Genomic DNA, 144,179 nt, shown 5'->3' on the forward strand with positions numbered 1-144,179 from the left:
TTAGAGAGTGGCAGTAGATTGAAAGTATTCAGCCTGGAGCTTGGTGACCAGTGGTGTTCCTTAGGGATCTGTTCTGGGATCTCTGCTGATTGTGATTTTTATAAATGACTTGGATGAGGAAGTGGAAGAGTGGGTTAGTAAGTTTGCCAATGACATGGAGGTTGCTGGAATGACAGATAGTGTGGAGGGCTGATGTAGTTTACACCAGGACATTGACAGGATGGAGAACTGGACTGGGAATTGACAGATGGAGTTCAAACTGGAAAAGTGGGAAGTGACTCATTTTGGATGATCAAATTTGAATGCAGATTACAAGGTTAAAGGCAAGATTCTTGACAGTATGGAGGAACAGAGACATCTTGGGGTCTACATCCATAGATCCCTCGAAGTTGCCATCCAAGTTGATAGGGTTATTAAGAAGGCATATGGTGTGTTGGCTTTCATTAGCAGAGGGATTGAGTTTAAGAGCTGCGAGGTTATGCTGCAGCTCTATAAAGCCTAGTTAGACCACAATTGAAGTATTGTGTTAGTTCTGGTTGCCTCATTATAGAAAGGATGTAGAAGTTTTAGAGAGGAGATTTACCAAAATGCTGCCTGGACTAGAAGACATGTCTTATGAAGTAATGTTTAGGGAGCTAGGGCTTTTCTCATTGGAGCGAAGAAGGATGAGAGGTGTCTAGATAGAGGTGTACAAGTTGATGCGAGGCATAGATAGAATGGATAACCAGAGACTTTTTCCCAGTGATATCAGGAGGGCCATAATTTTAAGGAGATTGGAGGAGGGTTTGGGGAGATGTCAGAAGTAAGTTTTTTACACAGAGAGTGGTGGGCGCGTGGAATGCACTGCTAACGCTGGTAGTAGAGGCAGATACATTCGGAACATTTAAACGACTCTTGAATAGGCACACAAATGATAGTAAAATGAAGGGTATGTTGGTTAATTTGATCTTAGAGTAGTATAAAAGGTTGACACAACGTCGAGGGTTGATGGGCCTGTCCTGTGCTGTACACGTCTATGTTCTATGATACAACCAACCGCTGTGTCAAAGTGGAGAGTATCTCCAAGAAGATTGCACATATTGACATCAAGTTTTTACAGAAATGCAAGAAAGCAGAAAAGGTCCCAAAAGGGCTACAGATCATGAACCCACTCAAGTCGATGTACAATACACAGAGTACACTGAGAGACTTTGCCATCACACTTCTCATAAACTCTTCAATCATCTCATACACCAACTCTACAGCAGGCACAGTACCCTAGAAATCGACATCGAGTCCATATTCTCAGCTCACCCTCAAGATACAACAGTATAGTTACGAGACGCTGCCAAGCAGATCAGGCAATGGAACTACATCACCTATATGCACACTTAAGAACAAGAATTTGGAGAAACTTAACATCACATTCTGCAGTAGTCAAGCCTCCCCTAGCACCACAGTACCGCAACAGTGAAATCGATCACCAACTCATCAGATCACACCCTTCAACTGGCCAGATCAAAGTTCTCAGTTGAGGGTTCAATTTCTGCTTCACCACCAAAATGGACCACTTTGGTCTGGTGGGCGACACAGAGGAATTCATCAGATGAATGAGGTGCCAGGAATTTTCCAAGATGTTAACAGCAACAATGAGACAACCAATGAACCGGAACAGTCAATGGGGTGGAGCGGCTGAAGAAGGAGTTGAATTGGACCCATCCGGAGGGTCGTTACCCTGGGATTGACATGTATGTGTAAACTGTCCAGAAATGCATGAACACCAGGTCCATCAGCCGCACTCACAAGGTAGCGCAGAATATCACCTGAGCACAACGCAACATCATTTGTGCTCTCAAGCCTCATCGCAACATTGTCATCAAACCAAGGAAGAGACATTGTCATACAGAATAGAAGACTCTTACAAGGAAGTGTACTGACATATGGACAAACAGGAACAAGACAGGCAACCACCTGCTGATCTGAATATACCCATGAATTCAATAAACTGATGAATAGTCCTTCAGAGTACCCTAAGCACTCTCATCCCATTACCTCATGCGTAGGGCACTTCTACTGCCTTCCAAAGATACACAAAGCCAACAAATCCAGATGTCCCATTGTATCAGGCAATGGGACCCTGTGTAAGAACCTCTCTAACTAAGTTGAGGGTATCCTGAAAACCATTATACAGGTTCTGTCATGACTTTACAGATTTCTTACAGAAAATCAGCACCTACAGAGCAGTCAAATCAGGAACATTCCTCACCACAATGGACGTATCGGCACTCTACATCATCATCTCCCATGATGACAGCATCGCGGCAACAGCCTCAGTACTCAACACTAACAACTGCCAATCTCTGGGCACCATCCCACAACTCATCTGCTTCATCCTCCACCATAATGCCTTCACCTTTCACAACCAATTCTTCACCCAAACACAGAAACAGCCATGCTGATGGAATTTGCACCCCAATATGCCAACATTTTCATGCACAAGTTCAAACAAGACTTCTTTGTTGCACAGGACCTCTGACCAATGCTGTACACCAGGTACATAGGCAACATTTTCTTCCTTTGGACTCATGACAAGGAATCACTGAAACAACTATACAGTGATATCAACAAGTTTCATCCCACCATCAGAATAACCATGGACTATTCTTTCGAATCAGTCTCATTGTTCGACACATACATCTCTATTCATGATGGACACCTCTAATCCTCATTCTACTGCAAGCCTACAGATACCTCATAATGCTACAGTTCTCTAGCTTCCACCCGAAACATATTAAAACAGCGATCCCCTATGGACAACACTTACACACATACAGGATCTGTTCAGATGACAAGGAACGCGACAGATACTTGAAGTTGTTGAAAGATGACCTCATAAGCACAGGGTACGATGCTCAACTCAACGTTCGCCAGTTCCGATGTGCCACAGCGAGAAACTGTAATGACCTCCTCAGGAGACAGACATGGGATACAACTGACAGGGTATCCGTCACAGTCCAGTAATTCCCGGGAGTAATTCACAACCTGCAACGTATTATCAATGAACACCTCACCGAACTCTTCCCTATGCCTCCAATTCTTGTCTTTAAACAACCGCCAAACCTTAAACAGACCATTGTTCGCAGCAAACTGCCCAGCCTTCAGGACAACACCGACCATAACACCATACAACCCTGTCAGGACAGCCGCTGCAAGATGTGTCAGAGTCTCAACATGGATACTACTATTACACGAGGGGACCCACTATGACGACGTCAAGTACTCATGTGTCTCGGCCAATGTTATCTATGTCGTTCACTGCAGGCAACGATGCCCAAGGCACGGTATATTGTCGAGACCAAGTAGACGCTACAACAGCTGAATGAACACCGCACAACAATCGCCAGAAGGGGTGTTCCCTCCCAGTGGGGAATACTTCAGCGGTCAGGAACATTCGGCTTTGGATCTTCGGGTGACTGTCCTCCAAGTCGGCACTTCGGGAAATGCAACAACGCACAGTCGCCAAGCAGAAGCCGATAGCCAAGTTCAGTATCAATGAAAATGGCCTCAACCAGGATCTTGGGTTCATGTCACACTGTAGGTGACTCCACCACATTATACACACTCTCTCTCTCTCTCTCTCTCACACACACACACACACACATAAATCTGTGAGGTGAATTTGCATTTGCAGATTTGTGTTTACAGATACATTCTATTTTGTTCAAAATGCATGCAATTTGTAAATAGTCAGTCAATGTGGCATTTTATAAACTCCTACTTTGGAAATAAAAGACACAAGACAGACTTCAAACAACACCTCATGTCTAAAATACACCTTATATTGATAACACCTTAAGTTGTCTCAGGGCAGTGACTTGAAAAAAAATATGGAATTTTCATATTAATAGATCAAAATCTGCGCCTCCATTCCAACTGATTAAAGATTTAAAAACTACCTTATCTGTATTCAATTTGTTCGTATGAATTGTATGACGCTTTTCCTTATAAATTCTGTGACTAAGTTCTTCCTCTCTCACTAACATCTGATGAAGGTTAAAAATCACACAACACCAGGTTGTAGTCCAACAAGTTTATTTGTAAGTACAAGCTTTCAGAGCATTTTTTCTTCATCAGGTAGCTCGTGAAGTTGAATCATAGGGCACAGAATTTATAAATTCTCAATTTATATACCCAGGTAGAAAAATGGCAAATCTGAACAGGAACATTTTATCAGCCAGATGCAAAACTAGCTAAGACATTCATTTTGTAATATAAATATAAATACTTACCTTTCTAAATAATCAAAAATGCACGTATAAACACATGTACACACGTAAAGGGACATAAAATGTTTATGGACCTGCAGAGAAAAACAAATAATTTTGACCAATAATTCTTAGTTCATCAAGGTAAGAAAGAGAAGCTATGAATTGCTCAGTTGGTCTGCACATTTTAAAACACAAAGATAGGTGTTGCTGAACATATGCAGTATCCCTGGGGACTTCTTCAGATGCAGCCATTCGGAACATATTGATGAAATTGTTCAGAAGCTTCTCATCTGAGAGCAATTGGACTGGATTTTAGGTTCCCAAGCTGGACCCACAGCAAGCATTCTTCTCCAGCAACCAGACAGCTAGGCTGGGAAGTTTATTCCTTTCAGCAATCTTCCACTGTCATCAGTATCCAAAGCAGAAACTGATAACTGGCAATCATAAACCCAAGCAGCTGGATTCCAGCTAACAAGCAGATATCACAAGATACGTGACTACCAACAATGTCTTATTAAAAAATTCCAATGTCCTTTCATTAAAAAAAATTCAAGTATCCAAAATTATTAAAAAGGAAGCCCTCGCAACAACTAGACAAAGCGCACTCAAACAAGAATGCAAACATTGTTGACAAAAAAGATTGCGTAAAGGAGTCATATTCTAACATCCTGAACTTAAATACTGGCAACAAACAAACTATCGCAAAACACCGCATGGAGTACATCCAAAAGCAAATGCAATCAAGAAAGTTCCAGAGGATTTCTCAACACTGCTCCAGCACGAGGCACCAATGAAAATGTGGATCACCAAAATTTCATAAAAGATTCGAATTGTTCACTTTTCATGATCTGGCCTTGAAAATTCCGCTAAAGTTGTTTTGTCACAGACTGTCTCCATGCCCGCTCGCCATCAGGTGGTTCAATTTTCATTCCTGGAACTATTATCCTCTGGATGCTGGAAATTGCAATATATCTTGTTAACTATAACAGACTCTTCTAGTTCAACCAAGAAATGGTATTCCTCTACGAGGCTAGACCAGATGAGAGTCATGCTGATGAAGGGCTTTTGACCGAACCATCCTCGAAAGCTGCCTGACCTGCTGTGCTTTTCCAGCACTACTCTAATCTTGACTCTAATCTCCAGCATCTGCAGTACCCACTTTCGCCAAGACCTGGCAGATGTTATAGTTTCCTATATTTAGAAGACAGTGGCAGCAACCTGCAACATGAGCATCAGTTCAAATATCATGGTGAGCTGGCATATGCAGAACACATAAATGCAAGTTATTTTTATTTTCAGTGTCCCCAGTGTCTAGTCAGAAGAAACTCATGTGATTCAGCACGGACGATAAACAAGCAGTCTTACAATTTGAAGACTGTGGATGGGTTGGAAGACCTGGTGGTAGAAGTGGATATCATCGGCAAATTAATTGAGCTCGATGCAATGCTTTCAGATGATGTCACAAAGCAGGAGCTCAAGAGTAGATTCTTGTAGGACACCAAAGACAGCAGTGCTGGAGTAGAAGCAGAAGCCATTGTAGATGGTGTTTTGGTTACCATTAAATAGATAATGGAATATTTTTATACCATAGTTGAATTATATTGTACAATCAATTCAATTACATATAGATGGAGCAAAGTGGAGAAGCATTTGGAGATGATAATTCTGTCAAAGTCATGACATTGATGCAAGAAACAAAATAAGAAATGTTCAGATCAACAATAGGATAAAACACATCCAAGCAGAAATTGGGTTGTACAATTTCTACTGATACATACTTCCCTATCTCTATCCTCTGACAGATAGCAAATACCTGCATATATTGATTAACATATACCACATGCCGCACTGAAATAAAAAAAAACAAAAATATCATCTAGAAAATGTTCTTATCTATCCGTAGTGTTGTCAATTTAAGTTGGGCTGATTTACTATAATGCATGAATAAAGATTAATTTATGGCTGTTCTTGAAAAATAATTTTGAAGATATATGGATAACATCTGGAACAAGTTTAACAGATGCAGTAGCATATTCATTTTAGTCACATTAACCCATAAGAGAGAAAGGTAGTACAGACTGGTTATCCGGTCTGTTATAGGTTTTATGTTACATTACATCCAACGCAGTAATAAATGGTTTATTTAGATTCAGCTTCAGGGTATGTGATAAATTGAACGAACTGCAAATATTATAACTTGTTTTAAGCAGTTAAAAATCATGTGCCAAATGTAATGTTTCTTATCAAAATGAGTACATGTTGAAAGAGAAGTTAACTATATCGTGGATTACTAAGTGGGGTGAACAAGACTTTTCAGGTCAGAAAGGAGTGTCTCAGCTGCTGCATCTGCTCTGTTGAATGTAAAATTCAGGTGAGAGGACATTATACTTGGGCAGAAAGTAATTAGCTCTCTTTTCACCAACCTATACTATCCTTTCTATGGTACTAGTTTGCAAATTGATACACGACAAATTGATTTGCCATTCTAAATAATTAAATATCTAGTCCCACTTGCCAGCACCTTGCCCATGTCCCTCCAAACCTTTCCTATTCATATACGCATCCAAATGCCTTTTAAATGTTGCAACTGTACCAGCCTCCACCACTTCCTCTTGCAGCTCATTCCATACACATACCACCCTCTGAGTGAAAATGTTGCCCCTTAGGTCTCTTTTATGTCTTTCCCCTCTCACCCTAAGCCTGTGCCCTCTAGTTCTGGACTCTCCCATCCCAGGGAAAATACTTTGTCTATTTATCCTATCCATGCCCCTCATGATTTTATAAACCTCTATAAGGTCACCCTTCAGGTCTGACACTCCAGGAAAAACAGCCCTAGCCTATTCAACCACTCCCAATAGCTCAAATCCTACAACCTTGGCGACACCCTTGTAAATCTTTTCCGAACCCTTTCAAGTTTCACACATCTTTCCAATAGGAAGGAGACCAAAATTGCCCGCAATATTCCAACAGTGGCCTAACCAATGTCCCGTACAGCTGCAACATGACCTCCCAACTCCTATACTCAATACTCTGACCAATAAAGGAAAGCATACCAACACCTTCTTCACTAACCTATCCACCTGCGACTCCACTTTCAAGGAGCATTGAACCTGCTCTTTGTTCAGCAACACTCCCTAGGACCTTACCAGAAAGTTTATAACTCCTGCTAAGATTTGCTTTCCCAAAATGTAGCACCTCACATTTATCTAAATCAAACTCTATCTGCCACTCTTCAACCCATTGGCCCATCTGATCAAGATTTCAACTTATATACAAGGTAAAGAGTGACAGGATTATAAATGTGTTGCACCCACACTCAAACTGTGACTTGATGTGAAATAAAACTGGGATACACTTTGCAGACATTTATGAAATATGACAGTTTTACAATCAGTAGAAAGACAGAACTGAAATTGAGCTCTTTCTCATGTTAGGGGTTCATATTTGCATTAGAGATCATGAAAAAAGTGAAATTTTGTTTCTATGCTAAGTATTGCATTACATTGTACTGCACATACATTTTCTCATCATGCAATCCTTCTTAAAATTTGCATTGGGGGTGTTAGGGAGAGTTCTGAAGCAGTTCTACAAATCACCATTTCCTCATCATTGATGCAGTGTCATTCTGCAACACCTAAAGCTGAATTGGAGGAAGGCATGGCATCATGTTAACCTGGAGTTCTTGAAGGTTGAACCTATGGTCTTTGTATCCTTCAATGGTGAGTTTATTGACAGTTCTTTGTTACATTAGTTTTCCTGCAATCTTTCTGTTTGTGAATATTTTTTATTATTACATGGTTAGATGGCCATTTATAGATATTTCAAGTTTCTCATTCCAAGATAATCAATCAAAGCACCTTTATCATACCATAGGCACCATTGTAAAGATTCTGCAAGCTGTTTTCAAGCTTAAAGAACTGAGCCAGTAATGTACCAGCAGCATGAAGTCAGTCAGAACCAGAGATGCAACATATAGACAAAGCAATAAAGTTGTAACAATAAATAGGAAATAATCTTAATCAGAATTCCTAGTTAGAGAAGACAAATCTATGTGGACTCTGTCAGTCCCCAGTAGTGAACTGGTTGGGGTTTGCAGCACAATGAGGAACAGTATTATTATGGTCGAAAAGCTTTTAAGACAAGGAAAAACAAACAACATTGAAATAATTAGGAAGTACAAATCTAAGAAATAGAACAAAGTAGCATTTAAATAGTACAGAAGTAAGAAGCTTAAAGGTAAGCAGAATAAATAATCACATACAGGAAGAATAGGAAGGAGAAATGTTACTGCCTAAGATATTTAATTTCAACGATTGGTCAAATATAACACAGGAATACACATCTTGGCAAAGCATTTTTTAAGATTCAAACTTGCTTCCAAGCTGCACATTAACTCACAAGCTGAACAAGTAAATACTGTGTTATAATTAATAGGACCTACATCTGAAAACATTATAGTGCATTGAAGCATAAAAGAAAGCATAGATACTTTTGATAAAGATCTATAAGCTGTTGAAAATTAATGTATTCTGAGAACAAATAAAATTTGAATAAGACCAAAATTTAACAGAACATTTCAGCATCCAGCGATAGTTTAATTAAATAAAAAATAAAAGAACTTCATTTGCTGTAAGAGTTCTGAGGAAGGGTCATTGGATCTGACATGTTAACTGTGATTTCTCTCCATGGAGGCTGCCAGACCTGCTGAGATTTTCCAGCAACCTCTGTTATGGTTTGATTAAAGATCTCTACAGTGTAGTGGAAACTTAAAACTATTGAGCTTTGAAATCAGAATTAATAAGAGAATTCTGGGATTTACTGATTATTTTTTGCCTGATTTATTACAGACCTTAGAGAAAGTTGTTCAGATTATACTGCATGCCCAAAACAGGAACAATCACAGATACATCCTGTGATGAGAAGAAAGGTCCTATTACAGAAGAACAACTAAATTCTTTCAATGGAAATTGCATAACAATCCTAAAGACATGTATGATAAGCCAAGACAGATGCCAGATACTAAGAGTCAGTGTCAGTTCTGTGGAAGAACAAAGCCTCACAGACACAAGCAATACCCAGATATCAGAGTGATAGAGATGTTTGCACAGAAACGGACACTTCAGTCCACAAATATGCTGAATTAATCTAGTCCCATTGGCCAGCACTTGGCCCATGTCCCTCTAAAACCTTCCTATTCATACACCCATCCAGATGCCTATTGAATGTTGTAATTGTATCAGCCTCCATCACTTCCTCTGGCAGTTCATTCAATGCACACATCACCCTCTGCGTGAAAATGTTGCCCTTAGGTCCCTTTTAAATCTTTTCCCTCTCACCCTAAACCCATGCCCTCTAGTTCTGGATTCCCCCAGCTCAGGGAAAAGACCTTGTCTTTTTACCCTATCCTTGCCACTCATGATTTTATAAGATCACCCCTCACCCTCCGACACTCCAGGGAAAACAGCTCCAGCCTATTCAGCCACTCACTGTAAGTCAAACTCTTCCTTCACTGCCAACATTCCTGTAAGTCTTTTCTGAACCCTTTCAAGTTTCACAAGATCTTTCCTAAAGCAGGGAGACCAGAATTGCACACAATATTCCAAAAGTAGCCTAACCAATATCCTGCAACATACCTCCCAACTCCAATATTCAATGCTCTGACCAATAAAGGAAAGCATACCAAACACCATCTTGACCATCCTATCTACCCGCAACTCCACTATCAAGGAACGATGAACCTGTACTCCCAGGTCTCTTTGTTCAGCAACACTCCCCAGGACCTTAACATTAAGTGTATAAGTCCTGACTTGATTTGCCTTTCCAAAATTTAGCACCTCATATTAAACACAAAAGTTAGTCTTCTAATACTAGTGGTCACTTCCTGAAGATGTGTAGAAGCAGGATCGAATTACAGACTGCAAAAAAGTCAATTAGATTAGATTACTTACAGTGTGGAAACAGGCCCTTCGGCCCAACAAGTCCACACCGCCCCGCCGAAGCGCAACCCACCCATACCCCTACATCGACATCTACCCCTTACCTAACACTACGGGCAATTTAGCATGGCCAATTCACCTAACCTGCACATCTTTGGACTGTGGGAGGAAACCGGAGCACCCGGAGGAAACCCACGCAGACACGGGGAGAATGTGCAAACTCCACACAGTCAGTTGCCTGAGGCGGGAATTGAACCCAGGTCTCTGGCGCTGTGAGGCAGCAGTGCTAACCACTGTTCAAGTAAATCATGAGGGACATGAATAGGGTGAATAGTCAAGGTTTTGTTTCCCCAGGATAGAGGAGTCCAAACATAGAAGGCACAGGTTTAAGGTGAGAGAGGAAAGATTTAAGAGGAACCTAAGGGGTAACGTTTTCATGCAGAGGATGGTGTGTGCATGGAATGAACCAACTGGTGAAGGTTGGTACAATGATAATGTTTAAAAGGCATCTGGATGAGTATATGAATAGAAAAGGTTTAGAAGGATATGGATCAAATGCTAGTAGATGGGACTCAATTAAATTAGGATATCTGGTTGGCATGGACAAGTTGGACCGAAGGGTCTGATCTCTATGTTTCTATGACTCTATGGTAAAATGAATTCCAAGGGGAAATTGGTGATCTAAGCAACACAATGAGAATCTAATGAAGGTTATAAGAAGCATACACAAGGTAGATTTTCCCCATGGCAGAAATGTCTTAGACCAGAGGGCATAAATTTAATGAATGAATCAATCAATGATTGCTGCCACAATCCGGCACTATTTGGAGTTACAAAAAGACAAAAATGAACTACTTTGTTGTACTTTGGAAACAGCAGCAACAATGCTGATGTTTCAGGAGACCCCAGCTCTGCTGCCATCGCCACCTTGCCAACATTGCCAACAATCTACGGTCTGGACCTATCGCTGCCAGGAGTCCTCATTCTGGGTACTGCTGCTGCTAAGAGTCCGGGGTCCAGGTCTTTGACCTCCAACTTTCCTCATTCCAGATTCTGGATTAGTGGTGCTGGAAGAGCACAGCAGTTCAGGCAGCATCCAAGGAGCTTTGAAATCGTCATTGTTTTTACCTCTTTCCTCATTCCAGGCCTAATGCTGCCAAGTGTCTAGGCTCCAGGGAGCACTGCCAACGGGAGACCAGGTTCTGGGCCTACTGCCATCAAGAGTCCAGGCTCCAGACACCAGCACCACTGCAAGGAGTCCCAGTCCACACTGCCAGCGCAGTTGCCACCCGTCCTGCTGACACGGCTCCAGCCTCAAAGGTGAAGAAGAAAGGAAGAAGTTTACTTTGGATAAATATGAGGTATTGCATTTTAGTAAAACAAACAAGGGCAGGACCCATTCACTTAAAAGTAGGGCCTTAAATTATGTGATAGAACAAAGAGACCTAGGGGTTCATATTTGCGTTACATGTAGACAAGATGGTTAAAAGGGCATTTAACATTGTCTTCATTGCTCAGACCTTTGAGTATAGGAGTTGGGACGCCATGTTGAAATTGTACAGGATGTTGGTGAGGTCTCTTCTGGAGTACTGCATTCACTTCTGGTCCCTGTTATAGGAAAGATATTACACCTAAGAGGATTCAGAAAAATTTCCCAGGACATTGCCGGGAATGTTATAAATGTTTTTTCATTGGAGCGTAGGAGACTGAGAGGTGACCTTATCAAGTTTTATAAAATCATGAGAGATATAGATAAGGTGAATGGCAGATGCCTTTTCTGGAGGATTGAGAATTTCAAAACGATGGGACTAAGCGTGGGTGAAAGTGGTTTGCCTATGCTGAAAGCAACTATTTTGTGTGTGTGTGTGTGTGTGTGTGTGTGTGTGTGTGTGTGTGTGTGTGTGTGTGTGTGTGTGTGTGTATGCACGTAATTATTAAACTCGATATTAAATCGTGAATGTTCTTTGAGAAGGTGACTAAGGAAGTGGACGAGGGTAAAGCAGTACATGTGATGTATATGGATTTTTGCAAGGCGTTCGATAAGGTACCCCATGGTAGGCTACTGCAAAAAAATTACGGAGGTATGGCATTGAGGGTGCATTAGAGGTTTGGATTAGGAATTGGCTGGCTGGAAGGAGACAGAAGGTAGTAGTTGATGGTAAAGGTTCATCTTGGAGTGCAGTTACTAGCGGTGTTTCACAAGGATCTGTTTTGGGACCATTGCTGTTTGTCATTTTTATAAATGACCTCATGAGGGGCTTGAAGGCTGGGTGAGCAAGTTTGCGGATGATACGAAAGTCGGGGGAGTGGTGGACAGCGAAGAAGGATGTGACAGGTTACAGAGGGATATAGATAAGTTGCAGAGCTGGGCAGTAAGGTGGCAAATGGAGTTCAATGTAGCTAAGTGTGAAGTCATTCACTTTGGTAGGAGTAACAAGAAGATGGATTACTGGGCTAATGGTAGGCTACTTAGTAGTGTGGATGAGCAGAGGGATCTTGGTGTCCATGTACACAGATCTCTGAAAGTTGCCACCCAGGTAAATAGTGCTGTGAAGAAGGCATATGGCGTACTGGGCTTTATTGGTAGAGGAATTGAGTTCCAGAATCCTGAGGTCATGTTGCAGTTGTATAAGACTCTGGTGCGGCCTTATCTGGAGTATTGTGTACAGTTTTGGTCGCCATACTATAGGAAGGATGTGGAAGCACTGGAACGGGTGCAGAGGAGGTTTACCAGGATGTTGCCTGGCATGGTAGGAAGGTCGTATGAGGAGAGGCTGAGGCACTTGGGGCTGTTCTCATTGGAGAAAAGAAGGTTTAGGGGCGATTTGATAGAGGTGTACGAGATGATTAGGGGTTTAGATAGGGTTGACAGTGAGAACTTTTTTCTGCGTATGGAGTCAGCTGTTACTAGGGGACACAGCTTTAAATTAAGGGGAAGTTGGTATAGGACAGATGTTAGGGGTAGATTCTTTACTCAGCGGGTTGTGAGTTCATGGAATGCCCTGCCAGTATCAGTGGTGGACTCTCCCACTTTATGGTCATTCAAGCGGGCATTGGATAAGCATATGGAGGTTATTGGGCTAGTGCAGGTTAGGTAGGCTTCGGTCGGCACAACATCGAGGGCCAAAGGGCCTGTATTGTGCTGTATTTTTCTATGTTCTATGTTCTATGTTGCAAGTGGCATACTTTTAATTTTAACAGGTGTTCTACCTGGACCATACATTTTCATCTTTGCATGCCGTGACTTCAGTTTCTTCAACAATGTTAAGTGATCTGCGAAGATTATCAGACACAGGAGAAGAAGTAAGTCATTGAGCTCATTGAGTTTGATTTGCCATTCACTGAGATCATGGTTAGAGATAAAAAAAACTGCAGATGCTGGACTATGACATATATTCAAGGATAGGCAGACTTTTAATCAGTAGGGTAATCAAGGGTTATAGAGAAAAGGCAGGAAACTGGGGCTGAGGATTACCATATGAGCCATGATCTCATTGAATGTAAGCAAGCAGGAAGCTGGAGAGCCCAACAAACCAGGCAGCATCAGGAGGTGGAGAAGTCGATGTTTTGGATGTAACCCTTCTTCAGGATTGGGAGTGGGTAAAAGGTGAGCGGCAGATAAAGGGGGTGGCGGGGATAGAGTGTAGTGAAGTGGGGATAGGTGGAGGCAGCTCGAGGATATGACCTGATTGGTCAATGGATTCATTGGATTTCAGCAGCTGCACTTTTTTTGTCTCTAACCAAGGAAGAACACAGCAAGCCAGACAGCATCAGAAGGTGGAGAAGTCGATGTTTCGGGAGTAACCCTTCTTCAGGTTACATCCGAAACATCAACGTCCCCACCTCCTGATGCTGCCTGGCTTGCTGTGTTCTTCCAGCCTCCTGCTTCTCTACATTCAATGAGATCATGGATGATATGATAATCCTCAGCCCCAGTTTCCTGCCTTCCCTCTATAACCCTTGATTACCCGAATGATTAAAAGTCAGCCTATCCTTGTATATGCGTCATAGCCCACTCTCAACAGCCCACTATCAACAGCCCTCTCTGGTAAAGAATTGCACGGATTCACAACTTTCTGAGGAAAGAAAATCCTCTTCATCTTCGTCTGAACTGTGCAGCTCCATATTCTGAAGGAATGCCTTCTCTTCCTAGACTCTCCCCACAAGGGAAAACAACCTTTCCACAACTGTCCTGTCAAGTCCTGTCAGAACATTGTGCAATTCAATAAGGTCAGCCCTCATTCTTCTATATTCCAATGATACAGGTCCAATCTACTCATCTCTGCTCAGAAGATGATCCATCCATACTTGATTCAGCCTATTGAACTTTATCTGGACTATCTCCAATACCTTCCTTAGGTAAGGGGCCCAAAATGTGACAATAAATTCAATTCAATTCAATTCAAACTGTTCACAGTACCTCAGTTGTGCTCTGACTAGTGCCTTGTATAGCTTTAGTGAAATTTCCCTATTTTTAAACTCAATTCCTTTCGAAATGAAGGCTAAAATTCAATTTGCCTCCAAATTATCTGCGCAACTTGGAGCTAGCTCTATTCGATTTGTGGTTGAGAACTCCACAGTCTCTCTGTCCCATAGCTTTCTGTATAATTTAATGATGACGGTGATACCCACCTTTGTAATATGATTAAAATTAAGGATATGTCCATTAACAGAAAAAGGCTCTATCAAACCTAGAGTCAGAGAGTCATACAGCATAGAAACAGACACTTTGGCCCACCATGTCTACATCAAACAATAAACATCGAACTACACTAATGCTATTTATGTGCACTTTGTGCAGAGCCCTATTATGTCCTGGCACTTTAAGTGCTCAATCACATGTTCCTTAAATATTGCAAGAGTAAGTGTTTCTACCACCCTCTCAGACAATGTGTCCCATTTGTTTCTACCACACATTGGGTGAAAAATAAATTCCACAAACCTCTTCTAAACCATTTACTCGTCACATTAAACATGGATCCAAGATGGCACCAGCACTGTAGATAGTGTTTGAGTCATGGAGTCATAGAGATGTACAGCATGGAAACAGACCCTTCAGTCAAATCCATCCATGCCGACCAGATATTCCAACCCAATCTAGTCCCACCTGCCATCAACTAGCCCATATCCCTCTAAACCCTTCCTATTCATATACCCATCCAAATGCCTCTTAAATGTTGCAATTGTACCAGCATCCACCATTTCTTCTGGCAGCTCATTCCATACACGTACCACCCTCTGTGTGAAAACGTTTGCCCCTTAGGTCTCTTTTATATCTTTCCCCTCTCACCCTAAACCTGTGCCCTCTAGTTCTGGACTCCCCCACCCCAGGGAAAAGACTTTGCCTACTTACCCTATCCATAGCCCTCATGATTTTGTAAACCTCTATAAGGTCACCCCAAAGCCTCTGATGCTCCAGGGAAAACAGCCCCGGCCTGTTCAGCCTCTCCCTCTTGCTCAAATTCTCCAACCCTGGCAACATCCTTGTAAATCTTTCCTGAACCCTTTCAAGTTTCACAACATCTTTCTGATAGGAAGGAGACTAGAATTGCATGCAATATTCCAACAGTGGCCTAACCAATGTCCTGTACAGCTGCAACATGTCCTCCCAACTCCTGTACTCAATACTCTGACCAATAAAGGATAGCATACCAAATGCTTTCTTCACTATCCTATCTACCTGTGACTCCACTTTCAAGGAGTTATGAACTTGCACTCCAAGGTCTCTTTGTTCAGCAACACTCCCTCGGACTTACCATTAATTGTATAAGTCCTGCTCAGATTTGCTTTCCCAAAATGCAGCACTTCACATTTATTTGAATTAAACTCCATCTGCCACTTCTCAGCCATTGGCCCATCTGGTCAAGATCCTGTTGTAATCTGAGGTAACCCTCTTCGCTGTCTACTACACCTCCAATTTTGGTGTCATCTGCAAACTTACTAACTGTACCTCTTATGCTCGCATCCAACTCATTTATGTAAATGACAAAAAAATAGAGGGCCCAGCACCAATCCTTGTGAAATTCCAATGGTCACATGCCTCCAGTCTGACAAACAACCCTCCACCACCACCCTTTGTCTTCTACTTTTGAGCCAGTTCTGTATCCAAATGGCTGGTTCTCCCTGTATTCTGTGAGATCTAACCTTGCTAATCAGTCTCCCATGGGGAACCTTGTCGAACACCTTACTGATGTCCATATAGATCACATCTACCACTCTGCCCTCATCAACCATCTTTGTTACTTCCTCAAAAAACTCAATCAAGTTTGTGAGACATGGTTTCCCACGCACAAAGCCATGTTGACTATCCCTAATCAGTCCTTGCCTTTCCAAATACATGCACATCCTGTCCCTCAGGATTCCCTCTAACAACTTGCCCACCACTGAGGTCAGGCTCACTGGTCTATAGTTCCCTGGCTTGTCCTTACCACCCTTCTTAAACAGTGGCACCACATTAGCTAACCTCCAGTCTTCTGGCACCTCACCTGTGACTATCGATGATACAAATATCTCAGCAAGAGACCCAGCAATCACTTCTCTAGCTTCCCAACAGAGTTCCAGGGTACACCTGATCAGGTTCTGGGGATTTATCCACCTTTACCCGTTTCAAGACGTCCAGCACTTCTTCCTATGTAAAATGGACATTTTGCAAGATGTCACCATTTATTTGTCTACAGTCTATATCTTCCATATCCTTTTCCACAGTAAATACTGATACTAAATACTCGTTTAGTTTCTGCCCCATTTTCTGCAGCTTCACACAAAAGGCCACCTTGTTGATCTTTGAGGCGCCTTATTCTCTCCCTAGTTACCCTTTTGTCCTTAATCTATTTGTATAAACCCTTTGGATTCCCCTTAATTCTATTTGCCAACGCTATCTCATGTCCTCTTTTTGCCCTTCTGATTTCCCTCATTCGTGTACTCCTACTGCCTTTATACTCTTCCAAGGATTCACTCGATCTATCCTGTCAAACCTTACATATGCTTCCTTCTTTTTCTTAACCAAACCCTTAATTTCATTAGTCACCTAACATTCCCTATACCTACCAGCCTTTCCTTTCACCCTGACAGGAATATACTTTCTCTGGATTCTCGTTATCTCATTTCTGAAGGCTTCCCATTTTCCAGCCATCCCTTTATTTGCGAAGATCTGCCCCCAGTCAGCTTTCGAAAGTTCTTGCTTAATATCGTCAATATTGGCCTTTTTTCAATTTAGAACTTCAACTTTTAGATCTGGTCTATCCTTTTCCATCACTATTTTAAATCTAATAGAATTATGGTCGCTGGCCCCTAAGTGCTCCCCACTGACACCTCAGTCACCTGCCCTGCCTTATTTCCCAAGAGTAAGTCAAGTTTTGCACCTTCTCTAGTAGGTACATCCACATACTGAATCAGAAAATTGTCTTGTGCACACTTAACAAATTCCTCTCCATCTAAGCCCTTAACACTATGGCAGTCCCAGTCTATGTTGGAAAGTTAACATCCCCTACCATAACCACCCTATTATTCTTACAGATAGCTGAGATCTCCTTACAAGTTTGTTTCTCAATTTCCCTCTGACTATTCGGGGGTTTATAATACAATCCCAATAAGGTGATCATCCCTTTCTTATTTCTCAGTTCCTCCCAAATAACTTCCCTGCCCATCCCTGAGCCATGTTTCTGTAATTGCTATGATATCCCAGTCCCATGTTCCTAACTATGCCCTGAGTTCATCTGCCTTCCCTGTTAGGCCCCTTGCATTGAAATCAATGCAGTTTAATTTATTGTCCCTGCCTTGTCCTTGCCTGCCCTGACTGTTTGACTCGCTTCTGTTCTCAACTGTACCAGTCTCAGATTGATCTCTTTCCTCACTATCTCCCTGGGTCCACCCCTCCACCTTACTAGTTTAAATCCTCATGAGCAGCTCTAGCAAATTTCCTTGCTAGTATGTTAGTCCCCTCCCAATTAGGTGCAATCTGTCCTGCTTGTACAAGTCACTTCTATCCCAAAAGGGATTCCAATGATCCAAAAATGTGAATCCTTCTCCCATTTACCAGCTTCTCAGCCATGCATTCATCTGCTCTATCCTCCTATTCCTGCCCTCACTAGCTTGTAGCACCGGGAGTAATTTAGATATTACTAAATTTCTGCCTCACACTCTGTAATCTCCCTTCAGAATCTCAACCTTTTCCCTTCCTTTGCCATTGGTTCCAATGTGGACAATTACCTCTTGCTGGCCCCTCTCTTCCGTGAGAACATTCTGCACCCTCTCTGAGACATCCTTGATCCTGGCACCAGGAAAGCAACAGACCATTCTGCTTTTTCACTACTGGCCACAGAAACATCCGTCTGTACCTCGGACTACAGAATCCCCGAACACAATTGACCTCTTGTAACCTGACATACGTCTCATTGCATTAGAGCCAGTCTCAATATCAGAAACTTGGCTGTTCGTGCTACATTCCCCTGAGATTCCATCACCCCCTACATTTTCCAAAACAGCATATCTGTTTGAAATGGGTATATCCACAAAGGACTCCTGCACTAGCTACCTACCTCTCTTACCTTTCCTGGAGTTAACCCATTATGTGACTGTATCTGAGACTTCCCCCCACCTATGACTGCCATCCAGCACATACTGTTACTGTTGTAAATTCCTCATTGCTTCTAACTGTCTCTCCAACCGATCCATTCGATCTGATAGGATTCGCAGCCAACAGCATTTATGGCAGATATAATCCGCAATAACCCTTAAACTTTCTTTAAACTCCGACATCTGACAAGAAGTACATATCCCTGCAAAGGCCATATTTGCTCCTTCACAATCTACAGACCCAGAAAATAACACCGGCTTATTCCTCTACAAATACTGCCCCAGGTTAAATTAATAGTTATGACTTATATTTTAAGTTTAATCAAAAGACATATCTCCAAAAACTTATAATCAAGAAAGAACCCACTCTACTCACTACTGCAGATTCTCTGTAGGCCATACATAAAACAATGATTAACTTATCTGATTCTGTGCTGTGAACTTCGTCCAAGTTCCTCCAAGATCAGTTGCGAATTTCACTGTTCGTTGATTTTCCCAAATGCACTTTGATGTCCATTGATACATGAATTCAAACAGCAAAGGCAGTAACTGTGCAGGTTCTCTCTCTCTCTCTCCTGCAATGACCTCACCATTTGCTTCCTTTGTCTGTTCCTCTCCCTTTTAAAACTGCTGTTGTTTTGACCTTTTTTCCCCAAGTTCCAAAACAATGCAACAGCATATGAAACAGTCATTGCTGCCTGTGGAATTTGAGGAAATCACCTCCAGCACCTAAAATACCTCAAAAAAGGAGCAGCTGTTACAGCCAGAAATTTTTCCTGTCCTCCATCTTGGATTACCTAGAATCATTTAGTTGCAGCAAATCCTCAGCCATAAACTGGTAGTGGTTGGCAACATATACATTCCATAATATATACAAAGGTTATGGCACTTATTTTGTGCTTTAAATTTGCATACAAATTAAACTGAGGCCCTAGATGGGCAACAGCAGATGTTGCCAGGGTAAGACTGTTTGAGGTATAGGGAGAGGCTAAATAGGCTGGGGCTTTCTTCCCTGGAGCATTGGAGGCTGAGGGTTTATAAACTCATGAGGGGCATGGACAGGATAAATAGACAAGATCATTCCCTGGGGTGGGGGAGTACAGAACTAGAGGTCATAGGTTTATTGTGAGAGGGAAAAGATTTAAAAGGGACCTAAGGGACAACTTTTTCATGCAGAGGTTGGTGCATGCATGATGAGCTGCCAGAGGAAGTAGTGGAGGCTGGTACAATTACAATATTTAGAGTCATAGAGATGTACAGCACGGAAACAGACCCTTCGGTCCAACCCGACCAGATATCCCAACCCAATCTAGTCCCACCTGCAACACCCGGCCCATATCCCTTCAAACCTTCCTATTCATATACCCATCCAAATGCCTTTTAAATGTTGCAATGGTACCAACCTCCACCACTTCCTTTGGTAGCTCATTCCATAAACATACCATCCTCTGTGTGAAAAAGTTGCCCCTTAGGTGTCTTTTATATCTTTCCCCGCTCACCCTATACCTATGCCCTCTAGTTCTGGACTCCCCCACCCCAGGGAAATGACTTTGTCTATTTACCTTATCCATGATCCTCATAATTTTATAAACCTCTATAAGGTCACTCCTCAGCTTCCAACGCTCTCTCTAACATCTTCTCCTGTAAGAACCGGGGTTTGAATTTACCTTTTGCACCAAGGGGTGTTTTTATGGGGATGTTTCAGGAAATTCTAACAGCATCATTAAGTTGTGATAGAACCGACTGGATTTTCAGATAGATTGTTATTCTATACTATGTTCTCTTTTGTTCGTGTTTCATTCAGTAGTCTGTAATAAATTGTTTTACTTAAAGCCAAGTGGTTTAACCAGCTGCACGACTCCTGGGATATCCACCTCACATCTGCCTGAAACAACAAAAAAAGTTAGGGTCTGGGCTAACTTCTTAAAATGTTTTGAGGGGGTCCTGACCTGGTCCAAAACATTAGGCAGTGACTACAATAAATCAAAATCAAATCAAACCAATTTCTGCACAGACTAGATACAAGTCAATCCAGTAATACACGCAGATTCAAATCCTTATTTAGATTGGATTCCCTACAGTGTGGAAACAGGCCCTTCGGCCCAACAAGTCCACACTGACCCTCCGAAGAGTAACCCATCCAGACTCATTTTCCTTACATTTACCCCTGATTAACGCACCTAACATTATTGGCAATTTATTATGGCCAATTCACCTAACCTGCACATGTTTTGGAATGTGGGAGGAAACCGGAGCACCCAGAGGAAACCCATACAGACACAGGGAAAATGTGCAAACTCCACACAGCTAGTTGCCCGAGGTGGGAATTGATTTGGACTGATAGAGATGGCAATGCAAGATTTCTCTCCAAAACAAGTTTTTATAAAGGATATTAGCAGTTTCTTTTAATATATCAAGCCAGGAAAGAAATTTCAACCTTTTTCCCAAGAAAATAGTCTTTTCCAATGCGAGTGATGCTCTTCAGCTTCCAAAAATATGACAGCCACCTTTTAAGAGATTCGTGAATGAAGTGGTAACCCATATTCCTAACTGTTGATGATGTGCTGGTCTACAATGATACATGGAAGGAGCACTTGAAACAATTGACAGAAATTATTTAAAAAAGAGAATCGACTGATCTGCTGACAAATCTTGACAAAACTGAATTTGGAAAAGTGCTGGTTATCTACAAGATATAGTAAAGCAAGGGTAATTGTTATCATCAGCAAGGGTACCTATTTTGCTCTTCAACCTAAATGAGAAATAATAAGCTGTTTTTACATGGAGGTGGTTTCTATTACAAGTTTGATCAAATTTTTTCATCATCGCAGCTTCTCTGTCAGATTTACTGCAAAACTGTCAATCAAAAGGCATCTGGATGGGTGTATGAATAGGAAGGGTTTATAGGGATATAGGCCAAGTGCTGGCAAATAGGACTGGATTAACTTAGGATATCTGGTCAGTATGAACGGGTTGGAGCAAAGGGTCTGTTTCTGAGCTGTACAACTGTATGACTCTGACTTTATGTGATAATTAATTTTTGCTGCTTTATGCTCTCAGCAACAACTGCAATAGAATTTATTTTCAAGCATCTTACTGGGGAGTATTGTAGCTTCTACTTTCAGGAGTGTCAGGTATTAGTGTAAGACTTGATCTTGTCTTCCTTCATACCTTTGAAATAACTGTTGGTATTCAGTATTGCGTTTTACAGAGTCATGCAAATTTTGAAGCTCACTGATCTCAGCCAGCACAAAAGTTTATGCACTAACTAAAAAAGAAGTTACTGAATTGTTGCACATTGACTCTTGCAGGCATGTGAATGGATTTGGGCATTAGGTAAGGGCTGGAAAGAATCTGATTGGAAGATCATCGATAATCAAAAGCTTGCATATGCTCTGTTTTGACTCACACACAGTGAACAGAGTGATTCAAAACCCATTAGAATCTTCACGTCAGCTCTGATGAAGAGTCATCTAGACTCGAAATGTTAGCTTGCTCTCTCTTCATGGATGCTGTCTGACCTGCTGTGATCTCCACCATTTTTTGTTTTCAATTCAGATTCCAGCATCTGCAGTAAATTGATTAGATTAGATTACTTACAGTGTGGAAACAGGCCCTTCGGCCCAACAAGTCCACACTGCCCCGCCGAAGCGCAACCCACCCATACCCCTACATCTACCCCTACCTAACACTATGGGTAATTTAACATGGCCAATTCACCTGACCTGCACACCTTTGGACTGTGGGAGGAAACCGGAGCACCCAGAGGAAACCCACGCAGACACGGGGAGAACGTGCAAACTCCACACAGTCAGTCGCCTGAGGCAGGAATTGAACCCGGGTCTCTAGCGCTGTGAGGCAGCAGTGCTAACCACTGTGCCACCGTGCCGCCCAATTGCTCCTATTAGAATCCTACCCCAGAAGAATCAAAATCTTAAGAAAAAGGGAGTTGTTCCTCTTTTCAATAAGGAGAATAGGGAAATCCCTAGCAATTACAGACCAGTCAGTCTTACGTCTGTTGACAGCATGATTTTGGAAAGAAATCTGATGGATAGGATTTATGACTATTTGGAAAAGCATAGTGAGATTAAAGGCAGTCAGCATGGCTTTGTGAGGGGCAGGTCATGCCTCACAAATCTTAATGAGTTCTTTGAGGAGGTGATGAGACAGGTCAATGAAGGTCGAGCAGTAGATGTGGTGTATATGGACTTAAGCAAGGCATTTGATAAGGTTCCTATGGTAGGTTCATTCATAAAGTCAGGAGGTATGGGATACAGGGAGATTTGGTTGTCAGGATTCAGAATTGGTTGGCTGACAGAAGGCAGACAGTACTTGGAAAGTATTCTGCCTGGAGGTCAGTGGTGAGTAGGTCCCACAGGGCACTGTTCTTGGGCCTCTGCTATTTGTAGTTTTTATAAATACTTGGATGAGGAGGTTAAGGGATAGGTTAGTAATTTTGCCAATGACACGAAGGTTGGAGGTGCCATTGTCAGTGTCGAGGGCTATTGCAGGCTGCAGCACGACATTGACAGGATGCAGAGCTGGGCTGAGAAATGGCCGATGAAGTTCAACCTGGATAAATGCGAAGTGATGCAATTTGAACGGTCGAACTTGAATGCTGAATATAGGATTAAAGACAGGATTCTTGGCAGTGTGAAGGAACAGAGGGATCTAGGTGTTCAAGTGCATAGATCCCTCAAAGTTGCTACCCAAGTGGATAGGATTGATAAGAAAGCATATGGTGTTTTGGCTTTCATTAACAGGAGTATCGAGTTTAAGAGCCACGAGATTTTGCTGCAGCTCTACAAGTCCCTGGTGAGACCACACTTAGAATGTTGTGTCTAGTTCTGGTCACCCTACTATAGGAAAGATGCAGAGGCTTTTGAGAGGGTGCAAAGAAGGTTTACCAGGATGCTGCCTGGACTGGAGGGCTTGCCTTATGAAGAAAGGTTGACTAAGCTTGGACTTTTCTCTCTGGAGAGAAGGAGGAAGAGGAGTGACCTGACTGAGGTACACAAGGTAATGAGAGGCATGGATAGAGTCAATAGCCAGAGACTTTTCCCCAGGGCAGGATTGACTGGCACGAGTGGTCATAGTTTTAAGATATTAGGAGGAAGGTATAGAGGAGACATCAGAGGTAGGTTCTTTATGCAGAGAGTTGTGAATGCATGGAATGTGTTGCCAGCGGTGGTGGTGGAAGGAGAGTCATTGGGGACATTTAAATAACTGCTGGACATGCACACGGACAGCAGTGAATTGAGGGGTGCATAGGTTAGGTTATTTGATTTTAAATTTGGAATAATCCTCGGCACAATATTATAGGCCGAAGGGCCTATTATGTGCTGTACTTTCCTATTCTATTCCTGAAACCTTGCTTATTGATAAAAGACTGATCTGAGAATGATTATAATTATAAAGGCACTTTCCTGTATATAGCCTAGAGTGCTACAGATTAATGCTATACATGTCCTTATACTATTTCCTCTGTCTGCTTTACACTTGGACTGCTTTACCCTTAGTAAGCCTTCATTAAAATAACAGGCAAATAATATATCAGTGTTTTAGCTGTTAATACTACTATTGGCAAATTCTAAGTTAAATATTATTTTTAGACAATGATCTTTACAAAGTGGTTTTATTCAATTTTGGGTGGGTTCTTTCTGCTTTCAATTTCTCTCAGTGCCAACACTCACAGTGAATGAGCTCAATGCTACTGATGTGTGAAATGTCCAGTGACAGATGGATTAGATAATAACACTAAAATTATCTGTACTGATCACAGTCTTCTTAGTTTACCTTCAGCCACGTCCTTAATTCAGGGCAATGTTATTGATGCAAATCAGTGACATAAGCAGTCTGCAGACCTGCAGAGTCAAAGACGGATAAATCAGCAACCCAGAGGAGATGAGGGTAAATCACTGAGAGCTGCCTGGAGTATAGAATTTGAGCTGGAGAGTTACTGAAAATGTTATTTTGCTTCAGCCAAAAGGAGGACTGTGGTCTTTAGAAAGTTTTTGCAGCATTCAGAGACACCATCTGTAGAATCCAGCACTTGTCACTTTGCAGCTCCTTTGGGTAATATGTAAGTGCCATTATTTCCCTTGACTTTAGCCATTGTTTCAAGAATATAGCACCAGCCACTGTCAACAATGACATACCTTAACTGTCTCTGTCTCACAGCATTAAATAATTTTGATGTTGAAGAGAACAGAAGTGTGAAATTTCTCACCTGATTAACATTCAAGTTATCAGACATAATCCCTTCTCAACAAGGTTTATTGATTATTGGGTCCCCAGCAGAGCTCTTGTCAATGTCTGTCTTTCCACAAAGAGTGGAAAAAAATACTAAACTGGAAATTTGCCATCTTTACTTTAAGAGTCTTCTGTCAGCAAGTTGTCTCGGCAACCAAGGTCCTTCTTGCTGTTTAGTAGAAGGCAGCTTACTTTGGTTCAGTTGCAAATGTGCAGTTGAAAGAAGGAAGACCAAGACATGAAATAGAACATACTGTTTCTTTATTTGTATGTTTTCATTGACCTATATAGAAACAGAACAATAGACCTGAGACGTTCTGTCGCTCAGTGCCAATTCAATCAAACCTTTAATGACTCTAATTCAAAAGATTAATTACATTTCATGCAAAGAGCAATTGCCACATCTGATGTCTTCATTCACTTGTGATATTTTGAGATAGTTTTGACACTTGTAGTTGCAGAATTCCTGTTGCAGCAAACATAAATCCTGACAGCTGTCAAGCTATTTGGTTAATCTCACTAGGATTTATAATCTTGATCAGTTCTCGGTTCAAACTCATGCTTAAAATATAATTGAATTATTTCTCTCAATTCTCAGCCAGTGTGTGGGGAAAGAGAGTGGTGAATATCTGGGCCTATCACTTACACAACATGTGGCAAATTTTGCTACTTTCAAATCTCCTCAAACACACAGCTAATCCTTCTTTACAAGATGCATGACCTGACAAACCCAACAATTGTTTGATCTCCTCTCTCCACCCACAGAAAGAAATACATTTCTAGATGGCGAGAGAGTGATTGAGTTCTCGACACTGAACTTCATCATATGTTATCTTCCTTCAAAGAGCAGCAGTTGTTGGAGTTTATCAGGCATGGAGGTTCACTGCTGCAGTGATGATATATCCCCACAATAATATAAAGGCTGTAAACAATTGACTAAAAGACAGTAGAATTGAGATCAAGAGTGTGTTTTCTTTGTGTATTTAAGGGATCATGTGATGATATTGTGCCGAAAAAGACTGTTCAGTCCATCGAGGCAATGCCAACCATCCAAAAAGCTATCCAATTAAGCCCATTTCTCCCGCTTATTTTGCCTTCAAGTATTTATTCAATTCCCTTCTGAAAGATACAAGTGATTTTACTTCCCACCATTCTTTCAGACAGCGCATTCCTGTTCACAGCAAGTCAAATAGTGTCACTGTTTTTTAATTTATCCACAGGATGTGGGGGTCACTGGCTGGGCCAGCATTTATTCCCATCCCTAATTGCCAAGAACATTGCTATGGGTCTGGAGTCATGTGTTGGTCAGACCAGGTAGGGATGGCAGTGAACCAGATGGATTTTTCCCAACAATTGTTAATTTCATGGTCCTCATTTGAGGTAATGAGAGGCACAGATAGAGTAGTTAGCCAGAGACTTTTCCCAAGGGCAGAAATGGCTGTCATGAGACAGGCTTTTGACACAGAGAGTGGTGGATGCGTGGAATGCAATACCAGAGTGAAAAACATGAGGTACATTTAAGCAACTGCTGGACAAGCACATGGATGGCAGTAAATTGAGGGGTGTGTAGGTTAAATTGATCTTAGATGAAGATAAATGCTCAGCAGAGCATGGTTTCATGGCCCTCATTCGACTCCTGATTGGATTATTACTGAATTCAAATTTCACTATGTACTATGGCAGGATTTGAATCCAGGTACCAAGGACATGACCTGGGTCTCTGGTATGGCAATCTAGTGATAATACCATTAAACCATTTATTCCCACAGCTCTTGTTTGGCTGTTCACTAAAAACAACAGGGTGGATTCAAAAGGGTAAACTTTCCAAACACTCATCTGTAGCTCAGAAATGGCAATTTAATTCTGTCACAGCATTTGACTTACCCAGAGAGACCATCCCTTAGGCTTGGCTCCATATGGAATGTAATTAGCACAAATATCACTGTGATTCTGAGCTTTACTGACATTTTTTTCAACTTCTTTGAGCATCTTAACAAAATCTTTTTGCATTTGCTTACTGCTAACTGTATTGTGGGTCCACCTGCAGCACATGGACAACAGCAGTTCAATATTGTGTGGTCTCACTAATATCTTGTACAGCTGCAAAAACACTTCCCTACTTTTATATTCTATTCCTTTAGCAGTAAATTTTAGCCAAAATTCCATTTGCCTTCCTTCTCACCTGCTTCCCATTTAAATAATAAGTTGACTTTCTATCCCTCTAATCAAAATGAATAGCCTTATACGTATCCATTTTAAAAGTCATTTGCCAAATTTTGGCCCATTCACATAACCTATCCATGTCCTTCGGTAAATTTCTTATTTCTTCATTGCCACTTACCTTCCCACTTATTTTAGCGTCATCTGCAAACTTGGCTATAATACTTTCTATCCCTGCATCCAAGTCATTAATATAACCATGCTAACTCTGGTTTATGTGTTTTGAGGTTATTACTTTCTGAATAATGGATTCTATCAATTTCCCAACAACATTTGTTGACTGGCCTGTAATTTCCTACTTTCTGGCCCCCACTCTTTTTGAATAAGGTTGTTATATTAGCATTTTTGCAATCCATGAGAACAATTCCCAAGTCCAGGAAAGTTTGGAATATTATAACCAATGGATCCATTATTTTGGCTGCCAATTCCTTAGTATGTAGACCGCAACAGCCTGAGGACTTATCGGTCTTCAATCCCAATAATGGCTATCTCTGGACCAGAAGGCCTGGGTTCAAGACCTACCTGGCCCAGATGTGTGTCATTACATGTCTGAAGTGTTTGTGTAGGGGGGTGCATATCAGAGAACATTCTCATTGGTTTGTTTCTGGGCCCAATTAAAGCAGCAAGTGCAGGTTCAGTATGGAAGGGGTCATTACACCTGTTTCCTTTCCATGGATACATCAACACCCAGGTGTCCATGGAGAGGGAGCATGCAGTGTCCATTGCTACATTTCAGGTCTTCCATGACGAGTGGGCACCATTGGGGCTGCAATACATTATTCACTCCACACCCCCAAAATGATGGTTTGATATTCACTTGTAAGTTTCCTTTTGATAGTTTGAGTTTTGTTACAGTATCCTTTTGGGCCTGTCCATGTTACTTTGGTTTAATCTCATTTAATTTGTTTGTTTTGTTTCAAATAGGAGGACATTGACAGGATGCAAAGCTGAACTGAGAAGTGGCAAATGGTGTTCAACCTGGATCATTGCGAAGTGATTCATTTTGGAAGGTTGAATTGGAATGCTGAATACAGGGTTAAAGACAGGATTCTTGACGGTGTGGAGAAACAGTGGGATCTTGGGGTCCAGGTATGTAGATCCCTCTAAGTTGCCACACAAGTTTATGGGATTGTTAAGAAGGTGTATGGTGTTTTGGCTTTCATTAACAAGGGGATTGAGTTTCAGGGCTGTGAGATTTTGCTGCAGCACTACAAAACCCTGGTTAGACCACACTTAGAATATTGTGTCCAATTCCGGTCGCTCATTACAGGAAGGATGTAGATGCTTTAGAGAGGGTACAGAGGTGATTTACCAGGATGCTGCCTGGATTGGAGGGCATGTCTTATGAAGAGAGGTTGAGTGAGCTAGGGCTTTACACACTGGAGCGTAGAAGGATGAGAGGTGACTTGATAGAGGTGTACAAGGTAATAAGAGGTACGGATAGACTAGTTAGCCAGAGACTTTTCCCAAGGGCAGAAATGGCTGTCACGAGGGGTCAGAATTTTAAGGTGATTGGAAGAAGGTTTAGGGGAGATGTCAGAGACAGGTTCTTTACACAGAGAGTGCTAGATGTGTGGAATACAATACCAGAGTCAAAAACATGAGGGACATTTAAGCAACTGCTGGACAAGCACATGGATGGCAGCAAATTGAGGGGTGTGTCGGTTAGGTTCATCTTAGATTAGGATAAATGCTTGGCAGAACATCATGGGCCGAAGGGCCGGTACTGTGCTGTGCTATTCGATATTCTATGGTCAATAGAAACCAGCTGTTTCCAGGACTGCAAATGCTGGAGATTAGTGTGGTGCTAGGAAAGCAAGCAGGTCAGGCAGCATCCAAAGACCATAAGACCATAAGACATAGGAGTGGAAGTAAGGCCATTCGGCCCATCGAGTCCACTCCGCCATTCAATCATGGCTGATGCGCATTTCAGCTCCACTTGCCAGCGTTCTCCCCGTAGCCCTTAATTCCTCTAGACAACAAGAACCTATCAATCTCGGCCTTGAAGACATTTAGCGTCCCGGCTTCCACTGCACTCCGTGGCAATGAATTCCACAGGCCCACCACTCTCTGGCTGAAGAAATGTCTCCGCATTTCCGTTCTGAAATGACCAGGAGAGTCGACTCATGCATAAGCCCTTAGTTGAAGAGTCAGTAACAAGGAGCATCATTTTAAAGTGAAAGGTAGGCAGTTTAGAGAGGATTTATGGAAAACCGTTTTCACCCAGATGGTGGTAGTGGTTTGGAATGCATAACTGGGGAGGGTAGTTGATGCAGGAAATCTCATAGTCTTTGAAAAACTATGTGAGCACTTAAAGTTTTATAATATTCAAGGCTTTGGGCCTCTTACAGGACATTAGGACCAGTATAGGTAGTAGTACATTTTAGTGGAACAGACCTGATGGGCCAAAGGGCCTCTTCCATACAGTGTAATTCTATTATTCTCTGCAATCATACTGAGAGGGCTGGATAGACTGGACATGGAGAAGATGTTTCCACTGGTTGGGAAGACAAAGGCAGGAGGGCACAGCCTCAGATTGAAGGAGTAACCCTTTAGAACTGAGATGAAGAGAAATGTCTTCAGCCAGAGTGTGGTGAATCTTGGACCTCCAAGCCCCAGAAGGCTGTGGAGGTCAAGTCATTAACTGTATCTAAGACAGCGGTTCTTGATTAGATTAGATTAGATTGGATTACTTACAGTGTGGAAACAGGCCCTTCGGCCCAACAAGTCCACACCGCCCCGCCGAAGCGTAACCCACCCATACCCCTACATCTACATTTACCCCATTACCTAACACTATGGGCAATTTAGCGTGGCCAATTCACCTGGCCTGCACATCTTTGGACTGTGGGAGGAAACCGGAGCACCCGGAGGAAACCCACGCAGACACGGGGAGAACGTGCAAACTCCACACAGTCAGTCGCCTGAGGCGGGAATTGAACCCGGGTCTCAGGCGCTGTGAGGCAGCAGTGCTAACCACTGTGCCACCGTGCCGCCCAGAGATGTAAGGTTACGGAAAGAAGGGAGGAGAATGGGGTGAAGAATCATGTCAGCCTTCATTGAATGGCAATTAAATTGGTGGGCCAATAGCTTAATTCTTCTCCTGTACCTTATGGTCTACATCTTGTACACCAGATTGTTGCGTTTCCAGGTGAGGAGGGCAATATGGTGACTTAATGGTTAGCACTGCTGCCTCACAGCAACCATGGACCCAGGTTTGATTTGGTCATCTGTGCAGAGTTTGCACATCCTCCCCGTGTCTGCATGGGTTTCCTCCGGGTGCTCCAGTTTCCTCCCACAGTCCAAGCATGTGCAGGTTAGATGGATTGGCCATGATAAATTGTCCACATTGTCCAGGGATATGCAGGCTAGATGGGTTAACCATGGGAAATGCACAGTTACAGGGTTAGGATGGGGGATGTGGCTCTGGGATGGAAGCTGTTTGGAGGGCCCAATGGCCTGTTTCCACACTGTAGGGATTCGTTGATATTCTGTCCCTCCTTCTTTGCTAACCTCATCCCTTGGTTGGCTGCAGTCAGGTTAATTAAAAATAATTCCCTTCCTTTTTCCTCAACCAAATTAATTAATATGTAAGAAGGAGACAATTTAACCAGACTTTTCCAAATTATCAAAGAGTGAGTTTATTGGTTACAAAATACAAAGTGAAATAATAACCCAACACCCATACACAAATGTATGAAATATTAACCCAACATCCATACACAAATGTATGAAATAATAACCCAACACCCATACACAAATGAAAAGTGATAGAGTTAAGGTTATCCACAAAAATCTTCTTTGACATTCCTTACAGAGTCCCTGTTCTGACAACCATTGGATTTACATCCACAGTTCTTTTGCTTGTATCAATCCTGTTTTAAAAGCATATGTTAGAATTTAAAACTTCAATATGTCCATCGGTGATCCAGTGTTATAATGTAAAATTGTGAAACTGGCTAAAATGGCATTTGTTCCTTATCCTTTGATGCCCTTGAGTGATGAACCACTGCTATCCATGTTGAAGGGTTTCTCACAATTTAATTTGGTAGGGAGTTTTGAAAGTTGGACTCAGTGATATTTGGAATGGAACTTCACTTCCTACCAAAGTAAAAGCTATGTTTACGATGTTCACACAGTGCATGTGTTAAATTATTGTGCAATAGGTGGGGATTAATGGGATGGTACTGAGCAGAACAAACAAAGAAGACAATGATTTCTATCCCCACTGTGATCAGTTAAATAATCTCAGCTAAAGCAGAGGTGGTGAAACTTCAATGGCCCTCAGTATTCTTGGACTGAGTCGGAGAAAAGATTAACATTGCTTTATCTTTGCTGACTAGCCATCTGGTTGTCCTCTTCAAGAAGGGTCCAATGCAATAAAACATATAAGCTGCTGTCTGCAATGGAACTAGATCCCACTATGAGATCAATAAAGAGAATAATAGGGGGAAAAAAGTTCTGATTGTTTGCTTTAAGTAAAAAAATGCTTGTATGTCAGCATCCTGCAGTGGATGCGTGTTGTTGGCTGACAGAAAATGCCACCCGTGTACAATTTTCTCTTCCTTACTAATGAAATCATCTCACAGTGTAAACAGATCTACAATGACACTTTTTCAACATCTGTAAGCTTCTGTATAAATGGGAGAGTCAGAGGGATATTATAAGTGGGCTAACCTAATAGCTCGCAAGTGACAAAGTTATGATTAGTGATTCAAGTGGGCTACGCTTCATATTTCACTGCTTTTGTCATATATTCTGTTTACTTTGCACACCAATTAAAGAATTAATTCTAAATTGATGAGAATTGAAAGCAGATGCATTGACTTTCAAAGGAAGCATGTTGTCACACAAATTCCAGTGATCTCACTGTGATCCATTTCTTCTGACAGTACTCCTTGTTCTCAGAATGAAATGTTTCATAGAAATGATAAAATAACATATGGTCTAAAATTAACCACCTCTGGGTAATATCGCAATGATAAAAGAGCAGCACTTAAATTTATAATATTCCAAAGTAATTTTGTTGCTTTCAATTCTAGAGTCACAGTCATATTTCACAGAAACAGACTCTTCGGTCCAACCAGTCCATGTCACCATAATCCCAAAACTAAACTAATCCCACTTGCCTGTGCATGACCCATGTCCTTCCAAATATTTCTTATTCATGTGCTTATCCAAATGTGTTTTAAATGTGTAACTGCACCCACATCCACCACTTCCTCTGTATGTTCATTCCACACACAAACCGTGCTCTGTGTAAAAAAAGATTGTTACTTGTGTCTTTTTAAAATTTTTCTCCTTTCACCTTAAAAATATGCACCTTAGTCTTGAAAAAGCCATTCACCTTATCTATACCTCTCATGATTTTATAAACCTCTTGAAGGTCACCCCTCAGGCTCCTACACGCCGATAAAAATAGTCCCAACCTATCCAGCCTATCTTTATAACTCAAACTTTCCATTCCCGGCAATATCCTGGTAATTTTTTTCTGAACCCTCTCTAGCTTAATAATATCCTTCCTGTAACAGAAGTGAACACAGTACTCCAGAAGAGGCCTCACCAATATCCTATACAATCTCAACATGATGTCCCAATTCCTATACACAAAGGTCAGAGTGGGCGGCACGGTGGCACAGTGGTTAGCACTGCTGCCTCACAGTGCCAGAGACCCGGGTTCATTCCCGCCTCAGGCGACTGACTGTGTGGAGTTTGCACGTTCTCCCCGTGTCTGCGTGGGTTTCCTCCGGGTGCTCCGGTTTCCTCCCACAATCCAAAGATGTGCAGGTCAGGTGAATTGGTCATGCTAAATTGCCCGTAGTGTTAGGGAAGGGGTAAATGTAGGGGCATGGGTGGGTTGCGGGTCGGTGTGGACTTGTTGGGCCGAAGGGCCTGTTTCCACGCTGTAATGTAAAATGTAATGTAATCTAATCTAAATGACTTCACAACCACCTTGTCTACATGTGACGCAAACTTCAAAGAGTCATATATGAATGAATATGAATCCCTAGGTCTCTTTGTTCTTTAGCACTACTCCACTACTTTTAATTGAATGGATCCTGCCCTTGTTTGTTTTACCAAAACACAATACCTCGCATTTACCCAAATTAAAATCTATCTGCCACTTCTCAGCCCATTGACCCATTTGATCAAGATCTCTTTGTAATCTTTGATATCTTGGATATACTGTACTCATTATAACAGTCTAATATGATGATTAAGATGTTTTTACTGCCATATGACCAGTCCCCAGTTAGGTACTAAAAGTGTGGCACTGGTAAAGCACAGCTGGTCAGGCACCATCCGAGGAACAGGAGAGTCAGCCTTTCAAGCATAAGCTCTTCTTCAGGAATGTGTGGGGGGGTGGGTGTCTAAGGTCATCAGATGGCTAGGATTTGGCAGTGGAAGAGGCCCATGACTTGCATTTCCTTGGTGGAGTGGGAGGGGGAGTTGAAGTGATCAGCCATAGGATGGTGGGGTTGTTTGATGCACGTGTCCCAGAGATAGTCTGTGAAACGTTCTACAAGTTGGCGTCCTGTATCCCCAATATAGAGAGACCACATCGAGAGCAATGTATACAGTAGATGAGGTGTTTGGATGTGCAGGAAAATCTTTGCTGGATGTGGAAGGATCTTTTGGGGCCTTGGATGGAGGTGAGGGGGAGAGGTGTGGGCGCAGGTTTTGTACTTCTTACGGTGGCAAGGGAAGGTGCCCGAAGTGGAGAGTGGGTTGGTGGGAGGTGTGCACTTAATAAGGGATGTGTGGGGGGAATAGTCTCTGTGGAATACTGAAAGCAGTGGGGAGGGAAATGTATTTCTGGTGGTGGGGTATGGCCATCATGGTGGAAATGGCAGAAGATGATGCGTTGTTTCCGGAGGGGTTGTATCCCTGGGGGGCTCTGTGCATGTTGTGTTTGGAGAGGTGGGTTTCAAGGCCGGTGGTGAGGGAAGTGGAGGAGATGCTCTGGTGGGCATTGTTGACCATGTGGGAGGAGAACTCCATGCAGTTCTTGGAGTAGGTGGCCATCTGGGATGTTCTGGAGTGGAATCAGTCCTCCTGTGAGTAGATGCAGCGGAGGCGGAGGAATTGGGAGTAAGGGATAGCATTTTTACAGGAGTGGAGGAGGTGCAGTCCAGGTAGCTGTGGAAGTCTGTGGGTTTGAAGTAGATGCCCGTGTTCAGTCGATCGCTAGAAATTGAGATGGAGAGGTCCAGGAAAGAGAGGGAGGTGTCCAAGATGGTCCAGGTGCACCTGAGGTCAGGGTGGAAGGTGTTCATGAAGTTGATGAACTGTTCAATTTCTTTGCGGGAGTATGAGGTGTTTGTGAAGTTGATGAACTGTTCAACACCCTCATGGAAGCATGAACACCTCGTGCTCCCACGAGGAGGTTGAACATCACTTCATGAACCATCTTGGACAGAGATGGCAGAGCGGTAGATGTGATCTATATGGATTTCAGTAAGGTGTTCTACAAGGTTCCCCATGGGAGACTGATTAGCAAGGTTAGATCTCATGGAATACAGGGAGAATTAGCCATTTGGATATAGAACTGGCTCAAAGGTAGAAGACAGAGGGTGGTGGTGGAGGGTTGCTTTTCAGACTGGAGGCCTGTGACCAGCAGTGTGCTACAAGGATCAGTACTGGGTCCACTGTTTTTTTGTCATTTATATCAATGATTTGGATGTGAAGAATAGGAGATACAGTTTGTATGTTTGCAGACGACACCAAAATTGGGGATATAGTGGACAGAGAAAATGGTTACCTCAGAGTATAATGGGTTCTTGATCAGATGGGCCAATTGGCCAAGGAGTGGCAGATGGAGTTTAATTTTGATAAGTGTGAGGTGCTGCATTTTGAAAAAACAAATCAGGCAGGACCTATACACTCAATGGTAAGATCCTGAAGAGTGTTACGGAACAAAGAGACCTTGGAGTGCAGGTTCATAGCTCCTTGAAAGTGGAGTCACAGGTAGATATGACAGTGTCTTTGTTGGTCAGCGTATTGAACAAAGGAGTTGGCAGGTCATGCTATGTCTGTACAGGATATTGCTTAGGCCACTTTGGAGTACTGCATCCAATTCTGGCTTCCTTCTTAGTGGAAGGACTTTGTGAAACTTAAAAGGGTTCAGAAAAGATTTACAAGGATGTTGCCAGGGTCAGAGCTTTTGAACTATAAGAAGAAGCTGAATAGGCTGGGGCTATTTTCACTGGAGCATCAGAGCTGAGGGGTGACATTGTAGATGTCTTCAAAATTATGAAGGGCATAGATAGGGTGAATAGACAAGGACTTTTCCTCAGGATGGGGGAAAGTCCAAAGTTAGAGGGCATATGTATAGAGTGAGAGCGGAAAGATTTAAAAGGAACCTAAGGGACAGCTTTGTCATGCAGAGGATGGTGCGTGTATGGAATGAGCTGCCAGAGGAAGTGATGGAACCTGGCACAATTGCAACATTTGAAAGAATAAATGAATAGGAAGGGTTCAGAGGGATATGGGCCAAGAGCTGGCAAATGGGACAAGATTAATTTAGGATATCTGGTTGACATGGACGAGTTGCACCAAAGGCTCTGTTTCCATGCTGTACATCTCTATGATTCTATAACAGTGAAGGCAAGCATGCCATCACCTTTTTTTTACTATCTCTTCTTTTCTGTTCTTAAGTACATGCAAACACCAATCTCTTTGATAAGCTTTCTTAGTCACTATTTAACGTCTTCTGATGAAACTTGGTGTCAAGTGTTCTTTAAACGTACTCCAGTAAGGCAACAAGTTATAGGCACTATACATATCCAAGTTGTTGTTTTTGAAAAAGTTATGGCTACTCAATACTCATTATCATGCAACAAGATTATTGAAAGAAAACCCCACAAATCTCTCTGCACTCAACTCAGCAATTCAGCTGTATTCCATTGATTTTCCTGTCTTGCAACCATTAAATGGCACTGTTGTTTTTCAGATTGATTCCACTGTCTCAGCCACACTAAAACCAGGCCATTTTTGGCTTTCATCTGACTGAGCAATTTCCCAGTTTGACACACTAGATTTGGAGTTTAGTCAATAAAAGCTCTGCCGTGTCCTTTTCTCTCCCAGTGTTCACAAAGGAGAACTAAATTCAATTCATCCTTTCTCTAGTCTCTGTAGACTTCAGCAATACAACCCCTACTTGGCCAAGGACATGCCAAAAACTTGGCAGGAACACTGTCAAAGGAATTTTCTATTCCCATGGTCACTGCTTTGCTTCCATGAGCGGTGCATGTGAATTTCCGACACTTTAACTATTTCTCTTTCAATTACTTTCTATGTTTGAAAGAAAGGACAATGATATTTTTGTATCTATGAAATATGCTAGTGTGTAGCCCATACAATTTTGCTTTTTCTATCTTATACTGTAACAGACTGATGTGAGCATAAAACAAAGTTTGATGAAGAATCTTAAGCATATTTAATTATGCAGATTTGTGTGAAACAAACAGCAGGGATGCATTGGGCAAGTTACAATGGTCTCATTACTTCTACAAATGAGGCGTTCAACTTCAGTGCTGCAAGAAAAGTAAACAGGCATCTGGCCAGAAAATCGCCTCATTCCCTCGGCAGTATGAAAACTGAAACCTCGGGAAACGCTGCTTTAGGCATATCATTTCATTTCAAATTGTAGAATTGTTTTAGTTAACAACACAAAACAACGTGGGGCATTTAAGATGGACTGAACTGGATCTCTAACTTGGAGGCTACATTATCGGAAAAGCTCTGAACTTATTTCTGAATATGAATTGCTTTTGAATTAAGAAGCTTAATTCATAAAGCAAGGAAAATAACTCCTGGTATTTTGTGCCAATTCAGTTAATTCTAAAGTCACTGTTCCATTAAGTTGCCAGACACATTAATGGTACAACTCAGACTTTAAACTGACTTTATGAGCTATTTCTGAGAAATGTGTTCATATGCTCAACTAAAATTTGATTAATTACTAACCTTTTAATTTTAACTCAGTTGACACCTCTGTTAAAACAGCTACCACAAGAATTTAATTCAGGCATTTAATACATTTACTAAAATTTGCACAGAAAGCAGTTTCAGCCTGAAACAATTTCCAACCTGTTTGTGCAATTCACTGCTCGAAATTTCAGTAAAGAGCTGGACATGTTCATGCTGTTTGTTCTTGGACATAATGCTAATAAGAGAAAACTTTTGCATTTCACTTTGTAGGCTGCCAGCAGAGAGCCACATGATGCATTGAACATAGATGTTAAGTCTTAGGCCCACATTCTCAATTAATGATGCTGTACACATGTAGTGTAAGCTTGTGATTTTTGCATTTGCATACTTCCTCAGTTATGATCATACCTTTAGCATGTCAGTGCCCTGTTGGTAGTACAGGCCCACATGAAGTTTGCAAGGTCAAAAGCAGGGCACCCTTATTACATGCATCATTGATTCCAACAACGCTACTTCATATTTGATTTGATTTATTATTGTCACGTGTACCAAGATATGGTGAAAAGTATTGTTTTGCGTGCTATCCAGACAAATCATACCTTGCATAAATACATCAGTGTAATAGAATAGAATGCAAAATATAGTGTGACAGCTACAGAGAAGGCACAGAGAAAGATCAACTCTAATTTTTGAGAGGTCCATTCAAATGTCTGATAATAGCAGGGAAGAAGCTGTTCTTAAATCTGTTGGTATGTGTTTTCAATCTTTTGTATCTTCAGCCCAACAGAAGAGGGTGGAAGAATGTGTAACCGGACTGGGAGCCTCTCTGATTATGTTGGTTGCCCTCCTGAGACAGCAGTGAGCATAGACAGAGTCAATGGAAGGATTGCAATTTTGGACAAAGCAGTTGCCAAATCAAGCTGGGATGCATCCTGATAGGATGCTTTCTATGTTGCATCTATAAGATCTATTGGCAAGAATCATTCTGAACATGCCAAATTTCCTTAGCCTTCTGAGGAAGTAAAGGCATTGGTGTGCTTTCTCAACTGTAGCATTGAATGGTCCAGCATAGATAATTTGTGAGCAATAATGCATCCCTCCTCAATGCTTTTTATGCTTATTTTGAACAGAAGGTTAGTGAAACATTGTCACCAGCTCCAATAGTCTCGGGTGCACTTTTACCCACAGTCAACAAAATTATGAGGGGCATGAATAGGGTAAATAGGCAAAGTCTTTTAGCTGGGGTCAGGGAGTCTAGAACTAGAGGTTTAGGGTGAGAGGGAAAGGTATAAAAGAGACCTACGGGGCAACTTTTTCACATAGAGGGTGGTACGTGTATGGAATGAGCTGCCAGAGGAAGTGGTGGAGGCTGGTACAATTGCAACATTTAAGAGGCATTTGGATAGATATATGAATAGGAAGGGTTTGGAGGGATAAGGGCCGGGTGCTGGCTGGTGGGACTAGATTGGATTGAGATATCTGGTCAGCATGGACGTGTTGGACAGAAGGGTCTGTTTCCATGCTGTACATCTCTATGCAGTCTCTGTGACTCTATGCAGTCCTAAGCAATCTACACCATATCCTTAGAATGTGACCCGTGATTCTGGACTCCCCAAGCATCTGAGCATCATTCCCGCATCAATTTATCTAATCCTGTTAGAATTTTACAAGGTTCTATGAGATCCCACCTTATTCTTCTAAACTCAAGTAAATATGGTCCTTATCAGATCCAGTCTCTCTTCATTTGTCATTCCTGTCATCCCAGAGATCAATCCGGCAAAACTTTGTTGCACTCCCTCCATAACCAGAACATCCTTGCTCAGATAAGGAGACCAAAAATGTACGAAAACTCCATGTATGATCTCACAAAAGCCCTGCACAACTGCAGCAAGACAGGCCCACTCCTGTATTCAAGGTCTGTCACTACAAAGGCCAACATGCGATTTTGCTTCTTCACCACCTGCTACACCTATATGTCATACTTCTAGTGACTGGGGTACACAGACACCAAGACATTGTTGCACTGCCCCTTTCTCAATCTATCACACTTCAAGTAATAATCACCTTCCTGTTTTTGCTACCAAAGTGGATCATCTCATACTTATCCACATGGTACCATATTTGTCATGCATTTGTCAACTCTTTCAATTTGTCCAAATCACAGTGAAGTATCTCTATATTCTCCTCACAGTTTACCCTCCCACACAACTTTGTGTCATCTGCAAACTGGAGATATTGCATTTAGTTCCTACATCTAACTCATTAATACATGCTATGAATAAATGGGAGTTGAAAATGTATTGCTGGAAAAGCTCAGCAGGTCAGGTAGCATCCAAGGAACAGGAGAATCGACGTTTCGGACATGAGCCCTTCTTCAGGAATGCGGAGCGTGTGCCAAGCAGGCTAAGATAAAAGGTAAGGAGGAGGGACTTGGGGGAGGGGCGTTGGAAATGCGATAGGTGGAAGGAGATTAAGGTGCGGGTGATACGCCGGAGTGAGAGTGGGGGTGGAGACGTCAGGAAGAAGATTGCAGGTTAGGAAGGTGGTGCTGAGTTCGAGGGTTAGGTGCATTAGTCAGAGGGAAATGGGTCTGGGTGGGTTACTCTTTGGAGGGACGGTGTGGACTGGTTGGGCCGAAGGGCCTGTTTCCACACTGTAGGGAATCTAATCTGACTCTGTCTCAACATCTTTTCAGTTGTCTTTATTTAGGCTTAAGATACTTGTTACAGAACCAAGTTTCCCACCCTCAAACTGAATATGAAATTGTATGACATTATGATAGCTCTTGACTTAATAATCCTTTATTATCTGATCATTGACTTATCCTGTCTAATTACTCATAATTCTTCTTTTCTGTGCCCGTGCCAAATTAAACACTACTAGATTCAAAATAGACTGTTCCCTGGTTGATGTTTTTTTCTAAGAAGCTGTCCCAAATGCATTCAATAAACTTATTCTCATAGTTACTGTTGTCAATTTGTATCATGTGATCTATATGAACATCATGATTGCCTACAGGTATTGGAGAATCCAATCGCCACCAGGACAGAACCCCACTAGTCCTCACCTACCACCCCACCAACCTCCATATACATCGTATCATCCCGTCATCATTTCCGCCACCTCCAAACGGACCCCACCACCAGGGATATATTTCCCTCCCCTCCCATATCAGTGTTCTGAAAAGACCACTCCCTCTGTGACTCCATCGTCAGGTCCACACCCCCCACCAACCCAACCTCCACTCCCGGCACCTTCCCCTGCAACCGCAAGAAATGCAAAACTTGTGCCCACGCCTCCCCCCTTACTTCCCTCCAAGGCCCCAAGGGATCCTTCCATATCCGCCACAAATTCACCTGCACCTCCACACACATCATTTACTGCATCCGCTGCACCCGATGTGGCCTCCTCTATATTGAGGAGACAGGCCGCCTACTTGCAGAACGTTTCAGAGAACACCTCTGGGACACCTGCACCAACCAACCCAACCACTCAGTGGCTCAACACTTCAACTCCCCACCTCATTCCACCAAGGACATGCAGGTCCTTGGACTCCTCCATTGCCAGACCATAGCAACACGACGGCTGGAGGAAGAGCACCTCATCTTCTGCCTAGGAACCCTCCAAACACAAGGGATGAACTCAGATTTCTCCAGTTTCCTCATTTCCCCTCCCCCCACCTTGTCTCAGTCCCAACCCTCGAACTCAGCACCACCTTCCTAACCTGCAATCTTCTTCCTGACCCCTCCGTCCCCACCCCCACTCCGGCCTATCACCCTCACCTTAACCTCCTTCCACCTCATGCATTTCCAAAGCCCCTCCCCCGAGTCCCTCCTCCCTACCTTTTATCTTAGCCTGCTTGGCACACTTTCCTCATTTCTGAAGAAGGGCTCATGCCAGAAACGTCGATTCTCCTGCTCCTTGGAAGCTGCCTGATCTGCTGTGCTTTTCCAGCAACACATTTTCAGCTTTGATCTCCAGCATCTGCAGTCCTCACTTTCTCCATGAATAACTGGGATCCAAACACTGATCCTTGTGGTACACTACTGGTCACTGGTTGACATCTAAAAAATGATCTGTTTATTCCTATTCTATTTCTTGTCTACTTGCCCATTCTCAATTCATGTCAATATATAACCCAATCTCATGTGTTTTAACTTTACATGCTAAACTCTTATGTAGGATCTCATTGAATGCCTTCTGAATGTCCAAGTAAACCACACACTCTAGTTCTCCTTTATCAAAGCTACTTATCAACCCTTGGAAAAATACCTTTTTCTGTGTCATGAATACATGTTGACTCTATCCAAACCTGTTACTGTTTTCTAAGTGCTCTGCTATTAAATCTGTTGCGATGGACTATAGCACTTTTTCCAATACAAATGTTAAACTAACCAGTCTATAACCCCTTGTTTTCTCTCTAACTCATTTTTAAAATAATGGGGTTACATTGGCTTCCTCGAATCCAAAGAAACTGTTCCAAACTCAATAGAATCTTGAAGGATGACCATCAATGTGTCCACTATTTACAGGGCCACTTCCATATGTACTTTGAGATGTAGGTTATGGGGCCCTGGGAATTTGTTGGTCTTTAATCCCATCAGTTTCCCTTTCAATTTGTTCCTCTTACCAGATCTTATATTCCACAGTATTTTTGGTCCTTTATTTGTGAAGACAGAACCAAAGTATGTATTAATTGGTCTGCCAACTCTTTATTCCTTATTATAACCTGCAACATTTCTGATTGTCTTCCCTAACAATTTTTATCTTCACATACCTAAAGAAGCTTTTACTATCAGCTTGTATGTTCCCTAAAAGCTTACTCTTGTACCGTACTTTACTCCTCTTCGGTAATCCCTTTATCCTCCTTTACTTAAATATAAATTTCTTTCAGTCCTCACATCTGTTGCAATTTATGATAAATGTCACTTATTAGTCATGGCTGGGTCACCTTTCCCACTTGATTCTTGTGCCAGCAGGAATGAATCATTGTTACAGTTTATGCTATCTGTATGCTTTACCAGCTTGGGGAATTAAAAATGTCATACCCTTTCCAGTTCAGGTTTATGTTCAGGAGCACAGAGTAGCAAACAGGCAATATTTCTGCCTGATGACTAAGAATTAACACGTGGATCCATAAACTAGGGAAGCTCGGGTTTGGAAGCTATCTCAGATCAGAGAGAGTTAAGGACAAACTAAATACTTCAGAGACAAGCTGGAGAGAAAAGGGAAGCCAGGCACACTATCTTCAGGTGAACATACTCCAAGGTGGACTTGGAGATAGGCAACAACACAAAATCGCCGAGCAAAGGCTGATAGCTAAGCTCCATATCCATGAGGCCAACCTCAACCGTGACCTTGGGTTCACATCACACTATTGGTAACCCTGACTCACTATACACAGACTCCCACACACAGACTTACACGCACATATTCGCACACCTGCACAGACACTGTCACATACATGCTCACACACACACACTCACACTCACATATGCACACACTTTCTCTCTCATACACACACACTCATAGGCACAGGCCCAGACACAGACACAACCATCTGATGAAGCTTGGACTTGCAATTAAACCTGTTGGACTATAACCTGGTTTTGTGTGAATTTTAACTTTATACACACCAGTCCAACATTAGCTCCACCACATCATTGTTAAAAAAGGCTCATGCCCAGACATTTCAGAGTCTCTGCCTTTATGACTTTTCTTCAAAAAAGTCCAAGGGCAAAATAACCTTTTTAAAAATGACAGCATCATCATACCACCTCCACAATGTGACTTCTGGAGTCTCCCACCTTGTCATCTTTTTCTACATACTGCCCGATGAAGATAACATCCAAAGACATGAGATCAGTTTCTATGTGCTGCTAACAGCTAGCTCTGTTGTCTTCAGTACATCTCCTGACCCTTCAGCTGCCACTGTCTTTGTCTAATAACCAGTCCTGGATTAGCTCAAATTACTTCCAGTGAAATAGAACCAAGGCTGAACCAATTTTCTGCTGCACTAACACAAACACTAAACCTCAGCCACTGAGTCCACATGCCTGTTGTCTTAGGTTGAATCAGATTGTTCATACCAAACATTCTCTTCAAGATTAAGCAGAGTTTCCAGCCAATGTTCTCATTCAGCTGTGCAGGTACAGCATCCTTCAGAATACAGTCCAGACTTTGCCCTGTAATACTTGATGCATGTATGTGGATACGTCAAACAACATTTTGTAATCATGTATTTAAGAAATCATCTCAATAAGTAAATTTGAAAGAAAGCATTGTTTCCATTGATGTCTTCTTAAATCAAATGGCCATCTACTTTTGTGACATTGCCTTTTAAGTGAAATTCTTATATCTATGCTATTACCATCACCATATTAATCTATTCCAATGCTATTCTGGCCAGCTTTGTTCTACAAGCTTGGGTTCATCATCTTCAGTATAATATACTGCACCGAGACATCCACACCCATCATTTCTGCCCTGACTTGCTTACATTAAGTTGCAGTCCACCAATATTTCCAAATTAAGCTTCTCATCACTAAGTTTAGATAATTTTGTTTTCACCCTTTTTATTCTTTCAGTTTTGCAACTGTAGATCTCTCAGTGCCTCTAACTTTTTTGCTTCTAGTGTACTCATTTTGCAATGTCATCAACTAATTAAATCTCATGCCCTTTCACGCATCATTTATACTATTCCATTTCAACTCCCTCTCCTCCTTATATTTTCCTCTTTGGCAGGGCAACCACTATTACCTCATGACATCTCCAAAGTATATGAAGTATTTTCTGCATTAAAGATGTTGTATAGATATTGTTATTCAGGAGGTTGAGAGACGGAGAGAGAGAGAGAGTTGTATGCACGCTTAGAGCATTTATCTTGAAGTTCTGCTGACAGTGATAGCTGCAACATGCTGGAGGCTTGGGGCAAATAGTACACTGTCTCTAATTTAATCAAATAAAAAAGGAGAACTTGTACTACAGACTAGCAATGTAATTTACTGTTCACTAATCTGTTTGGAACTTCCCTGTAGGGCATCACAGAATGAGAAAAAGAACTTGAATTTTTATAGCACAGTTCATTACCTTGGGATGTTCCAAAATGTTTTACATTCTATGAATTATTATTGAAGTAGAATCATCATTATAACATAATGGAACTGCTGATTTTGCAAGAAAGGCAATGAGATATTGATCAGACCATCTGTTTTAGTGATTGTAAATGAGGAACAGTTATTGGCCAGGGCAACCATACTCTTTAGAATCATAGAATCCTACAGTTTGGAAGCAGGCCATTCAGCCCATTGAGTCCAGACTGACCCTCTGACGAACATCATACCCAGACACACCCCCTTGCCCTATCCCTGCATTTCCCATGGCTAATCCACCTAGCCTGCATATCCCTGAATACTATGGGCAATTTAGCATGGCCAATTCATCCAATCTGCACAGCTTAGACTGTGGGAGGAAATCAGTGCTCCCAGAGGAAACCCACGCAGAAATGGGGAGAATGTGCAAACTCCACACAAGACAGTCAGCCATGGAATTGAGCCCAGGTCCCTGATGTTGTGAGCCAGCAATACTAACCGCTGAGCCAACATGTGGTGCCATGGGATAATTGATATTTACCTCTGGAAAGATGGACCCCCAGTTTAATGTGTTATCTATACAAATACACCTCTAAAAAGAGCAGCACCCCCTCAGTGGCACCTCACCTGTGGTTATATCATTAAGTTTCTGGAGTGGGATTTGAAGCCAACATTGAGACAGTTACTCACTGAACTACAATTGGCGCAACCCACGGCTACTCCCCTGGTTTTTCCCCTTTTACATGGTGTTGCCATAATGTTGGTTCATTCCATTCATTTCATTTATGGTTTTTGGTTTCGGTGGGTAACCTTAGAGCTGTATGCCTTTCCTATCACAAACCCTTCCCATTTAGCCAGGCTGGGGACCAGAATTGATAAGTCCTGGCTTGCATGAACCAATGACAAGGTTAGCTGGCTCAACGTATAAAAGAGAAAATTTAGAAAGAATATTTTTCAGGAAACAGGGTATGCGCAAATGTACACAAACACAGTTGGTTCCTGTTCCAACTTAACTGAATTGGCTCAGCTAAATATTCTCTGTGGTTCAGCTTAGGTCACTTTGATCCTGTGATCTGAAATGTGTCTTTTACAGTTCAATATCAATGTAATCAATATGAAAAAAACCACAGTTCATAACAGAGAACCTGCTAAGAAAACTTGAAATGTCATACATGAATTCTCCTTTCTTTAAAACAGGTGGACTGAGATAGCCTTTTACTGATCTAAGGCAAATCCTCAGTCTTTCACAGATTTATTTATATAAAACACATGACTGAAAAGTACACAGTGCTCCCAATGCACACAATCAACTGCTCTCTACGCTTCATGTGAGGAGATGCACCTAGCCACCTTCTTTAATACTTGCTCAACATTTCCAGCTTAACTATGGAAGTTTAACGAGTAAAGGATTTTTCAAACAAGAACAATTTCTTCCTTCACCTGTGAGAACACACATCGTTCTTTGTGTCTGAGAGAGAGAAAAACAGGGCGTGAGACATCGGGAGAGATAAAGAACTTTCTAAATTCTTCTGCCTCAAAGATAACAGGCCTCAGGTACTCAGACTCATAGAGTCATGAAGCACAGAAGCAGACTCCTCAGTTCAACTCATCTGTGCTGACCAAGCATCCCAATCTGACCTAGTCCCATTTTCCAGCATTTGGCCCATATCCTTCTAAACCCTTCCTATTCATATTCCCATCTATCTAGCTGCCTTTTGGATGTAATTGTATCCACCTCCACCATTTCCTCTGGCAACTTGCTCCATGCATGCACCACCCGTTGCATGAAAAAGTTACCCTCTTGGGTCTTTTTAAAATCTTTCCCCTCTTGCCTTAAACTTCTGCCCTCTACTTTTAGACTCCTCCACCCTAGGAAAAAGACCTTGGCTATTCACCCTATCCACACCCCTCATGATTTTATAAATATCTTTAACGTCACCCTTCAGCCTCCGATACTCCAGGCAAAAGGCCCCGGCCTATTCAACCTCCCCCTGTAACTCAAACCATCCAGTTCTGGCAACATCCTTGGAAATCCTTTCTGCCCCGTCTCAAGTTTAGCAACATCTTTAACTGACCAGATTTGTACTCAGTATTTGAAAAGTGGCTTAATTCAGAAGGTTATTATAAGTGCTAGGTCTTGCAGTGAATATTACCTATCACTCCCGTCACACTACTCTCGAGTGACATTCCTATTATTTCAAGTTGCACAAAGTCATGAAGTGCTTGGCATTAGACATAATGAGATGGGTTTTAACCTCCAGAAAATGATTACGTCAGGATAAGGGGAGAAATAAAAATTTTGATGAGTTGAAACCGAGCCCCAGCCCAGCTCCAATCTGGGTTTGAAAACGGCAGAATTAAGGACTGGAGCAGTCAACTAGCTCCCAAGCAGTAACATCGCCATTTCAACTTTATAATGAGCCGGAAAGCTATCATAATATTTAAGCTTGACGTGTTTAAACCGGTTTAGCCAGATCTCCAGCAGCTTTGAGAGAAAGCACAATTGCCCCTTACATCACTGTTGAGGGTGTTTCCTGCCGTCTGTTCTCCTACCCTACGAACTTACCTTGTTCCCCAGAATCAACCTACGCCTCCATCCTATCAAATCCCACCACCATCCTACCCATGAAGCATTCATTCTTCAGTTTAGGATTGAACAACCAGTCCCCCCAGGGTCAGGGATAAAATATCCTCCCCACCCAACAGTTTGGAGTCCTCCCTGGGATTGGACCTTCCCAAATCAAGAATCATGACATGCCCCTGCTTCATTCCACCACACACTTATTAAAACTACAGACCTCTTTACCTGAGGCTGATGCCTGTTTCAGAATTTTTGGTGTCCATTAGAAATCAAATTTGTCAATAGATTGCAGATTATGAGTGAGGAAAACTATAATCACTTTGTTTGAGTACACTAAATGGCAGTGATTTTTCCTTCCCATACTATCCCTTTGGATTGAAGCATAGGCTAAAATTGAATGGTTACAAGTGCTATTGATACTAAGATAATGTCAATGCAGAAGGTGGTAGAATAAGCAGATCCTAATGAAGGGTTTATGCTCAAAATGTCGATTCTCCTGCTCCTCAGGTACTGCCTGACTGGCTGTGGTTTTTCAGCATCACACTCTTCAACTTGAGACTGGGACATCAGCCAATGTTTTTTTCAACTTTGCCACTCTAGTTAACACCCACTCTGAAAGATGGACAGCTGAACCTGCATTTGGCCTAAAATGGTGATGATCAGCAGAACATTTGAATCCGCTGGGCATCATTTATTTTGTTTTCAGGATTGTCGAGAAACAATATTCCAGGAATTTCCTCAATGTTTCTCCCAATTGATCACTGCAACTTCAGCAAAAGATTGCTATAAAGAAACTGTGGAATCAGGCATATCTGTTGACTTCCATCCAAAGTTATAGCAGTCCAATGGAACAAACCCTGAGGACGCTCTCCAGCACAGGCCACTGACTAAACAAGACTGATAATGTTTGATTCAATAGAGCTAGGGGCAAGTGAACAAAAACTTGAATCACTTTGTTGTGGAGATGTGATATTGAAATTGGCCTTTTGGATTGTTCACCACCAAAAAAAGTTCTTTGTGTATTTTTACTGAACCCAAGTTCACTGCAAGGGCATTTATTTGGGCGGTTGTGGTTGGCAAACACACACACAATGAGCATCAAAAAGCAGACTTTTATCAAAAAGAGAAAGAAGCTGTAGAAAATGTTGCTTAACCAAATGTGACATCAGGCCAAGTAGATAATTTATAAATCCAAGGAGTTTTATCTAGAGCGTAGGAACATTTTTATTTAAAATCTGTTTACGTGCATGAGTACTAATATTACATAAATGTTTGCTTCTATTTGTATATACATTTCTTTTGTGTATGTTTTCTTCTTAGCCAAACAAAATGTCGCTGATGTAGCATGAGGTGAAAATCAGCCATTTTGTGCTGCATGTCATTGTCTTAGCTATTCAGCCAAAATTTCTACAGACCCGAATTAGCTGCCAAGAAAGTTGTATTTGTTGTTTGTATGAAAAACTCATCACTTTAAGAGGATGGGATAATTTCAAAATTAATTTTCCTCTGTTGATCTTAAATCTCTGAGCGAGGTAGTTAAATGTGAAATTGGAAAGGGAAGCAATTCTTCCGTATTCATTTGAGACAGAAAGGAAATGATTTGAGACTTTCTCAGAGGAACAAGACATTCCTGTCAAAGATATTCCAAGCACTTTCCTTGTTGGCTCCAAAACATGCCTTAAGGAAAACAGTAAGGTTCTGATTTCTGCTTCCTGAGCGTTTTGGCAAGGTCAGAGACAACTGTAGCCAGAATTGTTAGTTCCATTCAATGTACTTTTTCCCCACTCGAATGCTCATAGCAGATATATAGCTAATTTTTTTCAGGTTTGCGTGTTCGATCTATCTGTCGTATTATGAGAATCTTCTCTATCTTGAGTGCATACTCCCATTCTTAAGTTGCCTAACAAATTCAGTTGCAGTTTGTAATCATTTGAGCATGTCTATAGAGGAAAGCAAATATTCTTTTTGGAATTTTACTGTTGAATTATTCACTGTATAGCTGCCTGGATTATCAAAGGAGGCTACAAATCACCAGTCTCGAATTTCAAAAAGACTGGCTTTGCTTATATGGGATAAACAGACAATTGTGGCCTGTTAAATCTGCAATGTAAAGATAATGTGAATACTATAAAATAGTAAGGTAAGCATTCGTACACAATTGAAAAGCAATTTCACATTTTACATCTGTGTGTTGTCTTTTTCTCATATTCTCTTCATCCTGTTCAATTTCCTCCTTAATTATCTCCCTTTGTCCTTTCCAGGTGAAATGTCATTTTCCAACTGGATGTGAAAACATGTTTGAGACTAAGTCAGCCAAAGTCTTTTCTCTAATGTTCCTTCGCTTAGCTCCTACCCTTCAATCACTGCTTTGCTTGATACCTTCATCACAACGCATGAAGAATATTTATTTTGCAAAAATACATCAGTCATGACATTTATAAAAGCACATCACATAGCAGTTATAATTTGACAATACATAAAGTGTAATACAGATCAATTTCTTTCAATCCTTATTGGGATTGCAATGTAGAGTGCCTAATAGTCAGCAGGAAATTGACAAACCAATTTGGAAGGAGATTTCAGTTATCTGTAAAAATAATAGGGTGCTTATGGGAGGGGATTTTAAATTTCCAAACATAGATTAGGACTGCCATAGTGTTAAGGATTTAAATGGAGATGAATTTGGTAAGTGTGAACAAGAAAATTTTATGATTCAGTATGTGGATGTACCTACTACAGAAGGTGCACAACTGGACCTACTCTTGGGAAATAAGGCAGGGCAGGTGTCTGATCTGTCAGTGGGGAAGCACTTTGGGGCTAGCGACCATAATTCTAATAGTTTTAAAAGAGTGATGGAAAAGGGTAGACCAGATCTAAAAGTTGAAATTCTAAATTGGAGGAAAGCTAATTTTGAGGGTATTTGGCAAGAACTTTCAAAAGATGATTGGGGGCAGATGTTCGCAGGTAAAAGGACGGCTGGAAAATGGGAAGCCTTCAGAAATGAGATAACAAGTGTTCAGAGACAGTACATTCCTGTTAGGGTGAAAGGCAAGGCTGATAGGTGTAGGAAATGATAGAAGACTAGGGAAATTGAGGTTTGGGTTAAGAAAAAGAAGGAAGCATATGTCAGGTATAGATAGGAGAGGTTGAGTGAATACTTAGAAGAGTATAAAGGCAGTAGGAGTTTATGTAAGAGGGAAATCAGGAGTGCAAAAAGGGGACATGAGGCAGCTTTAGCAAATAGGGTTAAGGTGAATACAAAGGGTTTTTACAAATACATTAAGGACAAAAGGGTAACTAGGGAGAGAATAGGTCTCCTCAAAGATCAGCAAGGTGGCCTCTGTGTGAAGCCGCAGGAGATGGAGGAGATATTAAATGAGCACTTTGCATCAGTATTTACTGTGGAGAGGGACATGGAAGATACGGAATGTAGGGAAATAGATGGTGACATTTTGAAAAATGTCCATATTACAGAGGAGGAAGTGTTGGATGTCTTGAAATGCATAAAAGTAGATAAATCACCAGGACCTGATCAGGTGTACCCTAGAACTCTGTGGGAAGCTAGGGAAGTGATTGCTGGGCCATTGTTGAGATATCTTGTCATTGATAGTCACAGGTGAGGTGTCGGAAGACTGGAGGTTGGCTAACATGGTGCCACTATTTAAGAAAGATGGTAAGGACAATTCAGAGAACTATAGGGCAGTGACCCTGAAGTCAGTGATGGGCAAATTGTTGGAAGGGAATCCTAAGGAACAGGATTTACTCGTATTTGGAAAGGCAAGGACTGATTTGAGATATTTAACATGATTTTGTGCATGGGAAGTCATGTCTCATGAACTTGATTGAGTTTTTTGAAGAAATAACAAAGAGGATTGATGAGGGCAGAGCATTGAATGTGATCTATATGGAGTTCAGTAAGGCGTTTGGCAAGGTTCCCCATGGGAGACTGATTAGCAAGGTTAGATCTCATGGAATACAGAGAGAACTAGTCATTTGGATATAGAACTGATTCAAAGGTAGAAGACACAGGGTAGTGGTGGAGGGTTGCTTAACAAACTGGAGGCTTGTGACCAGTGGAGTGCCACAAGGATCAGTGCTGTGTCTTCGTGTTTTCGTCATTTATATAAACGATTGTATGTGAACATAGTAGGTGTAGTTAGTAAGTTTGCAGATGACACCAAAGTTGGAGGTGTAGTGGACAACGAAGAGGGTTTCCATAGATTACACAGGATCTTGATCAAATGGGTCAATGGGCTGAGGAGTGGCAGTTGGAGTTTAATTTAGATAAATGTAAGGTGCTGCATTTTGGGAAAGCAAATCTTAGCAGGGCTTATACACTTAATGGTAAGGTCCAAGGAAGTGTGACTGAACAAAGAGATCTTGGAGTCTAGGTTCATAGCTTCTTGAAAGTGGAGTCGCAGGTAGATAGTATAGTGAAGAAGGCATTTGGTATACTTTCTTTTATTGATCAGAGGTTTGAGTACAGGAACTGGGAGGTCATGTTGCAGTTTTGCAGGACATTGGTTCAGCCACTTTTGGAATATTACGTATAATTCTGGTCTCCTTCCTATTAGAAAGATGTTATGAAACTTGGAAGGGTTCAGAAAAGATTTACAAGGATATTGCCAGGGCTGGAGGATTTGAGCTATTGGGAGAGGTTGAATAGGCCAGGTAGATTTTCCCTGGAGCAACAGAGGCTGAGGCGTAACCTTATAGAAGTTTATAAAATCATGAGGGGGATAGATAGGATAAATAGACAAAGTCTTTTCCCTCGAGTGGGGAGTCCAGAACTAGAGGGTATAGGTTTAGGGTGCAATGGGAAAGATACAAAAGAGACCTAAGGGATCAACCTTTTCATGCAGAGGGTGGTAAGTGTATGGAATGAGCTGCCAGAGGAAGTGGTGGAGGCTGGTACAAATGCAACATTTAAAAGGCATCTGGATCGGTACATGATTAGGAAATGTTTGGAGGGATATAGGCCAGGCACTGGCAGGTGGGACTAGATTAGGTTGGGATATCTGGTCAGCATGGACGAACTGGACTGAAGGGTCTGTTTCTGTGCTGCACATCACTATGACTCTATGCATGAGGTCTCGGTACTTTTGCCATGACTGATTATAGTTACAATATTATGAAAAATGCTGATGTGTATACAGCCCACAAGGTTTTACATGGTTTCCAGAATGTCCATATGCAATGCTGAGAAGTCCTTCGCCCTTTCACAATGAACCTTCAACTGCAAAGCTTTAGTTCATCCATTGCCATGTAGTCCTGGCCCTTCAACATCGGGTTGTGAACTGTTTTTTCCACTGGAACACCAGCAAGCTTCAGGCAAGCCACAGTGGATCTTCCACTGAATCAGTGGTCCTCCAGTAGTTAATGTTTATGTGTGCATGCATTGGAATAGTCCATAGATTACACAGGGGCATGTGTTACAGAGCTGCCAAAGTCGAACATTTACAAAAATCATTGCCTTTCTTTCCTTTGATACCATTTATGTATTGACTGAAGATGAATGCAGGTATGAAGCTATAATAATAGTCGAACTGGAATTACATGCTTGAGTGCAGGCAGCATTTACTATGTTGCTTGAAGTGCAACAAACCAGCAAGATCTATTACAGATGTGGTTTGTCACAACTTCCCAAAAGCTGTTCAGCTTTTCTTCACATCTGCATGTGACACTGTGGGAAAAAGATCTGCCTCCTTGCTCATGGTCATATAAAAAACACAGAAATCAAGCCTGCCAACACATACAGAAACTACCCAGAGCACCCCAGTCATGGCCAAACAGGCTAACATAGAAAACAATCATGGCCAAGCTACTCCCAGATCAGAGAATATACTTCCTAAAACAGTTTTCACAATCAACTCCCAGCCCAGATTAGCACTGCAGTCCCAACACCCTAAGGGCAGGTTCATTTTCCATTGAAACCGATACCACATGAGCAAAAAGGCATACCGAGGGACCCCTGAAATCTTTGCTCTCAGGAGGAACACAATAGACACACCTGAATGCCAGGAGAAGGGATGTTTACACATATTCGCGCGTACAGGAAATGCAATGAAGAATCCTCTAGAATACATTCTCACCCACTCACGGACATGGCTGGAATCTCCTGTGTCAATTACAAATGAATTGCTACTGCCAGATGCTTGATTAACTTCCATTCAGTTTATTCTTGTTTTAATCACTTTACAATTTTCACAATTGGACTGTAACTGCTTTACAACTGCTTTACCTTTGTGTTGTACCCCTATAAAGCATGCCTGCACCTTCAGTTCTGGGAAGGGCATTCTGGCTATCTGTGCAGAGAATCAGTTTTGTGTCAGCTTGGTCAATTTCTCTTCCACTATATCGCTTTATTTAATTAAACTGCTTGTCAATTTCACTGCGATCCTCATTTGTAGTCTCTGATCCATTGGGCTCAATTTTTCCGACAGTTACCAAATTAGGAACACAAGTACAAGAAATGTCTACAGAAAGGTAGTCATCAAGACTTGGGCAAAATTGGATATTTTTTCACCCTTTATGTTGTCCCTGCAGACACAGTCCATTTATAATCTCCAGACAAAACAAGATGTTGCCACCATGGAGCAGGAGTGGTTATGGGTGAGACCTGCACCATGTAGAACAATATTGAGTGAGCCTAACAGCAGATGATTAGGTTTTTAACTGCAATGAAAATACAGCATCTCTCTCCAATGCCCAGTTTCTTCAGATTTGTGGTACAAAACTGCTTCCTACCACTTTAGCAGAGTAAGTGCAGATTCTGAATGCACAATATCACTGCCTGAATCTGAAACTTTAAGGTATAGGCTGACTTTAATTGTGGCAAATCTGGAAATCCCTCAGACTTAATGCATGTGCCACTCAGCACATGTTCTCAGATCACACGATGCATGCACTGGCAAATTAACAGACATTCGCTTGAATATAATTTCCGTAATTGGAAGATTTTTTTATAACCCGTAGTATGTAATAGGTCATGAAAAACTGTGAGATTAGATTTGAGTGGCTCTCTCACATGTAGTGGAACAGTGGAAAAAAAATTCCAGGAAATGACAGAAAAATACTATTCTCACCAAAATATCTATCGACTGTGCGTATCAGGGATGGCAACATTTGCCTCGCAAGAATGATAAATTAGGTTTTATAAACTATCTTTTTATAATGTATTGTGTTTAAGTTATAGAGGTTTGGCCATGATGAACAATCGAAGATTTCTTTGTCCAAATCATGTGACTGCATGCTCAAAATAGGAATGCAAAATGTAAATCCCTGTGTATCTTATTATGCATTTTTTCAGCTTATGTTTTCTTAATTCAAATGAATTGGTTTCACAAAATGATAATTGCGGTCACCAAACACCCCAGTTCACTATATTGCTGTAAATCAACACAAATCTAGTCAGCACAGACTGATATTTCAGAATCATGGTTGAGATTAGATTCCCTACAGTGTGGAAACAGGCCCTTCGGCCCAACCAGTCCACACCGACCCTCTGAAGAGTAACTCACCCAGACCCATTTCCCTCTGCACCTAGCACTATGGGAAATTTAGTATGGCCAATTCACCTGATCTGCACACCTTAGGTATAAATGACCAAAAATCAATTTTTACATTCCCCTAAATTCCAGAAACAGCAGTTAGACAATTTTAATTATGTTGGTTGGTGGTCAAACATTAGCAATGAAATCAAGGAAAACTCACCATCTCTACCTTGAACAATAATAAGGGATCTCTGACATCCACCTGTGAGGCAAGGCAGGATCTTTCTGAAACATTTTTAATCTAAAAGACAACATCTCTAACAGCACAACTCTCCTTCAGCAGTGCACTGGAATGCTTCCCTAGATTTTGTACCCAAATCACTGGAGTGGGGTTTGAACTGACAATCTCTTGATTCCAAGGTGACAGCGTAATTGCTGACTCATGGCTGACCATATGAAAGTGACCACTGTGGACAATCCCAACACTTCCCACTCTGCAGACGTGGGAGTGGCATAGGCCTCCTCAGCTGGAGCTCATCCACTCCATCCACTTCTTTTCTTTTGTTTCTCTATTCATGTTTCTTTTCTTTTCCTTCTACTTATCTCCTGTCCTTGAGCCTCGAGTGTCATCATTGCAGACTCCTAGTCTCAGCGTGGATTCCCAGTCTCATCATGGACTCCCAGCCTCATCATGGACTTCCAACCTCAGCATGGACTCTTAGTCTCATCATGGACTCCTGGCCTCAGCATGGTCTCCCAGCCCCAGCATGGATTCTCAGCCTCAGCATGGACTCCCCATCTCATCATGGACTCCCAGTCTGAGCATGGACTCCCAACCTTATCATGGATGCCCAGCCTCATCATGGACTCCCAGTCTCATCATGGACTCCCGGTCTCAGCATGGACTCCCAACCTCATCATGGACTCCCAGTCTCAGCATGGACTTCCAACCTCATCATGGACTCCCAGCCTCATCATGGACTCCCGGCCTCATCATGGACTCCCAGTCTCAGCATGGACTCCCAGCCTCAGCATGGACTCCCAGTCTCAGCATGGACTTCCAACCTCATCATGGACTCCCAGCCTCATCATGGACTCCCGGCCTCATCATGGACTCCCAGTCTCAGCATGGACTCCCAGTCTCAGCATGGACTTCCAACCTCATCATGGACTCCCAGCCTCATCATGGACTCCCGGCCTCATCATGGACTCCCAGTCTCAGCATGAATTCCCAGCCTCAGCATGGACTCCCAACCTCATCATGGACTCCCAGTCTCAGCATGGACTCCCAGTCTCATCATGGACTCCCGGTCTCAGCATGGACTCCCAACCTCATCATGGACTCCCAACCTCAGCGTGGGCTCCCGGCCTCATCATGGACTCCCGCCCTCAGCATGGACTCCCAGTCTCAGCATGGACTCCCAGCCTCAAGATGGACTCCCAGCCTCAAGATGAAGCCCAAAGCAGACTGGAGTTGAGGCCCAGCGCAGTCTGGACTTTTGGTGTCAGCGCGGACTGGGTTGGGAGAACTGTTATTGTCTTTTTCCTTTATTTTTCAAATTTATTCCTATGATTTTGTACTTTTGTACACTACCTAAGATGATGCAAGGTCTCTAATGTTGCACTTACTTATTTATTTATTTTTCTAAGTTTTTTCCAAAGTATTTGTACTTAAGAATCTGTACCAAGGTACCATTTAACTCAAGATGGCGCTGTAAGTGGCAAATGGTAAATTTTTCATTGTAATCATGTGACAATAAAGCTAATTCTAATTCCAATTCTAGCTACTCTGGAACTGACAGTTGCATTTGACATGGTCTCCTCAATAGGCCAGAATATGATACTCACTCAAAGCCAGCTGGAAAGTGACTGCATCTTAAACTAAGTTGCAATTAATTTCCTGACCAAACCAAATCAGTGGGCGAAGAGGCAGGGGCCAGGTGATATATTCTATTCTCTGTTTTTAAGCATAAATGAGGGATTGAAGTTGAAATACCATCATTCCCATTTCTGAAGCACCAAGTGAGATGGATCCGAGTTAAAAACAGGGCATCGACTTCTGCTTTCCTGGCACACAGTAGTAAGCTGTCAGGTTTTGGAAGATCTAGTTCTCAGTTCATGGTCGTGTTGCTTGCAGTTTATTGCAGAGGAAGGAAAATGTCCCCCATCATTTTATCCCCTTAATGAAGACAATCCCCTGAAAAACCAGCGAGTACCCAGCAAGTGCTAATTTCAAAACTTCTCCCCACCAAAGCACCCATACAGACGTCTACTGAAATCCGAACAATATCTTTCCTCTGGCATGAAATTGCAAGAGCAATTACCCCCCACATGAATGCTCACTACTTTTCAGACTAGCAGACTGCTTTCTTTCTATTTCCCCCACAGCATAATAAGCAGGGGGTTATGATTATTAATTTAACAAATCAAAAGTAATTGCACATGCCAGTTGAATTACACCACATCAAACTTTCCAGGCAGTTCTTCAAGTTTTTTTTAGCAGAGCACAATTAATTCCAGAACATTTGAAACTAAAATCTTGATGAGGGAACACAAAGCATCTAAACCAGTTTGAACTGCCATATTCAGGTGGACGTTATTTCTCTCTTTCCAATTTTCTTCTCCCCTGAAATCATTTGAGTCCATGTAAGAGACAGTTCCTTGGGTATAGCCTGTCTTCCAACATGTCAACCAAGTGATCATAATTCATAAGGAAACATTGGTATTCAGTGGCATCAAGCAATTTAACAGTATGGTATAATCTTGTATTCATGCAATCTCCATACACGTTTAATCCAAAGTTTGAAGTTCTGAATAAAACCAGAAGTCTTTTTTTTCTTATTATCTTTAGTGGGGAGCGGTAAGGAGGAATTCTGTCAACACCAAAGCAGGCATAACATGTCTCAGCACAGAGCAAAATTAGACTCAAGGTCTTCCTGTTCTGTCTGGCTCAGCTGCTCACAAGATAATCATCTTAAATAAGGTTTGAATATTGCTAGTAACAGCCAGATCAGTTCTGAGATCCAAGAGCATTGTCAGCTAAACTGATCCCCTAATGGTTCAGTTACTACAGTGAACAGCTGAGTCTTAGAAACCAAGGAGCTATTACATACTGGATGTGTATGAAGTTAATTGATGGACAATTGGTTAAAGTGGAGAAACACAGTTATAATTTCATCCCAAGTAAGTCTAAACATGTGGGCATTTGGATAGGTTTTAAGAGTTGTTTGCAACATTGCCATTAGGACAGAAGCCTGCCAAATGTCTGAGTGGGTTTCTACAAGGAGAATGACCATGTAGCTTGCACCCCATGCAATGTGGGCATCATGGTTAGGTGGGCATTTATTGCCCATTGTAATCACTTTTGAGAAGGTGATAGTGAGCTGCCTTCTTAAACTGTTGCAGTCCCTTTGGCATATAGAGTAAACCCACAATGCCACTAGGGAGGGAATCTAAGATTTTGGCTGAGCAACAGTGAGGGAATGACACTATATGTCCAAGCCAGCATAGTGTGTTGCTTGGCAGTGAACTTGCACATGGTTATGTTTTCATGTATCTGTTGCCCTTGTCCTTTTAGATGGTTTTGGTTGTGGATTTGAAAAGAGCTATCTAAGGAGCCTTGGTGAGTTTCTGCAGGGCATCTTGTAAATGATACATACTGCTGCTTCTGAACATCAGTGGTCAATGGAATGAATATTTTGTGGATGTGACGTTAATCAAGTGAGCGACTTTGCCCTGAATGGTGTGAAGCCTCTTGAATATTGTTGGAGCTGCACTCATCCAGGAAAGTGGGGTGTATTCCATCACACTCTTGACCTGTGCCTTGTAGATGGTAAATGAGCTTTACGGAGTCAAGAGGTGAGTCTTTGCAAGGGGAGTGTGGAGGAAATATCAGTGCAATTGCAGCTGTGGAACAGTTGATGCAGCAAAGAGTTAACATTATCTGAAAAGGATGGGAGGAAGTTCACAGAAATGAAATGGAGAACATCTTGAGCTTCTAACCCAATATATTGAAAGAAACCATGTGGTGCCAAATTCCTTAGCTTGAAAGTAATTAAGTGAAAACCCCCTCATTGGCAGAGAAAGTAATCTTAAACCATTTTCCAAGAGCTGGTAAGTGCAAAAAGCTACACCCCACAATGGGTTGGCCTGTTGTCAGTCTCTGTATGAAATTTAATTTTAAAAATACAGTTGCTCCCACATGCAAGGAGTGCAATGGTTGGGTTTTCCTCAGCCACCTCCATAGAAATAGGGTGGGGAAGCAACAGGCAGTGATGGAAATTTGAATAAAGGTTCATCACCACGTTGCTGCCCTGACCTTGATAACCCTCTTACTCCCACCCTCAGGAGAGCTGGACTATTCTGCAGCATTTCAATGCAATGGAAGGCAGGAGGAGAGGCGAGCAGAAACAATAAAGCACTGGAAGTTCCTGCTTGCTGTCACTGCCACAGCTGACTAAGTAGATGACCATGAACAGAGAGGGTCTCATTGCCTTCCCCATCCCCTATCCCCTGCCTTCCCCCCACCACCCCTCCCTACTTTATACTACAAAGGCTTTGGACTGAGTTCATGCTGGTTAGTAGCACAGAATTTTATCATGTGTAACAAGGACACTTGCAATAAACTTCAGACACAATGATAACACTACCAATAATCAACAAATGGCCTGATTTGGGTGTGCTGCATGTTGAGTGCATTTTCATGCCATCTCTAAGCTTGCCTATTTCCACAGCTATTTAACACCCAACTTGTCTACATCTTAACCACACTGAAAGTCTTCTACATGCCTTTGTGATTTCTTAGTCATAAGAACTGACCATTTCTGGCACGTCTCCCAGATTCTATTCTGTGCAAAGTCATCCAAAACTCTGCTGCCCATGTCTTAACAAAGATTCATCACCACGTTGCTGCCCTGACCTTGATCACCCTCTTACTCCCACCCTCAGGAGAGCTGGACTATTCTGCAGCATTTCAGTGCGATGGAAGGCAGGGAGGAGAGGCAAGCAGGAACAGTGAAGCACTATCCCTTTTTACCCCTATGCTTGCTGAATGAAATTGTCTCTGGAAAGGAACATCTTACTTTTAACATTCTCAAGCATGTTTTCAGGTCCCACCACAGCTTTGTTGTGATTTATTTTTTAAATCTCCTCCAGCACCACAACACTCAAATAACTGCAATGGCAGGTGGGACTAGATTGGGCTGGGATATCTGGTCGGCATGGACGGGTTGGACCAAAGGGTCTGTTTCCATGCTGTATATCTCTATGACTCTATGTAATTCTGACCTCTTGTGTATCCCCAGTCATAATTATTCCACTATTTGTGACCTGGTCTTCAGATGTTTATGTTCCAAGCTCTGGAATTCCTTCCCTACATCTCTCTATCTCACTTTCCTCTTTTAATATTCTCTTTAAAACTTGCCTTTCTGACTAAGCCTTTGGTAATCTGATCTAGTATCGCATAATGTGACTTATTACCATGCTTTAATTTATAATGCTTCTGTAAAGCACCTTGAAGCATTTCATTACCTTGCAGGAACTGTGTAAATATAAGTTATGTTTAAAATAAGGCAGGTGGAGGCAGTTAACCCCAAAAATCTTGTTGAGACCCAAAGTCCTTTTTTTAAATTCTTAAGCCTTTATCTCAGGATTCGCCAATCAGTAAAAGCAGACAACCCCATTATGTGCTTTCGATCAGAATACCCAACGGCATTATATAATCTTACACGTGACAAGGCAAGAAAGCTGGAATAGGTTGCTATCAGCATTCTGAATGGCCAGAACTATGGAAGTGTGAGCAACTATTTATGTCACATTCAATCCCCATTACTTAACCTCATTAACCAACACTTCAGACTATGCAATAAAATGTTGAAGACTGTAAGCCAATATAGGTCAGTGAGCACAGGGATGATGGGTGTGTCGGACCTGCCACAGGTTAGGATACATGGCAGAGTTTTGATTTATTTTTATTCGCTTGTGGGATGTGGGCAATGCTGACTAGCTAGCATTTGTTGCCCTAGTTTCCCTTGAGAAAGTGATGGTGAGCCGCATTTATGAACTGTCGCAGTCCAGATGCTGAAAGTAGACCCACATTACTGTTAGAGAGGGAATTCCAGGATTTTGACCCAGTGACAGTAAATGAACAGCAATATATTTCCAAGTCTGGATGGTGAGTGGCCTGGAAGGGAACTTGCAGATGGCGATATTCCCCTGTATTTACTGCCCTTGCCCTTATAGATGGAAATGGTCATGAGTTTGGCATGTTCTGTCTAAGGATCTTTGGTGAATTTCTGCCATGCATCTTGTAAATGCATCTTGTCACTGCTGCTACTAAGCATCCTGGTGGTGGAGGGAATGGATTTTTTTTTGTGTATACTGTGCATTCAAGTAGCATGCTTGGTTCTGGGTGACGCTAAGCTTCTTGAATGTTGTTGGAGCTGCACTCATCCGGGTAATTGGGGAATATTCTATCACACTCCTGACTTGCGTGCTGCAGATTGTGGACAGGCTTGGGAAGTCAGGAGGTGAGTTACTTCCTGCAGTATTCCTAGCCTCTGACATGTTCTTGTAGCCACTGTATTTATATGGTAAGTCAAGTCAATTTTCTGGTCAATGGTAAGCGCCGGAGGGATGTTAATAGTGGTGGATTCAGTGATGGTAATACCATTAAATGTCAAGAAGTGGTTATTAAATTGTGTCTCATTAGAGATGGTAATGCCTGGTGTTTGCGTAGCACAATGTTATGTGCCACTTTTCAACGTCAGCCTGGATATTGTCCAGGTCTTGCTGCATTTGAACATAGACTGCTTCCGTGTCTGAGAAATCACAAATGATACCGGAAATTGTGTAATCATTGGCAAACGACCCCATTTTCAACCTAATGATGGAGGGAGGATCATTAAAGCAGATGATTGGGCCTCGGGTACGACTCTGAGGAACTCCTGCAGAGATATCCTGGACCTGACCTCCAACAACCACAATCATCTTCCTATGTGCCAGGTATGATTTCAATGAGTGGTGAGTTTTCCCTGATTCCCATTGATTCCAGTTTTGCTAGAGCACCTTGATGTCATGCTTGGTCAAACAAAACCTTGATGTCAAGGGCTGTCACTCTCACCTCATCTCGTATGGAGGATAAGAGACTTGCTGACATCAATTGGTTATGTCTTTGGATGAGAAAAATATGGATGACGGAGGTGAAATCTAATGGAGGTGAAATTGGGCAATGTGTATGAGGGAGGAACATGGGATTGGAATTTCAGATTTGTTGTAAACAATTGACTTCAACCTGAAACACTCAGTGAGGAGACATTTGGTGTTAGTATGGAATTTGCAACAGGTGAAGGTGAGGTACCATCAAGTGCATTCAGTGTTCAATATAACCTGATATATTGTCAAGCCTTTGCATGACAATACTGAGAGCCAGCATGTGTATAAGGATTGGGTGGGAACCATAGAATAAACTGTTCAGGACACCAGAATTAAACGGAATAGAGTAAGGAAGAGATGCCATTTGTTGGAAACATTCTGGCTATGATTCGATAGGTATGTATTGTACCAAGTGAAGGCAATCTTATAAATTGATCAGCAGAAGCCGTGTAGTTAGTGTGGTTAACCATACCAAAGGCTGCAGTGAAGTTGGAAAGAGAAGTCCAATACATCAGGAGAAAACATACATGAATAGGAAAGGTTTGGAGAGATATGGGGCAGGAGCATGCAGATGGGAGTGGTTTAGTTTGGATTATGTTCAGCATGGACTGGTTGGATCAATAGTTCTTTCTCCTTGTTGCATGACAACATGATCCTATGGCTCTAAAATCGAAAAGTATGGTGCGGGAAAAGCACAGCAGTTCAGGCAGCATCCGAGGAGCAGGAGAATCAACGTTTTGGGCATAAGCCCTTCATCAGGAATGGTCTAGAATTGTAAACAACAAAATTACTTTGGAATACTTTAAAGTTAACTGCTGATCTTTTATTCTTGCGATATAACCTAGAGGTGGTTAATCTTAGACTATATGTTATTTTATCATTTCCAAGAAACATTTCATTCTGAGAACAAGGAGTACTGTCAGAAGAAATGGATCACAGTGAGATCACTGGAATTTGTGTGATATGGCGCTTCCTTTATAATTCTATGTTATTAGTTTGAGACCATTTGAGCCCGATGGTGGAGATGGGAATCCAATGTAGAAATTAAAAGTGTTTGATATGCTTGCCTTTAATGGTCAGTTGGGAGGTCATGTTGTGGACATTTGTTAGGCCACTTTTGGAACACTGCATGCAGTTCTGGACTCCCTCCTCAAGGAAGGATGTTATGAAACTTGAAAGGGTTCAGAAAAGATTTACAAGGATGTTGCCAGGACTGGAGGGTTTGAGCTGTAGGAAGAGACTGAACAGGCTGGGGTTATTTTCCCTGGAGTGTCGGAGGCTAAGGAGTGACTTAAAGGGGTTTATAAAATGATGAGGAGCATGGATAGAGAGAATAGACCAGGTCTTTTTCCTGTGGTGGGGGAGTCCAAAATTAGAGGGCATAGGTTTAGGATAAGAGGGGAAAGATTTAAAAAGGACCTAACAGTCAACTTTTTCACACAGAGGGTGGTACGTGTATGAAATGAGCTGCCAGAGGAAATGGTGGTGGCTGGTACAATTATGACATTTAAAAGGCACCTGGATGGGTATCTGAACAGGAAGGGTTAGAGGGATATGGGTCAAATGCTGGCAAATGGGACTAGATTTATTTAGGCTATCTGGTTGGCAATGACAAGTTGGACCAAAGGGTGTTTTTCCATGCTGTACATCTCTATGACTGTGACTCTATGACTCGAAAGCATTGCACCATATGAAAGCCATGATCTGGAGGAGCTGGTGTTGGACTGAGATAGACAAAGTTATAAATCACATAAAACCAGGTTATAGTCCAACAGCTTTGTTTGGAAGCACTAGCTTTCAGCTACCTGATTAAGGAGCAGCGCTCTGAAAGCTAGTGCTTCCAATTAAACCTGTTGGACTATAACCTGGTGTTTTGTGATTTTTAACCATATGAAAGATGGACCTAGGATTGGGAGTCTCAATATGTTCACGAATTTAGGTGAAGAAAGGGAATTTCTGAAGGTACTAGCACAATGTATTTCTTCAAACAATTTTACTGACACTAGTTAACCTTTCAAAGTCTAACACGGCTCTACTTCAGAACTTCAAGGCTTCTGAGGAAGAGTCATACTGCGTTTGAAACATTAAATCTGTTTCTCTCTCCACAGATGCTTCCTGACCTGCTGAGGTTCTCCATTTCTTCCTGTTTATATTTCAGATTTCCAGCATTTTCCTCTATTTAATTACATGATATACATGAGGATCTTGCAGCCAGCATCTTTGCACTCAGCTGTTTTATTCCTAACCTTCTAGCAGAGTCTCTCTCACATGATGACTTAAGTCACAGTTAGATCACAGCATACCTCAGTGCTCATCTGCCTCTTTGTTAAATCCTACCTGTGCAGTGTGCAACAGTAAATCATAAGGAATTATTATAAAATTTAAATGTGAACTCAGAAATAAACTAAAAGCTTATGTTATATTTTGTGAAATCATGTATATTCCTGCTCTATGAAGCTATTTGGTGAATAATTTGGACTGCTTTGTATGTTTTCTGGATTACAGAGAGAGACATAAACAATAGGTTGCCAGTTTTCCCCTGAAGGAAAGCACAAAGTAATTCTGGCACAAAGTTGGCATATTTTTGGCCTGAATTTGATCCAAGTGGGAAAAAAAAATCATTTTCCCGCCTGGCCCAGAGAAGCAGTAAGAATATTTATTACCGATAGTTAAACTGCCTCTGTATTGCCTGTGTCTCCTTGACTAGCATGTTTATCAGTGTTCAAATGAGTAAAGGCAATAGGAAGGAAGTAAATTGTTAAGTAGTCAATTTTCTACTTTTATATCAAAATGTAAATTGTGGCTCATTTCTTTCATTAAAGTACTTTATGAGTGAAAAATGCTATGGTTGCTTGAAAATGAACTATTGCCTCAATTGTACACAATGTCACGATGATGATGGTAATGATGATGCAGAATCCCTGTGGCTCCCTCTTGCTCAACAAACAAAATTGTTTGCCAAGTTATTTTGCATGAGAACGCAGACTTACTTAATGATGTCAGATTGTAGAAACCATCCTGAAGAAGAGCAGGAATCAGATTTAAAAAAGGATTAAAGTAGAATTCATAATGCATTTAAAAGTAGCATAAATCCAGTTGATCAGAAAGAAAATGGCAAAGATGAAGATGTAGATGATGTGCGCATTAAATCTACTCATCTTGTCTAATGAATGTTTCTTGTTCTAGTCACAAGCAGGGAGAAGGAGCCTTATAATGTCAGATAGGCATTTCCTGAGGATCCCCTGGGTTTGTGGAGGATTGGCGGAGGTAGAGACTTGTCTGGAAACAGACTCAAGCAAAGGATAGCTGTGCAAATGAAGGAAGAATGTCCGAATTAGACCTTCCATTTTATTTTCCTTCATATCGCCAACAGGCACCCAAGTTGTCAAGGGCAGTCATGAGAACTTGACATTTGCCCTTCGAGTCTAATTTATCTCATATTGGAGATTCTGAGTATTTGTAACTGTGAACGAACATACAATACAGAATACAGTGTCTTCAGACAAAAATACTGATTAAAACCATCCTATTCTATATGCACTGTGACGTGCTAGCAGTCTGAAGCAAATTACTTTGAAATGCTTGGGTATAAGCGTCAACCCCTCAGAATGAGTGGAGGAGATTAAAATGTAAAAAAATGGGTAACTCAACCCCAGTCTGCACTGAATCTAAATGAAGCTAGGCTGAGGGAATAGGTAAGTGTTTCATATTTTAGTGGGATGTGTGACTCTAATTTTAACTGGACTTAGGATTGAATCCCAAAGGTCACAATTCCAATGCCTTGGCAACTGAACACAATAAGCTAAGGGCAATGAAAATGGCAACTTTTTTTATTTCAAAAATAAACTTTATTCATAAAATTATTTGGATCTCTTTACAATTGGTCATGCCATTCTTGTGCACACATTACATTGCTTTACATACAGACCTCGAAATTTATTATTCCTATATACAAGTCTGTACATTTACTATCCAGCTCTTCTGCTGAGGCATCAGTGGAGCCCAAATGACTGGGTGGGCCCCCTGTTCTTCTTAGGCAGGCAGATGTTACACGGTAGTCTTTCCCCACCACGCCTTGGCGGCAGCTGCCCCAAGCTTCAGCACGTCCCTCAACATGTAGTCCTGGACCTTGGAACATGCCAGTCTGCAACACTCAGTCAGGGTCAACTCCCTCAGCTGGAAGATCAACAGGTTTTGGACTGCCCAGAGAGCGTCCTTCACCGAGTTGACGATCCTCCAGGCACAGTTGATGTTCATCTCGGTGTGCGTCCCAGGGAACAGACCGTAGAGCACGGAGTCCCACGTCACGGCACTGCTCGGGATGAACCTTGACAAACACCCACTGCATTTCTCTCCAGACTTCTTCTGCGTAGGCACATTCCAGAAGGAGGTGTGTGACAGTCTCGTCCTCCCTGCAGCCACTTTGAGGGCAGCGTGCGGTGCGGCTGAGAGTCCGGGCGTACATAAAGGATCTCACAGGCAGAGCCCTTCTCACCACCAGCCAAGCCATGTCTTGGTGCATGTTGAAAAGTTCTGGCGATGAGGCATTCTGCCAAATGACTTTGACAGTCTGCTCAGGGAACCGCTCGATAGGATCCGCCCTCTCTTTTCCGGAAGGGTCTCAAGGACACTACGTGCTGACCACTTCCTGATGGACTTGTGGTCAAAGGTGTTTTTCTTCATAAACTTCTCCAAGAAGGACAGGTGACATGGAACGGTCCAACTACTCAGAGCGTTCCGCAGCAGCGGGGCCAGGCCCATCCTTCGCAACACTGGGGACAGGTAGAACCTCAGTACATAGTGACACTTGGTGTTTGCATACTGGGGATCTACACACAGTTTGATGCAGCCACATACAAAGGTGGCCATCAGGGTGAGGGTGGCATTGGGTGTATTTTTTCCCCCATTGCCCAGATCTTTATATATCGAGTCCCTTTGGACCCGGTCCATCTTTGATCTCCATATAAATAGGCCAGACCCGTGTCATGTATAACAGCAATGACAGTGCCTCACACCTGATGACCAGGTTTTTTCCCACGATGGAGAGTGACCGTAGCTTCCATCTGCCCAGTTTCTGCCTCACTTTGCTGATACGCCCCTCCCAAGATTAGCACATGCCCCAGCCCCCCCGAACCAAATACCCAGCACCTTCAGGTGGTCAGTCCTAACAGTGAAGGGGATTGAGGATTAGTCGGCCCAGTTCCGGAAGAGCATGGCCTCGCTCTTGCCCGGTTTACCTTGGCCCCCGAGGCCCACTCGAATTGGTCACATATGCACATCAGTCTGTGCAAGTTCAGCAGATCCGAGCAGAAAACGGCGACGTCATCCATGTACAGGGAGGCCTTAACCTGCAGGCCCCCGCTGCCAGGAATAGTCACCCCTCTCAGGCTCACAAGCTTCCTGATGGATTCAGCAAATGGCTCTATGCAGCACACACACAAGGCAGGAGAGAGAGGGCAGCCCTGCCTGACTCTAGATCTGACTGGGAAGCTATCTGATTCCCACCCATTGATTGAGACTGCACTGACAATGTTGGTGTAGAGCAGTCTGATCCAACTGCAGATTCCCTCCCCAAAGCCCATTTTGGAGAGAACATCTCTCATATACATGTGTGATATCCTGTCAAAGGCTTTCTCCTGGTCCAGGCTGATAAGGCAGGTGCCCAACCCTCTGTCCTGCATGTAGGCGATCGTATCCCTGAGGAGTGCGAGACTCTCAGCGATCTTCCTGCCTGGTACAACACAGGTTTGGTCAGGGTGAATCACCAACTGCAGAGCAGACCTGATCCAGTTGGCGATAACCTTTGACAAATTTTATAATCCACATTCAATAGTGAGATCGGTCTCCAATTTCTGAGTTCCTTCCTCTCCTCCTTCCCCTTGTAGATGAGGGTGATGATGCCTTTCCTCATGGATTCACTCATGGTACCTGCCAGAAGCATACTGACATACACCTTCAGCAGGTCCTGGCCAATCAAGTCCCACAGTGCAGAATAGGGCTCGTCTGGTAAGACATCACTTCCGGGAGTTTTATTCTTTTCGAAGGACTCGAGAGCCTTGGTCAGTTCGTCCAGAGATAGCGGCTGGTCCAGCCTCTCCCGTGTTCTGTCATCTAGGACCTCCGTGATAGAGGACAGGAACGACTGGGAGGACGCGCTGTCGGTCAGCTTCGCGTCATACAGACTGGCATAGAAGGATTTGCTGATCCCCATGACGTCAGCCTGAGATGACGTTATTGAGCCATCTTCTTCCTTCAGGCTGCTGAGCACAGAGCTCTCTTTGTGCACCTTCTGGAAGAAGAAACGTGACCATGTCTCGTCCTGCTCCACCAAGCGGATTCTGGACCGGAAGATTATCTTGGAGGCCTCTGAGGCAAAGAGCGAGGCTTGCTGGCCCTTCACCTCCTGGAGGTCCTCCGTGACATCGGCCCTCATCGTCTGCAGCAGGAGCAGGTTCTGCATACTTTCCTAGAGCTGGGACAGTTTTCCACGCCTCTCTCTCGCCTCTTGAACACCTTTGAGGCTGAAGAACCTCTTGATGTTCCTTTTTTCTGTTTCCCACCAGTCCACTGGAGACTCAAACAGGGGCTTCACAGTTCTCCAACCTGTGTAGTCCCTCTTGAGCGCCTCAATGTTTCCCGGGGTCAACAGCTTTGTGTTCAACTTCCACATTCCCTTACCAGCCCGCTGCTCGTCCTGTGGGTGACAGTCGGCCAGCAGGAGGCAGTCGTCAGAGAAGAACTCCGGCTTGACATCAGTGGATCTGACCGAGAGTGTTTGGGACACAAACAGGTAATCCACCCTTGAGCGGATAGACCCATCTGCCCGTGACCAGGTGTATCAACGCTGCTCTCCGTCTGCAGGGGTGCTGAAGACATCGTGCAGCTTGGCATCTTTTACCGTTTCCATCAGGACTCTGGACGTAACGTCCAGTTTACTGTCCCCCCCGCCAGATCGTCCATCTGCATTAATGATACAGTTGAAGTCTCCGGCCGGAATGACCGGCCTGGACGCAGCCAGCAACAGTGGAAGCTGCTGCAGGACGGCCAACCGTTCACTCTTACCTACTGGGACGTACACATTAGTCAGTCTCAGGGGAGCATTCCTATACATGACGTCGATGACAAGGAGGTGCCCGCCCACCACCTCCTTAACCTTGGGGATGGTGAAGTTGCCTCTTCGCAACAGGATACCCAGGCCGGATGCATGGCTATCGTTGCCCCCTGACCAAACTGATGGCCCATGGGCCCACAAGCTCGACCATCTCCTGTAGCTGCTGAAGTGTGGTATCCCACACTCCTGCAGAAACAGGACGTCGGCTTTAACATTGGCCAGGAAGGCCATCGTAGAAACACATCGCGAAGCCGATTTGATGCTATGCACATTAATGCTGGCAATTCTGATCCCCATTTTAACAGTTTACGAGGTTACCAGTGTCCATTTGTTGCTGGTCTTGCCTCTCTGGGGTAGCTGTGTGCATGCCCGTGGTAACGGCAAACTGCTGGACCCTCCCAGGGCTGAGGTAGCTAACTGGCTCCACGCTGGGGCCATTTCCCCACTCCGGTGTCTTCGGGTCAGGCCCAGGGTGCACAGTCCAGTTCTCCATCTGACAGTGGGACTGTCACAGGACCGCTACTCCCAGTTACCTGGAGCTGTGGGCCGGTGGGTACCCCTTGATTCTCACCGGGTGGGGGGAAGTCTTTGCCAGTCCCCTCAGAGGGATCGTCTTTTCCTGTTTGGGCGGTGCTGCCCTCCTTTTTCCCCGCGGTGCTCTGTGTCTTCCTCTGGTGACGACCCTCCTTGCGTCCGTCCTCACCATCCGAATAGCTGCCTGTATCCTCGTCGTGTAGGTGTCGTTTCCCCCTTTGCTGAGTGGCTTTGGGGGCCTGGTGAGATTTCCTCTTCCTGCTTTTGACAGTAATCCAATCCTCTGCCTCCTTTGATCCCTCCTCTTCCATTTCCTCCGTCTGTCTTGAAGGAGCTTGGATCGGCTGCTGCATCTCCCCGCTGTCTGCCGTCTGCTCCGTTACCTCCTGCCCTTCCTTCTGGGTGCCTCCAGACACCGTTCCCATGCTGTTTTATGGTACCTTGCTGGTCTTATCCGGTCCACAGCTCGTGTTGCCACCTCCGGCCATCTGTGCATAGGTGGCGGCCCCTCGTCTTGGGCAGGCCTTGTGGCCCGCTTCTCCGCACAGATTACAGTGCTTGGCCTTTTTACATTCCTTGGTCGGGTGGCCTTCCTGCTTGCAGTTTCGACAGACGGTCACCTTACAATCCGCCACCATGTGGCCTGACCTCCTGCAGGTTTGGCACACTTTCGGCTGCCCTGTGTATGTCAGTTAACCTCTGCTTCCTCTGATTGCGAAGCTGGAGGGTGGATGGAGGATATTCCCACTGGTATCGACCCTCAGGGTTATCCTGACCTGCCGTTTTCTGGTCCAGATCCCGAAAGGATCGATCATATTGCTTTCTCCCTCGACTTGGACGTATCTTCTCAGGAGGGTCAGGACATCCGCTACTGGGATGTGGGGGTTGTACATATGGATTGTAACAACCTGACTCCTCTGTGCAGGAAGCACACACAACAGGACCACCAGCAAGATGGAGAACAGAGGTTCCCCTTCCTTCTCCTTGAAGACCTTCAGGAGCCGCTCGCAATTCTTCACGCTCCTGAAGGTCACGTCGAAATAGCCTGCCCCCGCGAAATCCAGCAGGCAGTACACTTTTTTTTATTTCAAAAATATACTTTATTCATAAAATATTTTGATAATCTGTACAATTGGTCATGCTATATGTACGTGAACATTCCATTTATTGGCATACAGAGACAGAGTAATCATTCATAGATACAAGTCTGTACAATTACTATCCACATATTTAGCAGGAAGGTCAGCAGAGCACCTTTGCTGCGTTGGCCCCCTGTGCCTAGGTAGGCAGATGTTACACGGTGGTCTTTCCCCACTGCGCCTTGGCGGCAGCTGCCCCAAGCTTCAGTGCGTCTCTCAACACGTAGTCCTGGACCTTGGAATGTGCCAGTCTGCAACACTCAGTCGGGGTCAACTCCTTCAGCTGGAAGATCAACAGTTTTCGGACCACCCAGAGAGCGTCCTTCACCGAGTTGATGATCCTCCAGTCACAGTTGATGTTCGTCTTGGTGTGCGTCCCGGGGAACAGACCGTGGAACACGGAGTCCCGCGTCACGGTGCTGCTCGGGATGAACCTCGACAAACACCACTGCATTCCTCTTCAGACTTCTTCTGCATAGGCACATTCCAGAAGGAGGTGTGTGACAGTCTCGTCGCCTCCACAGCCGCTTCGAGGGCAGCGTGCAGTGCGGCTGAGAGTCCGGGCCTGCATAAAGGATCTCACGGGCAGAGCCCTTCTCACCACCAGCCAAGCCACGTCTTGTACTAGTTGGAAAGTTCTGGCGATGAGGCATTCTGCCAAATGACTTTGACAGTCCGCTCAGGGAACCGCTCGACACGATCCGCCCTCTCCTTTTCCGGAAGGGTCTCAAGGACACTACGTGCTGACCACTTCCTGAAGGACTTGTGGTCAAAGGTTTTTTTCTTCATAAACTTCTCCACGAAGGACAGGTGATACAGAACGGTCCAACTACTCGGAGCGTTCCACAGCAGCGGGGCCAGGCCCATCCTTCGCAACACCGGAGACAGGTAGAACCTCAGTACGTAGTGACTCTTGGTGTTTGCATACCAGGGATCCATGCACAGCTTGATGCAGCCCCACAAAGGTGGCCATCAGGGTGAGGGTGGCATTGGGTGTATTTTCTCCCTCGTATCCCAGAGCTTTATACGTCAAGTCCCTTCGGACCCGGTCCATCTTTGACCTCCATATAGATTGGAAGATGGCCCAGGTGACTGTAGCGGCACAGGTTCTGGGAATAGGCCAGACCTGTGCCATGTATAACAGCAATGACAGTGCTCCACACCTGATGACCAGGTTTTTTCCCCGCAATGGAGAGTGACCGTAGCTTCCATCTGCCCAGTTTCTGCCTCACTTTTCTGATACGCTCCTCCCAAAACTTGGCGCACACCCCAGACACCCCGAACCAAATACCCAGCACCTTCAGGTGGTCGGTCCAGATGGTGAAGGGGATGAAGGATTGGTTGGTCCAGTTCCCGAAGAGCATGGCCTCGCTCTTGCCTTGGTTTACCTTGGCCCCCGAGGCCCACTCGAACTGGTCACATATGCACATCAGTCTGTGCACGGACAGCGGATCCGAGCAGAAAACAGCGACGTCATCCATGTACAGGGAGGCCTTAACCTGCAGGCCCCCGCTGCCAGGAATAGTCACCCCTCTCAGGCTCACATCCTTCCTGATGGACTCGGCAAATGGCTCTATGCAGCACACAAACAAGGCAGGAGAGAGAGGACAGCCCTGCCTGACTCCAGATCTGACTGGGAAGCTCTCTGATTCTCACCCATTGACTGAGATTGTACTGACAATGTTGGTGTAGAGCAGTCTGATCCAATTGCAGATTCCCTCCCCAAAGCCCATTTTGGAGAGAACATCTCTCATATACGTGTGTGATATCCTGTCAAAGGCTTTCTCCTGGTCCAGGCTGATCAGACAGGTGTCCAACCCTCTGTCCTGCACATAGGCGATCGTATCCCTGAGGAGTGCGAGACTCTCAGCGATCTTCCTGCCCAGTACAGCACAAGTTTGGTCAGGGTGAATCACCAACTTCAGAGCAGACCTGACCCGGTTGGCAATAACTTTTGACAGAATTTTGTAATCCACATTCAATAGTGAAATTGGTCTCCAATTTCTGAGTTCCTCTCTCTCCCCCTTCCGCTTGTAAATGAGGGTGATATTGCCATTCTTCATGGATTCACTCATGGTACCTGCCAGAAGCATACTGACATACACCTCCAGCAGGTCCTGGCCAATCAAGTCCCACAGAGCAGAATAGATCTTGACCGGTAAGCCGTCGCTTCCAGGAGTTTTATTCTTTTCGAAGGACTCGAGAGCCTTAGTCAGCTCATCCAGAGATAGTGGCTGGTCCAGCCTCCTCTGTGTTCTGTTGTCTAAGACCTCCATGTTAGAGGACAGGAACGACTGGGAGGTCACGCTGTCAGTTGATTCACGTCATACAGACTGGCAGAGAAGGATTTGCTGATCCTCATGACGTCAGCCTGAGATGACGTTATCGAGCCATCTTCTTCCTTCAGGCTGCTGAGCACAGAGCTCTCTTTGTGCACCTTCTGGAAGAAGAAACGTGGGCATGTCTTGTCCTGCTCCACCGAGCGGACTTTGGACCAGAAGATTATCTTGGAGGCCTCTGAGGCAAAGAGCGAGGCTTGCTGGCCCTTCACCTCCTGGAGATCCTCCGTGACATCGACCCTCCATTGTCTGCAGCAGGAGCAGGTTCTGCATACTTTCCTAGAGCTGGGACAGTTTTCCCCGCCTCCCTCTCGCCTCCTGAACACCTTTGAGGATGAAGAACCTCTTGATGTTCCCTTTTACTGTTTCCCACCAGTCTGCTGGAGACTCAAACAGGGGCTTCACGGTTCTCCAACCTGCGTAGTCCCTCTTGAGTTCGTCAATGTTTCCCAGAGTCAACAGTTTTGTGCTCAACTTCCATGTTCCCTTACCAGCCCGCTGTTCGTCCTGTAGGTGACAGTCAGCCAGCAGATCGAAAATGGCAATGTGCAATCGGTTAAAAAAAAACTTTTTCAGCAGTGCTGTGTGTCAAAAGGAGAAGATATGCTTCCCCTCACTCTTGAAGCATACCTCTTTAGCTCCATGTTACCAGACTCCCATCATCTACACAATTGGACTTCTGCAATCACTGTCCCCAATAATCCGATTCCTGGCCGATCACAACATTCTTTTGATCTAACAAGGATTGACACAGTTTTTTCTGATTGGTGAAATGATAGAAACAATAAGGTTCTAAAATTAGGGAGCTAAAAAGCAAGAGGCTGCAAGTCTGTTAGCTTAACATCTAACATCTAAGGATGAAGTTATAGGGTATGACTAAAAAGTCGCTGGACTTGAAATGTTTACTCTGTTTTTCTCTCGACCAATATTGCCAGACTTGCTGAGTTTCTCCAGCACTTTCTGTTTTTGTATCAGATTTCTGTGCTTTTATTAGTAAAAGGTTATTATACCATTAAAAAAATCTCAAGGTAATCAGGTAGTGTCAACGTGTTTCTGTGAAAGGATAATAAATTTTAACCAATTTTTTAGGATTCTTTGAGGAAGTCAAGTGCTATGGATTAAATTGAACTGGTGGATGTATTGTACTTAGATTTCCTGAAGTATTCAATAAGGTGCCAAATCTAAGGTTATTTCAGAAAGTAAAAGCTCATAGTGGAGGGGATAAAATATTAGCATGATGGAACATTGGCTAGATAACAAGAAACAAAGAGTGGATGTAAATGAGTCTTTTTCATGTCAGCAGTTTATACCCAATGGGTGTGCACAGAGATTGGTACATAAATGGCTTGGATGAAGGATCTGAAGGTATGCTTGCCGAGTTTGCTCATGGATGGCATAAAGCTAGACAAGAAAGTTCATTTTAAAGGGGAATTAAGGAAAGTACAAAAGGATATAATTAGATTAATTAGGTGTGCCAAGATCTGGAAAATGGAGCTTGATTTGGGAAAATATGAAATTAACCATTTAGACAGAAGAAAAAGCATAGTATCTAAATGGTACAAGAATGCAGATTTGTGGGATTCTGTGAGATCTGGGTGTCCTAGTTCATGAATTGTAAATGGTTAGCATGCAGGTACAGTAGATAATTAAGATCACCGATAGAATGTTAGCAGTCATTATGAGGGGAATTGAACTCAAGGGTATGGAGGTTATGCCTCAGTTATACAGGAAAGATTATGAGACCATATCTGCAATATTGTGTACAGTATTAGTCTTTTTTAGGGAAGAATATAAATATATTATGAATAGTTCAGAGAAACTTTAGTGGACAAATACCTGGAATGGGTTAGTTATGAAGAAATGTCAGACAGATTAGGTTCCATTGCAGGATCATCCAAGAACATGGTGACATTTCACAAACAACTGAACTTCACTTCAACTCGCAGGCCTTTGATGGCTCCTTTTCCAGAGCTGGACATTCAAATCTGGACAGAAACAGCCTTGAAGGGACAAAAGGTTTCACTGGATTCCCCCTATGTGCAGAGCATCATTGATTATACCCATTTAGACATCTAAGAATACAATGACAGACCCATTTCATCAATCTAAGGATACCACTCTGTTAACATTCAGCTTGTCTGGAACCACCACAAGAGCTTCTTGCATGTGTGAGTTCACTTGTATGGCAGCCACCATAACTCAAAGAGTCATAGAATCACACAGCTCAGAAACAGACCTTTCAGTCCAACCAATCCATGCCGACCATGTTCCCAAATTAAACTAGTCCCATCTGTCTGCACTTGGCCCATATCTCTCTAAACAATTCTCATTCATGTACTTACCTAAATGTCTTTTAAGCTTTGTAACTGAACCTGCATCCACCACTTCCTCTGGTAGTTTGTTTCATATTCCAAATCACTCTCTGTGTAAAGAAATTGCCCTCATGTCTTTTTCAAATCTTTTTACTCTCACCTTAAAAATATGCCCCTCGTTTTGAAATCCCCACCCTAGGAAAAAGACACCTGCTCTTCACCTTATCTATATCCCTCTGATTTTATAAATCTCAAAAGGTCACCCCTCAACGTCCTACACTCCAGTGAAAGAAGTCCAGTCTATCCAGCTTCTCCTTACAATTCAAACCCCCCACCTGGCAACGTCCTGAGAAATCTCTTCTGAACCCTCTCCAGCTTAATAATATCTTTCCTATAACATGGAGACCAGAACTGTACTCAATATACCAGATGAGGCCTCACCAACATCCTGTACACCCTCAGCATGATGTCCCAATTGCTATACTCAAAGGACTGACTCCTTCATTATCTGGCATTGCAGAGTGCCTCAGGTTTTCAATTCAGTCTCCAAACTGCATGGACGAGACCTTGTGACTCTAATTTCCCATCTCCAGGAATGAAAATTCAAGCCGTAAACTTCAGAGAATAGATTGCAAAATGAAATGGCATAAAGTTGAATTGTATTCCCTGGAATTTGCAAGACTTATGGGTGATTTGATGAAGGCAAGAATCTATTGTGGGAAGGGACAGAAACTATTTCCACTTGTTGGAAAGTTGCGAATGCATAGCTCACAAGTTAAAGCGAGACATTTTAGGATTTGAGAATTAAATTATTTAGAAACAATTCTACACCAAAAAAAAATTTGGCAGAACTTTGGAATTCTTTTCCACAAACAGTAATGAATGCTATGTAGACCTATGTGGGAGTGAGGGTCAGATCAGCCATGATCTCATTGAATGATCAATAGGCTTGAGAGATTAAATAAGCTGATCTTGTTTCCATTTCTATGTTGTGATTGATCTCTATCTAACCCCACTCCTGATATTCACATTGATCTTGGCTGTCCAGTTCATTCCCAGCCCCACCCCTAATACTGCTGTTCCATCTGGTTGCATGCACCCCTTCCAAACCTCTTCTCATCTCCCTTGTTATGGCCTGGTGCTACAGGCCTTTCTACCTGGTGACTGGCTGGTCGCCCAATCAATGTGGCCCTCCTTAAGTTCGTAATGATCCAGTTTCCCTTTGAAAACCTTAATTGAATCCTGCCTCCAGCCGACTGTCAGACTATGTGCCCTACATCCCTCACTGTCCCCAATTCTTGCCATTAGAAGCTGCTTCAAAACTTTTCAAATCAACCAGATTTTTGGTCACCTCCCCCAAATTGTCTCCTCTTACTTGAATTTGCAAGTTCTATTTGTTGCAATGGGGTGGACCTAAAAGGCATAAGGCAGCATCCAAGCTTGGAACCCAGACCGAACAATGTTCATGCCTGGTTGATAATGCCATCATAACCTCTCAATTGTCCATCAGTGCAAATTATTTACCTGGTATTAAAAAGAAGAACCAGGGCATTTTCACTCCAAAGTTGCCAGTCCTTTTCAGAGCTATACCAGTTGCAACTTCTGCCCTTCTTTCTGCTCTTACCATTAATTAATTTCCAAAGCACTGCCAGTGTTAAGTAAGCCAATTGGATTGTATCATATTTGGAATTATAAACGTAAGGAATAACTTAATTATGTGATATGTGATATTATTGTCAGAGAAATGTGTTAGTTAGACTATGGAAACCTACTGCTGTCATTTTTCTCGAATATTTCATCCTCATAACTAAAGGAAGCAGTTACACTGAAGATTAACAATTTTTAAAATTATTAACAACATTTTTACATTTAAAGGCCTCAGAGAAAAAAATGTGGATCTTACAGTTACAAAAGCCTCTATAGAACTGTGGTAATTCCCAAAGCTAAAGACTATTGCAACTTGATCGAAAATTATTACCTTCTGGTCACAAGATTGGAGTTAATGTATGGTTTCTTTTATATACATGCTTTATAGAAAACATTATATTCAACCACCTCAATCATCACATCTTAGACTGATTTTTGAACCATCTTTCCTGTAGATGTTAATTCTTCCTGTTGTTTGTGCCCACAGATGTAAGTATCTATCAATTAACATAAAAATAGGTCATACAAGAGAAGATCACCTAAGTCCATCACGTGTGCTTTAAACTCTGATGCTCTGGAGCAATGTGACCGAGGACTTAATAGTCCATGATCAGCCATGTAATCAAAATAAAAATAAGATAATAAAGTGATGAAAACATCTCTGTGAAATTCGTCTCTGAATCCCTCAGGCAATCAAAGTCACTGCAGACAATTACATTGTCCATGTATATATTTATTATTAATCCCCTTACCTTCTATGTGATGTAATCTGTGAGGACCTGTCCAGTTCCAGCCCTCCAGCACCTTTTCCATATAATTCTTCTTCATATCCCGCCTTGGGCAACTGCCTGTGTGGAGTTTGCACATTCTCCCTGTATCTGCGTGGGTTTCCTCCGGATACTCCAGTTTCCTCCCACAGTCCAAAGATGTGCAGCTCAGGTGAATTGGCCATGCTAAATTGCCCATAGTGTTAGGTGCATTAGTCAGGGGTAAATGTAGGGGAATGGGTCTGGGTGGGTTGCTCTTCGGAGGATCGGTGTGGACTTGTTGGGCCGAAGGGCCTGTTTCCACACTGTAGGGAATCTAATCTAATAACTCTTCCAGATGTGTTTTTATTATCCAAAAGACTTCTGAAGGATAATAAGACCATAAGACCTTATGGCATGAACGCAGATTGGAAATAATTGCTAATGATTTGGATGAGGGAAGTGAATCTATTATTGCTAAGTTTGTAGATGACACCAAAAGAGGGCAAGTGGTGAGGTTAACATCAAAAGGCTGCAGAGGGATATAGATAGGTTTGCTCTCTCTGACATTTCCAGTTGAATGATTAACAACTATCCCAAAAATCAGAATAGTGAATCCTTTCTGAACTATTTTCAATACAAATACGTCCTTTCTTAAATGTGGAGGGCAACATTGTACACAATTGATCTCACAAATGCCCTAAAACTTTATATCAATGTTTCCTTAATTTTATAGCCCATTCTCCTTGCAACAAAGGCTACTGTTACATTTGTTTTCTTTATTATTTGTTGCATCTCCAAACTAATGTTTGGTGAATCATGGATGAGGAAACCAAGATCCCTCTGCATCACAGTATGTTACAGTTTCTTTCTTTTTTAACAATATCCTGTTTTTTTTATCATCTCACCAAAATGGCTAGCTTCACATTTTCCCACATTTCACTCCAACTACCAATTACTTGACAACTCACTTAAGCTATCGAATATTCTTTTATCAGAGATTTTTTGTGTTCTTCTTACAGTTATCTTCCCAGAAATCTTTATACAATCATCAAATGGCAACAATGTACTGAGTCATTTCATCCAAATCATACATATAGATTGTAAATAATTTGGTTCCTCAACACTGATCTTTGTGAAATTTGACTAGTTACAATTTGTCAATCTGAAAATAACAGATTTATTCTGATTCTTTCCTGATTTTCTTGACAGTTAGCCAATCCTCCATCTATGTTAATATACCCCTAATACCTGCGGTTTCCTAACTTCTGTTTCCTTCCACCTGTGTCTAGAAGTTTTACATTTGTGGTTTTCTAATGCAGTGGGACTTTACCAAAAACCTTGGAATTTTGGAAGGTTATGACCAATGTATTGAAAACTTGCTGCCATTTCTCCTAAGGATGTAGGTTAATATGACCAGGAATGTGTCAGCCTTTACTTCTATTAGTTTCTTTTCTCTAATAATCATAATTATTTTATGCCCTTCTCTCCCTTTTGCCCCCTTGATTTTCCACCAATCTTGAATAATTTTTGTGTTCTTTACTATCAAGACAGAGGGAAAATACTTGTTGAAAAACTCTGTTTCTTATTTGTTTCAGATTAGCAATTCCCAATCTTGTCCTCTGTTCCAACGTTCACTTTAGCTACTTTTCTTTTTGTATGCTTGCAGAAGTTCTTACCATTTGTTCTTTTCTTTTGGTCGTTGACTATTATTAGAATTTCTCCTTTTTTTTGTTTTTTCTTTATCTTTGCAGGTTTCTAAACATTTTCTAATCATCAGGCCTACCATTATCCATTGCACCAATGGACATTGTTTCTTTCCATTTGATATTGTGATTAACTTCCTTAATTACACATGACAAAACATCCTTCTTATGGAATCTTTCTTTCAGAATGGAACATATCATTGTTGAGAGTTATGAAATACCTCCTTTACTGTCAGCCATTGCTCATCCACCAAATTGCCTGTTAACCCAGGGTGGTACAGTGGCTCAGTGGTTAGCACTGCTGCCTCACAGCACCAGGGTCCCAGGTTCAATTCCAGCCTGAGGTGACTGTCTGTGTGGAGATTCCTCCCACAGTCCAACGACGTGTAAGCCATTCCAAATTGCCCATAGTATTAGGTGCGTTAGTCAGAGGGAAATGGGTCTGGGTGGGTTACTCTTCGGAGGATAGGTGTGGACTGGTTGGGCCGAAGGGCCTGTTTCCGCACTGTAGGGAATCTAATCTAACTCTGTCTCAACATCTTTTCAGTTGTCTTTATTTAGGCTTAAGATACTTGTTACAGAACCAAGTTTCCAACCCTCAAACTGAATTGTATGACATTATGATAGCTCTTGACTTAATAATCCTTTATTATCTGATCATTGACTTATCCTGTCTAATTACTCATAATTCTTCTTTTCTGTGCCTGTGCCAAATTAAACACGACTAGATTCAAAATAGACTGTTCCCTGGTTGATGTTTTTCCAAGAAGCTGTCCCAAATGCACTCAATAAACTCATTCTCATAGTTACTGTTGTCAATTTGTATCATGTGATCTATATGAACATCATGATTGCCTACTGGTATTGCAAATAAAGCTATTATGTATGATTCGGAATTGAGGCATTATAGCTCTTATCATGCACAAGATTTCACTTTTGACTGTTGGGATGTGACAGTCTATTGTTGAATGGCAGTCTCCAGAGTGTTAATGAAATTATTTTGCTTTGTGATTACTGTGGAGAGACTCTGTCAACACTTGCCCATGTGCCTGATCTGTGATATGCCATTCTTCGAGCAGAATGGGCCTCAATTGCATTCTCCTAACCATCCCAACTGTTGGGGACTACTCCCAACTGTCTCTAGTTTTGCCTCAGATTAAATCAAATGCACCCCCTCCTTTTGTATGTTCTGTGGAATGCCACTGCTTCACATCTTGACCTTTGGTCTGAAGGTCTCTGAAATGCTGTCACTCTGGGATTTGTTCTGTACATTGTCACTATTGCTAGTCTCATCTCCATGCTTCTTTCTCTTGATATTTTCTTGGATGCTGTACTACAATCAGTGGAGGCCTCTGGAGACCCACAGTCTAAGATCTGGTTCTCCTGGATTCTGCTGCATAAGGAGCCGAAGAATGCAATTCTCCTATAGAACCAAAATAAGACTTTGCAGCTGCAGTTTCTTCTTCCAGACCCTTTTTTGTAAACCTTTGTTGACTGTTTGTTTTTAATTATATATAGTGTTTACATTTAAAATGCTTTGTTTTTATTTCTTTTTAAATGAACCCACTTTGCATTTCTGTTACAGTTTGTTTTGCTTGGAATACTCGGATATTGTTTGCATTTTGTTGTGCTGTAGTTTGAAAGATTTGACCACAAAGTTCAAGGATTTTCCAAGCCGCAGCCAAAATCCTTGTAGGACGTACATTGGTACTTCCAACCAGATGATAAATGATGAATAGTCAAATGCATTTCAGATTCTTTGCACACCCAAACACGCATGTTTTATCTCCTTTGGGACTCCCTGTAGGCCAGCATGTGCCAGCTAGCTTCCCTCCGCTGATTAAGAAATCCTTCAGTCTCCCTCAGTCCCATTTGCTTTTTGCATGCCTTTATCTCCCAAGAAAGGAGTAAAAATTAACCCTCTCTTCTGATCACTACAGGTGTTCATTTATTGCCTCAGACATCAAATCTAGAGATCTTGTTAGATAATCAATGAAAAATTCTCAGATGACTCAGTCTAGAACTAGAGGGCATAGGTCTAGGGTGAGAGGGGAAAGATATAAAAGAGATATAAGGGGCAACCTTTTCAAGCAGAGGGTGGTGTGGTATGTGCATGGAATGAGCTGCCAGAGGAAGTTGTGGAGGCTGGTACAATTGCAACATTTAAAAGGCGTTTGGATGGGTTTATGAATAGGAAGGGTTTGGAGAGATTTGGGCCGGGTGCTGGCGGGTGGAACTAGATTGGGTTGGGATATCTAGTCAGCATGGACGGGTTGGACTGAAGGGTCTGTTTCCATGCTGCACATCTTTATGACTCTATGACTCACTAATATTTCACTCAGAGACAATTAACAAGATATGAAAAGTGTTGGTCTAATTCCCAGAAGATGTGAACATTTGCAGATCTGTGACCAACAAATGAATCCTAATAATTTAACAGACAACTTCTTTTTGCTTGAAAGAAATGTGGTAAAGAAGTCATGGTCCAAAGTTGGACATTCTAAATTGACCCAAAGCAGTAACAATTGGGGCTGACAGAAACTTGGCCAAATTAAATTAACATAGATCGGCAGGAGGCTAGAAGAACATAACGAGCCTGGCAGCATCAGGAGGTGGAGACGTTGATGTTCTGCATGTAACCCTTCTTCAGGACTGGGGGTGGGTGTAGGGACAGCTGCAGGTAAAGGGAGAGGTGGGGCAGGGTGATGAAGTGAGGGTAGGTGAAAACAGGTAGAGGGTACGACCTCGTTGGTCAAAGAGAGGAATGAATCCAGTTGGTGGCAGGGAGCAGTGGTAGGGATGGGGAGGGGTGGGGAAGGGAATCAGGGAATGGGAAGGGAGGTTAATTGAAATTGGAGAACACAGTGTTGAGTCCTCTAGGCTGTAGGCTGCTCAGGTGGAAGATCATGTGTGGTTCCTCCAATTTGTGGTCTGGTTAGTGTGGCAATGGAGGAGGCCAAGGATGGTCATGTCAGAAAGGGAGGGGTTGGGGGAATTGAAATGGCCAGTGACTGGGAGGTCCGATCGCACCCTGTGTGCCCGGCTGCAATGGTGGGCAAACCATTCCCCAAGTTTGCATTCAGTCTCCCCAATGTACAGAAGACTACATTGGGAGCACCTTATGCATTAAACTCGGTTGGAAGAGAGACAGGTCATCTGGAGGCCATCCTTGTGGGGTATGGACGTCTATAAGGACTGTATGTCCATAATGAAGATAAAACTCTGGCAGCCGGAGAACTGGAACTAAGCCAAGATAGGCCCAGTTCTACCTGCTCCCTAGGATAAGTCCTCATTGCCTCCATTGATCTCCCCTCCACTCCCTCCAAACCCATCATCCCCCAGCTCTCTACTGCCCAGTTCTATCTGCTCCCCAAGTTAAAATCCTATCTCGACTCCACCTCTCCCCCTTAGTTCAGACACCTCCCACCTTCATCTGCAATGCCAATCACGCCCTCCATCTGTTCAGCAACTTCCAGTTCCCTGACCCCTAACGCTTTATCTTCACTATGAATGTGCAGTCCTTATACATAGTCAAACCCCACAAGGATGGGCTCCAGGCCCTCCCCTTCTTCCTCTCCAACAGACCTATTCAATCACCCTCCACCAATACCCTCCTCCGCCTCGCTGAACGGGTCCTTCCCTCAATAATTTTTCCTTTAACTCCTCCCATTTCCTCCAAATCCAGGGGGTGGCCAGGGGCATCCGGATGGGCCTCAGCTAAGTCTGACTCTTTGTCTGCCATATCAAACAGTCCCTCTTCAGTACCTACACAGGCACTGTGCCCCAACTGTTCCATCTAACATTGATCACTGCATCAATGCAGCATCCTTCACCCAGGCTGAACTGGAGCAGTTCATCGACTTCACTCACAACTCCCACACCACCCTCAAATTGAATCCATCTCGGACACCTCCCTCCCCTTTCTTGACTTCACCATTTCCATCCCTGGCAACAGTCTCCAGACAGGCTTTTACTACAAACCTACAGACTCCAACAACTAACCGGACTACACCTTCTCCCACCCAGTATCCTAAAAGAACTCCATACCATTATCCCAATTCCTTCGCCTCTGCCACATCTGCTCAGAAAGGGAGACATTCCACTCGCGAGCATCCCAGATGTCCACCTATTTTAGATAATGTGCTTTTCCTCCCTCTGTCGTCCAGACAGCCCTCTACTGCACCACTCCCATTCCCCATTTCGCTGCTTTAAACACACCCCCAATGCAATAAAGACAGAGTCCCGCTTGTCCTCACCTACTAACCCACCAGTCTCCGCATCCAATGCATAATCCTTAAACACTTCTGCCAACTCCAACAAGACCCCGTCAGCATGATATCCTTCCCCTCCCCACATCACTCTGCCTTCTGCAAGGACCGTTCCCTTCAACAGTCCTTGGCCTTGGTGTGCACTACACTCCCCACCAACCACGTCGAACTCCCAAGTACCATCCCCTGCAACCTGAAAAGATGCAAAACCAGCTGGTACACCACCTCCCTCACCTCCATCCTGGACCCCAAAAAGTCCTTCCAGGTGAGACAGAGGTTCATCTACCTCCCTTCCAACCTAGTTTACTGCATCACATGCTCCAGATGTGGTCTTCTCTATATCGGGGAGATCAAACATAAAGTTAGGAACGGCTCACTGAGCATCACAGCTGGGCCCACAGGGGCCAACCAGACCTCCCAGCCACTGTCCATTTTAATTCCCCCAACCACTACTTTCTGAAATGATCATCCTTGGCACCCTCCATTGCCACAACAAACCACATTCAAAGCGGAGGAACAACACCTCATCTTCCACATGGGTAACCTACAGCCCGGAGGACTCAACACTAAATTCTCCAATTTCAATTAACCACCCTTCCCATCCCCCAACTCCCTTCCCGGGCCCTCCCCATCCCTTCCACTTCTCCTTGCCACCACCTGAATTCATTCTTCTTATTGGCCAACCAGATCATACCCTCTACCTGTCTTCACCTATCCCCACTTCACCACCCTGCCCCACAACCCCCTTTATCTGCAGCTCCCCCTACACATACCTCCAGTCCTAAAGGGTTACATTTGAACATTGACTTCTCCACCTCCTGATGTTACCTGGTCTGCTGTGTTCTTCCAGCCTCCTGCTTGTCTACTTTGGATTCCAGCATCTGCAGTCTCTTTGCCTCTAATCAAATTAAATTTAACAGCAGCTAGCAGTTACTGACTAAACAGAACAGTGGAAACCAAAGTCAAAGAAAGATTTAGGGAGAACTAGTTACAACCATCCTGAGGGTTGGGTATTGGAAAAATATTGATCAGACTTCCTGTCACCTTGACTCCCATGAGTCCCTGAGGATGTGCACTTTACGCATGCTGAGCATGGCAACAGTTGGTGCAATCTCATTGGATGCATTGAACCCAGCTCAGGACCCCATCAACCAAAGGCCACAGAATATTCTGGAACGTCCAGGGTGAAGGAAGATAAAAACACACACCTGGAAGTCACCCCTGGAAGCGAAGACTCACAGTAAGATTCATGACAGAAGACCATGTGGCAATCCGAGAACACCCAGGAGAAGATCCAGTCTGACCTGCAAGATCGACCTTCATGGAAGCGGTCAATAATCACATTGCACCAAGTTATAGTCCAACAGGTTTATTTGAAAACACTAGCTTTTGGAGCATTTTCAAATAATTCCTTTGAACTATAACCTGGTGTTGTGTGATTTTTGACCTTGTCCAACCTATTTCAACACCGGCACCTCCACATCATGGAAGAGAGTCAGTCTTACCTCAGAGAGGAATAGATTCCAACAGCCCAGTTCAAATACATAGATCATTGCGAACAATACATTTCTCAGACATATATCCCTGAATAGAAAGTAAATATTTTGGGAATTTGAGAAAGGGTCACAGATAATATTTAGTAAGGAATATTGTGTTAACAATATCCAATTGAACCGGAAATCAAACTCTTTGTCCCTTTGTCCACCTCACAGACAAGAAAGCTTAATAGTTAAGCTGGTTATAGTGTCCAAAGTACAGACAATCGAAATAATGCTGCAGACTAATTCAATCACAAATATTGATCTTATATTTATTAAATAAAAAAGTAATTGAATCTTTGTTAGTTATATATCAAACAACCATTGCCCCACTTTCTAGCATTGCATTCAGAGCCCTTATGGTTTTGGAAATTACCATTTTTTTTCAATCCACTCCCCTTTTTCTCCAACTGTTATTTCACCATATTGCTCTGAGTTCAGTGCAAAGCTCAATAGTGAAATGTTGGTACATTGCCCAATGTTGGAGCATCTTATAGTCAATTTAAATCCTGTCCTTATATAGCATTAACGTGTCATTTACCCTGTAGCAACTAATGCATATCAATTAGGTATGGGGAGATGCTGGCCTAGTTGCACAGTCCTAGACTATTCATCTAAGGACCCAAGTAATGTTATTTGGTCATAGAGTCATAGCGATGTACAACATCGAAACAGACCCTTCAGTCTAACTTGTCTAGGCCGACCAGATATACCAACCCAATCTTGTCTCAGCTGCCAGTACCCGACCCATATCCCTCCAAACCCTTCTCATTCATATACCCATCCAGATGCCTTTTAAATGTTGTAATTATACCAGCCTCCACCACCTCCTCTGGCAGCCCATTCCACACATGCACCACCCTCTGAGAAAAAGTTGTCTTTTAGGTCCCTTTTATATCTTTCCCCTCTGACCCTAAAACTATGCCCTCTAGTTCTGGACTCCCCCACACCAGGGAAAAGACCTTGTCTTTTTATCCTATCCATGCCCCTCATGATTTTATAAGCCTCCATAAGGTCACCCCTCGGCCTCCGATACTCCAGGGAAAACAGCCCCAGACTATTCAACCTCTCCCAATAGCTCAAATCCTCCAACCCTGGCAACATCCTTGTAAATCTTTTCTGAAACTTTCAAGTTTCACAACATCCTTCTGATAGGAAGGAGACCAGAATTACACGCAATATCCCAAAAGTGGCCTAACTAATGCCCTGTTCAGCAACAACGTGACCTCCCAACTCCTGTACTCAAAACATATCAAGTGCCTCCTTCACTATACTGTCTACCTGTGGCTCTACTTTCAAAGAGCAATGAACCTACACTCCAAGGTCTCTTTGTTCAGCAACACTCCCTAAGACCTTACCATTAAGTGTATCAGTCCTGCTAAGATTTGCGTTCCCAAAATGCAGCACCTTGCATTTATCTAAATTAAACTCCATTTGCCACTCCTCAGCCCATTGGCCCATCTGATCAAGATCCCGTTGTAATCTGCGGTAACCTTCTTCGCTGTCCACTACACCTCCAATTTTGGTGTCATCTGCAAACTTACTAACTGTACCTCTTAAGCTTCCATTCAAATCATTTATATAAATGATGAAACTAATGCTCTGAAGAGCCAGGTTGTAATCCTGCCATGGCAGATGTTGGAACTTGAATTCAATTAACATCTGGAAATGAGAGTCTAGTGATGACAGAAATCATTGATGATAGTTGGGGAGAAACTATTTGGTTCACTGTCGTCATTTCGGGAAATAAACTGCTATCCTTACCTGGTCTACATGTGGCTCCAGATGCACAGCAATGTAGTCAACTATTAACTGCCCTCTGGGCAATTAGAGATGGGCAATAAATTCTGGTCTAGAATAAAAACAAAGAGCCCCCTTTTGTGATTTTCCTCTCCCCTAGTCCCTCAGCCCCTGCTCTTCGCCCACCATTCCTCATTATTCCAAAGGAATACTTATAAGTCGCTCAGCTGATCACACTGTCACCTCGGAAACAGAACATTACAGATTCCAGTTCAGCTTCAGAGATTTTATAACCAACACAGAAAATCCAATGTAGCATTGAGGGAATGTCACACTGTTGACATTTTATTTGACTTTTATTATTTTGACTTTTATTAAAGCTGAAAAACAATAATGATAATAGCAATAGTGATTTACTAATCATGCTGATAAAACGTTTAGAAACAATAGCCTTAATAAAATTAATAATCCCATGGTTAAATGTGGATTAGTTGAGGAAAGCCAGAATGGATTTGTTAAAGCAAAATTGTATTTGAATAACTTGTTTGAAATTTTGATGAGTTAACAGACAGGGTTGATGATGGCTTTGTGGTTGATGAGACCCTGCATGAAATTTCAAAAGGCATTTGATAAAATGTCACAGAACAGCCTTGTCAGCAAAGCTAAATTCCATTGAATAAATGGAACAGTAGCAGCGTAGCTATAAATTTGGCTTAGTGACGGAAACATAAGTAGTGTTGGTGAATGGTTGGCTGTTTGCACTGGAAGAAGGCATAATGTGGGGTTGCCCATGGTCAGTAATAGGACCACTGCTTTTTCTTTCATCTAAGTTCTAGGAATTATCTAACCATTTTAAATTTCTAAGTTAGGACATACCAAAGGATGGGTGGGGTATTTATTCCCCTTTTTTTCAATAAAAGAATTTTTTTATTCATATTGATATTCGATGGGGTGTTTATTCCTTTTAGCTTGTGCTTGCGATGCGGCTCTAGCTGGGAAAAGTGAAGGTGGTTGAGATGGTTAGACGCCTATTTATGGGCAGTTTGGGATGGATAGTTGCCCCCTCTGGGCAGGGGGTGAGTTCCCCTACTCAGGGCTATTGGTGCTTTAGATGTGAGTTTATTTTCTGGTTTTTGTTGTTTTTTTTATTTTTAATAATTTTGTATGTTTGTTAACTGTAGTGGCTTTAGTTTATGTAGTTTTTATATTTGGTGGACCATGCGACAATAAGGCTCAGCAATTTGTGGTTCGGGTTCCTCCTGTCTGGAATTTAAACGTAATTGCAGAAGATTATGGCTAATGATTTGATTAAATGGTGTACCTGGAATATCAAGGGAAGTCACTCACCAATTAAGAGGAAGAAGGTATTCTTGGGTCTTAGAAAGGAGAAGGTGGCTATTGCTTTGTTACAGGAGACACATTTGGATGACAAGGAGCATCTGAAATTACAGCAGAATGGCTTTGACCGAGTTTATTTTTCATCATTTAACACCAGAAGTAGGGGAGTGGCTATAATGGTTCGGAAAAATCTCTCATTTAAATTGTTGGAATGTGTTAAAGACACATACGGGAGGTTTGTAATTCTTAAAGCCTTGATAAATGGTGAAGAATATGGTGTTTTAAATGTTTATTGTCCCCCATCTCATCCTCTTAAATTCTTGGTAGATGCTTTTTCTAAACTGATAAGTCTCAGGTCTCAGCAGATCATTATAGGGGGAGATTTTAACTGCCTCATGGACCCCACAGTATACAGGTTACCTAAAAGTCCGTCGATACCCTATGCACAAACTAAACAGTTATTGGGTCTGTGTGGGGAATTAGAGTTGGTGGATGTCTGGAGGTGTCTCCACCCTACAGGTAGGGATTTCACATTTTTCTCCAATCCGCATAGATGTCACATGAGGATTGATTTTTTTCTGACCCCTGCAGTAACCCTGGATCTGGTGACAACCTGTACGATTGGTAATATTGCCATCTCTGATCATGCTCCAGTGTGCCTTATGGTTAAGATTAAGGATCTTACAGTGGATTCAAGGTACTGCCGAATGGACACCTTTATTCTCATGGACAGTAAGTTTGTGGAGTATTTCTCTAGAGAATTTCGGGCATTCCTAGACATCAACATAGGCTCGGTTGATAGCTCATCTGTTCTCTAGGAAACTGCCAAAGCTTATACCAGGGGGTTAGTTATTTCATATTCCACCAGTAGGAAGCAGCAGAAGGGTAAGCAGCAACGTCTCCTTGAAGCACGGTTGAAGGCAGCCAAGAAGGCCAATTTTGACAGACCCTCATTGATCAAACTATAGAGGATTATGGCACTGCAGTCTGCACTAAATTCCATGCTCACGCAGACGGCAAAGAAGGAGCTGGCTTTTGCAAAGCAAAGGTTATACGAGCATGATGACAAGCCAGGCAAATACCTTGTCAGAAAGAGAAGTGCCCCACAAACCATTACAGTGATTAGGGAAGGGTCTGGGAACCTAACATGTGATTCTAAAAAGATTAATGTGGCGTTCCAGAGATTCTACTCCAAGTTATATCAGTCTGAGAATTGTTAGGAGGGGTAGGCCAAATGGAATCCTTTTTTAGAGATCTGAAGCTCCCAGGTGTGACTCCCAAACAACAGACCTTTCTCAATGCCCCATTATCAGAGTAAGAAGTGCAGGAAGCTGTGAGGCAGCTTCATAGTGGAAAAGCACCCAGTCCTGACAGACTTCCCAGTGAATTTTATAAGGAATTTATAAGTTTATTGTCAGGCTCGATGCTGAATATGTTTAATGATTCATACAGTCATGATTGTCTCCCACCATCTCTGAGAGAGGCCAATATTTCACTTATCCTTAAAAAAGGGAAGGATCCGGAAGACTGTGCTTCATACAGGCCCTTCTCGCTCATAATGTGGACTTTAAGACCCTCTCTAAGGTTCTCGTGTTAAGGCTGGAGACTGTGTTACCCTCTATTAAAGAGGATCAGACGGGCTTCATAAAAGGTCACAGATCCTCCAATAAAGTTAGGAGGCTGCTTAACGTAATTCAAGCATGCCAACTGCAGTCAATACAGGGATTGGTGATTTCATTAGATGCAAAGAAGGCATTTGACCGAGTTGAGTGGCCGTACCTTTTCCATACTCCAGACCGTCTGGTCTGGGCGAAGTTTTCATAAGATGGGTAAAGGTTCTCTACAGTGTACCTCTCCCGGCGGTCATTACCAACGGGGTACGATCAAACAATTTTAATATTTCTAGGGACAGCCGGCAGGGCTGTCCCCTTTCACCATTACTTTTTACATTGGTGATTGAACCATTGGCAGAGGCCATTCGTGGGGATCTCAATATATCAGCTCCAGAAATGGGGTCAAAATTACATAAGATCTCGCTGTAGGCAGACGATGTTCTAATTTTCTTGACAAATCCAGCAGTTTCAGTGCCTTGCCTGATACAATGCATTCACGAGTTTGGCGTTTTTTCAGGGTATAAGATTAATTTTGCTAAATCAGAGGCTACGCCTATGGGTAGTCTTATGAAAGAGTTGGCCCTTGACAGTGACTATAGATTCCCATTTAGGTGGTCACAGGGGGGTTTTGTGTATCTGGGCATATTCATTACTCCAGTTCTGGATTGGCTGTTCAAAGCCAATTTTACTCAATTATTTGAAAAAATTAAACAAGATCTCCAAAGATGGGAGGCCCTTCCAGTCTTGTGATTAGGTCAGATAGCACTTATTAAGATGAATATTCTCCCTCGTTTGCTATACCCTGTACGGATGCTCCCCCTGATTTTCAATAAACAAACACTCAGGAGACTGAACGGTTGGTTCAGCTCCTTTATCTGGCACTGTAAATGGCTCCTCATTAAGTTAGCCAAACTGCAGTTGCCTCACAGATTGGGGGGAGTAGACCTTCCGGACATTAAAAATTACCAATTAAGCTCGCTTTTGACCTACGTGAGTAATTGGGTTTGTGGGAATCCTCTTTCAATATGGCTAGATATCGAAGTCTCCCAGGCAAGGTGCCCCCTTACCAGTTTTGGACAAGGTGAGGACAGTTAGGGAATATTGCCATAACCCAATAGTCATCAATACTGTTAAAGCATGGAGGGCAATTCAGCTGAGGGAAGGTAATATTGGCAAAACATCTTTGTTTACACCTTTAATGGATATGCCGGGTTTTCAACTGTGTATGATAGATACAGGATTTAAATTTTGGGCAGCTAGGGGTATATCTTGCATGGGTGATTTATTTGAGGGAGATGTAATGATGTCCTTCAATCAGTTAGTACGGAAGTACGAGTTACCTAAAAGAGACCTCTTTCATTTTTTTCAAGTTAGGGATTTTATTCAAAAAAAAGACCACACTTTTGACTGATCCCTACAAATCTAACATAGAAAGAGGGGTACTAAGGGCTAAGAGTACACTCTCTGTCAGTATTTTATATCACCAATTTGGGGGTGCCACCTTAGATGAGTCTGATTGACTCTGCAAGATGTGGGAAAGAGAGCTGGGTGTTGAAGTTTCTTCAGAGGCATGGGAAGATATTTGTGAGAATGCAAGGATGATATCAATTTGCAATAGGACCCATGCTTTACAGTTGAAGATTCTCCACAGGGTCCACTTAGCCCCAGACCGTTTATCAAAATTGAAACCAGGGGTATCTTCAGCATGTCCCAAGTGCAAGGTCTGTACGGGCACTCTTATCCACTGTCTTTGGTCTTGTGACAGACTTCAAACATATTGGTGCGTGTGGTGGGTACAATGGAGAGGATTTTAGGTGTAGGGGTGAAGAAGGACCCTACTTCTCTCCTTTTGGGTCTACCCATTGTATTTCCTGCAGACGCGCATAAGGAAAAACTTTTCAATATTCTGTGCAAGGAAGAATATCTTGCTAGGTTGGATATACGAAACCCCCCCAGGCCTGTCGGGTTGGCGGAAGATTGTTATGGAGCATATTCCCCTGGACTTTCTCACAAATATGGTACACCACAAAACTGAGAATGGCAACCCTTTTTGAAACACCTGCCACACTAACAAGGGCTTCTATATAGCCGTAACGATTGTGTTTCATGAGTCCAATAACCAGGGAGGAGGAACTGTGAATGTATGAGTGTTTTGTTTGACTGGGCTGTTATTACTATTTACTTGTTTGTTGTTAGGTATTTATTTATTTAGTTAAATAGCTGGTTTAGGTTTTTTTTAATTTTATATTTCTCTATAAATGTTTATACATTCGTAGAGGAGGGTGGGTTGGGGAATTTTTTTTGTTATTTTGGTTTAGTTTTGTACTATTTTAGATTAGATTACTTACAGTGTGGAAACAGGCCCTTCGGCCCAACAAGTCCACACCGACCCACCGAAGCGCAACCCACCCAGACCTATTCCCCTACATTTAGCCCTTCACCTAACACTACGGGCAATTTAGCATGGCCAATTCACCTAACCTGCACATTTTTGGACTGTGGGAGGAAAGCGGAGCACCCGGAGGAAACCCACGCAGACACAGGGAGAATGTGCAAACCTCACACAGTCGTCTGAGGTGGGAATTGAACCCGGGTCTCTGGCACTGTGAGGTAACAGTGCTAACCACTGTGCCACTGGGCTGCCCAAATTGAATTGCATTGTTTTGTATTTGTTGTAATATTTAAAAATCTATTTTTTCTTAATAGAAGTATATTGTTAAAATAAAAAATTATCTAATAATGGGTGTGCTGGACCCAGCTTTAAAATTTTCAGTATGATAAAAGCAAACTTGGAAGCACTGTGAAGTGTGAGGAGAATGACAGATGTCAAGAAGACATGGATAGGTTGTGAAATAGGCGGATGGAATTTAAAGCAGAGGTGTCTGAATGATTTTGGGAGCAAGAATGAAGACAAGCATGATAAAATAATGGGAACGATTCCAAAAGAACTGCAGGTGCAGTGGTACTTCAGGTTTCTGTGTTCAAATTTTAGAAAATGGGAGGATAGGCTGTGATGTGCAAGAAAAGATGCAAGGGATCCTGGACTTTATAAATAGAGTCCAAGAACTCAAAAACTAGGAAGTTATGTTGAGCCTTCAAACCCCACAGGTTGAGGCTGAATTAGAGTCCTGTACCCAATTCTAGTCACTTCCCTTAAAGAAGTTAAAAATCACACAACACCAGATTATAGTCCATCAGGTTTAATTGGAAGCACACTAGCTTTCGGAGCGTCGCTCCTTCATCAGGTGATTGTCTGCCGGTGTTGGACTGGGGTGTACAAAGTTAAAAATCACACAACACCAGGTTAGAGTCCAACTGGTCTAATTGGGAGCACACTAGCTTTCGGAGCGCCGCTTCAGAGTGTGCTTCCAATTAAACCTATTGGACTATAACCTGGTACTGTGTGATTTTTAACTTTGTACACCCCAGTCCAACATCGGCATCTCCAAATCATCCCTTAAAGAAGGATGTGAAATATTATTATGGAGGTATTAGAAATATAAGAATGCTTCCAAGGATGATGACGTTCAGTTAGATTAGAGAAGCAGGGGCCACTCTCTTTGGGGAAGAGAAGGCTGAGATGAGATTTGATGGATATATTCAATATCATGAGGGATCTTTTTTTCATTGGCAGAAGGGTTGATAGCCATGTGATCACAATTTAAGATGATTGACAAAAGAAGCAGAAGTGACATGTGGAAAAATACTTTCATGCAGCATGTGGTTATGGTCTGGACTATACTGCCTGAAAGCTTGCTGGAGAAAAAGTCAATCTTAGCTTTCAAAAATGAACTGGTCAGTTGCCTGAAGAGAATGATTCACAGAGCTATGGTGTATCTCAATGACTCCTGTAGGGGTTGAGGTTAGCACACACTCAGACCAGCTGCAGGCATTCTGAAAATTGGGGGGTGGTGAATATCCAGCAGGCATGGTACATGTCAGTACCAATGACATAAGTTCAAAAAATGAGATCCTGCACTGGGAGTTAGAGAGTAAGGCAGTAGATTAAAAAGGAAGTCTACTAAGGTTGTAATCCCTGGATTACTTCCAGTGCCACATGCTACTGAGTATAGGAATAAAAAGATAAGTCAGATGAATGCGTGGCTAATGGGATGATGTAAGAGAGAGAACTTTAGATTTTTGGATATTAGGACAGTTTCTGGGTTAGTTGGGACCATATAAACTGGAGAGGATGCAACTGAACCAGAATAGGCCCAATGGGTGGTGCGGTGGCTCAGTGGTTAGCACTAGAACCAATTCTAGCCTCAGCCAACTGTCTGTGTGGAGTTTGCCCATTCTTCCTGTGTCTGCATGGGTTTCCTCCGGGTGCTCCAGTTTCCTCTCACAGTCTAAAGATGTGCATGTTAAGTGGATTGGCCATGCTAAATACCCTCTGGTGTGCAGTCTAGGTGGATTAGCCATGGGAAATACCAGAATAGGGTAGGGGGTTGGGTGAGATGCCCTTTGTTGGGGTAGTTCTGGCTTGATGGTCTGAATGGCCTGCTTCTGCAGTATAGTGATTCTTTGAATATCTTTGCTGGGAGGTTTGCTCAGGCTCTTGGGGATGTTTGATACTGATATGGCAAGAGGATGGGACATAGAATAGCTGTAATGTCAGGAGCAATGTTAAATCAGGGATAGAAGGACTACTAAGATGGTGCAGTAGACAGAGAAGAGATGGGTATGATAAGGCACATAGGAGGTCCAGAAACTTAACATGCATCTATTTTAATGCAAGGAGCCTGATTGGTAAGGCAGATGAATTTAGACCATTTATCAGCTGATAGGAATGTGATATTGTTGCAATCATTGAGACATGGTTAAAGGAAGGGCAGGTCTGGCAGCTCAACATTCCAGGGTATGGGGGTTTCAGGTGCAATTGTTGGGGGAGGGGCATTGCTCAGAGAGGTGGGAACATTGCTTTATTAATAAAGGAAATCATAACCAGTAAGAGGATGTCTTCAAATGAGGCTATCAGGGTAGACCCTAGAAATAAAAAGGAGCAATTACTTTATTGGTATTACACTACAGGCTTCCCAACAGTCAGATGAAGATAGAGCAACTATGTATGCAAATCATAGAAAAGTGTGATGATTTCAAATTTGCTAACATTAACTGGGATCATCATAGTGTAAAAGGATTAGATGGGGTGAAATTTTTATAATGCATCCTTCAGAGCATTTTGTACCAGTATTGTACAACTAGAGATGGGGCAATACTAGAACTAATCTTAGGGAATGGTGCTAGTCAAGTGTTTGAAGTTTCACTGGGGCAGCATTTTGGAGATAGTGCCCATAACACTGTACATTTCAAAGTCCTTATGGGAAGAGATAGATGTAGTACAAAAGTTAAGTGTAAGCCTATTTCAATATCATGACACAGAATCTGGCAAACATCGGCTGGAAACAGCTACTTGCAGGTACGTCTACATTTAGAAAGTAGAATAGTAAGAATTCAGGGTCAAGGTCTTCCTCTGAAAGTGAAAGGCAAGGCAGCAAGTCCAGCGAACCCTGGATGTCAAGAGACATAGGGAGTTTGATCATGAAAAAGGAGGAAGCACATAAAGACTAAAGGCGCAGCCTGTGCGTGGAACCAGAGGATGTGGGTGAAATCTTAAATGAATATTTCTCATTTGTTTTTACAAAGAAGAAAGACATCATAACTGGGGATTTCAGTTGGACGGTGAGATTCTAGAACATGTAAAGATTAATAAGGAGGTAGTAGATGCTTTAGTGGCCAGAAAGGTACATAAATGGGCAGCACAGTGGTTCAGTGAATAGTTGTGCTGCCTCACAGTGCCAGGGACCCAGGTTCAACTCCCACCTCGGGCAAATGTCTGTGTGGAGTTTGCACATTCTCCCTGTCTCTGCGTGGGTTTCCTCTGGGTGCTCCGGTTTCCTCCCACAGTCCAAAGATGTGCAGGTCAGGTCAGTTGGCCATGCTAAATTGCCCATAGTGGACTAATTGCCCATTAGTCAGGGAAAAATGTTGGGAATTGGGTCTGGGGTGGGTTACTCTTCAGAGGGTCGTTGTGGATTTCTTGGGCCAAATGTCCTGTTTCCACACTGTACGGAATCCACTCTACTCCATTAAATCCCAGGGTCTGATGAAATATTTCTTAGGCTGAAGGGAGGCAAGGATGGAGATTGCTGGGGCCCCAGCCCAGATGTTTAACACTCTACTGACCACAAGTGAAGTGCCAGATGACTGAAGGACAGGTAATGTGGTTCCTTTGTTCAGGAAAGGCAGCAGGGATAGGCGATTAGACCAGCTAGTCTGACATCAGGGGTAGTTTAGTGCTTGTTATAGGTTGGAATAGATATGGTGGGCCAAAGGGCCTGTTTCTATGCTGTATGACTCTATGATTCAATTAAATGATGGATCGAATGGCTTTGTCTGTGCTTGGCCATGCTAAATACCCCCTGGTGTGCAGTCTGGGTGGATTAGCCATGGGAAATACCAGAATAGGGTAGGGGCTTGGGTGATTCTATGATTCCACAATAAAGTGAAACAACAGTTGCATTTTCAACTAGCTCTGAAAGATCCCATGAGCTATTCGAAAAACAGAGTGGAAGCTCTCTGTTGTCCTTGGTCAATATTTATCCTTTCAACATTTAAATCAGATTATTTAGTGAAGTGTATATTGCTGTTTGTGGGAACTTCCTCTGTGCAAATTATTCACTTCATACCCTTACATTTGAACAGGCATTACACTTCAAAAGTAGTTAATTGGCTTTAGGAAGTCCTCAGGTTGGGAGAAATTCGATATAGGTGTAAGCTTTTCTTCCTTCTACACTAGGTGAAACCAGCTGAAGAATGACCTTATCAAGATACTGACCAGAACAAATGCTTTCTTTCAATTATCTATTTGAAGTCTTACCCACTAGGATGTGCAAGTACTCCCTACAATCTTTGTTTTATGAGTGTGTGTTTAAGCAGTTTGGGCAGCTGAGGATTGTGAGCCTGGAGGAGCAATCAGCACAGCCAGTGGGGAGCGGTGCCGGGAGGAAGTGCATCTTAGGAAATTGCAGGCATACAGTCTGTGATTTCTGCCCATTTCAATTATTGGGTGGATAATCACAGGGGACACACCCATGACATCCCATGATGTGCTTCAGCTTACTTATTTGAGGCCTGGAAACAGATCCCTCCAAGCAGGAAAAGATAGTGCAAATGCAGATTAAGTCTAACTGAAGTTCCTAATCTCATTTTCTCTAAAATACAACCTACATGTGATGATGTGGAAAACCGAGGATTAAAAAATAAGTAATGGTCTAGCTCCTACTCCAGTTCATGCATTTTATTTTCCTCAATCTGCAGAGATTTTGTTTGATAGATCTGTTCTCTTTTTCCCTTTCTCTGAGGTGAAATCTTCTGCCAACAAATATTTTCACCAGAGATGTAAGTCTGAGCCAAGTCAAGTATTTGGGTTGAATGTTAAAACACTCAAACTGCTTCAAAACAGGAAGTGTCTACATTAAGTGACAGATAGCTTTGCTTTCCTCAAGGGCATACCATTTTGCCTCCAAGTCATACATGGCTCATTTCAGCATTAGCGTCCTCAGCTTGCATTGAGCCCATGTAGCCTGAGGATTCAGCCTGCTTCCCCCCTTCTGCTCCCCTCTGCATCCTTGCTTTCCTGCTCACTTGATTGACTGTGAAATCTCTGTCTGCTGGGAAAACAATCTTACAGTTCTGGCTTTTTTGCTCCCTGGAATTCAGTAACAAATCTAACATCTGCAAAGTCTGCTGTTTATTATTGCCTCCTCTACTTGGAGTTTCACATTTATAAAAGACAGATCCAAAAATCAACTTCAGTGATCATTCAAATATTCAGCAAAGTAAGTCAGTGGTTATTGCAACTAGGGTGCGGAGTCAGTCAGAGTTAGTTTCAGTCAATCTAGTAGCAATGGCAGCAGAAGTTTCAATTATTGACTTTGAAGAAGACTTCAAATTTTGATCAGGATCTGAGCTGATATTTGAACTTCCATTTGTTTATTCGCCAAGTTTTCCCAGTTCTGGCCATGCCTTCAGCTAGTCAGCGTGAGGTCAAGTAAGGAGTGGGGACCAAGAGGAGCATCCTCCAGTTTACCTTCACCAGCTATTTTTGTTTACTTCCTTTCTCTTTTAAGACAATGAAACATCACCAGAGTATATTTCCACACATGCCTGCCACACTTTGGTTGATACTTGAATTGAGCTAGTCTAGATTCATGAGACCATAAGACATAGGAATGGAAGTAAGGCCATTCGGCCTATTGAGTCCACTCCGCCAGTTAATCATGGCTGATGGGCATTTCAACTCCACTTACCCGCACTCTCCTTGTAGCCCTTAATTCCCTGTGAGATCAAGACTTTGTCAATCTCTGTCTTGAAGACATTTAAAGTCCCGGCCTTCACTGTGCTCCGTGGCAATGAATTCTAAAGGCCTACCAGTCTCTGGCTGAAGAAATGTCTCGTCATTTCCATTCTAAGTTGACCCCCTCTAATTCTAAGACTGTGCCCATGGGTCCTAGTCTCTCCGTCTAATAGAAACAACTTCCCAGCATCCACCCTTTCGAAGCCATGCATTATCTTGTAAGTTTCTATTAGATCTCCCCTCAACCTTCTAAACTCTAATGAATACAATCCCAGGATCCTCAGCTGTTCAGCATATGTTAGGCCTATCATTCCAGAGATCATCTGTGTGAATCTCCACTGGACATGCTCCAGTGTTAGTATGTCCTTCCTGAGGTGTGGGGCCCAAAATAGGATGCAGTGTTCCAAATGGGGCTTAACTAGAGCATTATTAAGTCTCAGAGCACATCACTGTTTTTTATGTTCCAACCCTCAGCAGTTGGAGTCAGTCTTGTCCTTGTTGATTACAGCAAGCCATAACACTATGCAGGAATTAATTCCATCATCCTCCCTCCCTATATCCTGCTACTCTGATGTCAATTATGGCAACAGTAACAGCATCTTGATCACTTTCATTTGTGCAGCCCTGTGCCAAATCCACATTTTCTATTTAAAGAAGCTAATGACCAAGTGTAATGCAAATTGGCTCTCTTCAACAATTTTACAATGCTTTCCATCAAAAGTAAATATTCAAGGGGGTCAGCACAGTCTCTTAAAAAACTTGTCTCAAGCTACATACCTCTTTTCAGAGCAAAAACAACTCCTGTGAAGTTTGCAGGACCCACTGATAAGACAACATTAAGGCCAAAGACAAATTTAAATAACTGTTGGCCCAATGATCCATTTTAATTTATTCTATAAACTGAATGAATGAAACATTGGACTGCTATCAAACAATCTACTTGAACAGGCATAACTCATCAATATTTAAGTGACATTGCAAGGCAGAAACTTGGATTCTTCAAAGTTTTCAATGCAGGGAATCTCAGAGTTTCTCCTAATTCACCACCATACAAAGCTGATGAGCAGCAAGAACGCAACGATATCTGAAATTTTCACAGTTGCTCTTGATCTCAGACATCCCTCACCAGACATTGTCTGTCTCAAGTTAAATGTTACCACTGCAAGGACTCCATCAGGACTGCAAACTTCATATTCTTCACTCTTGCTTTTTGTATTGGACACTATCCCCTTTCTAAACTTGTACCCGTGTTTATGTGTACATATTTGGTGCTGCATCTTTATTATTTATGAGGGTTAACATGAAATCAAATTACTCTTCACTTCACTCAAGAAAAACTCATGATTAGTTTGCTGGTTCTCCTGGGATATTTAAATACATTTTAATGGGAATGAAGTACAGCTGCATTTTAAAAAGATCTTGAAATTTTTTTGTGGCAATTTGGAGGTTGAAAGGAGGAGATCACCTCTCTTCACTTGGTTGTAACGTTATGCTGTGGGAACAATTAAGAAGAGCATGTCTCCTGTTTTTCCAGAATTCCTGCAATGTGAAAACAAGCCATTTGGTCCAGCAAGTGCACATCAACTCTCCGAAGAACATCGCACCCTCTACCTTGTATTTCCCATGGCTAATCCACCTAGCCTGTACAGCCCAGGATACGAAGGGCAATTTAGCATGGCCAGTCCACCTAACTTGCACATCTTTAGACTGAAGGAGGAAACCAGAGCACCCCAAGGAAACCCACGCAGACACGGGGAGAATGTGCAAACTCCACACAGACAGACATTCAAGGCTGAAGTCAAACCCAGGTCTCAGGGGCTGTGAGGCAACAGTGCTAACCACTGAGCCACCATGCCATTTTGTTGCTACAAATCTAATGAGGTTTGATATGACCGCAGCCCACCTAGATCTTTAAGCATCTCGCTTTATTAAATAAAAGAAGGGTCACTGGACTTTTAATGGTAACTCTGCTTCTCTACCTAAGGATGCTGCCAGACTTGCTGAGCTTCTCCAACACTTTCTGTTATTGTCTCTTCATAAAATGTTCATATGTCTGCAAGCACTGAAAAACAGACAGTTCTGGATGTGGCAGAGTCAGTAAACTCAACTCAAAGACCAAAGACTTAATGCACATGTGACTCCCATCACAAAATCTCATTCATTCGTGCCAGGAGAAAAGAGAAATTAAATGCCTGGATTCTGAAGCACACAGGCAGTTTAATGGTATATTGAGAAAAAAACACTGACGTAATAGATGTGAGACATATAAGTTATTTCCTTCCTTCAATACATTTTTTAATAGTAATGTAATTCATATTTGTCTGGTCTTAACAACAATTTTACCATTGTTAGAAAATAATGACTTCAAATAAGTAACTAAACCAAAGAAAAACAAGAATTTTATTCATGAACGTTACCAGTAATTAAGCACAATTCGCCTTTATATGCTGCCTTTCAATCAGTCGAGGGCAATTTTTGCAAATTGCAATATCCACTTTATCTGCAAACATAGAATTTGATGACGCTGAAAATCGAAAGCAAAAGCAGAAAATGCCAGAAATACACAAATAGCCTTGCAGCATTTATGGAGAGAGAAGCAAAGAGAAACAAGACAGATGGAAATTTCCAATTTTCACTGAAAATCAAGTGAGATTAAAAGCTATCAGTCTGCCATGGCTTGCAGCACCATTTCTCATGCAATTTTCTGCTTTTCACAGAATTATTAATTCAGCTACCAGAATTCAGGGGCTTTCTTATGCAATTGCATGACAGGAGAGGAGAAAGCTCTTGACAAAACTGCTGGCACCTTGCAATGTTCGCACCCCCATAGTTAAAGCCCAGGTGCATATAGTTAGAACCGATGAAAGGTTTCCCAATTTGTTAAAGTTCCAGACAAGATGCTCTCAAATTGTCAAGTTCCTGGGTTAGGAATTGGCTCCTCTTCTTTAGTCAACCTTTCCCTTGGTTGCTGCAACAAGGTTACCTTAAAAAAGATCCCTTCCTCTGTGAATACATTTCACCTGGACTAAGTGAATTAATGCTTTAAAAGGAATCAATGTAACCAGGATTTCTTGAGTTAACAAAAGGGTAAGCTTATTAGTTACTAAAGATGAGAAGAAAAATAATGCAGCTCCAAGAGGGTCATCATTGACTTGAAACTGAACTGAATTAACTAAATAATTACAGTGGCTACAAGAGCAGGTCAGAGGCTATGAATCCTCACAGCATCAGGGATCCAGGTTCAGTTCTACCCTCAGGTGACTGTGTGGAGCTTTTCACATTCTTCCCGTTGTTTGTGTGGATTTCCTCCCACAGTCCAAAGATATGCAGGTTAGGTGGATTGGCCATGCTAAATTGCCCATAGTGTCCGAGTGTATGCAGGCTAGGTGGATTAGACTGGGAAAATGCAGAGTTAGGAATGGCGGCTGGCATGCTCTTTTAAAGGGTTGGGGTGGGCTTAATGGGTTAAATGGCCTGCTCCTATATTGTAGAGAGTCTATGATTCAATGACCTATAAAATACAAATGCTTAAGGAGAAATCCTTTCCTTGATATCAAGATTCTGATTCATTTCATTTTCACTACCCTTTTATTGTTCACATGAAACGAGTGAGGGGAAAATACCACCCATGCTTTCGGAACAATTGCTTTTTTCAGTTCTGATCAAAAAGTCTTTCTCTGTCATTTCAATTTGTTTCATTCTCTACTTCAGATCTTCAGAGCAGATCAATAATTTTAAACAAAAGCAGAAATTGCTGGAGAAACTCAGCAGATCTAACAGCATTTACAGAGAGAAAAAGGAGTTAATGGTGCTCATAACTCATAGCATCTAGGAAAAGGTGTTAATTATACTGATAACTCTGTGTGTGTGTGTGTGTGTGTGTGTATGTAAAATTGATTTCCTTTTTTTCTTTTATTCCAGCATTTGAAGCTTTACTCACATGTTTAAAATGATGTAATTCTTGCAGACTTGGTATAATTTGCATGCATGCTAATTTACTTAGATTGAATGTGCAGATTTAAATAAATCTTTCACCTTTTCTAGGCAACAGCCTTTACTCTTGAAGTCCTCACATTGATGATAGATCTGGCAAAATAGGTCACTGTCTATCATTGCAATCCAGTGTTGACTTTATATCAGTTGTTGGGTTTTTGGGGTATGGTGGGGGCTTAAGGTGGAGGTGTCATATTTGGGGCAATGTTGTCCTAGTATATGAAGCAATGTGGGCAGCCCTTCAGATCTCACCATTTCACAGACACCACTATGCAACTGTATCTTACCGGTAAAGTACTGTACGAGATTGAGAAATTTTACTAACTGTGCCAGCATGACATTTAAGATAACATAACAATTGAGTAAAACATACTCTTCCTGTTTAAACAAGAGTAAGCAAATGTAAGCCAAGGGTGAAGTACATTTATTTGGATATAACGCAGATCTGCTTAGTGATAGTGTTGAAATATAATAGACTGGTGAATAAAAAGAATAGTCAACTGGACCTGACAGACAGAATGATAACAATGTTAAATGAAGATTAACCAGAGGCTGGGAAGTCACAAAGACAGTGACAAGAGCAGCTTAAAACCTTATCTCCTCTAAACCCTTCTGTCGATGTCCCAGACAGACAGTCACATGGCCCTCCCTGAACATAATAGAGTGCAAAACACCTGAAACTTGCTGGCATGATGAACATTTCCTGTGTAATTCTGTTGGACAACAGAGACAAAGCTAGGCCTGTAATTATATCCCACCCAGATCTACACTTACAATCACGTAATTAATACTTCCTGCGTGGAGCAATGAATATTATTTGAAGGAAAGATCTAGTTCACCTCAGTCTAAAGCAGCAGACAGAGCCGCCCAGCTGTGGGATAGTTTAGCTATAGGGGAGTGCCCTTTTGTTTCCATCTGTTCAGGTACCTTTTAATTAGTTGCTTAAAGCTTTTGTGCCAACAGAGGAAAAATGATACTTCCTTCCTGTTTGGTGGGGGTGTAGGGTGGCGGGGGTGGGGAAGCCCAGCAGGCTGTACAATGATGCTTTATAGAAAAGTCAAAACTGCTTTTTAATTCAGACTGACTTGTGTGAAGTTCAAATTGTTAATGTAGGTGGAACTTAAAAATCCAACAGTAAATGCTTTTGTAGTCAATTTAAGAGGTGACATCACTGTTCACAGTGAAGAAAAAGAAGTTTTAAGATAATCTTGTTTACAATAGCACCTTTGTTAAGTTTCCTTAAACACTGACAGGATTAAGTGCTGAACACCTGCTCTGATGTTTAAAAAAGGTTCCATCTTTAGCTTTCTTCACAGAATAATCACATGAGAGGAACAAAAATTATTTACAGCCGCAAGTATACATTTAGATATTATTAACAATTAGGCAATAAACTTGCAATTTGTAGTTTAGCAAGATTTTGACTGTGGTACATGAGGCAGTGACATATTGGACTCTGACAAGCCAAAATGTTGCTTCATGGAGTTAGTCCAACTGACAAAAAGCCAATTTTTGATTAGAATCTGGCACTGAAGCATCTGAACCAAACTCGTCAGTTAAACTACAACAATCTTTGCAGTAAGTCAGTGCTGGTTTCTTTGTTTCATGCATCTCATGCAAGCCCATGAGAAACTGCTAGCAAGTGGTCAACTGAAAGCACAAGCAGGCGAGATAATCAGAAACAAAATTGCAAAGAGAAAGGAAAACACAAACGAGAATTCACAAAATAATTATATCTTTTCTTAGCTCCTTGGACACAATGCTGTTACTGAAAAGGTTAACATCTATTCTGTTTATGAACTTGAATCTTCTAGCCTGCTTTAAAAACTTTGAAATTATTTACTTTTTTTTCTAGGCATTCATTTAGAACAGGATTAGTACGATTAGCTGATCTTTCCGAGAGTTGTGGAAAGTTGGCTTGAGGGCACAGTATTAAGAGCTGGTTAGAGTTACACTTAAGATTCTGCAGGCACTTACTGTCAGTATTATCCTTTTAAACTTACATTTTCATGTCAAACTAAGATACTGGATCAAGCTATGAGTAATGCTGAGAAGACGAATTTAATCCTTTTCTAACTCAACCCAAATACGTTGAAACCAATGCTGTTTTCTTTCTGTTTTCATTTGACATTAAAATGACAAAAGTATCATTTAAAAAGAATCACTTAAATGATTTGCAAAAGCACAGAAAATATAAAGATTTTGAGAAACAACACATTAAAAAGCACCAATATTATTGAGACATACTGACATCCCAATGTATGTTGACAGGCTTGAAGAAAAGCTTTGTCAGCAATAGAGAGACTTGCATTTGTAAAGCACCTTTCTTGACTTCAGGACCTCTCAAAGCAACTTCCCAAGTTAATAAAGTAGTTTAAAAGTGTAGATGCTGGTGCAATGTGAAAAGCATGTCAATCACAGCTGAGTTTCTCCAGCTATTTTTCATTCATCCTTGGGACATGGGTACCACTGGGTCACTGCCTCCCTGGACTGTTTTCTCCTTTTGATTTTTGGAAGAATGCCAGTTGGTTTGCACATGAAACAACAGTCCCCCAAAAAAGTAATGTGACAATCAACACAGAGTCTGTTTTGTGATGTGGTTTGAGAAATGAATATTTTGCCAATGTAAGAGGGATGACCTCTAAAATAAAACAAAGAACCATGGATGCTGGACACCTGAAACAAAAACAGCAAGTGCTGAAGAAACTCAGCGAGTCTGCCAGTATCTGCGGAGAGAGAACAGCGTTAATGTCCGGTACACTTCTGATGAAGGTCAGTGTGAACTCTATTGAGTTTCTTCAGCAATTTTTGTTTTTGTAACAGGGATAACTCTCCTGCTGTTAAAAGTAGGATCATGGGGATCTTTTACATCTTCTTGAGAGGACTGAAACTGGGCTGGAATTATGGAGTTGTGTGATTCACCCACTCTACATCATTTATAGTATTCCTACAGTGTAGTTAGAGACAGTTCAGCTCATCAAGTCTGCACTGATTCATCGAAGAGCATCCTCCCAATTCTATCCCAATAACCCACGCATTTTTACCATGGTCAATCTTCCTGGCATACATCCCTGGATACTACAGAGCAATTTAGTATGGCCAATACACCTAACCTGCACATCATTGGACTGGGGGAGGAAACCATAGAACTTGCAGGAAACCCACAAAGACATGGGGCGAATGCACAAACTCCACACAGTCTTCCAAGGCTGGAATCAATCATGTGTCCCTGGCACTGTGAGGCAGTAGTGGTAACCACTGTCCCATTCTGCCAGAAGAAACATTAGTGGCCAGCCATTTGGCCAGTGACAACCCTGAACACAACCACATAATGTGCTGCTAATGGAAGGATGTCCTGCCCAACCAAACTGCTGGCTAATGCTCCAACAATCTCAGCACTACCAGAGCTCCATAGTGAGTGCCGCTGGGACTGCATCTAGGCTTCAGTGATTCTCCGGCAAGATACATCCAGAGGCTTTGGGCAGGGGGAGTTAGATTGGAGGGAGATGACTGAGGTTGGAGTGGCTTTATTGCTATGAGCATGTAGGAAGGAAGAAGATGCTTTCTTATCAGTGGTGTTCCTGATGGGCAAGCAACATCTCTAAATGATAATACCCATGCTTCCTACCTACCATTTAAAATATAATTAAACAAAATGCTTTCTATTCTCACCCGTCTACCCCTACAGTTATACAATAAGGTGATTGTATTGTTGAGGTTAATTGAGCATTTAACAATTGAGCATTGACCCTTAATTAGTTATTAATATAATGTGGTGTGCCATCTTCAATGCTTGCGTACCTGTCCATATAATGAAGGTGAGCTCCACAAGTGGGTGAGAAGATATTATGCTGAGCACTCTCCTTATGTTATGTGTCCCTCCACCTGAAACAGGAGGTTGAACAGTTCATCAACTTCACCAACACATTCCACCCCAACTTTCAATTCACCTCGACTATCTCTGGCACTTCCTTCCCCTTCCTGGGCCTCTCCATGCCCATCAATGGTGACCAACTCAACACTGACATTTTCTACAAACCCACTGATTCCCACAGCTACCTGGATGACACCTCCTCCCACCCTGCTTCCTGAAAAAATGCTATCCCTTATTCACAATTTCTCCACCTCTACTGCATCTGCCCCCAGGAGAACCACTTCCACCACAAAACAAACCAGATGGCCTCCTTCTTTAGAGACCACAATTTCCCCTCCCACATGGTTGATGATGCCCTCCAACACATCTCATTCTCTTCCTGCACCTCTGCTCTTGAACCCCACCCCTCTAACTGCAAGAAGGGCAGAACCCCCCAGTCCTCACCATCTACCCCACCAACCTTTCTATACACCGCATCATTCTATGCAATTTCCGCCACCTACAAATAGACCCCACTACTAGAGATATATTTCCCTCCCCACCCCTATCTGCTTTCTGTAAAGACCGTTCCCTCTGTGACTACCTTGTAAGGTCCACGCCCCCCAACAACCCACCCTCCCCTCCCGGCATCTTCCCCTGCCACTGCAGGAATTGCAAAACCTGCACCCACACCTACCCCCTCACCTCCGTCCAAGGCCCCAAAGGAGCCTTCCACATCCATTAAAGTTTCATCTTCTCTTCCATACATGTCATTTACTGCATCCATTGCTCCTAATGCAGTCTCATCTACATTGGGGAGGCAGGATGCCTACTCGCAGAGCGCTTCAGGGAACATCTCCGGGACACCCACACCAACCAATCCCACCATCCCGTGGTTGAACACTTCAACTCCCCCTCCCACTCAGCCGAGGACATGTAGGTCCTGGGCCTCCTCCACAGCACTCCCTCACCACCCGACACCTGGAAGAAGAACGCCTCATCTTCCACCTCAAGACCCTACAACCCCATGGCATCAATGTGGATTTCACCAGTTTCCTCATTTCCCCTTCCCCCTTCTTACCCCAGTTCCAACCTTCCAGCTCAGCACTGCCCTCGGGACCTGTCCTACCTGCCCATCTTCCTTCCCACCTAACCACTCCACCCTCCCCTCCGATCTATCACCTTTACCCCCACCTCCATTGCACTCTAACTACCTTCCCTCCAGCCCCAACCACTCTCATTTATCTCTCCACCCCGAGGCTCCCAGCCTCATTCCTGATAAAAGGCTTTTGCCCAAAATGTCAATTGTCCTGCTCCTTGGATGCTGCCTGACCTGCTGTACTTTTCCAGCACCACACTCCCAACTCTAAACTCCGGCATCTGCAGTTCTCACTTCCACCTAGCATATAATATCTAGCCAATGGCCTCAATTTAAAATCCTTTTCTATAGACAGTGTGTCCAAAAGGCCTACTCCTTCAGTTCAGCACATGTCCATAGTTCAGTGCTCAAAACTTTTTGCCTCAGAGATAATAGCTTTACCAACCAGGACGCAATTGATGTAACTTAGTTTTATATTTAGAATTCCCTACATTGTGGAAACAGGCCCTTCAGCCAAACAAATCCACACAGACTCTCCGAAGAGTGTGCCAACTCGACCCATTCCCCTATTACTTTACACTTCCCCTGAGTAAAGCACCTAACCTACACATCCCTGGACACTATGAGCAATTTAGCATGGCCAATTCACCTAACCTGCAGATCTTTGGACTGTGGGAGGAAACCAGAGCACCCAGAAGAAACCCACGCAGACATGGGGGGAAAAATGCAAACTCCACACAGACAGTCACCCAAGAGTGGAATTGAACTCGGGTCCCTGGCGCTGGGAGGCAGCAGTGCTAACCACTAAACCACCGTGCCGCCCTCATGCCACTGTGCCCCCACGCTAAATTCAAATTGAATTTAAATTTGAATTTGGCGTCTGAAGACTGAGGTCCTCTAAAACCCAGAATTGATCTTGAAGAGCACTGCAGATAAATTGAACTAGTTCTATTTGTTACTGAATCAAAGCATTATCCTTTACATTATCTGCTGAACTTCTGCTACATGTGCCATATAATCATGCTGGCAGGAAAGAAAGGGAATCATCGTTTGTTTCCCTAAGATGCTCGACCTATTGAGTACACCTTCAAAAGGCAAAACTTCAACTATTCACCCAGAGAAGCCATCACAACTACTGAAAACAACACCTCAACTCTTCACTCCAGATAACTAACACAAAAACAGCAAAATACAAGCCTACACCGAAACCACAAAGGACTGCAGTGAATTTCATCATTCTCAGTATCTTTTATCCTTATCTGCATTTAATTCTTGCATGTATTTTGTTAATAAGTTCACTATTTTACTGAAGTAACTTACAGCAGATTGCTGCAATAAACTAACCTTTATCTTGTTTAAGACTAAAATTTTGCTGTTGGTCATTTTAAAAGTAGAATCTCTCAAATGAAAAGGGACCTTTATATAATGGGAGACAAAAACTCTTGGCTCACAGACTATTTTGAGTTTACATGATCATGTTAAAGGTGTGGCAAAAGGTGGAAAGTGGCTTTGCATAGTGTTGCGCATATTAAAATTTAGTGAGGATAAATTTGTTTGCATGGCACTACTTCTAGTGTGTTTCTTCATTGAGTTTATTGATGTAAACCACATTGGCTGTTTTGGTAGAATGTATAGGAGAGTTGGACTTCATTGATCAAGTATGGATAGCACTGCTGGGGTGACACAATGAAAAATACCAAGTTGAATTTTACACGCCCTGCTGGGTCTGATTTCAACATGCGAGCTCATATAATAAATCAGGTGCCAAGCCTACCAGCTTCCCTTTTACCATGAGCTTACGCCCTAATACAGGAGGGTGGGCAGAATCAGCAGGCCGCCCACCTTATGAAAGTTAATAATTAAAAGGTCAATTGACTCCAGCATTATCCTGACCACGCCACTATATTGTTGATGTGGACAGCAAGGCAGGAGTCACAAACTCTTTCCATTTAACTTTTTACAATGGCAGGAAGGCAGAGTGATAATATCGTCTGAGGGTGCCACTTACACCTTGGGGTACCTCCTATGAAGATAGAACCCTCCTTTTATTTGATATGCCTATGTTTTGTTATGCTCAAAATGTGTTGCTGGAAAGGCGCAGCAGGTCAGGCAGCATCCAAAGAGCAGGACAATTGATGTTTCGGGCATGAGCCCTTCTTCAGGAATGAGCCCTTCTTCAGGGAAGAAGGGCTCATGCCCAGAATGTCGATTCTCCTGCTCCTTGGATGCTGCCTGACCTGCTGTGCCTTTCCAGTAACACATTTTCAGCTCTGATCTCCAGCATCTGCAGTCCTCACTCTCCCCTCTATGTTTTGTTATGGCCAAGCCCCAGGTTAGATTTGCCAGTTTGTTACAGTTCTAGATGGAATACATGAGATCCAGTTTTGTTTTGAGCTAACATTGAATGAATTAATTACTATTACTTTTAATTCATTCAAGGGATGTAGTTGTCACTGGCTGGGGCAGCATGTAGTGTCCATCCTTTCTTTCTTGAAACACTGTAGTGCATGTCTTGTAGCTAGCTCCATATTGCCATTAGGAAGGGAATTTGTCCCAAAAGCACTGAAGGAATGGCAATATATTTTCAAGTCAAGATAGTCTGCAACTTGGAAAGGAACTTACGGCTGGTCGTGTTTCCAAGTATCTGCTATCCTTGCCCTTCCAGATGATAGTGGTCAAGCATTTGGAAGGTGCTATCTCAGGAACAATCATGAATTTCTGCAATGCACCTTGGGTGGCACACACAGCTACTACTGAGCATCAGTGGTGGATGGAGTGGATGTTTGAGGGTGTGATGCCAATCAGGCAGGCTGCTTTATCCTGGATGGAGTCGAGCTTCATAAATGTTGTAGGAGCTGCACCCATTCAGGCAAGTGGAGGGTATCCATCACACTCCTGATTTTGCATTGTAGATGGTGGACAGGATTTGGGGAGTCAAGATGTGAGTTAAATGCTGCAGGATTCCTAGCCACTGACCTTCTTTTGTAGCCACACTACTTCTATGACTAGTCCAGTTCAGTTTCTGGTCAATTGTAACTCCAAGGATGTTGATAGTGGGGCATTCAGTGACAGTGATGCAATCGAATGACAAGTGACAATTGTTCAATTCTCTATTGCTTGAGATGGTCATTGCCTACCTGACATTTGTGTAATGAAAATGTTACTTGCCACTTGTCAAGCCAAACCTGGATTTTGTCTAGGTCTTGCTACACTTGAACATGAACTATTTCAATAGCTGAGAAGTCATGAATGGTGTTGAACATTGTGCAATTATGAGTGAACATCTCCAGTTTTGACCTTATGATGGATGGAAGATCATTGATGAAGTAGCTTAAGACGATTGGGCCAAGGATATTATCCTGAGGAACTTCTCCTTAGACAATGGTTAGCAGCACTCAGAATGAGTGAGAGGACTGAATCTTATATGTTTTTTGTCTAGTGTCAAATTGCAAGTTTTTTGAGGGTTGGTTACCATGTGACTTATTGAGATTTCTCACTCTACGGTTACCAAACTCTCCTGATTAATTAGCTTTCATGCCTGCATGGTATCTCTCACATCTGATTTCAGCCCCACCTTACTGTGAACAACTCACCATTCAGCAAATATCCTGGAATTCACCAGCATCCCTTCCGCCTCGGAACACTTCAACCCCAGGGCATCAATGTGGACTTCAACAGTTTCCTCATTTCCCCTTCCCCCACCTCACCCTAGTTCCAAACTTCCAGCTCAGCACTGTCCCCATGACTTGTCCGACCTGCCTATCTCCTTTTCCACCTATCCACTCCACCCTCTCCTCCCTGACCTATCACTTTCATCCCCTCCTCCACTCACCCATTGTACTCTATGCTACTTTCTCCCCACCCCCACCCTCCTCTAGCTTATCTCTCCATGCTTCAGGCTCACTGCCTTTATTCCTGATGAAGGGCTTTTGCCCGAAACGTCGATTTCGACGGTCCTTGGATGCTACCTGAACTGCTGTGCTCTTCCAGCACCACAAATCCAGAATGTCCTTCTCCAGTCTGCCAACATAAGTACCACCATCTTCACTGCAATATCTTACACTCAATCTGGCTCTGCCATTGTACCTACTTCCCACCAAGGCTCATTGTCTACCACTCTTACTATTGTCTGCAGTATCTACCTCACCCACAGGCGCCTACTAGAACCCCCAAAATTATTAACCCTGCATGCCCTGTGTGTTGCTACTTGTTTGTTTGAGACATGTCCTCATCTGCACCAACATCAATATCTGTGTCACCTAGCTACATTTCCTGTAATTCCTGCCCCTCTCTCATTCCATGAAGAAAGAAGCTCACAATAGGGCAGAAAGTAAAAAGAAGGACAATGTGTTGCCCATCATTCAGTTCCTCACTTCTTATAAGGAGAGGATTCGGACTCAGGATTCATATTAGAGGCTGCCTTTGATTTACTGTGCTGGTAGCCTCTGAGAACGGGTTATGGCTATTAACTTGACTGAGGCCTGTTGACAGCTATGACATGCTATCTGGCTTTGCACCTGCTCTAAACAGCAAGGTCAGACAGAATTAATAGAACCCTGTATTCCTGGCTAAGAGGCAAAACACATAAAAGTAAGGCAAAGAAGCTCAAGAGAGGAATGCTATGAGTGTCAAGTTCGGCACCAGATGAATAAGTGGTATGACAGTGAGCAAATAACTTGGAGATGCAGCTCAATCCAGTCCATGAGCCAGCAGTGTGCCCCTGGGTGACAGGGTCCATGCAGCAGCATTGCCCTCAGTGTAATCTGAGGTGCAGCATTGAAGTATAAATTGTCCTGTAAATGGATCAGAGATATGGCATGAGGCTTCTTAGAGGCTGGTACATTTTGCATGCCAATGACTGTGGACATGGGATGTGTATGGCTGGTACCCATAGAGCATGCCCTGCGATATTAGTGTCTGGTTTCCAACATGGAGGGTTTTTTTTAGCGCAAGTGTTGTTCAGGTTCCTTTGTTGAGTTTTCTGACATCTAACTTGTTTGCCGAGTTTGGTAAGATGAAAGGTTGAATATTAATGAAGCAAATTGTGCCAATAACAAGGTGAGTAACAAGCCTTACACTCCATCAGTTGGCATCCCACACTGCCAATGAAAATCTTGCCGTGCTGCATATGAAAAGCATAAAATATGGTGCAAGTGGCTTTGGACGTCGTGATGGGCCTTACCCTCAATTGTTGCAAGGTTTTGCCATACATCTCATCAAATCACTCAAACCCCTTTAAGATTTTGCCCAGAGTCTGTTTTTCTTTCTTTAACTTCAGTTCATAGGTATTTAAAGGCTATTCTCCAATTTATGACTTCACAGCTCAGCCTTCCACACACTAGGGCTTCAGCTCACTAACAAATACTATCCAGGGGTCACAGTCAGTCATTAACCTTACTTGTTGTGTATACTCAGAATCTGAGTAAAGCACAAACATGTTCACTTCAGGGGATGGTCTCCGGCTGCTGTGAGGGTGGGGTGGAATTGAGCAGTCAGCCCCGTGTTATCTCCTCCTTTGTAGTCCTTCCATTTGAAGTTTCTCTGACTCTGTAGAGGTGTGACATTCTATGGGTCCAAACAAGACTCTGCCAGGCAGTCACAAAATTTACATCCAGCGTCATCTTTATTGCTGCGTATCAGTTCTCTTTTAAAAGACACTCATTGAAGTTAGAAGTTCAATGTGTCTGAAGGGGACTTAGGGTTACGATGGCTGGTCATGATAACTTCAAAACCCACTAAGCACCTTCACAGTAGACTAACACCCCTGCAAAATTCCTACAGTTTACCTCACTGTGAGATCTATTAGTCCTTCTTTAAGACCTCACCTGAGGTCCCAGCAGTTCCCACTATACTGACACCAAGACTGTCAGAGCTGCCAATATATGAGATTGGCTGGCAGCTCCTGAAGCTACGTCTTCTTCCCCATTGAGAGGTAGTAGTCATAATCACCAGCACTTCAGATACTGCCACCCCTGAGCTAGGTAGATAGGTGGCATGTGAGTGTAGAGGCATCTGGATAGAGTGGCAAGCAATATGAAGTGACAGGTGGCTGAGGTGGTCAGTTGGAATGGTGGTGAATACACTTGTTGGCAGCTCTGGGTATGGTTAGGTGAATTGGGGACAGTTAGACAGGATGTGGTAATTGGATCAGTGGCCAGTTAGATTGGTTCAGAGTATAGTCAGCTATAGAATGGTCAGGAAGGGAAGTCACATTTGAGTCCAGAGTATATTCAGGTACCTGGGGGGACAGTTATCAAAGACTCAAGGAAGTAGTTGGAAGGTTGAAGAGGATACTTGGGGGGTAAATGATGTCAGAGAGTTGTTACAGAGTCAGGCAGTTAGTCATACAATAATAGAGCTGTACAGCATGAAAACAGATGCTTTGGTCCAACTCCTCCATGCTGACTAGATATCCGAAAATAATCTAGTCCCCTTTACCAGCCCATGGTCCATATCCCTCTAAATCCTTCCTATTCAGATGCCTTTTAAATATTGTAATTGTACCAGCCTCCACCACTTCCTCTGGCAGCTCATGCCATACGTGCACCACCCTCTGCGTGGAAATGTTGCCCCTTAGTTCCCAATAAAATCTTTCCCCTCTCACCCTAAACCTATGTCCTCTAGTTTTGGACTCCCCTAACTTGGGGAACAGCCATTGGCTATTCAACCTATTCATGCCCCTCAAGATTTTATAAATCTCTATAAGATGCTGGAGATCAGAGTCGAGGATGTGGTGCTGGAAAAGCACAGCAGGTCAGGCAGCATCCTCGGCGCAGGAGGAATTCCGGATGAAGGGCTAATGCCCGTAACATTGATTTTCCTGCTCCTCAGATGCTGCCTGACCTGTTGTGCTTTTCCAGCACCACACTCTCAACACCCCCCAGGACCTTACCATTAAGTGTATAAGTCCTGCCCTGATTTGGCCTATCAGGGGGATCAGAGGAATAATGGCTTGTCAGGGAGTAGTCAAGAATGATCCATTGGATTTATTGAACTTCAATTCCAGAGTTTCCCAAGATCTAGACTGAAAGTTCCTGGATAACAATTCAGATAAACATCACAGAACTGTCTCCGTGGAAGTTCAGTATTGAAGACTTTTGCAGTGGGTCCTAAGGAGCAGGGGAATCATTGATCAGTTGCGGTCAAGGACATCATTCAAGCCTTTTGTCAGGTCCTGCCATGCATCTTAGGCCATACATTCAGTCTCCAGCATAAACCAAAAACTAGAAGTTTGAGAACATGAATTTCCCAATAGATAGATGTGATTATGTTTTGGCAAGTAAAGATTGGATGTTTTTGCAAGGAGGAAGAGCATATAGACTACACAAATAAAATTAACTGAGGAAAGATAGGAGGAATTTCAAGTGGAATACGAACACTTTTATGGACTGGTTAGCATGTTGCTGTGCTGTACACTTTATGTAAATTAATTGTGAGGAGATATTTAACTCTTTGTTTTCAAATAAGGGTACAATAAGGGTACAATACCTCCAGGAATTGAGCCTCGCTTGTTTTGCTCTGAGTCAGATGTTTGTGATCGCATTTGCTTTAAAGAAATATAGTATAGTCACTGAGACTCACACCAATCACAGTGAAGCCAGGACATTATGTAAGGAAAATGAAGATATCAAATGTAGTTTACTAAAGGATCATACCAATTCAAATCAAGAGGATCAGAGGATCTGCTGTTCATTGAGTTAACTGGAAATATTTAAGGTTCATTCTTCAGCTTGACCCTCTTTCGTGAGGAACAATTATCCACTTTCATGGGGGTCTGTCACGAAGCTGAGTTACCATGACAACTGCACATCCTAAATTGTGTACCAGTGAATAATCTCTGATTCACAGGGCAGTGGTAATAGTGAGTCCTGCATTTTTTTCAATGTAACAGCAGCAATCAATTTTAACATTCTTCAAAAACATCAATACTGCTGCAGTGAAAGAACACTTCGACATGCTGCCTGCTTGGTGCGGGTACCTTGTTCAGCATCACCAGACATTTTTCATTATTTCCAGATTCCTGCCTCACTGCTAGTCTACACATTCCTTCTAAGCATTCCCTTGGCTCATATATTCTGAATTTTGGCATTGTAGGTTGACCTACAATGGACTGCAGTAGTTCAAGAAGGCAGTTCACCACCATCTTCTCAAAGGCAACTATGGACGGACAGTAAAACCTGTGCCAACCACATCATATGGTTGAATACAGAATTTTAGAATCTTGTGCACTTTTATTGTGAAGAAATTCTTCAAAAAGTAATTCATCAATGACATAATTGCAATGTGATCTGTTCCATTCACATTATGGAGCAGATTCCACAGCAACTGTAATAACAGAAAATAAAGCTGCAATTTTAAAAAAATGAACAGAATAGTGGAAACAGTCAGTGAGCATGGCAGGTATCTGCAGCGAGCAAAACAGAGGAATTTGTGATCAGATTCCCTACAGTGTGGAAACAAGCCCTTTGGCCCAACAAGTCCACACCAACCCTCCGCAGAGTAACCCATGCCCCTCTGTATTTAACACTATGGGCAATTTAACATGGCCAATCCACCTGCACATTTTTGGACTGTGAGAGGAAACCCACACAGAGAACATGCAAACTCCACACAGACAGTCACCCAAGGCTGGAATCGAACCTGGGACGCTGGTGCTGTGAGTCAGCAGTGCTAACCACTGAGCCACCATGCCACCCCTTGATAACCATGTGATAGAAATCGGGGGATAAAAAAAACACACCAGCAATAAAATGAGAAGGGGCAGAGCATAGAGTCATAAAGTCATAGAGATGTATAACATGGAAACAGACCCTTTGGTCCAACTCGTCCATGCTAACCAGATATCCCAACCCAATCTAGTCCCATTTGCCAGCACTTGGCCCACATCCTTCCAAACCCTTCCTATTCATATACCCATCCAGATACCTTTTAAATGTTGCAATTATACCAGCCTCCACCACTTCCTCTGGCAGCTCATTCCATACACGGGTGACCCCCTGTGTGAAAATGTTGCCCCATAGGTCTCTTTTATATCTTTCCCCTCTCACCCTAAACCTATGCCCTCTAGTTCTGGACTCCCAGGGAAAAGACTTTTCTATTTACCCTATCTATGCCCCTCATGATTTAATAAACCTCTATAACGTCGCACCTCAGCCTCCAACACTGCAAGGAAAACAGCCCAAGTACTACTCAGCCTCTCCCTCTAGCTCAAACCCTCTAACCCTGGCAACATCCCTGTAAATCTTTTCTGAACCCTTTCAAGTTTCACAACATCTGTTCCAAGATTGTAGAATTCTGTGTTGAATTCAAAAGACTGTAAATTGTCTATTCAAAAGGTAAGGTACTATTCCTCGAGCTTACATCGCACTTTATGAGAACAGTTTGGGTGGCTGAGCATAGCAAACTCAGATTGGGAATAGAGTGGAGAATTAAGTTGACAGTTAACTGGAATCTCAGCATCACATCTAAGCTGGGCATAAGTATTCTACAACTAGACCTTTTGCTTTGATCTTTACTTTTGCATCTTGTTTTTGAATAATTTGTCAGTAGTGGACACACTGGTGTATTAGAAGCTGTAGAAGAAACATACAAAAACATCTACACACAAGCTGTTTTTAGTACTGTGCAAGATGGTTTCTATTGATGTCAGCTCCCGAGGTGTAAGCTCAATGCAGTTGCAGACTCTGATTCATTAAAACCAGCCACTGGGAAAACAATGGGTCTCCCCATTTATCTGTCCTGCAGGAATGTCACAAATTAAAATAAGGGACACTTCAAGCATGGGATGGGGAGGGGACTTTTCTGATAACTGAGAATGAAGTTGGCTCTAGGTGGTGGTGGTGATAGTGGCGGTGGTGGGGGATGGTGCTGCTGTGTGTCAGGGAGAGGAGGAGGAGGTAAGTATGGGTGCCAATTGCCTTTGAGAGAGAAAACACTGGAGGAATGATGTTGCCGCTGGTAAGGGAAGAGGTGGGGAAAGATTTTGTTGTCCTCATTACAGCAGGATCCGTATGGGTTTAAATCAACCAGAATTCACTTACTTGTGAGTCAAGTAGTAAGTTGAGATCTGTGCTTTTGTGCATGAACATCAACAGACTTCATTAAATGTAACAATTTGCAAGGCATGATGGGACCTTATGGGCTGAGATCTCAGTTTCACGCAATACGAAGTCACTATGACACAGCTCCTTCTTGTGTGCTCTGTAGCTAATCTTGGAATAAAGGTATATTTAACCATTTCCTGTGAAAGTCACAACATCATCACCTCTCTGTGGGTCAACTCACAGATGGTGGTACTCAAACTATTCTGCTGGTACTGCCAGGTCAGTGTCACACAAGCTGTTTTGCAATATAAAGGGATGGTAGGTGTCCATCAAGGGTGCTCGATAATAAAGAAAATTGGAAACCACCCCTTAACACATGGGATGCTTGATCATAACAAAACAAAAGGTTTAATTTGTGTGACCAGCTTGCTATAATGTGGCAAATCTGACTGAAGTCTTCTTTAGCATAAATGTAAAATTGGCTGAAGTGCAGGAGGTGTCATATTGCTGTACTCAGTTGAGAAATCACAAGACTTTGCAGAATAAATTGGAGTGATTGTAGTGGTTGGGGTACAATCCATAGCAGAGCCCTACAATAAGTTAATATTCGGTTGAAACTAATGGGATTGCTTATGGAATTGGCAGCACAGAAAAAAAATTAATGTGCATCACTGAGAAAGGTTTTCAGTGTTAAGATCCCCCACTCTCCAATATCAGTGAAATACCAGTGCAGACTGAAGTTATAGGAGATCAGGAAGCTCCTGAGTGAATTCTATCCCACCATTTTTATCAGTGGTGTTAGCACCTATGTGGTAAACAGATTCCATTGTTCTATTGCTCATTTTGTGCCATTTCAGTTGCTCAATATGCGTTGAAACAAAATAGCAACATAAAATCTCTTTGTGTGTTCTATCAATCAGTGATTAGTAACAAAATATTTTGTCACAGTTTAATATTGAAAGCAAATGCCAAAACTCGATACAGTAACCTTAAAAACATTCTGAACTGCAGTTACTTGAACATATAAACCTTCAGGTAACTAATTTGAAATGTTCCAGCTGATAGAAAAACCTGAGAGGAGCCAGTGAGAATTGGCAGACAATGAAATTTGTCAAGGTCATGTGTGGTAAGTAAGTATCCTTCATCACAGCCTTTTAGTCTGCACAAAACTACAGCTTTGGTACATGATGTCATGACATGAAGGCCAGACTTAACTAGATTATCAAGAATTTGTGATTGGAAGAACTTATATACAAGGTAATGTTGATTGTTTAGAATACCAAGAGGAGGATGTTTAGGCAGTTGACTTGATAGCTTCGTGTTTTTACTCATCTACAGATATGGGTCACTGGGCTGGGCCAGCATTTATTGCCTGTCCGTAATTGTCTTTGAGAAGGTGCTGGTGAACTGCCTTCTGGAACCATTGCAGTGTATTTGCAGTAGTTACAAGCATTGTGCTATTACTGAGGAATTCCATGACTTTAATCCAATGATACCGAAGGGACAGTAATTTAATGTCAGGTCAGAATGGTATATGGTTTGGAAGGTTGATTGCAGGTGATGTTTCCATTTGTCTGCTGCCCTGTCCTTCTAGGTAATAGAAATCAAAGGTTTGTAGAAACTTCTATCTAAGAAACTGTTATTGCAATGTATCATGTGGATGGTACCCACTGCAGCCACTATGTGTTGGTGGCAGAAGGAGTAAATATCAAAAGTATTAAATGATTGTAAATCGAGTGAGCTACTTTCTCATGGATAGTGTTGAACTTTTTGAGTGTTGTTGTACCTGCACCCATCCAGGAAAGTGGGGAATATTCTATCAAACTTCTGACCTGTACATTGTGAATGGTAGATTGGTTTTATGGAGTTTGAGTGTGAGTTAGTCGCTGCAGAATTCTCAGCCTCTGACCTGCTTTTATAGCTACAGTATTTTTGAGAGTGGTCCAGTTAGTTTCTGGTCAATAGTAATCCCCTGACTGTTAATAATGAGGGATTCAGTGATTGAAATGCCTTCGAAAGTTAAGAGAGGCTGCAGTTAGATTCTCTCTAGCCTGAGATGATCAACAGATGTTTCAATTCAGACAGTCTTGAGACTTGCCTTCTCGCCTGATTCCCCAGAGTGGAAGACAATGGCAAACTTCTCCTAACAAAACCTGCCAAAGAAACAGCTCAGGATGAATCATTGGCAGACAAAGACCTGCTTTTGTGCAGAATATTCATGACATAATAGAAAATTAGAAATGTGTTACATGCTAATGATAAATACTAAATTGTATCAATGAACACTCAGTGTAGAGGCTTGCACAACAAGAAGTATGATGGGTACCTCAAGAATTGAGCAATATTTCAGGGTTTATTATAAAGAGGCAATCTCTATCAAGGGCAAAAATATGTGGTTAAAAGCGAATTTTGGGGTGAAATGTGACACCAAATTTGCAGTCAGATTGGTTCAGCCTTAGGCAATTACCATGGAGAGGGCTGAATCTTTTAGTGAGGGATTGAAGTTTATGCTCGGGATCCAAGACAAAGGAGAAAATATTTAATTGGAGAAAATTTCTAGTCTTCCATTATTTGATATTGGACAACCAGTCAGTCAGTGTAGAGGCAGTGCAAGGATCAAGAGAATTGGGTGGTGAGGGAAAGCTAGATTTTGCAAGTGTACATGATGGAAACTGATGCATCTTTTGATTATGTCCAAGGTTGACAGAATGCTGATGAGAAATAGAAAGGGGACAAGATAAATATTTTGGGATGTCATGGTTGAAGATGCATGAAGCCATTACAAGTGATACTTTGGCCAAGATTAGATAAATAAGAATACAACCAGACCATTCCACACGATTAAAAAATGGCAGAGAACATTAGAGGTGCATTAGTGAACTGCTGTATCTTGGGCTATAGATAAATTGAGAAGGACAAGAAAGGACTGTTTACCTTCATCACTGTCATATATCATGTGATTTGTGATTTTGATAAGAACCACTTCAGTACTTCAATATTTCAGTGGGGACAGAGACCTGATTGGAGGGATTCAACCACAAATGAGTATAAGACAGGTACAAAAGGAAATGATAAACTTGAGAAAGAATTGAGAGATGGAGGTTGGGCAATCATTTACAAAAAGGAGAGGTCAGGGCAAGGACATGAGGAGAAGGGTGATGAGAACAAATTTGAAAGGCAAGAGTGAGAACTTCAGAAGTGAGAATTGCCAGTCACATCACTGGGAGATGGGATGTTGAATGGTGAGAAGTTCAGTGATATCAGGATTGATGCTAAAACAAAATAAAAAAAATATTGTCAAGCATAATGTTCCTTTCATAAAATGACATTGCCTCTGCCTCACCTTGTTATGATTTTCTTAATAGCTGAAAATGTGTTGCTGGAAAAGCGCAGCAGGTCAGACCACACATTTTCAGCTCTGATCTCCAGCACCTGCAGTCCTCACTTTCTCCTTAATGATTTTCTTAATAGCCTTGTTAACACTTCCTTTGTAACAGATTCCAACATTTTTGCAATGATTAATGTTTTCTCTCTCCTTCCTTTCTTGAATAGTAGAATTATGGTTTCAATCTTTCAATACACTGAGAATGTTCTAGAATCTAGGAAATGTTGGAATGTCACAACCGACATCCACTATTTCTGCCGCCACCATTTTAAATCCTAGGATGTAGGTTATGAGGGTCTGACTTGTTAGCTTTTAGTCCTCATTAATTTCACTGGTAATTTTTCTCTGTTGAGAGTAACTATTTTAAGTTCCTTGCTCACATTAGTTCTCCACCATTTGTGGTGTGTTTCTTTTAACTCAAAGATTAATCGAAAACATTTGTTAAGATCTCTGTAATTTCTTCATTAGTCATTTGGTTTCTCCTGTCTTAGCCTCTAAGGGGGGGGTTCAAGGTTTAGTTTGGAGCCCTTTTCCTTTTTATATATCATGTTGTAAATATATGATTCTCATAGTTTAGAGTTTTTATTTTTAAAATTAATGTTGAGCATTGGAATATGGGATAAATGCAATTTAAGTACCATGAAGTGTTGTGCACACAAAAGATCTTTTACCTCTTTAAGAGATTAAGAGCTAGAAAGGTAAGGTAATTAACATGCTGGACTTTAGTGACTGCCAGAACACCAAAACGACGGAGCTCAGATGGCTACCCATCTTTGTTTAATGGCATCAATACCAAATAAATTATTCTATAAAATAGCAGGCTTATTTAGGTGGAAACATGCTTGCAGCACTGATGGTTCAGAAGGAAGCGGTGATGTGGAGGTGCCGGTGTTGGACTGGGGTGGACAAGGTCAGAAGTCACATGACACCAGGTTGTAGCCTAACAGGTTTGTTTCAAATCACAAGCTTTCGTGCATGGCCCCTTCATGAAGTGACCTTCACCTGATGAAGGAACAGCACTCCTAAAGCTTGTGATTTGAAATAAACCAGCTGGACTATTACTTGATGGTGTGCGACTTCTGATATTGTCCTGAAGGAGGTAGAGTCAAATTAGTTTAAAGGCAATCAGTGAATCTAAAGATGAGTTTAAGGATAATGGAGCAAGGTATATCATATTGGTAATGCACTGAGCTTAAGAAGGTTCATTGGTTTCAATTTATTTGGACATGTATTTTCTGGGAGAAGTTAGTTGCAGTTTGAAGTCGAAAGCATGCGAAAGCAAAGGAGTGGCTTCAGACAGTACACATGTTGCTGCTAGCAACCACCAGACAGTTAGGGCGAGAGAGATGTGTGGAAACCCTTGATAGCTGAGAGTTGTTGAAAGAAGCCCACAAGCACTTGCATAATGCAATTAAGAAATATTAGAGTCATAAAGTCATAGAGATGTACAGCAAGGAAACAGACCCTTCAGTCCAACCCGTCCATGCTTACCAGAAATCCCTCCCCAATCTAGTCCCACCTGCCAGCACCCAGCCCATATCCCTCCAAACCCTTCCTATTCATATACCCATCCAAATGCCTCTTAAATGTTGCAATTGTACCAGCCTCCATCACATCCTCTGGCAGCTCATTCCATGCATGTACCATCCTCTGTGTGAAAAAGTTGCCCCTTAGGTCTCTTTTATATCTTTCCCCGCTCACCCTAAACCTATGCCCTCTAGTTCTGGGCTCCCTGACTCCAGGGAAAACACTTTGTCTATTTATCCTATCCATGCCCCTCATAATTTTGTAAACCTCTACAAGGTCATCCCTCAGCCTCCGACGCTCCAGGGAAAATATCCCCAGCCTGTTCAGCCTCTCCCTGTAGATCAGATCCTCCAACCCTGGCAACATCCTTGTAAGTCTTTTCTGAACCCTTCCAAGTTTCACGACATCTTTCCAATAGGAAGGAGACCAGAACTGCATGCAATATTCCAACAGTGGCCTAACCAATGTCCTGTACAGCCACAACATGACCTCCCAACTCCTGTACTCAATACTCTGACCAATAAAGGAAGGCATACCAAATGCCGTCTTCACTATCCTATCTACCTGCAACTTCACTTTCAAGGAGTTATGAACCTGAACTCCAAGGTCTCTTTGTTCAGCAACACTCCCTAGGACCTTACCATTAAGTGTATAAGTCCTGCTAAAATTTGCTTTCCCAAAATGCAGCACCTCATATTTATCTGAATTAAACTCCATCTGCCACTTCTCAGCCCATTGGCCCATTTGGTCAAGATCCTGTTGTAATCTGAGGTAACCTTCTTCGCTGTCCACTACACCTCCAATTTTGGTGTCATCTGCAAACTTACTAACTGTACCTCTTATGCTCGCATCCAAATCATTTATGTAAATGACAAAAAGTAGAGAGCCCAGCACCGATCCTTGTGGCACTCCACTGGTCACAGGCCTCCAGTCTGACAAACAACCCTCCACCACCACCCTCGGCCTTCTACCTTTGAGCCAGTTCTGTATCCAAATGGCTAGTTCTCCCTGTATTCCATGAGATCTAACCTTACTAATCAGTCTCCCATGGGGAACCTTGTCGAACGCCTTACAGAAGTCCATAAAGATCACATCTACTGCTCTGCCCTCATCAATCTTCTTTGTTACTTCTTCAAAAAACTCAATCAAGTTTGTGAGACATGATTTCTCATGCACAAAGCCATGTTGACTATCCTGAATCAGTCCTTGCCTTTCCAAATATATGTACATCCTGTCCCTCAGGATTCCCTCCAACAACTTGCCCACCACCAATGTCGGGCTCACCAGTCTATAGTTCCCTGGCTTGTCTTTACCGCCCTTCTTAAACTGTGGCACCACGTTTGCCAACCTCCAGTCTTCCGGCACCTCACCTGTGACTATCGATGATACAAATATCTCAGCAAGAGGCACAGCAATCACTTCTCTAGCTTCCCACAGAGTTCTCGGGTACACCTGATCAGGTCCTGGGGATTTATCCACCTTTAACCATTTCAAGGATTCTGGGTAATCCAAGATGGAGGACGGGAAAAATTTCTGGCTGTAAGAGCTGCTCCTTTTTTTGAGGTATTTTAGGTGCTGGAGGTGATTTCCTCAATTTCCAGGAGCAGCAATTACTGTTTTATATGCTGTTGCATTGTTTTGGAACTTTGGAAAAAAATATTAAAACATGGAGAAGCATATTGCTAAAAGTTGGCCATTTAAAGTGCAGTGTGTGGGAGGTACGACCACAATCCAACTGTTAAATCTGAATGATTTCATATTAATCGTACGTGTCAGAGACTAAAATGTATATATAGTGTATATGTCATAAAATCATTACTATACCAATTCAATATACCTATTAGTCATTTTTATGGATAATTGCTTTGTTCAGGAATTTAACTCAAATATTTTATTCTTAATATTTCAATTTAATTCTTCAATTCTTGCATCTATTTCCTTTTCTCTGGCTCTTCTGTGCATTCTATAGTTAAAAGAATTATGGTCTTTCAAACCAGATTGTAACAAAGGACTTGTGTTGCCCAGTATTTTTGTAACTGGGATCATAACAAATTGTAGACATTTCTACAATTTGCCTTCATATTTCTTGCTCGTTTACTTTCACGTTTGCTTATTCCCTTTGTATCTATGATCACAGCTCATAATACCTGGACATATTGGGCTTCTACTGACAACATGCAATTTGAAAGGAGAATATACAGCCCAAATGATTGAGGACGTAAATTTAGAATAAAGTAGCTCAATTCCTATCTGGAAGGCCTGCTTGGATTATCCTCTGCCTTGAGTGAGACCCTGGAATGTCGCACTTGTGCTTGGAAAGAAATTTTCAAAGTTGAGGACTTCGAAGAGAGACATGCAGGTCAAACTGAATTGTAATCCTTTGTGAGTCATGGTGGGAGAAAAGAGACATGGTTGTGTGAGAAATTTGTCTTGCTTTTTTCTTACAAGAATACACAAGAATTGGAGTTAAAAGCTAGTTTAAACCCTCGTCTGATCGTGCTGAGGTGTGATAGTCATAGCTGAGAAAACTGCTGGTCATTCCTATACTGCAGGTAAACGGAAAGCATTCTTTTTTTGCCTAAATCTTGAAAGCAAGTTGAAACAGAACTGGAAATAGGACTTCCAGTTGACCTCCAAAAGTCAAGCAGCTCAAAATCAACTGTGCGTCTACTAACACTGAAAGTGTCACCCAGAGTGACAGCCATGACGTCCCATTGTCTATTCTTCACAGAATTCAGAGGCTGATGCATTTTCTTTTAACATGAACCTTACTTTGGACGCATCTTTCATATACATATGTGTGTTGTGTTATTCTTTCCATACATGTTCAGCACCTATTAAACTCATCCTTTTGTTCACTCAGGAAACCCTGATTAACCTGGCTCCTTGTAAATCATAAATGCATTAATTTCATAAAATCCCTACAATGTGGAAACAGGCTGTTTCGGCCCAACAAGTCCACAGCAGCCCTCCAAAGATTACCCCACCCAAACCCATTCTCCATTACTCTACATTTACCCCAAATTCCACACAGACAGTCACCCGAAGATGGAATCGAACCCGGGTCCCCAGCACTGTGACTTAGCAGTGCTAGCCACTGAGTCATTGTGTTTCCCTTGCCATCACATCTTTCCCACAATCTTTCCTTCAGTTAGCCTTCTGCCCTCACCTCGTTGTTAAAATGCCTTTTAACAAAGTCCGTTTGGGAACAAGACATTCACAAAGAAGGGGATCCTTTTGCTGCAACCAAACAAGGTGAGTCTAGAGGGTTTAATAAAGAAGATTTATACCTTCTCACCCAGGAGCTTGACAATTTCCCATCAAGTTTCCAGTATTCCATCTAGAGCCATAATAAATGAGACAATTTTCCAAACATCACTTCAACCAACCTTGGAGAACGAGTATTAAAACTGTAACTTCTTTTTTTGTATTTCTATGCTCATGTTTGTTTTAGTGATAAAAATATTAACAATAATAAAGAAAGGCTTTTTGACTAATCGTCAAGCATTGTCCATTTGGATAAGGAAGAATCTATCCACTCCACTACAGTGATACTTTAAAAATAATTCTATTTGTAAACTTTCAGGTGCCTGATGTGACTCACTATGGAAAACACCAAGAGTTCACCTTAATAAATAGACATTGACTTTCACACGTCTCTTTTTTCACAAATATTTGTTAATCCATTTCTTAAGAATTTGAAATTTGCAAGCCAATGTTTAAAGTAAATCTGATTCTTATTTCTCTCTCTTCATACATGTTCTTTACCCAAACTAGCAATCAGTCCCAACTAATAGCCTGCAATTCAACAACAACTAGAAGTCTGTAGGTTTTTCACATTCAGTAAAGGACAGCTGTGTGGCTAAAAGACAAAAGAGTAGATTATCAGAGAAGTGTAAACTAAATTGCACTGTGTGAGGAAGTACAGCCTTGACAGTAATAACCCTCTAATGACTTTGCAAACTGCTCAGCTTTATTTGCCCAGGAAGATCTTTCCCCTGAAGCATAATATTCAACCATATCAGCCACCAGATCTTTCAAAAGACCCTCATTCTTCAGTTTGGTAAACAGCAGTATTCCCTCCCAGTCTACTCTGAGACAAGCTCTGTCACCAGTCTGTCTGCTCATTGCTGTCTGCTGGGTGCTAGACAGGCCAAAATGCAATGAGGAAATGTGCTGTACCATAAACACCTTGTTACAGATAATTTCCTGTCACTGAAGAATTAGACACAAGAACATTAGGAAGGATGTAATTTATGCTCGGTGACAAAAATAAAACAAGTATAAAAATGATACTTAGCAAAACATTCTTGTTAATTTCAGAACTGTATTACAGTTCACCTTAATTTGAAAAAGTAAGTAAGAATTGCTACCGAGATGATCTTAACACGAACATCATAGTGTAATTCAACAAACTTTATCAATACATATAAATAAATAGACTCTGGTCTACTTTGGGAATTAGTGAAGTTCATGTAATTTCAAGGTGCCTGCCTCTGTAGTTTACATGCTAATTCATTCTAAGGATGGCCCTAGCTGAACTATTTCTCGACCAGAGTGCATTACATTCAGTTTTCAATCAAGGATCCCTCATCAAATGTGAACTGTTTCTGCCCCAGTCCACACTGATTTCTCACCTTTTCGTTAGATTTTGATAAATGGTGGCTTTGAAGAAGCTCAGTCATTTTCCAGTGTGCCTCAAGGCACCAAACAGGCATCCTGATACAATTTGCCAGCATTGGCATGCAATCTTAAAGCTGTCACCAGGAAGGTATGTCACTGAAGGTGGTGTCCCAGGACACAGGAAGCCCAGACTATTTTTATCGGCTTTGAAACTTCATTCTTGGTCCTCAGGCTCCAGTTCAAGGTTTTTCTTTGGTGAGTGTCTTCAGTCCTCCTGTGGAGCTAGTCAGAGTATGCACATTGCAAGCTCCAACAAGGTTATATACCAAATGGTAATTGAGGATCTACACATCAGCTGAAGCTAATTTCTGTTTTAAAAGACACTTTTTTTTATGAGCCAGATGCTGGGGTCACAGCATTAACATTTTTTTTTAAAAGAAGATTGACCAAATCGTTTTTTCAGAATGATAAGGCTACTGATCTCATTTGAAGGCTACTCAGAATCAATCTAACGGACTGAGTGGAGTTTCACTGATGCTCACAACCAGTGATAGTTTACTCAACTATTCATTAAAAGAAATCTTGACAGTAAGTGTCAACAGGCTATTCTCTCCCACATAAGGAAACACATGGGTCACTGGACAGCCATGAGGAGTATGGACCCTGGAGCTTATTTCTTTAAGATAGGATTACGAAGGCCAATTGCAGTGCTTTAAACACTAGGATGACTGAGATCAGTTCATTATATGTGGTTTAATACTCCTGATACATGCAATTTCTCCCCCATAAGAAAAATAAATGATGAAGTGGTTCTTGGCATTTAGGTTTTGTTTGCATTTATTTTTGTAATTAAATTTGTACATGAGAGAATTTGATGGCATAAAGGGAGTTGAAAGACAAACAAAGTTTTAGTTGGTTTCCAATGATGACCTTTTTCGCACTTATCAGCTTCTGACAATCTGCCATAAAGCTATAGTACCCAGGATGGTTTATATTAGCCTTATATATGGCTAAAAATTTCTTAGAGAGGCTTTAATTTACAGGCAGAAAACCAAGGGAATCTGATCCCCAGCAGTCTCCAGGGGACACTTGAGCTTATGCTAATAACAGGACCTCACTTGCCTCCCACTATCAATCCACCCATCTGAACTGGACAGAAAAACACAACAGACCAGCCTGAGACAAGTCAATGTCCTAGGGCCTAGAGAGAGGCTGGCGTTGACATTAGCAACAACTTCTATTAACTTAATACCTTCAACATAATGAATTTTCTCAAGGAAATTTGCAGGAGTATTACAAAACAAGCTTATAGTGCCAAGCCACACATTAGGAGATGTTAGATCAGATGACCAAATGTTTTTTTCGAAAAGGTGAGCTTTAAAAAGTAGCTCAAAGTAGGCAAATGGATTGGAGTAGTGAAACAGGAGAATTCCAAAGCATTGGGCCTAGGCAGTTGAAGCCACATCAACCAATGGTGAAACAATTGTGATTGTAAATTACAAGAGGCCAGAACTAGAGGAGAGTGTCATGGAGGGCTGTAATGCGATTGGAGGAGATTTAAAAAGGTCTTATGATCCAGTGGTAGAATCCCTACCTCTGGGCTAGAAGATCTTGATTCAAGTTCCACCTGCCCCAGAGGTGCATCACAACATGTCTGAATAAGTTAATTGAAATAACTAAAAGCTGAATTCTCTTGTGGGCTCTCGTGGCACTGTGGTAGTGTCTCTGTTGTTGCGCCAAGAGATCCAAGTTCAAGTCCCACCTGTACCAGAGGTGTGCAATAACATCTCCGAGAGGTTAATTCGAAAACATCATAATGAGGAGGTGCCAGTGCTGGACTGGAGTGGACAAAGTTAAAAATCGCAGGTTATAGTCCAACAGGTTTGTTTGAAAGTACAAGCTTGTGGAGCGCTGCTCCTTCATCAGGTAATTAGTGGAGCACAACTGCCAAAGCAAATATATCAGAGAGAAGATAGCTGAATGAATATGCAGATTGGCCTACAAAACAAATCTATACACAATACCCATTCTCAGGAATTAAAAATAAACTTTGCCAGTGAGGAAAAGAAATATGAAAAGGCAAACAAATCCTTTGGAAGAGATATGTTGTTCCTGTACAAAACAGCAGATGTGAGGTGAAAGAGTGGAAATATCTGTGTTCCTCCAACTCTGACTTTTGCCCAAGCCTTGGTTTTAATCACTCCAACAGTAGTGACTCTCGGCTGCTGGAGGCCCTAAGCTCCATAATTTGCGACCTGACACTTTCTAGCTCATTTCATCATTTGAGATGGTCTTTGACCAAACATTTGGCAGTTCCTGGCCTAATTTCTTCTCAAGTGGATGCACGACAAGTTTTGTTTGATAATGCTCCTGTCAAACACTTAGGGACAATTTAGTTTGCAAACAGTGCTATGTAAATGCAAATTGTTGGAACGAGTGGCAGAAGGAAAGATGAAGAAATTTCCTTCTTCAAAAAGCCCAACAAAGACAACAGCAAATAAATAGCTAATTTTAAGATCTACTTGATTTTCTTTCCTCAAGACAAAACATAAAGCAATCAAAGTAAAATATTAGTGATGCTGGAAATCTAAAACAAACAGAAAAATGCTGAAGAAACTCAATAAATCTGGCATCTGTGGAAAGAGAAACAGAGTCAACTTTTTGGGCTTGATACAACTGAAGAAAAGTCACATTGGACTCAAAATACTAACTCTGTTTTTCTCTCCACAGATGCTGCCAGACCTGCTGAGTTTCTCCAGCTTTTTCTGTGTTTACTTCAGGATGTAAAACCTGCTGCCAATTTCCAATCACCAAAGATGAAGTCTCCTCCCAGAATAATTTAAAACTGTACAATCATATTCATCATTACATGCAAAGCCTGTGTATTTTTTATTTATTCCTGATGAAGGGCTTTTGCCCGAAACGTCGATTTTCCTTGAAATCCAAGTTAAACTCACTGTGTAAAACACTGCAAGAAAAATATCTCAATTCTATTAATAATCAAAAGGCTTTGGTTTTCAAACTCAGTACTGAACAGACTGTAGCCAAACACACAAATTACATCCTTTGTGATTGTGGCAACTGTAGTGAGATCTTGTTATGTACTTGAACAAGGTTCATGAGACATAACTGTGTAGAAGGGATAGTAAGAGGAGACATCTCTGGAACGCTACATACTCGGGCTCCATTTCCATGTGATTTGACACCACTATGACATGCGCACATATTCAATGGTTATTTTTAGAGCAAAAGCATAGATAATTCTTTACAACTTTCTCCCAAGTCTTTATTCCAATTGACATTTTTTTCTATTTATATGACTTCAATACCCCTCCCTTTCCCACAAAGCCACTATGCTTTCCAAAGGAAGTCTGCAAATGGGTTTTCAAACCTTCACAAGCACATGTGGATCTCCTCTTGAGGTTACGTTGAGGATCGTACATGCCACATTATTTCTCAGAGAGTCCTCAGCTCTTGACTCAGTCATTAGTGGTTGTTTTGCCACAATTTCCTCTCAAGGATCAGGGACTGCATCCTATAGCAGCTATCATTCTTTTCAGTGAAATCAAGGCATGCCTGTTAACTGAACGACTATCATTTGGTATAAGGTATGGTCTTGGTTGTTGAAACTTGCTTGCATGATACACTCATACAGCTGGACTCCCTTTGCCACATTGGCACTGTGACATTTGGTGTAAATGGCTGACAATTTTCTTCTTTGTATGTCAATCAATTATATTCTTCTTTATTAGAAAAGTACTTTTCAATTCAGCAAAGAGCTCATGCGCACCGAGTAAATTCCATTAAACACATGACTAATTGGCTTAGTATCTCATTAGGTAGCAGAAAGTGAGGACTGCAGATGCTGGAGATCAGAGTGGAGAGTGTGGTGCTGGAAAAGCACAACAGGTCAGGCAGCATCCGAGGAGCAGGAGAATCGACATTTCGGGCATAAGGCCTTCATCAGAAAAGATGAAAGGCTGAACACTCTTGACTCAGTATTTCATCATAAAGATATGATTTGGAGATGCCGGTGTTGGACTGGGGTGTACAAAGTTAAAAATCACACAACACCAGGTTATAGTCCAACAGGTTTAATTGGAAGCACACTAGCTTTCGGAGCAACGCTCCTTCATCAGGTGATGAAGGACCGTCGCTCTGAAAGCTAGTGTGCTTCCAATTAAACCTGTTGGACCAAAACCTGGTGTTGTGTGATTTTTAACATCATAAAGATAAATATCTAATAAGCTAGCACTCCCTTAAGTTATGAATGTGTAGTTCTAAGACTATAAGACATATAGACATAAGACAAGGAGTAAGCCATTCAGCCCTTCGACCCTGCTCCATCAATCAACAGGATCATGGCAGATCCAACATTTCTCACATTCACTTGCCTACACTTTCCACATAGTCCTTGATCCTCCTACTGATCAAGAATCTATCTATCTCAACCTTAAATACACACAAGGACTGTGCCCCTGTACTTCTCTGTAGCAAGAATGTCCAGAGACTCACAATAGTCTGAGAGAAAAAAATCCGGTTTATCTTACTCTTAGATTAGTGATCCTTTATTCTGAAACCATGCCCTCTGATCAAAGAATCTTCCATGAAAGGAAACATCCTCTAAGCATTTACTCTGTCAAGACCCTTAAGGATTTGATATGGTTCAATGAGATCACCTTTCATTCTTTTAAATTCCCATAAATAGAGTTCTAACCTGGTTAACATTTGCTCATAAGGAAGTGTCTCCATAACCTACTGAACCTACTCTGAACTGTCTCCAATGAAACAATGTTATGTATTTCATAAAGAAAGGTGATCGGACATAGGAGTCTGACAAAATGCTTCTTAGAAATTATGTGATTTCCAGTTTGGGATTGAACTACGAGTAGAAACAGATTAGACTTATTTCAACAGGAATCACAAGAGACATATTGATTTTTCAATGAATAAATCATAACATAACTCATTCAAAAATAAACTTATTGACATGGCTTCCCTGGAGGTGTGAACAGCCTTTCATGTCTTACCAAAAAGGTGAAAGAAGGAGAGCCATTCAAATTACTGGCTGAGATAGGTAAAATATTAATTACCTCAGCAAAAATATGATGGATGAGTGAATGCTCCACATTCGAGCTAATGCAATACTTAAAATGGAAGCATGGTCTGACAGTCTGGGATGGCAATAATTTTAAAGTTTTAATTATATGGAAGTCTGATTGTGATTCATATATAAACCTCAGGAGAACCTGTGAAGTCAGCTCCATCCACCATTGTTAGTAAAACTATTGGTGAATGGCATGTTACTTATGGGTTTTCTCTCAGATACTGGGATTATAGAGGAAAGTACCCAGATTTCCTTTCTGTTGAGCTGAAAAGGAGTCAAAGCATTTTTAATGATTTATGCAGACAAAACTAAAAACAAAAATGATTCTGCACACACTCTCTGGGAATACTGCCATCCTTCTAGCTCTATATCGATACAGTCTATTGTGGGTTAATACTATGAGCAGGTTCTGGAATCTTTAGACAGTTGAGGACTTGACATCACACAACTGCAAGCCAATGACCATTTGTTAACTAACACTTTGTATGGGGCATGGTCCAAGCAGAAATTCACAGAACCATCTCCATTCATGCCCAAGTTCCATGTGAATTGACATAATCATTGATCATTAATGATGCAGTCTGGCTATTAACACATAGCTATTAATCTCACATGCCACATCTCCTCTAGGTTTGTTTCCAAGCCTAACCCATTTATATCATGAGCAATTTTTCTATATTCCCCAACTTTCCACCAAAGTCATGATGCTATCCCTGAGCCATTGAGCTACACATGTCAGTGATTTGACTACTCGTATTCTTGTCTCCTTTGCAGGAAGCCTAGGATCAGTATCTTCTTGCCGAGCAGGTTAATTAAGTTATTGTTTTGGATGGCTGGGTAATTGGCTCTATCATGGCCTTCTGCTGGTGAGTACCACTGTGGACCTTTTTCATCTGAGAACCCCCAATCAGTGAACTCAAGGAAAGGCAAAGATTGTTTAGCTCAAAATCTGGCCTTTTTGATTCTGGTTGCAGATGCCCACTGACAATCTTGATGAGAGCATAGGTAAGTCTATTGGTAAGTGTTGATAGTGTTTTTCACGCAATGATTGTGGTTCATGACCTGTTGCTCTGATTGCTACAGTAGTGGTCATCCTTTCACTGCACCATTTCTATTTCCATTGCTTTGAGACATAGTTGAATGGAATTTGGAAGTGTTTTGGAATAGTGTGCGCAATTTCCTGCACATCAAGAATTCCAATGGAGTGTGGTAAGCTGCAGTTATGAGATCAGTACTTTAGCAGGAATAAAGCCATGCCCTCATCCTTCTACAACAAAGATTTGATGGTATGGACATCTCTTTTAACCTTCTCATTGGCCTGCAAGTACCTGGGTGAACTATTGTTGTGGCGGAAGCTGTAGTTCTCAGTGAATTGTCCTTTGAAGCAATCATTGGGAATCTGCAGACTGTTGTTAGAAATAACAAAATCAGAAATTCTGTATGTGGCAGAGAAAAAAAATCCTTGAGCTTCATAACCAACGAACAATGTTGTTATTTGATAGCGATCCACTGAGTGTAATAATTCACTACGATATCAACAATGTTTTATCTTTGATAATCGAAGGATCCACCCCAAAGGCTCCCATGGTCAAGGTTGGGGTAGCTTACTGCTTCTTTCCTTGACTGGGACAAAGACCCACTGGTAGAGGAAAACCATTAATGAGCCTGAACAAGAGGAGATTCTCGTCTTAAAAAGGATGAGGTTTGTTGAATAATCACAATCAAGAAAGACCCGTTTTTATGTTAGATACTATCACAAAAACTCTGCGGAGATCATGGATAACAGGTCTGTACATTTTGAAATTCTAAGATGCACTGTCTTTCCCTCCGGAAGTTCTTGGGCGGCCTTTGTGTGGAGCCGCATGAGATGGGGGAGATACTAAACAAGTATTTTGCATCAATGTTCACTGTGGAAAAGGACATGGAAGATATAGAATGTAGGGAAATAGATGGTGACATCTTGAAAAATCTCCATATTACAGTGGAGGAAGTGTTGGATGTCTTGAAACACAAAAAAGTGGATAAATCCCCAGGACCTAATCAGGTGTACCCGAGATCTATGTTGGAGGCTACGGAAGTGATTGCTGGGCCCCTTGCTGAGATATTTGTATCATCAATAGTCACAGGTGAGGTGCCGGAAGAGTGGAGGTTGGCTAATGTCGTGCCACTGTTTAAGAAGGGTGGTAAGGACAAGCCAGGGAACTATCAACCAGTGAGCCTGACATTGGTGGTGGGCAACTTGTTGGAGAGAACCCTGAGGGACAGGATATACATGTATTTGAAAAGGCAAGGACTGATTAAGGAGAGTTAACATGGCTTTGCGCGTGGGAAATCACGTTTCTCAAACTTGATTGAGTTTTTTGAAGAACTAACAAAGAGATTGATGAGTGCAGAGCGATGGATGTGATCTAAATGGACTTCAGTAAGGCATTCGACAATGCTCCCCGTGGGAGACTGGTTAGCAAGATTAGATCTCATGGAATAAAGGGAGAACTAGCCATTTGGATACTGAACTGGCTCAAAGGTAGAAAACAGAGGGTGTGTTGGAGGGTTGTTTTTCAGACTGGAGGCCTGTGACCAGTGGAGTGCCACAAGGATCGGTGCTGGGCTCACTACTTTTCATCATTTATATAAATGATTTGGATGTGAGCAGAAAAGGTATAGTTAGTAATTTGCAGATGACACCAAAATTGGAGGTATAGTGGACAGTGAAGAAGGTTACCTCAGATTACAACGGGATCTTGATCAGATGGGCCAATGGGCTGAGAAGTGGCAGATGGAGTTTAATTTAGATAAACGTGAGGTGCTGCACTTTGGGAAAGCAAATCTTAGCAGGACTTATACACTTAATGGTAAGGTCCTAGGGAGTGTTGCTGAACAAAGAGATCTTGGAGTGCAGGTTGATAGCTCCTTGAAAGTAGAGTCGCAGGTAGATTGGATAGTGAAGAAGGAGTTTGGTATGCTTTCCTTTATTGCTCAGAGTATTGAGTACATGAGTTGGGAGGTCATGTTGCAGCTGTACAGGACATTGGTTAGGCGACTTTTGGAATATTGTGTGCAGTTCTGATCTCCTGCCTATCGAAAGATGTTGTGAAACTTGAAAGGATTCAGAAAAGATTTACAAGGACGTTGCTAGAGTTGGAGGATTTGAGCTATAGGGAGAGGTTGAATAGGCTTGGGCAGTTTTCACTGGAGTGTTGGAGGCTGAGGGATGATCTTATAGAGGTTTATAAAATCATGAGGGTCATGGATAGGATAAACAGACAAAATCTTTTCCCTGCCCCTTCTGAAGAAGGGCTTATGCCCGAAACGTCGATTCTCCTGCTCCTTGGATGCTGCCTGACCTGCTGTGCTTTTCCAGCAACACATTTTTCAGCTCTGATCTCTAGCATCTGCAGTCCTCACTTTCTCCCTGTGGTGCGAGAGTCCAGAACTAGAGGGCATAGGTTTAGGGTGAGAGGGGAAAGATATAAAAGATACCTAAGGGGCAACATTTTCACGTAGAGGGTGGTGCATGTATGGAATGGGCTGCCAGAGGAAGTGGTGGAGGCTAGTATAATTGCAACATTTAAGAAGCATCTGGATAAGTGTAAGAATAAGAAGGGTTTGGGGTGAATTGGTGCTGGCGGGTCTAGATTGGGTTGGGATACCTGGTCGGCATAGACGAGTTGGATCAAAAGGTCTATTTCCGTGCTGTACTTCTCTATGATCTTTGACTCTATGACATTGGGTGAAGTTTAATAAAAATCTTTAACCTTAACCTCTGATTTCAATTTCTTGTCAGCACATTGTGAACCCTCCAGTATTCACACTGATGATATCCAATGGAAATGTTTTGCATCAATTAAAAAATTGCTCTTGGAGTCTTTAATGAATTTTTCCAAGTGTATGGGAGGCTTTCTTTGAACTCCAAAGAAATGTTTCGATGACCTCTTCAAATTTAGTGGTTTCTTCATCAACTTATTGTCTTCTTAAACATGCCTTCAGCACAGCTTTTGACTGTAAACACATATGCATTGGTGCTGCTGTTCAATCAAGCTGCCAAACTCTGATTGGTTGGCTGCTGTCAACAGGCAGAACATCCTCCACCCAGTCCTCTTGTACTTGGGGAAGGCCTGCTGTTGACCAGTTAGTGTCAGAGTGACAATGCTTTGGAATATCACCACCATCCTGACTTGGAAATATATCACTGTTACTTCAGTGTCATTGGGTTTAAAATTCCTGGAATTGCCTCCCCTAATGGCAGCACATGAACTGCAGTGGTTCAGGGAGGCAGCTCAGCACCACCTTTCAAGGGCAACTAGGGACAGGCCAATAAATGCTGGTCCGGTCAGCGAGACACATGTCCTCTGAATAAAAAAGAATACACTGGGCCTTACCAAAAAGAGCTGACATAGGTCATCAGCTCTCCAGCTGGGAAACAAGACCTCCATTCTTTCTATTGAATATCACCTGAAGAAATGCACACTGCCTTTGAAGCGATTGCAGGGGGAGGGGTAGGTTAGAGACTATCACGTATCTCCTTGTGGAATGTGCCTGCGCAAAGGAAGTCTCAAGGAAGATGAAGTTGTTTTTGTGAACGTTTGTCTCAAATAGCTCCATGACACAGGACTCTGTGGTCTACATCTGTTGCCCAGGAGACACACTGAGACAAACATCAACTGCGCCTAGAGAACCATAGGCTGGGTGAAAGACACTCTTTGGTCTGCCCAAAACTTGCTGGCCTTCCAGAGCAAGGGGTTAGCCTTGACCAAGTGTTGTAGACTGGCACCTTCCAAGGTTCAAAAAGAAAGTGAGGACTGCCGATGCTGGATAGTCAGAGTTGAAAAGCGTACTGCTGGAAAAGCACAGCAGGTCAGGTAGCATCCGAGGAGCTTATGCCCAAAACATTGACTGTCCTGGTCCTCAGTTGCTGCCTGACCTGGTGTGCTTTTCCAGCACCACACTTTTCAATTCACATGCCAAGGTCCAGGACTATGTGCTGAGAGATGCACTGAAGTTAAGGTAGCTGCCGTCAAGGCACAGTAGGTAAAGACCACTGTCTGAGGTCTTTCTGCTGAAGCTAATTGGGGACGCGTTCAGTTATTGGAACTCCTAATGCCTCAAATGTACGTAAATATCGTCTTGTACAAGTAAGAAATGTTTGTTTGTTGGCTAGAGTCAAACTCCAATGTTTGTTTCTTCGCATGTTATCGTACAGAACCAAACTGCTATAATCACTATGTATGTACATAAAGATATTTTTATGAATAAAGTGTATTTTTGAAATTTAAAAAAAATTGACACTTAATTGGTCAACTCTACAAGAAATTAAACCTATTTTGACTTCAAATAGAGGATATAAATGTCATACTCTTTCAGACAGACAATAAAATATGTTTACTTTGGGTTCTCCATTTAACTAGAAAACAGAAGCAAATCAACCAAAATATTATTCCGAATCTATAATGCTTCAAATTTCAAAATTATTTTATTCAAGACTACTAAGCCTTTTCTGATTTGATTTCTTAAATCCAAATTAGAAGCAATGCTAAATATATTCAATTAGACAGCAGCTTAAAAGACTTAAAAGAATGATTGTTGATGACTCTGAACTTCATTCCAACATTCTACAGCTAAAAGTTGAGAAGCAAGTCGGAAGTAGATTGATAATATATTGCATTATGCTATATTATATTACTTTAATGTCTTTATCAGGTTTGAGATGGGGACAGAACATGGAACTTATGTATGTGCCTGGTTGTGGAACTGCATATATGAAGTGGGTCGTTCTGGGATCTGTTTGTCAAATATGAGTTGTGTTTGAATGCATAAGGGATAGAAAGTAATTGGTTGCTTGTTATGAAAAGCTAATTTAGCTGCAGATGTATTTCCTATTCCCCATTTCCCACAGATGGTAGTCCAAATGTACCACATATTTAGAGGTGTGAAAATCCACTGTTCTCCAAAAAAAATTGAAGAAGTATTAAAAAAAAAGATGTCAAATAACTGGAATTGTAGTTTGTGCCAAAGAGAGAAAATACTGGTATTACAAATGTGTGAAATGTTTAAATGCAAACATGAAAGAAACAGAAAAAGAGTGAAAAGCATTTTCAAATTAAAAAGATGACAATGGAATTTTTTTTCTTAGCTAATAGTCCAAGAATCCATTGGTCTGTAGAAACAGCTGAACCCTACAGAAAGCCTTGTTTGATTTGCAAATCTATTTCGGATCTCTGCTGTCAATCATACAACTGCATGGAGAAGAATGTTCAAATCCTTGCCATTTCCGTTATTCATACTTTAAAGTGTCTGGATAATTGACTTTTATTAGTTTGTAGTAAGTGGAAAGTAATGAATAAATAACTTTTTGTCCGATTTTTCAACACATTCTCTTGTCACTATAGGTCTCCTTTACAGTGTGGAATAGATGTATGGACATGGATAAATCTCTGTCTGGGATGAAATACATACAAGGCCATGATGGGAATGAGAAGGACCTTTTGAACTAACCTTTCAATGGTTCTCTCATACAGACTATGGTTGACAGTACATCTGAGGTGCTATAAACAACAACCCGACCTGCCCTCGACCTCTGCATTTCCAACTGCCGCTGGGAAATTGACCGCCTCAACCTGTCGACCCCCCTCCCCCACTCCAACCTCTCACCCTCACAACGCGCAGCCCTCCAATCCCTCTGCTTCAATCCCGACCTCACCATCAAGCCAGCAGATAAAGGGTGTGCAGTGGTAGTCTGGCACACTGACCTCTACACTGCTGAAGCCAAACACCAACTCGAGGACACCTCTTCCTACCGCCCCCTCGACCATGACCCCACCCCCCATCACCAAACCATCATCTCCCAGACCATGCAGAACCTCATCACCTCAGGAGATCTCCCACCCACAGCTTCCAACCTCATAGTCCAGGAACACCGCACTGCCCGGTTCTACCTCCTTCCCAAGATCCACAAGCCTGACCACCCTGGCTGACCCATTGTCTCAGCATGCTCCTGCCCCACTGAACTCATCTCTACCTATCTCGACACTGTCCTATCCCCCCTAGTCCAGGAACTTCCCACATACGCTCGAGACGCCACCCATGCCCTCCACCTCCTCCAAGACTTCCATTTCCCCGGCCCCCAATGCCTTATCTTCACCATGGATATCCAATCCCTCTACACCTCCATCCACCATGACTAGGGCCTCCAAGCCCTCCATTTTTTCCTCTTCCGATGTCCCCAACAGTACCCTTCCACCGACACTCTCATTTGTTTGGCCGAACTAGTCCTCACCCTTAATAATTTCTCCTTCGAATCCTCCCACTTCCTCCAGACCAAAGGGGTAGCCATGGGCACCTGTATGGGCCCCAGCTATGCCTGCCTCTTTGTTGGCTACGTAGAACAGTTGATCTTCCGTAATTACTCCAGCACCACTCCCCACCTCTTCCTCCGCTACATTGATGACTGCATTGGCGCCACCTCGTGCTCCCGCGAGGAGGTTGAGCAATTCATCAACTTCACTAACACATTCCACCCTGACCTTAAATTTACCTGGACCATCTCTGACACCTCCCTCCCCTTCCTGGACCTCTCCATCTCCATTAATAACGACCGACTTGACACTGACATTTTTTACAAACCCACCAACTCCCACAGCTACCTGGATTACACCTCTTCCCACCCTACCTCTTGCAAAAATGCCATCCCGTATTTCCAATTCCTCCGCCTCCGCCGTATCTGTACCCAGGAGGACCAGTTCCACCACAGAACACACCAGATGGCCTCCTTCTTTAGAGACCGCAATTTCCATTCCCACATGGTTAAAGATGCCCTCCAACGCATCTCGTCCACATCCCGCACCTCTGCCCTCAGACCCCACCCCTCCAATTGTAACAAGGACAGAACACCCCACCTTCCACCCTACCAACCTTCGCATAAACCACATCATCCGCTGACATTTCTGCCACCTCCAAAAAGACCCCACCACCAGGGATATATTTCCCTCCCCACCCCTTTCTGCCTTCCACAAACACCATTCCCTCCGTGACTACCTGGTCAGGTCCATGCCCCCTACAACCCACTGTCCCATCCTGGCACCTTCCCCTGCCACCGCAGGAATTGCAAAACTTGTGCCCACACCTCCTTCCTCGCCTCCATCCAAGGCCCTAAAGGAACCTTCCACATCCATCAAAGTTTTACCTGCACATCCACCAATATCATTTATTGTATCCATTGCTCCCGACGCGGTCTCCTCTACATTGGGGAGACTGGACGCCTCCTAGCAGAGCGCTTTAGGGAACATCTCCAGGACACCCACACCAATCAACCACACTGCCCTGTGGCCCAACATTTCGATTCCCCCTCCCACTCTGTCGAGGACATGGAGGTCCTGGGCCTCCTTCACCACTGCTCCCTCACCACCAGATGCCTGGAGGAAGAACGCCTCATCTTCTGCCTCAGAACACTTCAACCCCAGGGCATCAATGTGGACTTCAACAGTTTCCTCATTTCCCCTTCCCCCACCTCACCCTAGTTCCAAACTTCCAGCTCAGCACTGTCCCCATGACTTGTCCACTCTCCTCCTTGACCTATCACCTTCATCCCCTCCCCCACTCACCTATTGTACTCTATGCTACTTTCTCCCCACTGCCACCCTCCTCTAGCTTATCTCTCCACCCTTCAGGCTCTCTGCCTGTATTCCTGATTAAGGGCTTTTGCCCGAAACATCGATTTTACTGCTCCTCAGATGCTGCCTGAACTGCTGTGCTCTTCCAGCACCACTAATCCAGAATCTGGTTTCCAGCGTCTGCAGTCATTGTTTTTACCTCAGTGAAAATAGCAGATGAGTAGGTCGTGTCTATCCCTCGAATGGAGCTGGTCAAATGCTATTTGTCACAAAAAGTTTTGTTACTTCTACATAATGTATAATGGGTGAATGGGCATAGAAATTCTATAGACTGGCATGAAGGCATGATGGGTTTATGATGACTGGAGTAATGTGACTTGGCAAAGATGGAATATGGTACGTCTGTCGTGTCGAGGACAATTAAGGTCTAGAAGGCCTTGTTTTTTTTAAAACTAGCACAAAGTCCCACAACCCTGAGGTGGGAAATTCTGTGGTTGACTCCAATCACTTTCTCAAATTGGCTGGTCCAACTGCCATCACCTCTATCCAATTCTTCCAACAAGAAAATCACACAATCTGAAAACATTTTCTCCCAAGGCTGGTGGGCCAAACTAGGAAGCATCCCATCACTATTATTAGCCTTTAATGATGGAAAAGCCTAACTATCTCCAAACCATATACCACCCTGACTTGAGCATATATTGCAGCTCAATCAATGTCATCAGCTTGAATTCCTAGAACTCCTGAACAAAACAGTATCTGGAAGCATCTTCACAACATAGACTGCAAATAATTCAAGAATGTGGTTCACCACCAATGTCTCAAAATCAGCAAGTCATAAACAACAAGTGTTGTCCTTTATGATGACACATATATCTTAAATCTGCATGAGTGTTACTGTCACTTTTAATTCTCAGTTGTTTATCAGGAAATTGTGAGGATTACCTGTATTTGTTTGGAAATGTACATGGGGAAAGTGAAGGTTGTGTTGCAGAGAATGAAATCATCAGTTTTGCTTTGCAACTTTAAGGTCAAACTCAAAACAATGATGTATTCAATCACGGAATGCACATTGTCAACATGAAGGACTTTCCTTCTCAACCTCTCCCCTCAACTGAGGTGTGGTGACCCTTAGGTTAAACTACCACCAATTCTCTCTCTCTCTCTCTCTCTCTCTCTCTCTGTAATGATAGAGTAGCCCTATGGTGCATTAGAATTATAGCAACTTTACCTTTACACAATATCATGTGACTTTTGAAGAAGTTGGATTTAATACTTTTGTGACACATGTTGGTGTCCTTAAGTTTAAAAACTGCCTTGCAAATGCTTTAAGGAGTTAAATTGCTGTTTGTCACAGAACTGAAAAAAAGTTTTGTTCCATTCAAACCCCTCAAAAAGAAATAGCAATCCAAAACAAGTCTCTTTCTCTCTCTCTGTGAGTGGAAACAAAATAGCATTCAAAGATTTCTGAAAAAAAACAACTTCACATTCAAGAAAAAACCTAGGTCCAACTGACCACCTACCAAATTGAGAGTCATGAATAGTTGAGAATAACATGATGTTGCTGCCATGAACCAAAAATAGTGAGAGAAAGATACATCATTTCACTTGTGTGGCTTGGAGCCCATTGAATGTTCTTCCTTTCTCCCTATATTTTCTACTCGCGATATTTCTGTAGAACTGTGTCCTATTTGTGAATGAATGTGTATGTTGGCGTTTAAAGATAAAGTTTAAGTTTGTATGTAGCAATTAATAATCCATTATGCCATTTGTTCAATTTTAAGGTTTTTCATAATAAGTACATTTTGTTTTTTTGCTTATTGATGGAACCTGATGAGTTTCTTTTATCACTCACAGTAATCAAAGTCAGGCAAATTAACCAGCTTAGTGACTAATTTAGTCTTTTATACATTTAAAACTGCTCTTGGAATGTTGGAACTTGATTTCCAATGCACTCTTTCCATCAACATCATGTCTAAATCAGAGTCAGCGCTTATTCTAATGTTTGATTACATAAACATGTGATTTATGCTTTTTAAAAAAAATCATATAAATTCATACCCAATGTTATGGTATAAATTGGTAAGATTCACAATTTATCCTATGAATAAGAAAGGAATACATCATTGATGACTAACGTAAGTGTCCTCAGTAACTATATGACATATCGGTTATTCACTCTGTACTATTTATTTAACATTTCAAGTATAGAGCTCAGTTCCGAATGTGTACCCCAGTTTTATACAAACTTTAAAGTGAAACAAATCAAATCTTAAGACATGAGTAAAATAAAAAGAAGCAAATGTTCTTCCTCTTTCAAAATTCACATTCTCCTTACTGATACAATTGATATAATTTGACAGTGCATTTGTCTTGTTATGAATAGAAATAGCTTTTCTGGCAAACAGCCACGCATTGAACGAGAATGAATATTGTTAATAGCAGAAGTTGCTGACTTTTTGCATGGCAAAGTACAATCCAAAGAGTCATTCTGTTTAATTGACTGCTTAAATGTTTATGAAAGAGCTGGATTTGGAATTGTGTCTGTCAATCCTTCAATTTGATAAATTTCTTAATTCAGAAAACATTAAAGTTTATTTCCTTTTTTTTTACTTTGTGTAAAACTATTTAAATACTGTTTACATTTGTATTTTCTTCAACTTTATGGATCTGTTTTTAACCGAGGCAAAGTAAAAAATAAATGAACATTCAATCCTATTTTTCAACATTGACGTGTTAAAAATGACTGAATATATTTTCATTTGTTACCATAATCTGCATTTATTTCAGTAACACGTATATAAGGGGCGAACACTTAAAATTTGAGATAAATCTGAGCAATAGTTTGAAAGTTTACAAACTAGATCTAATCATTGGTTAATCTTCCTCCCACCTCCCTGATTTCCGAACCTATTCTATTGAACTCTTAGCCTTTATCCCTTACATCCTTCAACCAATTAAAGATATACAATTTACACAAAAATAAGGAAGTAAGACACAATAAATAATTTGAACTTGCAGTACAGTTGTAAAATTGGCACCCATTTATCAATCGTACTTTGGATTTTAGAACAACTAATACACTCATAGGATGGAATTTAACATAGGAAATGCCAGGTGAAGATTTGCTACACTTAAATGGCCAGTGATCAGCCTTAGAGGTAAAAACAATAACTGCAGATGCTGGAAACCAAATTCTGGATTGGTGGTGCTGGAAGAGCACAGCAGTTCAGGCAGCATCCAACGAGCAGCAGATGCTGCCTGAACTGCTGTGCTCTTCCAGCACCACCAATCCAGAAAGTGATCAGCCTTATCCAAGATCAATGACACTGGGGGATGGAAATTCAATCTTGAAGAGAGCTACTGGACAATCAGAGGCTGGCTATTCTTCAATGCAGTAAGTAGGAGGGATGCCGTGTGGAATGATGTAAGTTGTCACTAATATACCCATCAGAATCCTGGATTAATAAGGAACTCAGAAAACACATGAACAAGAGTAGGATGGGAATGATGAGTGTAGTTTACAACAGAATGGGGATACAAAAGCGTTTGGAGGCAAGGGTAGCAGTTGGTGTTCAGCAGCAACTGCTTTCCCAATGCCAAGGGTGAGATGGATTGGCCATACTAAATTGCCCATAATGTCCAGGGATGTGCATGCTAGGTAGGTTAGTTATGGGGAATGAAGGGTTACAGGGATAGAATAGAGAGCTGAATCTGGATGGGATGCCCTTTGCAAGGTCAATGTGGACTTGATGGGCCCAATGGCCTGCTTCCACCCTGTAGAAATTCTATGTTTCTAGGAAGTCACCATGTCTGGTATAAATTAGGGATTGCCATCCCTACCAAATCTTCTTTCCCATTAGTCAACTGTCCCCAAGAAAGTTGAAACACAAAAGTGGAGCAAAGAGGTTCTTATGTTGGTGTCCATTGCTCCCTTGAGGGCCTTGATTGGTGGTGATATAGGTAGGCCATCCATGAATTTACCTACTCTGGACTTAACTGGGACAGAAGCTAGAGAAGGTGAGGATTTACTTGCAACCTAATTAAATGCTCCACCTCCAAATACACCTCAGA

Source organism: Chiloscyllium punctatum, chromosome 9 (assembly GCF_047496795.1).
Source record: "Chiloscyllium punctatum isolate Juve2018m chromosome 9, sChiPun1.3, whole genome shotgun sequence".
NCBI classification, from domain to species: domain Eukaryota; kingdom Metazoa; phylum Chordata; class Chondrichthyes; order Orectolobiformes; family Hemiscylliidae; genus Chiloscyllium; species Chiloscyllium punctatum.